Genomic DNA, 121,896 nt, shown 5'->3' with positions numbered 1-121,896 from the left:
AATTAGTTTCTTGGAGGAAAGATGGAACATTTATCTAAATCTTGGTATTCATCCAGAATAAATGCAATCTAAAATACAAAAAAATATAAATCAATTAGACTTTGTATACCTAAATGATTTTGTTTCAGTTTTATGAAAAGATTCTCTTTGGGACAGATATAAGACCCAGATTTGTTGTTTTAAAGGAGAAAATAGCCATAAGAAATGTTTAAGATATATTTTCCACCAATATAATCACAATGATTTCTTCTGGAAAGGTTATAAATTAGCAGGAATGAAATATATTTTGATTATGGGTGGTTTTCTTCTCAATTTCTAATTCATTGTTAAAAGATGTGGCTTTTTTCCAATGCATTTCCTTCATTGAAAAAGTCTTTACTGTTGGTGACTTTATGTATCATTTGTTGCGAAGCTATTCCTCAACAAATGCACATTTTGATAACTTACAATTCTGTCAAAAACTTTCCTCTGAATCCATTTTTTGCAGCCTTCCATCTGTAAAAAAGAAACCAGCTTCAGTAGGGGACCTTCACTTTTTTAATCTTTATCTATATATCATTAAAACTTTCATTGTATTTTTCTGTTTGTATCCTAGTTTATGAATTAAGGTACCTAAAATCTGCTAATTTAATGCATAAAACATCCAGGGCCCACTATTTCTGTGGAATTAAAATTTCCACGATGGTCACATCAGTTTTACTCACAAAATTGTGATTGTTGTAGCATCCCCATGGTCATCTGATTATGATTTCTAATGCTCCCTGCCATCTTCCCACAAGCAAAGTCAATGGGGAAGCTAATAGAAAGTTGGAAGCCCTCCCGCTGTATTGTTTTTTGCACATCCCTGGTCATTCTGTTTTCTATTTAGGTAAGTAAATATTAACTTTTTATTGAAGTTCATTTGCAACAATTATTTTTCTATTATGAAATATATTTAGATGATCATGGAACCATTCAGTATTCTGTAAGAAAAATGTGGTCAGTCTAAATTGCTATTCTGTGGATAAATGAGAAATCTGCTTTGAAAGAAACAGGAAAGGCACTTCTGGTATCAGACTAGCAAATGAGATGTGCCCATGATATTCCCACTGGTATGGTTTGGTTCTCTGGCATTTGCATAGATTATGTTTTCATGTCCTGAAAACAAACTGCCAATTTTTCTGTAGAACTTCTCCCAACTTTATTTAGCTTTACAAATCGAATAAATGTAAACATGTTTTATGTCTGCATATGGGCTTGTTACGTTCTTTCTCACAAGAAGAGTATATCGTATTATTTACAATCTATAAAGGTGTTCTTCCTTGGAAGAATGTTTGACTGCATTTTATTTATTTACATTTCTATGCCGTCCATCTCCCCTACAAGATGATGCGGCATTCCCAGTCCCTCAGGTCGGCGCCTCCTAAAACAAGGTAGTTATATACACCAGACAAGACTCGTTATTGACAAAGGTGAAAGAAATCTTAATGCGTAGCAGTAAGGTTGAGGCAGAGACAGAAAGGCGAAACAGAAACTAGGAAGGTGCTAGCAAGGAAATCGCCGTCCTTAAGTACTTCCCTCCCCCCCCCCTTCGAAACGGGAGACTTTCCCCCCATGGAGCAGACCCATCAAGAAATCGGGCCCGAGGGAACCTTTCGGCGGGCCTAAGACCGAGTGGGAGGAATACGATTTCTGGCCAATCAGCACCGCCTTTGACTTCGCGTGAGGAAGAGCGAGAGAACCAATGGGGAAGCGGTGGCGCGGCGACATCGCTGCTCTTCACTTTGCCGAGAAGTTGGTGCAGGGATGGGGATCGGGCCGTGAGCGGCCTTTCGCAGTCGCCGGCAGCTCCCTCCTCGCGTCATGCTTATCACTCTCTGCTACTTATACCTGTGGGCGCGCTGGGGGCCTTATTCCGCTGGGCTCATACGGCGCACAGTGCGCCGGCTGTACCGAACCAGGTGTTCGTTTACGTTCTGCTCTTCCTCTGGCTGCGGCGGCTCCTCCTCCTCCTCCTCCTCCTCCAGCTTCGGGTGTACTCGCTTCACCTTGCATCAGCAGATCCCCCACCTTCCGCTTTGCAAACAGGAGGCGGCCGGCCTCTCCGACGAGATCATTTGCCTCAGGGTGGGCGACAAGGTTTTCTTCACTGGCGAGACTCAGGTGTGATATGCAGTGGCAGAGAGTCGACCAGGGAGGGCTGGGCCTGTCGTGAGTTGCGTGGGAAGAGAAGTGGGTGTGGATGAGCGAGGGTTAGGGGAGTGTTGCTGGCTCACGCCCGCATTTATTAGAGAGGCTGAAAACTTTCACTCGTTCTTTCACCTGTTCCTTGGACAGGTCCGAGGTAAGCAGGAAATACCAGATGAAGCTGAATGTATGGCACGAGCCACTGATACTTTATGAAGTGTTCAATATATGGCTTTAGCTTGTCTGTTTTCCTGCTTTGAAAATTTCCCAAGGCAGCTTGCACATGGATGTAGAGGTATCATAATTTAGGGACACTTGTTATTAAACAAGTGACAAGATAGCAGAATTTCAAAACTGTTTATCAATTGAAATCTCAAGAAAAGTAGGTTTCAGCAAAAGTAAGTGCCAATATGTATTTTTTTAGAGTAATGGACTGGAATGCCATTCCTTTAAAATCCTTGACTGTTGAAAACATCAAATTATTTTACAGATTGCATAACATTCTCTATTCCCATTGGTATATGTGCCCAATAAATGTATGTAGTCATAAATATGCTTGTGTACATGTGTGTTTTATTTATGTATTAGTGTAGAATGTCTCTTTGTTAAATGTTTAGTGTGTGAACTTACCATGATATTTGTAATAAAGAGAAAAGTTATCCTTCTAACCTGATCAACCAGAAATGTTGATTGCCAATTCCCATAATTAGCAACCCACGTTTTACTGCTAGGGGAATGTGGAAAGAAGTGCAATGCATCTGGGAAGAGTACAGTAGGTATTGAACAGAACACTGAGAATATTCCAAATATATTTTCTTATCATGGGGAAATATTTTGCATCTTGAATATCCATAAATAATGCATAGCAAACAAAAACAACAACAAAGTTACAATTCATGTCCCTACTCTTCCCATAAGATGCAATAATTATGGCTTGGCATATCCTAGGAACTTGTAGGTAATAATTATGCTGATTTCCCAAGATCAACATTACATAAACGTATGTACAGATATACGTTTAAAACACATAAATTGGAATGTTATTAAGCACAATTATAGACATATTAGTCATTCCCGAAGATCCATGCACTGAATTACAATTTGGTTTGTATTTATCACTTTCCCCCAAAATTTAAATCCAGAAATCTCATATATTTGACAGAAACTGCAACTTTTTTAACAATGGTAAATTGCAGATGAGTTATAAGATTTTCAAAGGTTACAGTTCACTTCTATTTTTGCTCAATTATGTGTGTGTGTGTGTGTGTGTCTTTGAGATTACTCTTACATAGCAATATTCAAAACTTGAACAGTGGTGGCAATAATATTGTGAAAAATAGCTCAATAAAGCAATAAAATGTTGTGATTCAATGTATTAATAATAATGTAGCTAAAAGCCAAGAATTAAATTGTAAAGTTACCAAAGTATTAGATTAATTCTGATAAATTATGTAAGTTTGAAGAATTCAGGGATATATTAAGGTTACCATATTTAATATGTGTAGATTGAGAAAATGGTTAAATCAAAATCTAGAGGATCAGAAAGTCCTGTTCCTATGTACATTTTTTTCTGCCCGAATAATTTTTTCATCTTTATTTTTTCCTGCTCACGTAATTTATTTTCTGTCTTAGATTATATCATTAGCTTAATGTTTGTATCACATGGTTGCAAGATCACTGCACTCACTTAATTCTTAAAGCAAAGCTATTGATGCATGATATAACCAAGTTTTGTTGTTTGTCACCACTTTGTCTCTGACCCTAACATTGATTAGGGCTGAAAGAGAGTGACCAACCCAAGGTCCCTCTGGTGACATTCATGTTAATGGAGACCTAGAAATTGGATCTTCCCAGTTAGCAGTCATCTCTTCCCTAAATGACTAAATATTTACATTCCACAAAGGTACTATTTTATTTTAATTATTTCAAAAACACCAAAAGTCTTAATATTTCAAATTTATATATATATTTTAAATTAAGTTAAATGTTTATTCAGATTTTTGCTGTTGACTTTATGTTCTTTAAATTGTTTAAGATAGGTAATTATTTGATTTCTTATAGGATGAAGAATCAGTCACCAGATAGCTTTTTCTGAACTGTTGCTCAGTTCTTTTTTAGCTTTAAATTGTCATTTGATAAAATTAGAAGAGTAAGAAATGGGAGACATGTGTGTTTTTTAAGGACATGTTTGATAAGCATCTCTGAAGCAGTTATGTCATGTTCAGAAGTAAATCACACTGTGGTTGATTCGGTTTACTCCCTAGTAGATACTCTTTTATTTGCAACCACGTCTTTATTTCTAAGTTACAATTCAAACAGGAACTATTTGAAGTTAGAAGTATTTTACAGAAATGGTGGTAGAGGAAATGAAAGGGTCACTACAGACATGGGTAATCTACCCCAAACTATATTTATTGTAGTATTAATGTTGAACTATTTCACACTGTTATTTGGCAGAAGCAAAACTGAAAGCTTCTAGCAGGTATACTTAAATACTGACCATTCAGAATGGGTTTGATTCTAAGATTTTCCTTGCATATGAAATGTATTTTTGGTTAACATTAAAATTGATTCACCTTTCTAACCATTTAAACTGCTATAAAAGATGTCTGACTGAATAAATACTTCTGGAATTATCCAGATTTTGTAAACTATAACACGTTGCATTTTTCTAAAATTATATAGTTGATTTAAGCCACCTTTTTTTCTTTTCAGTCCCTTGATGATTTAAACAAATGGACATTATTTATTGTATCACATTTTAGTTATTTGGAACAAGTAGTTGAAGATGAACATATTACATTTGTAACTGAAGGTATTTTCATTCAAACAAGTAGTTCACAAGCTGTAAGTTGCTCAGCAAAAAAGGTAAGTCTTCTTTAAAATACTTTTACTAAATACTTTTGCTAATAAGTCTTTAAACTAATTTGAAGTACTGACTTTTTTTTTAAAAAGCCAGTTTAACTATTCCCCAGTTCAAAAGTATCTAGGAACTTCGTAAAAGCTTGATAATAGCTTTTTGCATAGCTTTTATGAAAGATGAGTCGAGCCTCCATAAGAAATTTATAAATCTGTTAATTCCTAATCCCGTATTTCCTTCTCTGTTCTCTATTTTCTCATTTACCATGAACAATATTAATTTGAATTTCTTAATTTAAATTTATTATTCTTCCCATTGGTTTTTCATTAACCATGGGTATAATTTGGAACATGACTTGGTAGATGTATTTAATCTCTTAACTTAATTTAGAAATTCCATTAATGGTAGGAATATTAATTTTACAGTGCATTTCAATATTCTAACTGTACATGTATTAATATGAAAATTATTCTCTGTATCTTTCTTCAGATTGTGAAATGGTCAGATTTTTGTTCTCCTTTGGCCTTTAAAACTGGAAAGCCTTACATATTATTTGCTGAAGCCAGCATAGATAATTTTAGTAGCCTTGGGATAGCATTCTTAGAAGACAGACTCCAAATGGATAATGGAATGGTTCCTCAAAAAATTGTCTGTAAGTATACCCATTTTTATCCCCAACAAAAGTATATATTTACATGGCATGTAAACTATTCTCAAATTCAGAGCTTCATCATTCTTTGCAAATTCACCGTGCTTTGATACCTATCAATTAGAAGTCCATCTGATGCTGATGGTATCCTCTTCTCACCCCGCCACCTCCCAGAAATTTGCAATAGGCATGGAAAGGATAGAAAAAAGGCCATTTGTGTAACACTGAATTATAAATCATTATGACTAATATTTATCACATGTATGTGGTTATGTATTTAAGACTGAGTCTTAACCACTATTGCTCAGGAATATGTAATCAGCTTCAGAAGAACTTGCCTATGACTTTATTCCTCATCATCCCAGGGGGGAAAGTACCAATCAAATAACGGGATTAACTTTTGATTTGGAAGTTGAATTTTTTTACATATATCATAATATATAATAGATTGTGAAGTTCTTCTTAGACAAAAAGCACTGCTTAAGAAAAAGTGTCTTTGTCATTTGCTGGCCCAGAAGGTCTCCTGCCAAATTTGTGAAGCACATTTAAATGATGCCTAATTCCAAGGTCAAATATGCTTAATTTCCATGCTTCTGTTGACTTGTACAATGATCGAAGGCAGCATAACATGGGTTGAAATCCTTCTTTACTATCTCTTCTTTGAGCTGCAGTATGCCCACTTTAGTATCGGTGGGTGTTTGCTAATTTCTCCTGAGTTATTATCACCTGTGAACAGACTTGAGTGGGGATAACTGTATCTGATCTTTCAATTTATAAGTTGTTAATGGAGGGGTGTATGTTGACTGAGTGAAGAACCAGTGCCACAGTCTCCTCATTGAGCTAGGAAGGAAACTCTGCCCCCAAATAAGTTATTCCATACCTGATGCAGGGCCATATTTGCTACAGTGCCAGTTGGAGCAGGCATATGAATGAAATCCAGTCTTCTTCCAGATGTTTAAGTCTTAAATAATAAAATCTGGCCTAGAACCTCCTTTTTCTGTCTCCATCCCTCTGATTACTTATTTGCTTCATCTACTCAAGTTTTTTTTAAGGCTGGGATATTTACAATTCTCAAACTTGAAATGGTTTGTTGAGTTCACAAAATATATTGTCAAAAGCGAACAAGCCAGCTAATGTGGTGGTATAGTTCATGTTTTAGATTTGAGTTTGGGAATACCCAGATTCAAATCTGTCCACAGTCATAGTATTTTGGGCTAGCTGCTCTCTCTCAATCAACCTATCTTATAGGGTTGTTATGAAAAAAAATTGGAGGAGGGAGTGCTAAATACATCTTCAGCTCCAAGGGGAAAGACAAGATAGAAATCAGTCAATTAAACATTATTATGAGACAGAAAGCAGTATATAACCCCAGTCTATGTGTAATTAAATAGCACAATTTCATGAAACATTTTATCTATGCCAAAGTGCAGATAAAACAATTTACCAGGAACAATTTATCAGAGAACTCCAGAACATTCCATCTCTATTGGAACCATGCTAAACATCTTTCTGAATCATCTTTTTCTGGGAGCACTTCAGTGGTTTCCAGAAATAAATTATCCATCCCAGATACCCTTGAACAACTTTCATTTCAGAGAAATTTAGGAGCATCTCCCATTAATAGTATGGTTCAGAGTTTTAGTATGTCCCATTCATAAATTGATGAATATAGTACATTTATATCTGTGCATAAATCAAAGGAGAAAACAATTAATTAAACATTTGCAGAAATGTAATGTTAAGTTGCATTACGAACATACAAGAAGTAAAATGCACTCAGATCTACACAAATGCATTTTAAGAGTAGATTATCAGTTAAAGTTTATATTAAAGGCAGAATTATTTAGTGCTGCTATGTTTGTGTTTTGTTTAATAACTTACTTAACATGTATTAGCTGTAAACCTGAAGAAATCGGCCTTGAAAGAATTAAAACTGGCTCCAGGTACCAAAGAGGAAGAAAAGACGGGTCAGATACAGACTAGTGAACTGTCACAAGACTCACTTTTTGAAAATATTGATAAATCTCATGTGGAAACTGCTGATTGTGCAGGAAGTGGTGATCAAGAAATGCACCAAGAGAAATGCAGACTGCAGAAAACAAATGGATATCATGAGGAACTTGAGCAATTATCTGAAAAGGAAGGAGATGCTTCAGAACATCATCACCTACATCTTTCAAGCTGCCATGAATGTTTGGAACTGGAGAACAGTACAATCGAGTCAGTTAAATTTGCCTCAGCAGAAAACATCCCAGATCTTCCGGATGATTATAATGGCAGTGTAGAAGAAGTTAGTGGAAACTGTATAACAGGAAATATGCAAAGAGAAAATTTGACTGGAAAGCCTCCTAATATTTTAATTTATCTTGGTTCTGATTCTAAAAAAGTGAAATTTGAAGAAATAAAATCAGTCATAATGGATTGTGTTGATATTAATGCTTACACCATCTACCAGTTGTTAGAGAAACAAGTTCTGACTGTTCCTTGGATTGACAATGCATTGCTTCTGATCATTGCTGAATCAGAACCCATTTCAGGTGCTGTGTCTAAACAGTTTCTAGCTTTCATGTCAAAAGGTGGGAAGATTTTGGGGCTTTCTTCCACTTTCACATTTGGTGGTGTAAAAATAAAGAGTAAGAATGAAATAATGGACAAGATACAAACATTAGTTTTTTCAAAAGATAAGAACAATGAGATAAAATTAAATGCTCTAGCTAGTGGAAAAAATTTTGAGGTGGACATTTCAGAAAAACTTAATCCCATGAAGACACTTGGTTATTTTGACAATCCGGATAAAGATATGATGATTGTTCATTTATCATATGGAAGTAATGGAGGAGAAGCAATTCTTTCTCAGGTACAGTATAAATAAGTTCTCATTTTGTTTGTTATTTTTCATATATTTCTTAAATAGTGTTGTTTGCAGAATGATGGTAAATGGTAGGCACAATGTTGGGTAACAGCCTATGCAAGCTAGTGTTAAATGTATTAGACATTTGGTGAATGATGGTTTGGATTCAAAATACCTTTTCATAAACTGAAAGCACTTCAATGTTTCAAAATAAGTGAGAAATATATCATTGACTTGTTTGGCTGTGGGTCTTTGTACACCTTGCATATTGTTATTCTGAAGGGTCCTTTAACTCCTGGTGGTAATTTGGTAGTTGAAATAGATTATAATGAGAAAGGAGAGATTGAAAAGCCTTATGTGTATATGTATGTAGGTAGATAGGGTGAGTGAGTGAGTTCTTGGGAAATTGAAAGTAATTGTAAGGTAAGTAGAAATCTGATGTATGCCATTCCTATTTATTCTTCTTTCATGGTAGGATTGTATGCTGAATTTTCAGCTGATAAAAAGATGGTATTTCAGTAGCATGATTTAAGTAGCAAACTTTATATACAGATGGCCTACACTATCCCCATTTTCATGTGACATAATTGATAGAGACCAAACCTCAATATATATGTTAAAAGGTTTCCATGGATCTATAACCTGAGCCTTATTTTTTGTTACTTTATCCTGGCCCAAAACTATGGATAGACTTTTATACTTTTGTAAAGTATTTTGTTTAAGGTTAGATTTAAGTTATACCATGCACCAAAGAAACTAGTGTGAGGCACATGATGAACAACCTGCTCTGAATAAGGCTAACTGCTGCTAGGGATCCATTTAGAGCCCTACAACTGGGAACACCTAGCTAGTTAAATGTATTATTCCAATCATTAACCAGTACAAAGGAAATCATTATGCAATATCTTCATTTGGGAGGACAAAAAGGAACAAATGCACATGACTACTCTGGGAGGAAGAAAGCACCATAGGCTCACCTAATCCCATAATTCTTACAGACTCAATTTTGTTCTTCCTTGTTTTTCACTAAATGGAAACCTCATGAATAATTAGGACCACTGTAATGTTTTAAGTGGATTCTAGTTAAATTGAGGCAACAGTGTTAAAAAAAATTAACAAAAAACAATGATACTATTCCTTCTTATAAAATTATCGCTGTTGCCTTTTATATTGCCTCAACATTTAGATGCAATTTTATTAATAATGTTTTATTAATAGTTTTATTTAGTTACCGCACATACTTGTGCATAAACTGAGAATTTTAGGTGCCAAAATATATCCAAAACATTGAGTTAGATTGATCCACAAGTATATAAGTTAATACTTTTTAAAGTACCTTTATATTCCATATATATTCCTATATAAGCCCATCTATAGATAACACAACTCTGAAATTTTTAATAAAAATACCATGAAAAATAAGGGCTAGCTTATCTGCAAATGGGGTAATGTGTGAGTATATACAATAAGTTTAAATGGTTATTTAATAGCTGAAGTGATACAAATTGAAACAAATTGATTTGAAAATGATTGTAAGTTATTTGACCCAATAGATAATTATTGATCATAGTTTTATGATCAATAATTAATTTTCAATAAAAAATATTTTCAATGAAAAGTATGTTTTTTTCTGCCTTGCCTTTATAGGCACATTTGGAAGTGAATATCAGAAGTTTATGTCGACCTAAAAATGACTTCGATCTGCTCAAAATAAGCAACATCAGAAGATATGATGTACTTGTTGAAATCCTGAAGCTACTGGGGTTGAGCTGTGAATTAAGTACTATTCCTTCTTTAACGCCTCTTTATCTACTCTCATCTGATAAGGTAGGTTTTGGTTTAAATAATAAGAACATAGGCAGTGCCCGGCTGGACTAGTTAGTAATCCTTCCTTGCATCAAAGCTATCCACTGCTTATACTATTCACTACTTTTCAGTTTGCGTCCGTGTGTCTTAACAATTACTCCATCCATTTGCTCATCTTTTATAAACATAATAATTAATAAAAATTTGTCTGAAAGAACTATATTGTAGAAGACATTTATGAGCCATAGAAGCCATTGTTAATAAGCAGAAATTAATTTTGGAAATGATGAATAACTAAGCAATTTTGTGATGCAGATTTCTGAACTATATCATTAAATTGATTTTACATCACTGAAACAGATTTCAATCTGTAAAAACATATACCCTTAATATTTTTTGAAAGATGCAGCATTAGTTGGCTGTCCATTTTTTTAAAAATATTAGATTTACATATTTCATGGTATTATTAGAAATTTATAAAAGATATGATTGGAATTTAAGCAGTTCATATTGTGTTTGTTGAAAACACCACAAGATGGCACTTCTGAGCTGCCTTAGAATATAATTCTATGTTGTATGTGTATGTTTAAAATAACTAATTTCTACAATTAGATTTAGTTTTAATATTATTTTTTAAAAAATAATAATATTTAATCAGACATTGCATTTACACGTTTGAAAGTTTGAAGTAGCTCAAAAATTTTAGAAAATGTTTAAGTCAAACACATGCTATGTTACGTAGTCTTAGGGAATTTTCATACTAAACAAAAAAGGGTTCTGTAATTAAATGACTGAATCTACAGGAAACTGGAGTTTTAAACTTTTGCTCTAAAAAGCCGTCTGGGTGTTCACACCTAGTCCTACATTTTGCTTTAGACTGGTGGTTTACAGTTCTATTGCCATCATCTGTCTTCTAGAGGCACCTCACCTAGTTTCCTTCCATAACCATGGCATTTCAGAGAGAGATTTCATATCCTTTGCTGCCTATTTGTTATTAAAAGATGAATGAAATGGAATATTTAATAATGTCACCACCCTGCCATGTAATAGAGGCATGTTACTAGTACAAGATTAACATTGGGAGATAAACCAATATCACCAGAGATTAGCAAAATCACATTTTATTTATAAAGAACAAAATATAAGATTTAAATATTAACATACAAATTGTGAATATCGGTAAAGAAATTACATAGTTTCCTATATCAGTAATACAGCTGTCTGTTTAAAAAGAAAATTCCAAACATCTTTCATAATTTTTGGAAATTTAATGAGAAACATTTCCAAACTACTAGAGTTCATATGGTACAGTGAAATACAGAAAATTGGATTTAACACAACACAAAAGCAAATTAAAGAAATAACAATCTTTGCTCTGGTCAAGGATGGTGATGGAGATCTGACAAATAGCATTTTTTCCTCATGGGCATGTATATTCCATAACATCTCACAAAGAAATACATTCACAACAAGCTTATTGGCGGGAGGACACAGAGTACCAAATTATCTTCGTAATGCTTTATTTTATCTAAGCTTTATGTCTTCTAAATCATTTTGGATCCCCAGAAGCTGAAATCAGTATCCAATGTTAATGTAGGATGATTTTGCTTGTTTTTTCTTGCAGAGCTTTTAATTTGTTTTGTCCTTTCATAAAAGTTGGAATTGGTTAAAAGACAGGTTACATAAAAATATAGAAGATGATTCTTCAGGGCAAGGAGATAAGGCCTTGACCTCATGAATGCTTCCTTTATTTTAAACATCTAAGTCTTTTGTATACTCAGTCTCTGAGTATTATGTATTAAAAGTCTTCTTATTTTCTCTTAAAAAGCACATTTTCTGTTAGGGCCATAATTCTCATACTAATTCAAAGGCCTACGGTTGTTTAAATTGTTTTAAGCAACTCTTCTTAATTTGGCTGCTTTTTATTTTGGACAAAATCAGTTGATAGGCCTTAGTTTTCTGCTGAATTTTTTTAAATTCCTGCTTGCAATAATCAGCATTTTCAGAGCAAAAATATTTTGTTTTGTTTTTACTCGTGTTAGGCTGGAGACTGGGGTGTTATAGCTGGCTCGTATCAGCTCCCAAGAGCCAATTTTCTGAAATTCTGTGAGCCAATTGAGAGCTGAGGCCTAGTGCACCAATCAGCTGTTTGGCAGCTAGCAGTATAACACAGTAGCAGTAATAGAGCCAAAAGAACCAATTATTACATATTTGTCAGCACACCACTGAGTGGAGAGCTCCATTTCTACAAGACTGTTCTGCATGGTTCAGTGCAATTCATTCTTTCAGTGCAACTCTTTTTAATACAAGTCACGTTATTAAATCCTACTTGCTGTTACTGACTAAATTCCAAGCAGTAGTTATGCAAGGACCCACTCAAAGCTTTGGAAAAAGCTAAGGGACTGCTCCACCTCAACCTCAACCCTCCTTTACCCATCTCTGCCCTATCTTTGCTTTTTTTGCCGTCCGTTTACCCACTGCTGCCAGTTGTTCCTGCTGTCCAGCCTTGCATGCGACTACCTTGCCCTTTGTACTACATGCCATTACCGTACCAGCCAAAGCCACCTTTCACATGCTGGCTGAGTTCGTTTGCAAAAGAAGGCCCTAACTGGCACATAAGAGAAGACCCTGCCCCAGCTGCCCTATTATGAAAGCAGGCAGTTTGGAAGAAAAGCCCCAGCTGGTATAGTAATGGTTTGTGGTAATGACAGTGGCAAGCAGGGCTAGGTAGTAGGGTCAGCAAGCAGCAGCAAGTAGGCAGCCTGCTAAAATAAACTTCAGGTGGGCTTGAATTTTGTTCACATGACTATGGGATCAATGCAAGAGCATTGCAACTTTGATGAGTTGTGTGTTCCTTTCTTCAGCAATGCCATAACTTTAAATATTTGCCAAACAAATGGACATTAAACAAGGACTGCTTCTGAATTGAAATAAATAATTTCAACAAACATAAATTTAAGTGTCTTACCCAGAATATTTTGAAATCAACTAAGGAATCTCTTGTTTTGCTAAGATGACCAGGTGAAACTTTCACATATTGTATTTAAGGTCTCCTAAATGGAAGAACTGTTTCATCAGTTTTACTATATTGTGCAATGCTATTTAGTTTTGCTGTAATTTTGAACTTGTAGAGTGGAATTCTGCAATCTTTGTAACTGAAAGTCAGCTGAAACTGTTAATTGCTAAAATCCAAAATCAAAGTTTCTTTTCAAACATAAGACATAGGCATGGTGCTATTTTATTCTGATTACCTGAGGACAATATAAAATACGGGGGGAGTTAATAGTAGTTCCAGTAAATAGAATGGAACATATTTCAGTAGGTTTTAAGCATTTCTGTGAATATGCAACATGTGAAATACTATCACAATACAGTATTTCTATTTCAGATTGTGTGTTTTCAGCTTAGGACAATGTTTAGCCTTTGACCTAACCACTTTCTTAAAATAAACTATTTGTTGGTGAGAGCAGCTGCTGAAGAGATTGTTTCCAGACTCCTCTCATAGCACCAAGTAACAGAAAGTAAACTAGAGTGTCTGATAGAAAAGCTGAGGATCACCTGTAACATAGTTCCATTATATTTCTATAACATGCACATGCTATGCCTTTCATGTTTGAAAGCATGCCTTTAGTGAGAGCATAAAGTAGAAATAAAACCTAGAAGCAGTCCCAGTTTGTCTGATAAATGTTGGATGATTTTTTTTCTCTTAAAATTTAAATGTTTTAGAAAAGGTTGGGAATCCCTTAGCTATAGATGTTGCTAAAATGTAGACTCAACTTTCCACAATAAATGTCCAAGGAATATTGAGAGTTGTAATAGAAGTAAAACTTAGATGAGCATAAGCTCCTCATCCCTGCTAAGTCGACAGAATTGGGGCAAGTTGAGATATTATTTTTACCATATAGATATTTATGAAAATCATTGACCTCTGTGTTGGCTTCTGTTTGTATTAATTTTTATTTTATTGTGACTTTACTAGTATATCATATCAATAAAATAATATGCAGTGACTTTAATAGGATATCATAAATGGCAGTGTCAATAAAATAATATGCAGTGTTTGTTATATCTAATAAATAATATACCTATAAATGACATTTATAGCTACCATACATAACTTAATCACAAACAATGGTCAAGGCATCCATTCCATCTCCCAAATTTTGCAATATAAAATCTCATAAGCTTTTAACCATCCATTTTTATTTATTTATTTAATAATATAGAATTTATATGGCGGCCCACTTACTTTCAGTAACTGTATGTGCTTATATTTTAATTTATCATATTTTGAACCACCCATCTTTGAGGTACTCAAAGACAGTTATACTACAGACATTTTGAATTTAAATCAACATAACAGTAAGATTTTATTTGGAAGTAACATAGGAATGCCTTTCAAAACATAAATCAGATGAAGGACAATATTCAATAACATTAATTTTATCTCCACAAATTAATCAATGTTAATCCACCTATAAACATGCAAATCACTATTTTCTCAAATATTTAACATATTTTTTTCCATAAATATTTTTGAGAATATATAATTCTAATTCTGGGCTCATTTCTGGCTTCCAGAGAGCCTCCAGAGCCTGGGGAGGGCAAAAACCCCCCCCACCATGGTGCAGGAGGCCAGCTAGGCCACGCCCACCATGGTCACGCCCACCCAGCAACCAGGCAAGAGAACCCTTTACTAAAATTTTTGAAGCCCACCCCTGATTTAAGCCCAAAGGAAGTAGGTGGGACTTATCCCAATTAATCATGTGGGCCAAATGCTTTCTAAAATGCATTCATATAATATTAAGTAGAGAAATCAAATACTTATTAAGAAGTTAAGGTGTGTTCATGTCCTTTTGGGGAACAGAAATGACGTCTCAGTTTTGATATGTGTATTTTATATTGTCTTGTAATTTTATTTTATATCAAACAGGTTCTCCACAATACTTTTTTGGAATGGCTCAGAAGAAATATGATCACAGAAGGATTAATCACATCGAGCAAGGTGTCTCTTAAGTTTGTATCATCTTGCACTGAAAATATGGAAATAACACCTTTGCTCATTCCAGTAGTTACTGATACGGAAGCATTCTCATCTGAAAATTTTAGTTTTGAAAGATATAAGCAAAACCTTGATACTAGAATCTTGGGCAAAATAGTCTTGTTTTCTGAAGTTACATCAACTACAATGAATCTTCTTGATGGGTAAGAGGTTGTAAGAACGTTAATTTCACTATGAGAGAGAGACTTGGCAAAAAATGTGCAGTATTTTCTTTTGGACTTTTCATTCTCTTAGTTTATTGAAAATAAGTAGTAAGAAATTGCAAAAGATTGCTAGAAAGTTTAAAGGTATGAACTGTCAAGTATCATTATCATTTTTAGCAACAACCACTTTGCTATATTATTTTTCTATTTCTGATATACTGGGCTTTAAAATCATTACAATTCATAAAACTATCAAGTGTCAATCCATAAAAATGCACTTTTTCAAATAATAAGAATGGTGGATGTTGTCCAAATGAATATGAGTGATCAGATAATCTTTCAGACAAACTGATTACAAGATAACCTCTTCCTATTTCACCCAACTTGTTTTTATTACAGTCTTGTAATTTTGTAAGAACTTTGTTCCAATTGTGATCATAGTAATTTTGACTGAATCGATCCCATCTTTACTGCTTGTACTGTACTAGGTTTCTTTGATTTTTTTGTTAGTATGATTGGATATATTTCTGATTGGTCAAATACAATGAACGTGCTATAATTATGAATGTGCATTTTACAATTTTCAGGATGAACCCTTTTACAATGCAGTCCAACTGAGCTGATGGGCAAGTGGACATTGTGAATATTGCTGTTTTAATACCAAATTTCAGTTTTCTTATAGAGTATATTTTGTGATTCAACCATATTAAAACCTATATTTAATTTTTTGTTATGCTGAAAGCTGTCCTGAAGTGCATAAGATAAATAGAACACAATTTATTTGATTGCCTGGAAATGAAGGTCAGAGATTTACCAGCTATCCCACCATAGTTTATGCCCCATTATCATCTTCATTTTGTGTATGGATGAGAGTACAGTTGAATGTTAAAGTCATAGCTGAATTCTCTTAACTCCCTCTATATCTATAGAAATAACCCATTTATTATTTTTATGATATTTGATATAATGGAAAAGATTTTTTTCTACAGATTCCCTAAGTGACCAAGTTAGATAACAAATACAACATTTTGTTAAATAAAAAATGCCAGTTGCTCATAAAGGGGTGGCTGAGGTATAATGTATAAGATGAAAATGTGGTCATATCATCTATAATTTCAAATTGACGGTTGGCATCTGAAGTTTTTAAAATGTGGGGAAAAGTCCTGGAAAGAATTAAGGGCTCTATCTCTTAAATACCTGAGGACTAGTTTAGAGGGGAACAAGCATCCATAAGAGAATCAGAAAGTCAGTTGATGATTGCAGCAGCATGATCAAAGACGTGTGTGTATGCGCATACCCACAATATGTTGCATATGATATCACTGCACTTCAGAAGGGACAGCACTTCAGTCTAGGTGCTGAGACCTCCATTTTATTTTATTTAGCCCCCCTCCCCAATGTTGCTGGAAAAAGCCATGGTGGCGCAGTGGTTAGAATGCAGTATAGAATGCAGTATCTTTGAATTCCACTGCCAGGAGTTTGATCCTGACCGGCTCAAGGTTGACTTCTGAGGTCGGTAAAATGAGGACCAAGCTTATTGGGGACAATATGCTGATTCTGTAAACCACTTAGAGAGGGCTGTAAAGCACTGTGAAGTGATATATAAGTCTGGTATGTAAGTCTAAGTATTAATACTAAAAGAATAAACATAGCACCACAAGAATTGAAGGAAATGGCTTGGCAAAATTATTAAGACAATCTGGAACAAAGCACTACAAATGAAAAAGGCAGCAACAAGAAAGAGGAAAGGAAATCTAGCAAAATTTCTTGTAAACCTATTATGCAACCCAAGTTTTTTGTTGATATTGTCTAGCTTGGTAATGAAATGTCTACAAGAAGACAACCAAGCTCAGAAAGCACCAAGGACCCCACAGTTCAACCCTGAATTACAAATATTTTCCGTCACTGATATAAAGATTTTTAGTGTAATGCTAAGATGCAATAGAAGTCTTGATTATTTAAATATCTGCAGCAGAAAAGCTAAGATACATCAAACCATGGCTGGAATTATTTATTATTAATAAGTAGGGGGAACAAGTCTGTTTACTTTAACTTTTATTGCTACATGGATTAATTTTATATATTTACATAATGCCATCATTCCGTAAAATAGCAACTTTATGGATGCAGGAAACAGTGATAATATTGATAAAAATATAGAAATGTGTGAAATAATTTTAAAGAGGGTATGTATGACTACCTTATAACCTATTTCTAAAAACAGTACTGAATTGTTTTTATTCAAAATGTACTCTGTTAAAATATGTAAGGATAATAATGAATTGGTTTGTAGTTTTCACAGTCTCATTTATTGTTTTATATTTATACTATTTTGTTCCTAAGGAATTGATTTTCTAAGATAAACAATATTTTCTGATTTTTAAAATACATATTTACTTTATTATCATGTGGAATTAGAATTAGAAGAAAATAATATACTTTTCCATTTGTTTGAATCAGTTCAAAAGTAAAATATATTTCAGTTATGTCCTAGTAACTGATTAATTTATAATCATTAGTTAAATATATCCTATTCAACTAATTGAATTGCTAGCTACAAGAAATATTCTTGAATGGTATGTTTATTTGAATTATCATGATTGTGATGTGTTCATATATTTGCATTTTATCTGTTTATCGGTTATTAGCTTTATTTTTTGTTGTTGAAGTGATTTAAATATTGCTGTTAAAGTATTTTAATGCTTTGTGCCCTTGAATTTGACTGTTGGATTTTATTCGTTTGTTTTCTTTGAGCATCAGGACACCTGCATCTTTGAAAGCACTATCAATTTTTAAGCATAGTTTATTTATTCTGTCAAGGGGATTACACTTTGCCTTTTCACTTTTAACCCTAAGCTGCTAAGCATTACACCCAAACACTAAACTATAGTTAACTTTAAGTATTATAGAATAAAAATAGGTCAATTTTCAAAACTTGCAAAAAATTGTTTGTTTTAAACTTGCTTAAATTAGCTCTAATCTAAAACAGAGAGAAAAGCTTCTAAATTTATGTTCCTCATACTAAGTCAAAATTAGAAGAGCCAGAAAGTATATGAACCCAAAGCTTGCAGTACTATTAGTATAAAATATAAATATAAACTATCCTTATAATTGATAATCATATGAAATGAGATTTTTGAAACACACTAGCATACTTTTCAGTGAATTACCAGTTCACATATAATATTGATCAAAGATTATGGCCTATATATATTAACAGAGCTGAGTTGCTAAAAATAAACATATTTCTTCAAAAACATTTTCATATCACATAGTTTATTTCAGTGTGGTTTACAAAATTAAGATACACTGCTTTGTAATACTTTAAATGACTTATAAACCTTTAAAAAGACAAAGCTTTTAAATATGCTATTTCCTAATTATGTTGTAAGCAATTATGACAAAAACATATTTTTAAAGTATTCTCTTTAAGTTTATGTCATTTAATAACTAATGAACATATGTTAATTAATAAATTTTAATATATATTACTTGAGATTGAGATAGATATTTAATATTAAATTACCTATATTATAGCTATGCATGATATGCCTCCAAATCCTTTTACAAGTTGAACATAAAACCTTCCATCCCAGTCCTCTAACACTATATATCTTTCAAAATTAAGACTTAGCAAAAGTGGGCTGGAACTAATTTAATGGCTGAGTGATCTCACAGTAGAGAAACAGCCAGAGTGTAATAGGGTTCTTTGTCTATATTTCCACCCTAGCTGGTAACTTGCCAGTCAAAAGTCAAACGAGAGAAACAGGTGGGAGCTATTAGACCTGTCATAAAGCTTGAAAAATTGATTCTGGAGTCTAAATGATTAGATTGAACTTGACAGTGTTGTCCTAAAGATTCTAAGAAAAATTCTATAGTTTAATTTGGAGTCCCTTGATTATTCATTAGTTCTCCAGATGGCCTGTTTTGATGTATCACATATTATTATACAAGCTCTATTATTGTTGGCATATATTTACATGTACAACTAACAAGCAAACCAAGTAGCACCTCTATTAGTTCCTGTAAATTAAGAGGTACAGAATTAATTAAATTATAGAATAGAGATTTATTTAAATATTAAATAACTTAGCTTTATCCATAGTGCTGTATGATTTTTACTTCGGAATACTTTAAATTCATTGAAGTTATTGTGGAATAATGCCTTCAAAGTTGTCATTGTCATGGCTATTGAGGATGTTGAAACCACAATTTCTATAATTTACAAGAAATAAGATTTGTTAGATAGCTTACTCTAACCATAATTTCTATGGTTCTCCTCATGGTCTCTAAGCATATAATTAGAACAGTACAACACTTGGAAATTTAGGAATAATTTAAGGAATAAATCAAGCACTAGGATGAATAGCTTGAAAGAAAATCTATTTAAATCAGTGAAATTAATTGCTATTAAAGTAAAAATGAAAGAAGCACGATTTCAGTTTACTAAACGAAAAGTTGTGATTTCATAGTTGCCCACAATAGGGAATCCTGTAAAATGCACTTGTTTATATCAAAAACAAATCATTATACTGACTGAGTATTTTTTTAAAAACATTTAGTTATATGACTTGCAGTGTGGCATAAATTTGTGAATGGCCAAGAGGTCTGCCTGTACAAGGAACCTTATTCCTGATGGCTCAATTTAAAAAAAAACCTGAGAATATTATAGTACATTTCATATCAAAACTGTTTTTGAAGTATGTAAAAATAGTCAACAATTTATTATCGAGTAGTGGATATTTTGAAGAAGACTGCATTTAAAATTTCATAAACTATCAAGAATTGATTCTTGATTATTTGCATCCTGATATTTGTTTGCCTGAAGAAAAAAGGGAAATTGTTTTTGACCTCTGTATAAACAGAACTTTGAATGGATCCAAAGTTGTGCAATAGGAAACATGTTTATGCAATAGATATTCTTACCCATCCACAACTTTAAAATGCCATTCAAAAAGATCTTTTGCCATGGGCTTTGTAGTGATGTGGCAGTAGAGACACAATATGAACTCATGAGGGACAGATAATCAAACGATTTATTTGTTTTTTTCCTGAAGTCTCTCTTTATTGCAACTCCTTGCATCTCATTCTTGATGTCCAAGGATGTTTTAAAACATTCAGGAAAAGATGGTTGTATTAAAAAAAATAAGTTGTGTTAGCAGGCATTTGCATAGGTTTATGTAGAGGTGTAGTGGTGCAGTGGTTAGAATGTAGTACTGCAGGCTACTTCTGCTGACTGCTGGCTACCAGCAGTTTGACAGTTCTCACCAGCTTAAGGTTGACTCAGCCTTCCATCCTTCCAAGGTCTGTAAAATGAGGATCCAGATGGGGGCAATATGCTGACTCTAAACCACTTAGAAAGGGCTGTAAGGCATTGTGAAGCGGTATATGTCTCAATGCTATTGCTATATGTATTCCCAAGGATAGTAGAAAAATTGTTAGCATAAATGTTTTAGAGAAAATGAATAGTCTTTGAACTTGGTCTTCCCAGAACCTCCTAAAACTTGGCTTGATAAATAAGTTTATAAATTTACAGCATGTTTATTTTTATTTCTAAATAATAGATGTACTAGTGTAGTTCAAGTAGATCAAATCAGATGAGCCATGGCCTTTTCAAATTTTGGCCTGCTTGATTATAATTTTTACTATAGGCCAATCTAATATTCAGCAATCTAATATTCTCTATTCCAAAGATATTTTTTTCAAAAGGAAAAACAAAAGTCCAGTTGCCTTTTGAAAAAGCACCTTTGGGACAACCATGACCTGGAGGACTGAGATTCTCCATAGACATGTAATATTCTCTAGATGTTTTGAATGGTAATTGGTCCAAAATCTACCTTTAAAAACTGTGTTGCTTTAAACATCATTTAAAAACCTACTGTTTAAGAACATAAGAAAGCTTTGTTAGAAGCTGGCAAATAAGGGGAGGGGCCAGGAAAAAGTGCTTGAGCACACATTTTGGACTTGATTCAATAAGCCAAGTTTGGCTTATTGAATCAAGTCCAAAATTGGACTAAGTAGGACTAAATCATTATATGTGAGATGGGCCTCAGCCTGGCATTTTATCCTACAGCTTGTAGTTAATCACCCTTTGCATGGCCACTTTTCTTTGGAAAAGAGACAAGCATTCAACACCTGAATACATTACATTTAGCCATAATATCAATCAGTATGCTTGATGCCCAGCCCCGCAAGGGGCAGCAGCTAACAAACCACAAAAGTTTCTGGCTTAGTCAATTTAATATGTTGCATAAACAGTCTGTTTGACCCAGTTAGGCAATTCAGGAAAAGATTAGTTTCTTTGTTTATATTGTTACTCTTAAAATGCAACAATATTCAGTTAATATAATTAGCTAAATGTTCCATGATCAGAACTGTTTGCTAACTGTATTTATAGTATGGAATAAGATAGAAATTATATGCTTAACCAGATAAACCATATTAAGGGTTAATGTAGCATTTCTCAAATGTTAGGCTATAAACTCTAGCCTTTTGCTCCACCCTGGTTGCTATTATCATAAGTATTGCCTTGGACACAGTATCTTTTTATTCATTTTAATTTAAAAGGTAAAAACAATACAAATTTAAAGAAAAAAGATAGTAAAGAAAAGGAAAACTGATAATAAATAGAAAAGGAATGAAAGAATAAGCAAAAAGATATAAAGAGGTGACTTCCAATCATCTTAACAGCAATTATAAATGCATTTCTATTTCTCTCTCTCTCTCTCTCTCTCTCTCTCTCTCTCTCTCTCTCTCTCTCTCAGGCTACATCATAATTTCCTTCTTTCCGTAATCTGCCTTTTCCAATCATCAAATCCAAACATCACAAATTCAATTTTTTCTACCAATAGAGGAGACTATTTGTAGCTCAAGATTCAAATGAGGGGCTCTTGGTCCTCTCGAAGCTTGGTTGTTTCTTTGCAAATGTTTCTTCATCAAAACAGTGATAAAAAAAAACAACAGTGATATCATCAGGACCTTTCCTTTTTTCAACAAGTTGTCCTTAAGGGGCTTCCATTCACCAATAAATATAGTAGAAATAGAAATGAAAGTGGGATGAAAATCATTTCTGCATGCTTTAGGTGTTCAGAGTTTAAAAGAAAATATTATAAATAAATGAAGAGTTTTTTGTTGCCAGATAAAGATCATATATGTAGTGAAAGATGATCAAATATAATGCTGTATTCGTAGTCCAATGGGGATTTAGGAGGCAGTTGGGAAATACCGGCACCAGGACATTCCTTACTTGCCTGGGAATAGACAACTAGCTCAACAATTAAGAGAGGAGGTATTAGAAATAAACTGAAATATGCCCTCACAAACTGCATAATAACTTGCATTCTAAAATGGAAGTAATTATGTTTGCATTTCTATAGCCTAATCTCTTTCCCTTTTAATAAACCATGTTGGAAAAGATTTGGTGAAAATCTTGGTTTTAAATAAAGTTAGTTGCAGAGGCTGACAGAGAACTTCCCAAGAATTGAAAGAAAGTTTAGGGCTATTTTGTGTCTGGGAAAGTGCATTGTCTACTAGCATTTTGACTATGTTGTAGCCTAGATTTTTCTTACTGTAATACAGGCAATAAATGTGTTTTGAAGTCCATGTGTACAAGAGAAACTTCATGTTATTTGGGAGAGTACATGGATTATACTCTATATTTTGATTTGAAGAAATTTACATCGCAGTCTGCTATTTATTGAGTAATGTTCCAGTGCTGTATTTTATTTTTTTCATATGTAATTTGATTACTTTTTGGTACAGCTTGGGGTTGGCTGGTTGCAGAGGTGGTATTCAGCAGGTTCTTACCACTTCTGGAGAACTGGTAGCGGAAATTTTGAGTAGTTTGGAGAAACAGCAAATATCACCTCTGACTGGAGATTTTACAGTATCCTTCCCCTGCCATGCCAACCAAGCCACATCCAGAGAACTGGTAGTAAAAAAATTTGAATCCCACCACTGGTTGGTTGGTTAAAATTTGGGAAAGGTAACTCTGTTTCATTGTAATGTATATATCAAATTTGATTAGATTTTAAAATATTTTAAGTACAGTCTTTCTACCTTTAATATCAGTTGTTGAATACTTTTTTTGTTGAATACTATTTATTCAAATTCTGTTTTTGGTTCAGCAGGGGTAGAAACATATTCTTACTAATTTGAATTAAACCCTCTTTTTACAATTTAGGGATAAGCTAAAAATATACATTACATTGTTTCATTTATAATTTTAATTTTTAATATTTATCATTTATCACTTGTTTTAATCATGTAAATTATTTTATTGTTATCTTTGTAAGAGCTGTTAAATTAACCCTCTAGAGTCTAGAACATCAAATATAATAGATTTCAGAATTACTGGTATATCCATTCAATAAATTTATGCTTGATGATAATGTTTGAAAAAAGGCAGTTTAGTGGGAAGCTAGAAACTGGGAAACATTGAGTTCTAGTCTCACCATGGTTAAAAAGCCAGCTGGGTGGCTTTATTGGTTTATTGATTTATTCAGTTTGTAAAGCCTTGAATCAGTTGCTCTCTCATAGCCCTAGGGAGAAAGCAATGGTAAACCAGTTGAAAAAATGTTGCCAAACAAACAGTATGGGGTTCAAGACTGATTTGAAGATATACACACTGTAATCCAATGAAACAATTAGCTTGATGATAAAACAATTAGCTTGATGATCTACTTTAAAGTTTGGTTGTGCCAGTCTCCCATGTTCTTTTACATCATGCAAAACCCTTGGTAAAGTATTAATTGTACTGCACTTATTTCTCCCAACCAGAACAACTTTAAATATCTTAAAATAACTGTCATTATGTTTTTCCAATAACACCAGGAGAGAGTACACGGAATCCCCAGTTTACGAGCGTTCCCTTAGCAAAAGTTTGAAGTTACGCGATAAGCACCCCCTAGTGTTTACAAAAAAATCCTGAAACTACGAACCTTGCAGCACCATGGCAGTTGTTCGCCCTTATGAACAACTGTAGAGGCTCTGCAACATTCATCCTACATGTTGCCGGCCGAAATGGAGTTTCTATGAGGTGGATCTGCCCCTCAGAAGCTCCAATCAGGCGTCCAGAGGCCAGGCCCAGCATGTTGCTGGTTGAAATGGAACTTCTGAGGGGCAGCCCCTCAGAAGCTCCATTTCAGCCTGCAATGTGCCAGGCAAGGTCTCTGGATGCCCAAACGGAATGTCAGAGGGGCATACGTGGCTGAGAGGCTGGAGAGGAGAGTGCTTGCTAGATCTTCACAAGGTAAGTGATCCGGCGCAGCAGGTTGGATGGGAAGAAGCAATAGTGTGGAGGATGGTATTTCAATGGGTTGGGGAGGCCTTGGGTGGTCCTAGGTAGGTGGCCTGTTCCACCACTAGACCTCCCCTGACCTTCCCCACCCTGAAATACCTCATGCGCACATAATGACATCGTAGGAATGTGAGTTCTAGTCTTATTTTAGGGATAAAAGCCAGCTGGGTGACTTTGAATCAATCACTCAAACTCAGTCCAACCCACCTCAAAGGGTTGTGGGGAAAAATAGGAAGAAATATTAGTTATGTTTGCCATTTTGAGTTATTTATTTAAAAATGAATGATATAAAAAAACAAAGAATACAGTAGAACCTCTGGTCATGAACACTTCTGACCACGACCAAATCGGGTTCTGATCAAAAATTTTGCAAAATTTTTGAATCTGGTCACGAACACATACTCAGGTGACGAACAAACACGACCCCTGACCCAGAAATTCCTGAAGATGAAACATTAGCAGACAAAGAAATCGCCAAAGTTATGGAACTAATTATGGTCGTGACCAGAGGTTCTACTGTATATAATTATTTTTAAGTCTATTCGATTAGTTCTTTAGTATGGTCAATGATCAGAATTCACTTAGAGAATGTAGAGAATAAAACCTTTAAAATAAAAGAAAATAAAAATAAATAGCAAATGATCTATTTCATTCCTTTATTAAATTATGTTAGGTAAATTTCCAGATTTGTGTGTGTGTGTGTGTGTGTGTGTGTGTGTGTGTGTGTGTACAATACAATATACTATATGTTAAAATACTGAAGTAAAACCATGATAAAATTGCCATAATATGGCGCCATAGAATCACAATAGGCTAGATGTAATTTGATACCTAAGGAAGCTCATTAACTACTTCTGGGGCGGCTGTGATTAAATCATCCCAGGTGCCTTGAAATTTCCTGAGAAATTTTTTTTGAACTCTATGTTTTGTTTGTTGCAATGCACTGCAGTTGCATTGCAGGCTTTTGGCCCTTCCCCACTTAAAGAACTTTGCCTTAGTTCTGGCATGGCCTGTCTTTATTCTATTAAGGCTCCATGTTTTTCAGGGCAACAACATTCCTGGAAGTAGTTTTGTTGGATCTGTGTGATCTGTTTGGTTATGGTTATTAAAGGATGCCCATTTTAATTGGCATTCCTCATCTAGATCAGGGATGACACATCGTCACATGATGCATTGCAACTTTCCCCCCCTCCACTAAACTGGGGGTGGGCATAGCCAACGCATTATGCATCCAGCCCACAGGCCACAAGTTTGACTGCCTTGCTCTAGATCATAAGACCGGTGTGTTATTCCAAATTGGTTTCTTGGACTTAAGCGTGATGCGAGTCTAATGTTTTATGTATCAGTAGATCTCTAGAAGTTGATGGCCTGTTTATTTTATTCTACTCTCAATCTGTCGTCACCTCAGATCAGGAGGGGCAATGTTAGAATGGCCTAGTACTAAACCATACTACTGTGTATGTTCCATTATTGATTCTAGTACTTCTGTTGAATAATTATAATTATCATGTCATCAGAATATAATTTTAATTTATGTTTTTGATTTCACAGTTTGATCCTAAAATTTTGAATTTTATCTTGACAAGTTTCTAAATGGGGCAACCTATCATATCCCTTTCATCATAAAACATTTGGTAATACGAATCCTTCTACAATTATTAGAAGATAGTACAATACAATGTGTGATATCAATCCATTTACCATTATCTTGGATTCTTGTCCATTGTAGATAATCTGTATCTGTGTAATAAACTTTATTACATTATCTTCTTTATTACATTAATTATCTTCTTCACAAATGTGAATGACCATTCAAAATTATCACAGGTTTTTTTGATAATCATAGTCATTTTTGTATAAACAGCATTCAAAATATATCCGCTGTTATCTCTGATATATTTCCTAGGGACAAATCCATTCTGATTCAGGATATATCAAATTAGCTGAAAGGCGATTCAGCCTCTGTGAGCATTTAACCACGACAAGCGTATGATTTACATTCAATAAAAAAATATAAATTAGAATTCTAGAATTAGAATTAGAATTCTTTTTATTGGCCAAGTGTAATTGGACACACAAGGAATTTGTCTTCGTGCAAATGCTCTCAGTGTACATAAAAGAAAAGATACATTCGTCAAGAGTCAAGAATAATTAGGTACAACACTTAATAATAGTCATAGAGTACAGTAAGCAATCAAATCATACTAGGAAACGGTCAATATAAATCGTAAGGATACAAGCGACAAAGTTAATCATACAGTCACAAGTGGGAGGAGATGGGTGATAAGAAGCGATGAGAAGATTAATAGTAATAGTAGTGCAGACTTTGTAAATAGTTGGACAGTGTTGAGGGGATTATTTGTTTAGTAGAGTGATGGCGTTCGGAAAAAACTGTTCTTGTGTCCAGTTGTTCTAGTGTGCAGTGCTCTATAGTGTCGTTTTGAGGGAAGGCGTTGAAACAGTTTATGTCCGGGATGTGAGGGGTCTATAAATATTTTCACAGCCCTCTTTTTGACTCATACAGGTCCTCAATTGAACATGGTTGTACAATTCTGAAGAATTTGGGTCAATGCATATGTTGTGGTCATGTGAGCCCTCATTTAATCACCCACATGGATCTCACTTAAGAGAGCAATGGGGACTGCCAAGATTGCAGTGTAATCATGTGATGTCATGCTTTACAACTCCATTGCTTAGGAAATGTTGGTCCCAATTGTTCTTGTAACCTGAAGACTCTTAATTCTGGAATATCAGGAATTTTGAGAGCTAGTGAATAAAACAAAAATATATTGGGAGGAAAAAATTCATACAGAGGAAATAACTTGTAATCAAAACTTTTACAATAATGTAATTTATAAAATAAAGATTGATAGCTTCTGAGTTTAACAAATACAGTTTTTTATTGAAAATGTAGAAACAAAAAAGAATCTTTAAATTTGGAACAGATTACTATCAGTTCTCTTTATAACAAACAATATAAATTTGCCTTTAAAATACAAAAAAGGATGCCTGGAAAATAGACTGACTTTAAAGATATCTTTGCTAATAAGTTACAAACAAGATAGATGATACACTAAGTTTTCAAAGTGACATTGGAGAAAGCTGAGTAAAGACAACTCCTAATTGATGGGAATTCATTCTGAGACATCTGATGTTTGCTTTCAGATTTAACTAGTCAAGCCTTACATTTCTCATTTAGAAGTCAATGAATGTAGTTTCAAGGTTACAGTATGCTAGAAGTAAGGATCTTGTAAGATGATTGCCAGTATCTGTTTCATGTATTAAGTAGGCCTTCATATTTCAGCAAATCATTTTATACCGCTTCTGAGTTATACAGAAGTGCATTGCTTTGGTTTAGAAGGTGTATTTATGAACATATGGGAGTGCAAATATACATGTCCATAATTAATTAAAAAATACACGTCTGTTTCTAGGATTCCATGGTTGCTGCACAAAATTTACAGTTAGAAAGCAATATTTTAAATCATGTCAAGAACATAGGGGTATGCAAAATCATATATAGAATGCAATCTGTCAAATTTCCTTCACTGTTTGGACTGGAAACAGTTAATGCAATAAATAAAAATTCAATAATTCTGTTTAATAGCATTTGTTAAAAGGAAACTAATGATATCAAAAATCATGTCAGTTCTCTTTGAGAATTTCAGAGAGTATTCTGCTTTCAAGTGAGAAAGCTATATATGAGTAATTAGGGCAGCAAAAGTCTTGTTCCTTTTTTCTCACTTGCAGGAATAAAAAAAAGAGATAACACAAATTAGGGTAAATCCATCAGATACTTGGCTAAATTATAGGTTGGTGATACTGACAGGTGAAGTACAATAAACCTTTTTTTAAAAGAAAGCTGTTTTTTTCTGAAAGGAAGCCATGATTCACTTTTTCCCCCTTATATATTTTGCCATCTAAGAATTTCTGCCATTTTAAAAGAAGATGATACACCTCTTCTAAATCTCTTACCAATAGGCATAATTCCAGATATGTCCTAGCTTTCAAGTTGCAATTATTTTCAATTTCCTCTTGAGCTGGAGTAGCTAACATACTGTCCTCTGAATAAGTATATCCTAATGGTACCATGCAGGTGATTGGAAAAAAGAACACTTTTATTTATATACATTCATTTATTGGTTTTCATCAGGAGGAGGAGGACTGTGGAAGAAAAAACATTTCATGGATTCTAAAAAATCAGAATTAAAAGAAAAATCTCAGCAATTGAACAATTTATTTTTATCATTCATCTGCAATTTATATTGGTTAAATTTGTTTTGGAGTGCTGTAGATTATGAGTCTAATATTCTAGTTGTAGAAGAGCATACTTGAAGATTCTTTGGAATATTTCTGATCTATTTATATGGAAATTAAGCTTTGATATATGAAAATCAACTTATGACACTTTTACCACATCTTAGTGCACTTGGCAGTGTGCTGTAGGTATGAAGGAAATGAAGGAAGGAAAATGGGTTACTTGCTAAAGTACAGGGCATGTAATCATTGTTTGTTGTTATATAAAATCACAATCAAAATTGACAAAGCTGCTATTAAATACTATTTCCTGTGTTAAAAAGAGTCAGCATAAGCTGAAAAGAAACCTGCAGCAGTAGATTTGCACATAGACCTTAATTGGCACAATTGACCTTCTGTGCTGTATTTACATTTGCTTTCAAATTGTAAGCAGATGTTTGAAAAACTTTCGTTAATAGGTTTCAAACATCTGTTTCACCCATAATATTGCCCACCAAAGCAGCTGTAATTATACAGACATTTCATTATTTAATTGGCCTTGGATATTTTCAGAATTTTCAAAAAGAATCTTGCTAGCTTTTTTACATAATATGTATCATTTCTCTTAGTACACTTAGTGAACTTTCAGTTGTTTTCCACCAGATTCATTTTTGTATGTAACAGAACAAAATAAGGTAATCATAATTTATTTGGTCAGCAGTAATCTCATGTTGCCAATGTACATATTTTATAACATGCTATTTTAAAAGAAAATTAAACAATTTTACACTATCCATTGCAGAATTTTTGTGCTATCCTGTACATTTGTGTGTATGAGGAGTCCTTGGTGCTCTTTGAGTTTTCTCATTTTCTTACATAGTATTTAGTGTGATTTGCTGTCAATTTATATTCTAGTGGCTTGCCCTGTCAATGTTGATGGGGGGAGAGTTGACTAATTAGATTTAATTTCCACAATTAATCAATTTCTGTAGTAATTCATATGAAATTATATGTATATATGCAGGCTGAAACTTCATGATGCTTGAACCTGTATAATAGATGATTTTTATATTTATATATTGGGTAATATATTTATACAATCAATAATGGATCATTGAAATCAACACAGAGTTCTCACTCACACGAATGATCAGGCTTAAATTATTCTATTTCTGTCATATTATGTGAAATAACTTTGGAAATCTCTGGAAACAACTTTAAAGCTAGGAAGGGTGGAAAGAAAGAAGACAGTGACCAGTGCTTGGACTCAGTTATCGTTGTGATGAGAACATCACTGGAAGACTTGAAAGTACCAGTTAGGGATAAATTGTCATGGAGAAGATCTATCTATGTAGTTACAAAGAGTCAAGAATGACTTGATGGAACATAATTTTAAAAATAGGATTTATTTCCAATGGATTTCATTCTGCAGAAAAGGATTTGATTCTTACACAGTATATTCTATCCGTGTAACCCAGGGTGTCAAACTCGTGTCGTCATGACATCATCATGTGATGTATCGGCACTTTTTCCCCCTTTGCTAAACCGAACTGGGGCAGAGCCAGCACATGACGCATCTGGGCCGCGGGCCATGAGTTTGATACCCCTGATGTAACCCATCTAAAAAGGATTGCATATTATGAGAAATATCCATTTCTATCTTTCCACCATCTCCCAGATTTCTAAATCAAATTTAGACAAGTTTTGATATTGCTCAAAAGAAGAACAGTGGCCAAAAATGCCTTTCTTCCCATCCTCAAAATTAAAGATCCTACTTCCATCAGCAGAAGAAAAATTGATTGGATATAATTCAGTTTCCACTAATGAGGCTACATGCCCAGGGAACTAGGGTGAATCAGTGAGATACTGTTTTCCATTATGACTCAGGTATGGTTTTGGACTTAAGACTGTCCAACTAACACTTTATCAACTTTGATCTTGAAAACTAAGCAGGGATAGACTGGTTGGTACTTGAATATCCATACTGTTGCCAAGAAAGTGCATATATGGCTCATCTCAGAAGAGAATTGTCCTCTATGCTTAAGTTTATACTGTATAAATGGCTTGGAAGGATATGCCAAAACAATTTTCTGAACAAGGTGATGTATTTGTGATAGAGCATAAGTTGTTCTCTCGACATTTCTCCCAAGACTCAATATTTAATCATTGCTCATTCACTTATCTATATTCCGCCTCAGTGAACTACTTCTCTTTCTCCGTCCCTTCTGTTCTTTATATGCATACATACCACTTTCTCCCCATCTGCACTCTAGGAGCTGCTCTTGAAGAATATCCAGAAGCTTTACCTGGTCCAGAATGTGACAGCATGAACAGTTGAGGGTACACCTTGGCAAATCCATGTTACTCATCTGCTTGATGAGCTGTGCTGGCTCCCAGCATGTTTTCAGACGCTAATTGTCAGTTGAGAGGTCTCTATGGCACAAGGCCAGGTAATTTGTAGGACTGTCTTTTTCCAACTGCTCAACAGAAGAAGTAAGCCCCATGTCCCATCTATTAGGGAATATCATATGGAAGACCTGCTGCTTATCCACCAAGATCTGGTTGACCCCAGTTTTATAAAAACGTTTGGCTGTTTTTCTGGGAATGGAGGTCTGAATATTGTTTATGTAGTGTGATGAGTACTCAGCTGCTATATACTTTGTTAGTGTTTGGTTCATTTTCATTTTTAGCTGTTCAGAGTTACTGTGGTCAGATAGTTATATAAATTGGCTGAAAGAAATCTTGATGTGTTGCAGTAATTTTAACTACTTTGCTCTCTGCAGTGCTTCCCATCTTAGTTTTATCTCATTTCTTTTCCATTTCTAGTCTTTTGTTGTCCATCTTTGGTTATCCCAGGTGGGGGAATCTTTGGCCAAATTGGTATCCATGTCATCATCTTGCTTATTACTGACTGAAAAGGTTACCAGATGTATCCCTGGTAACCCGGTAATATGTTATCCTTGTCATGCATAAATGGTAGCTCTACTGTAATGCCACAAACTGTGCCATGAGACAGTGTATGCTGAGGCTTTACATGTTATTTGATGAAAGATATGATGCATGCCCAAAGAGTCATATCCACGTTTCCCAAGAAAATCCCAAATGTGATTAGATCAAATCTTTCAAAAGCTTTGCATTACTTTGTGGGATTGGGGTATAGCTATTTGTTTTAAAACATATATATGTTTAAATAATTATTGCTATGTTACTATTCATAGAATTCCATTAGGCTGTGTAAAAGCAGTAGCAATCATTATAGCTTGACAAAATATGTGTGATTGTAGATGACTTGCACACTTGCCTGAAATTATACTTTAGTTAGGAAAGCACTTCCATTAATGTAAATAAAAAAATTTCATTCATTTCTGTCATTTTGATCTTTATTGGTCTTTTTAATATTTAGTTACTCACACATGTTACAGTTTTGCTGGGAGGTAGAAAGGTCTTTAAAAACATAGGTTTTAAATTCATATACATGTATTCATATATATTCATATATTCATGTATATGTGCTGCATTTGGGAAAGATGGGTGGTTATATAATTTTGATTAATAAATGAATAGTAATATTTTTGTTTATTTTAAATAGCTTGGTAACAGAGATACTTAACTTGCATAAATAAAATTATACTGACAAAATTATATCTTTTTTTACAGAGTTTACATTGTACTACTTAAAGCTACTGCAGTTTTTGTTTGAAAGAATGGCTTAAATATTTACTTTTGAACAAAATTTGAATGTTGAGCTAGTTTAAAGATACACTAATAGTAGGAATTCTGATTTGCTTTTATGCAAGCTGAGATGCAGTCCTAGAGCAAGTAACATCTCTTGAATAAGATGATCTGTTTACATCTTTGGCTTTTTAATGCAGTTCAACTATTGGTCTCTTTTACCTAAATTGAAACAACAAATTGCTTGTTACAGCCAATGCTAAGGAAAGCTCTAAAATAGTAAGGGAGCAAGTTCTTTGGGGATTAGGAATAGGCTAGATTCTCAACTTGGGAATTGCCTGCTTAATTTAGGAATTTATTATATGTCATGTATAAATTATAATAAATTATTATTTATTAAATGTGTCTACCTCTGAACAATCATAACCCAAAAACTTTTCATAAAAGCTGCCTTTACCAGCTTCTGAGCAGCTGTCTGTCACCAAGGAAACTGAAACAGTTTGTGAAACCTGGACCCACATAATATGCTGTCTGTCATGATCAAGAATCAAGGATGTGACAGAATAATTTCCAATATTTATCAAATCTACTAACAATTATCGTTTCTTCATATGGGAACAAAAAATGTTGCAAAGAACACATTTAACCATATTACACTTTAAATTTAAATTCTAGGAACAAAGCACCACATTCTACTCTCATTTTTCCAGTCCATTGAAATGGACAAAAAAGGGAAAGAAAAATAATGCAAGTTAATGACTACCAATATTGAAGGGAAAAAGTTTGCTTCTGGAATCATAGTGTGAGTTATTTTAATGACTGCTGGCATGAGATGGGTTGCATTTCACAGGTATTGGGAAATGGTGATGTTGGTCCATTGTGTTTAAAGAGGACCTTGACATCTAGCAAGTTGTGGGCTGTCCACGATGTGTCTGCAGGTGGCTGATTAAGCCTATACGGGCATGAAATATTCTGCCACATGTCAGGCAGATATGTGGGCACCATTGTTGCAGCATTTGCAGCTCTGGCTTTGCAGAGCATTGGGAAATATGTGTTTTGTCAAAGCACTGTGTTTGATTAGAAGAGTTTTAATCTGAATCCAGTGAAACCTCAAATGAAGACATTTGCATTATAGAAAAAAGTGGGAATATTGCAGAAACAGCTTCCACTCAGGGAAAAATGCAAAAAATAGTGGCTCATAACATTTCAGAGAGACATGATGGAATGAATTTCAGATTGAAAAACTCATTATGATTTGAATTGAATTGAATTATATTCTGCCTTTAGTGCTGGAGCACTTTTTAATTAAAATGTAACATTTTTGGATTGTGCCAGATCTACCTTTTTGAGAGTATGTAGAGATTAATGGTTATTAAACTATTTAACTAGATCCTGGATTCACAAACAATTACAAATTGATTCATTGCACCCAGATATGCCCAGGTGGTCCTCTTGGGGTAATACCCCCAGTTTAAGAACCACTGTAGTAGAAGGACTAAAAACAGAGTGCTGTTCAATAATTTTTCACAAAATGACTATGATATTGAATGTAGCTTATCTCAAAACATCAGTTTACTGCAAGGCAAAATAGCCCTCCAGGATGCTGTTTAAATGTGTAATGAGATTTCCACCTTAATTACTTGATAACCTAACTCATGACAACTAACAAGCCTAATATTCCTTCTGTCTCCTGTTTTCCTCACAACAGCAACCCCGTATATATAGCATCACTTTTAAAGCATGGGTAATACTCAGTAGTTAAAAGTGTGTATATTTATGTGCGTGTATACATACATGCTTTTGTGCACTTTAGAGCTGAGAAGTAATAGCAATAGCATGTAGACTTCTATACTGCTTCACAGTGCTTTTACAGTTCCCTCTAAGCAGTTTACAGAGTCAGAAGAGCCTAAGAAACTATTTTAAGGGATGCATACCAGGCATAGGTATAAGTATATGGGCAATAATTTTATAATAGATCTTACAAAATCAGAAAGCTACAGCTAATTTTGAAAAAAAATTAGATGACATTTTCTTCTAAATAAAGTTCCCCAAATTCTAAAAATGGCCTTCAATAAGTATTGAGAGGAATATGACACTATTTGTATCTTAATTCACACAAACTAGTCTCTCTTATTTAGTTTTAAGTTTAGCATAAGCTATGTCATGGTTGTCCAACTTTTTTGCTTGCACGAGCCTAAGTGAAGAGGCCACATATAAAGTTAGAATAGAATATAATTCTTTTTATTGGCCAAGTGTGATTGGACACACAAGGAATTTGTCTTGGTGCAAATACTCTTAGTATACATAAAAGAAAAGATACATTCGTCAAGAGTCAAGAATCATAAGGTACAACACTTAATGATAGTCATAGGGTACAATAAGCAATCAAATCATACTAGGAAACAGTCAGTATAAATCGTAAGGATACAAGCGGCAAAGTTACAGTCAGTCACAAGTGGGAGAGGATGGGTGATAAGGAGTGATGTGAAGATAAACTAATAGTGCAGACTTTGTAATAGTTGAACAGTGTTGAGGGAATTATTTGTTTAGCAGAGTGATGGCTTTCGGGGGAAAACTGTTCTTGTGACTAGTTGTTCTGGTGTGCAGTGCTCTATAGCGTTGTTTTGAGGGAAGGAGTTGATATAGTTTATGTCCAGGATGTGAGGGGTCTGTAAATATTTTCACAGCCCTCTTTTTGACTCGTGCAGTATTCAGGTCCCTGATTGAAGGCAGGTTGGTAGAAATTGTTTTTTCTGCAGTCCTAATTATCCTCTGAAATCTGTGTCTGTCCTGTTGGGTTGCAGAACCAAACCAGACAGTTATAGAGGTGCATATGATAGACTCTAATAAAATATATAATATAGTGAATGTATATAAATCACATAATATTAAAAGTTTGCAAACTTGGTGGCCCATGTTACTAGCTGTTCAGGTTTGGACATACCTGATCTACATATTAACAATATTTCAGATTATTGGGTTGTATAAGATTTTGTGCTCACATGGTTAGAATTATTATATATAGAATAATTTATGCTTTCATACTGTTATTGTGCAAAATTTGTGTAAAATTGCAGTTGCTAAATTTGTAAATTATTTTCTAATTATAAAAGAGGTCTCAGACAATATGCTTTTCAAATATAAATAAAGGTGCAATTTATAGAAACTGCACAAGTATAGACAAATTTTGTAAGCTTTCAGCAATGAGCTTTGTAAATAGATACTCCTTCAAAGAAAAGTTGGTTCTTTCTTAAGCTTATTTAATAGCTTAAATGAATGTAAGATTATTTTTGTAAATTATGCTTATTCTGACTGCTGCAAACAAGATTTACTCTTACCAGGTTTACAGATTAATTCTTTATTGATCACTTCTGTTTTATATGAAGGTCAATAGTAATGTACTTTAAAACTTTACTTTTTAATCCTTTTAAAAATATAGCATTGATTGGTTTAATCCTTACTAATATGGGTTTTAAATTTTTGTGTGTGTGTTTGTGTGTGTGAATTAATTTATTATCTAACTAAATGCATTTATAGAAATACTGTGTATACTAATTGAATCTGCACTAAGAATAGTAGCAAAAAATAATATAAGAGTTTTTCATTTATAAATGAATGCAGGAGATATATATATATATATAATATTTCTCTTGACCTTTCCTTTTCAACATGAGAAAATAAAGGGACTAAATTCAGCAGAAATTCATTCTAGTTTCAACATATCATTTCAAACCATAGCTTGCACTAATAACAATTACACATTTTAATTTGTTTTTATTAATCAAGAAGTAATACAAATAAATATAAGAAAAGTAAGACTGGATAACAAGCATATGCTTTATTTCAAGACAATAAAATTTACTTTTAAGTGAAATTTGGCAGTTTGCATTTCATTTTTGGGGAAAAATGGACCTCTACTTTGATTGTAGAATTTCTCTGGTTTCCTAAATTTAGTTCAGTTATTCTTCCATGGCTTGTGTCCAAAATCATTGTAAAGCTATATTTCTGTTCACGGAATTCAGGATTAAAGGTTGACTTGTTCATCCATCTCCATTATACACTATTCCCTAGTATTCTTTACATTTAGACAGCCAGGAGTAGCTTTTTGTTTGGAGAGGGGCAGGGAGGGCAGTGAGTAAAGCAAATAAAAATAAAAATGAGTCTGCCCACCTGATTCTACAAACACTATTCAGCTTACTTCATCAAAATCAAATCAAGTGATATCAATTAGGAAGAGTGATGTTTTGCAGGGAAATTGGGGAAAAAATGTAAAGTTGGAAAATGTGCACTAAAACAATTCACTTTATACAAATCTGCTTAGAATGCAGTTTTGCATTAATACTCAAACTGGAAAGTTTCATAAAAAGCTTTATCAGCATATAGTTTTTCATTTCTTGTCTGTTCATGAAAGGCAGTTCAAGAACATTTAAGTTGTAGGTTATGATGACCCTTTTCTTAGCCACTCTGAATGTAGCATCATTCTCTAATTGGCTTACTTCCGCAGTGAATTATTGATATTCTCTTATTGAAAATTAAGTGCAAACTCTGCTCCATTCAAGAAATTATACAAATGTAATATAACTGTACAGCATTTCTACTTCCAAAAAAAGGTGCTTCAGAGCAGGTATTGGGCATGCACATAGCATCTGTCAGCCATATAAGGTAGGCCAGTTCAAGAAACTAATATGTCAAAAACTACATTTATTGACACAGCTATAGTGAGAGAGTCTTTTAAGTCTGAATGTTTTTTTCCCTTTCTCTTACTTTATCTTCATTTGAATCAAGGAGGGGCTTATCTGGAACTTTTTCTTCGATTAGTTTCTTGGAAAGGACTCAGCCTTACTTGATTGTTGCATTCATGGAGGCTTTTTCATCTGTCTTTCCAGGGCCTCTCATTATGCTGTCAAATCATCTGTGAGCAACTTCTTAAACAAAATATATCTTTTCTGGGATTACACTAAAGTTGTGATGAATTTTTTTCTTAAGTATATTTGTGTTCTAAGATACTTAATTATTGAACAGGTAATCCTTGATTTACAACAGCAATAGAGCCCGGAATGTGGGTCGTAGGTTGTTATGGTCATAAGTTGACACTACATGACTGGACTTGATTTACAATAATTTTATGATAGTCATACAATGAATCATAAGTCTGTCTATGATACATCTATTCACTCATCTGAAATATTCGGAGTGGAAGTTTTGGTGGAAAGTTCTCCCAAGCCTTTGGCATGTACTTTAGATACAGCTACTCCAAAGCAAAAGAAGAAAAGAGAAAAGAAGGATAGCTAAATAAGACTTTAAAATTTGGACAATTGGGAGATACATAATTGGGAAACTATAAGGCTGTAAATTATTAAGAATTTTAAAGACCATAAAGTGAGTGGTTTTGAAGGTATAATTATGGAATTGATGAAATGTTATTAAGCAGGAGTTTTTAAATACTGAGATGTTGGAACTATAGAAAAATACTTTTTATATTTTTTAAGCTACTGTCCACAAAATATGTATGTTTATATTGAAAAATAAAAAAAATTGATAAAAAAAAGATAGCTACTCCGTTCTATGCTTCTCTTTTAATCATTTTAGCAATACTGAAGAGCCTTTTAATTGATTTTAGTAGCTTTTTTCATGTTACTTTCATTTTTATTCCATATGATCTTTTTTTTTCTATAACAATCAATTTATGAAAATATGAAGTTAGTTTTAACCAGCTAATTAAAATCTCAGGCAAATCACACTTTGTTTTAATTGGTATGTAGATTGACTTGTTGCAATTGTTTTGACCATAATATTCTCTAAATTTGCTGGCATAGCTTAGAATCTTTACAGATTCTTACTCTATTTATTATATTATTATAATTTTATGCTGTCTATATTATTTTTTAATAAGTAAGTCAAGATGGCTGTTACTAATATTTTTGTAGCTACTAATAGTAATAACACTATATATACAACTCCATAGTGTTTTACACCACTCATTCTCTAAGGGGTTTTCAGAGTCAGCATAATTGCAAAAATCTGGGTCATCATTTAACTAATTTTAGTTCCCATTATAATTTTCCCATTTTTAAATCACATGTAGTATAATGTTAATATATAATAATAATAACAACAACAATAATAATGACAATATAAATAATACCTTATTTTATGCAAATGTGTAGGTTCGAAATGCGGTAGCTGTGCAATGTTCATAATGTACACATTTTATTAAAGTTCAGTTTCTTAATTTTGAAGATAATTTTTTGAATGTACACACACACAGAGAGAGAGAGTCTAATTTCTGTTTGTTTGTTTATTCATTGATCAGACTTAAATTGCGGCTTCAATTACAAACTGACTCAAAGTTTCAAATATATCAGTCCAGTAAACTAGGAACCAATTTCAACTAAATCATATTACTGTACTCTAAGAAATAATCATACCAAATAACTTTTACTTAATGCAGTGAATTATTCAATTCATTAGTATATATACTTTTATTTCTTCTTCCTGTCTGTGTTCTTTTTGTTAGGGTTTCCACATCAATATTTTTCTATCAAACATAAATAAAACAATACCCTAAAGTCTTACAATTCAGAATCCAATAGTGTGCCTTTTGTAATGTTCAGAATTTTAATGCATTTTAGTACTAATTCAGCATGGCCTATGTACTCCTCAGGGAAAGTCTTTAAAAATAGGATTAACTTTTAGAGAATGCATTTTAGAGAACTTTTAGAGAATGCATTAGCAATGCCATAGAAATAGGCAAAGCTCCAACTTGCCTAATAGAATGTGCCATGATTCAAATCCTTCTAACACCCCCTCCCTTTTTTATTGACAGCTTCTCATTGAACGTCCAGAAGCATTCGTGTGTTTAAGAGTTAGATGGTTTGCATAAACCTAGGCTAGACTTTCTGAAATTAATTCAACACTGCTTTACGTGTTAATGCACAAAGGATTGATTTTAGGAAGGTCAGAGCAGTCTCAGAAAATGAAAGAAAAACTCCACTTAAAACAACTCATTTCAGTTCCCAGAACAACATATAGCTTCTTTTTCATCATGACACTTAGCCAGCTGTAGAAGACTTGTTCCTCCTGCAGAATATATCAAACAGCATTGTTTGATGTGAGTCACAAAAAGTTGAACTAATTAAATTTAGCTTCATTAATCAATTGCAGTTTTAAAATTGCTATATTTGGAAAGCCTGCAAGATAATAGACTGTCTCTTTTGGACCAGAAGTCTTAATAACCAAATGATTCTTCAGTGGCAATATAAGCAGAGGTTCACAATTTACTATTATTTAGATGCGTAATTGCTAGTACAGAAGATAATTGCTTGCAAGAAATACACAATATGCTCCAAGTAGATATTGATTCATTAAATATTCTTTTCAGGTATAGCACTGTTAATGATGGGGAGGAGGTCTCTGATAACAGTATTGCTACAAATGCGTAGCATTTTTACAAAATAAAACAACAAAACTAATCCATTGTATTTGTAAGTATGCTTAAAAATAAATGTTTATTCAGGGAAACTGACCAAATAAGAGGAAGAAAATAGGTTGGATATATTTGCCATCTTGAGTTACTCATAAAAATAATAAAAGTGGGATACAAATAAATAAATACTAATACCACTCTATAAAGCCTTAGTAAGACCACACCTAGAGTACTGCATCCAGTTTTGTTCACCACATTATAAAAAAGCTGTTGAGACTCTAGGAAAAGTACAGAGAAGAGCAACCAGGATGATTAGGGGACTGGAGGCTAAAACATACAACAAACAGTTGCAGGAACTGGGCTTGGCTAGTCTAGTAAAGAGAAGGACCAGGGGAGACATGATAGCGGTCTTCCAATATTTGAGGGGCTGCCACAGGGAGGAAGGGGTCAAGCTATTTTCTAAAGTGCCTGTAGGCCAGACGAGGAATAATGGATGGAAACTGAACAAGGAGAGATTTAACCTGGAAATAAGGAGAAACTTTCTGACAGTGAGAACAATCAACCAATAGAACAGCTTGCCCTCGGAAGTTGTGGGGGCGCCATCACTTGAGACTTTCAAGAAGAGATTGGACTGCCATTTGTCAGAAATGGTGTAGAGTCTCCCGCTTGGGCAGGGGGTTGGACTAGATGACCTATAGAGGTCCCTTCCAACTCTGATTATCTGTTAAATCTGTTAAATGTTTTTAAATGCTTAATTTACAAATTAATCATACCCAAGGAGCTTAAAGTGTTAGTTATTTGTGTACTTCGCTAGTGAATGTACATTCTTTCTTGTGTATATACATTCATAGTTATGTTTACAAAACAATAATCTAGCATATGCTTGAGCATGGATTTTCACACAAGTCGCATACCAATTTCCAACAACCATATAATGGAAATGTTTATTGTATATAAAATATCTGGAGGTATTTACCTGATAGTCACTGTTGAAAACAAAATGCTGAATTAGATTACAGTTCTTTTCCTTTGATCACATATGTCTATTTTAATGTTTTATAAAGTATATTGATTATGAATAGCACTTTTTAATTATTTATTGCAAATAAGTATTAATTGAATATAATATTGGTGCTTATAAAAAAGTTTGGAATGATTGGCATGAAATTTAGAAGATATCAGATAAAGGCTATCATTCTTTAAAAGTGGAAGACTTCTTAAGTAATACTTGAATCTATAAAAAACTAGTATCTTGACTTTGTAAAACTGAAGAAAATACCGTTCTTATCTATTTGTATCAGAAGGAGCAGAATTGTTAGTTGCACTGTATGAGGGCATATTCCTGAGGTTGACCTATAGTTTCTGGATTTGCTTTTTTCCCCATTTTTAAATAGATAATCCATTTCCCAGTAATTCCCAAGGAGTTCCTTCAGCATTCTTGAATATAATATATCTGGATCTATGTCCTGAGAATTCAGTGCTTTAAATGCATCCATATATTGTTTCCTATATGTTTTCAAGATTCTCTTATAAAGAGAAGACTATAGTCAAATAGGAATCAAGTAGTTTTGTCTTGTCTCCATCACCCATTAAATAAATCAGTAAATCAACATATTTCTGAAGCTACAGACTAAAGGCTTACTTCTTTTTTTTCTTCTTCCTTCAAACAGTAAAAACAATGTTTCTTGTGTTTAGCATCCTTTACATGCAGGACTACTGTAGTTGGAGACAAGTCAAGAAGTCCAAATATCTTTCTCCATTTCCTTTTTTGAAAGGTTTTAATTGTGATAAACCCTAATCCTAAATCCTTATTCAGAACTTTCAATGAATTGCAAAGGTTATTTGTACATTTCTGTCCTCCTATGGTATGACTTTGGAGAACATTTTATAAAATGGGTGAAGTTGATTTATATTTCACATAAGGTACACACTATTATTATTGGAAATCTAACAAAATATGAGATTTTAAAAGAAACACGACAGGGCTGCCCACTCTCTTCCATTCTTTTATTCTTGAAATTCTGAATAGAGACAGACAGGATGAGAGGATTGTGGCAGTAAAAATTAAATTTACAAGTTAAGAAATTTTGCAGAAGATTTCAATGATAGTTTTGGAAGATCCTGTAAAGCAGGGATCCCCAACCTTTTCGACGCCGCGGCCCGGTTCCGGCATCAGCTGGGCGCCGCGGCCCGGTACCGGCGTCAACTGGGCGCCGCCATCTTTTTTTGACGAAAAAGTGCTTCCGGTGACGTCACCGGAAGCACTTTTTCGTCAAAAAGATGGCGCCAGCGCTTCGGTGAGCTTTTTCGGGTAGAAATGGCTTTCTACCCGGAAAAGCTCACGAAGCTGGAGCGCCGCCATCTTTTGATGAAAAGTGCTTCCGGTGAGCTTTCTACCGGAAAAGCTCACGGAAGCACTTTTTACCAAAAAGATGGCGGCGCCCAGCAACCAGCGGCCCGGTAAGGCTTGTTCCGCGGCCCGGTACCGGTCCGCGGACCGGCGGTTGGGGACCCCTGCTTTAAAGGGAGTTCAGATATTAAAAGGTACAGTCAAAGAATTTGGGGCCAAGATTATCAGAAGACAACAAAAAAAATCAAGATACAAGATTTAAAAAAAACTGCTCAAAAAGTTAAAGTACTTGGTCACTGCTATGGTTAAGTAAGAATTGTATGTTATTTCAAAATAAATATGTTAAGGCATCGAATGAAGTTCAGACATCTGTGTTAAGATGGGAGAATATACAACTGTCATTGTTGGGGAGAATTTCTGTGATTAAGATGAATATTTGCCCAGAATGTTATTTTTGTTTTAGGCAATACCTGTTTTGACAACTGATGCACCAATTAAACAACAGCAGAAAGATATACTTTAATTTGTGTGGAAGGGGAAATAACACCATTAAATATAAGATGTTACAAGAAATAAAACAGAGGATAATTAGGTTTACCTGATTTGAAATTATACTTTGCAGCTTGTTTATTTGGACAAAAAGTGGGTGCTGCAGAGCAAAAGAAGAGTTTTGGCGATCGAAGGACATGACTTAAGATTTGGGTAGCATGAATATTTATGGTATGACAAAACTAAGGTTAATGTAGATTTTAAAAATCATTTTATTAGACTTGCCATACGGAAAATATGAACTAGATATCAGGTTGTATCCAAAAATATTTTTGTGGCTCTCAGAAGAGAAATGATAAGTAAACACAAATGGTTAACTTAGTGTGACATATTAGAATTTTATTAAAGGAGAATGTAAAATAAAATAACCCCCTCCCAATCTACCCCGAATTAAGAGTTTACATGGTCATAAAAAGAGAGTAATGTAAAATGAAATCAAGAGATATGATGGCAGAGGAATACACGTAATAATTCATTTACATACAGTTTTTAGAAAGATTCAGGGAAAGGACCTTTGGTTTTGAGCCGTGTAAGACTGAGTTTGAAGTAGAACTTTGAATATATGATGAAATTACTGCTAAAATATTGAAATTTCTATTGAAATTTGACTCAGAAGAACAAGTGAAAGAATGTATGGTAAAGTGGGCTAAAATTGGTAGCAGTATAAAAATGGAACAGTGGGAGAATATGTGAATGAATGACTGAAATTTACATTATAATTCTAAAGAGAATTTCTATAGAACGATGCATTGTTTGTAGATGTCACCAGATGAACTATCTAAAATGTATAAAGTTACAAGTTTATATTGGAAATGTTGTACAAGAGCGGAAATTTATTGTGCTTGGTAGAGATGCAGAAAAGCCAGAAAATATTGGACTCAATTATATATACTAAATTTAAAGATTAATATTTAATTGAAACCATAGTTTTCTTTTAGCACTGATTGATAAACATTGGAAAAAAGTCATTGAACTTTGTTTTTATACATGACAATGTAGCAATTACTAATGCAAATTCAGTCTTAATAGTATGCAGCTTTCAGTTCCTCTGCTTACACAATGTCATCTTTCCAAAATCAAAGGTGATCTTGATTTCTATATATTTTTGCTTTCTCAATGGTCAGAGGGCTAAGAACTGACTCCCATGACATAGGAAACTTAGCTTCTCCTAGGTCTACAGATAGTGGAGTGAAAGGCAGCATATTTGTGGTCTCAACAATTGTCCAAGACCAAGGGTTATTGGAAACTATATATATCCTATCCCTCTGGAAGATATCCTGACAAAAGGAAGAGCAGTTGACTTTTTACATTATCAGAGAAAGACCAGTTTCAAAGAAAATATTTCACTCTCCTTGCTTCCAATGACAATTGCCCTCAGAGTGCCAGGTTTTTCTGTCCAAATGCATTCATCAAAGAAGAGCCACCAATCCCACTTTAGCCCAGCACATCACTAGGAAAATCACTTTAACCCCTAAAAATATAATTGACATCCTCAAGACTATATTCAAGACCAATCATGAAGAAGTCTTTTCTCTACATCCTTTCCTTGAGTAATTTGTCTTCATATTTTTCGAGTTCCTTTTCTATTTATTGATGGGAGTCACTGTAAATGTAATGAGACTATTATGTAGCACATATATAAAAAATGGCAAACTTTTAAAAAGAAGTGAAAGCAGGTTTAAACTTCACATAAAAAAGATCAAATGGAACATATTCATTATTGCCTTTTTATGTTTATGAAGTACTGTTGGAGGGAACTAACATGGCAAACATCAAAAGTATGATTTATCACCTGCTCCTGTTAGTGTATCTCACTATACAACCATTTCATTCTACTGCTTGTATTGCTCATGTCACTGCTTTAAAACTACTGTATTTATATGATATTCACAATTGATTCTTCATGAAAACATTGTAATAAAATGTTTCAGTAAAAACTAGAATTTTATTTAATTTTATAAGTTTGAAATTCATTTATAGAGGATATTATTAGCAAAAAAAATGATATGGAATAACTCAGTCTACCCCTTTTGTTTTGGTTCTATCTCTATAGTCCCCAGCTGCATTATCTAATCCCAATGAAGAAAATTAAGTCAATGTAAAACTATACTCTGTTTTTTTACAGAGAGGTCACGAATAGTCTGTCTTCCCTTGGTAGCCACCAGTATGCCTATTACACTTCATTTATATAGTTGAAGGACTCAGGAGAACCAGCTGGGCTCCCTGTCTGCGCTCATCAAGTGTTAATTTCTGGAAGAGGTATTGCTGTCATGAACAAGTGCTGAAGGTACTCTGGTGGTCCTGCCAAACAACAAGAGCTCTTAATTAGTGCCAATGTTCAATCAGGCTGCTTAACCTGCCACAGAGCTGAGAAGGTCATGTTCTTTCCTTCAACACTACCAACAGAAAATACCCTAGAACAGTCCCCAAGTGTTTCTTTTACTTTGAGAATAAGTTGCTAAAGTAACACGGCATTTTTTTTGAGGATGATGCGCAAAGAATAGCACTTCTGTTTTGGAAAACAAATTTCCACTGCAAATTTTTCAGAAGAATAGTTTTTATATATTTTTTCTAATTCTCAGCTATTTGTGGTTTTAATTTTGAGTATTTAAGTAAACAAATGTATGTTAGTTGCTGAGCATTATTTTGCTCCTGTTTGTAGACATAAAATTATAGAATTAAAACAGTATTTTTTCTGAGTAATTCTTTGTATGTTTCACAAATTAATATATTTTATTATCATATCATGGATTGGAGGGGCAGAAGTTATAGAAGTTGATAACCTCATAGGAATAAGCTTTTCCCATAACGAATTTAGAACTGTGGCAGACTAGTACTGTTTACTTTGAGGGCAGAAATTCTCTTTCCATTTTCCTAAAATTACTGTTTATCTCTAGATATTTATACAGGAAAACTAAATTTTACTGTAAAAACTTCATTTCAACAGAGATTTAATAAATTTAATTTTAAGGAGTTTCAGGTTTAACTAGCAACTAAGGGGGAAATGTTAATGTATGTAGTAGTGGTGGTTTTTTCTGGTAAAATAAAAAAAGGACAGGACCAAGATCATTTACGCTCTTTTTAAATCCATAGAGTAGCAATATTTTTGATACATACTGTTTGTGGTTTATTTTCCTTTGAATATATAAAAATAGGAAAAACAAGATTGTTATTTTGCACATTAATTAAACTAGATTGAATACACCCAATGTATCTTTGTGTTTTGGAAAACTTGATGTTTATATTGGAACTTTTGCATTTGCATTGCAGTTTTACCATATATTGGCCAAGGGTTGCCACCCAAAAATGAATGTATGTCTGAAGTCCCATTGAGGTGCTTAATTAATTAAATTAATAAATAATTTGGAGAGCAGACTTTTAAACTAACAGTTTACTACGTAATTGTTGCACTCTAAGTGTCAACATTAAATGAAGGGTTGATTTGATTTTTAACCATTTTTGTCCGAATCTATATATATAAAAGCGAAATACCACTCACGCATTATAACAAAATCTCCAGAAACATAAAGCCTATAAATTTGAAATTTGGCATGTATGTGCCTCTTGACTTCTAGGTGCTCACTAAGAAAGGATTTTTTGAAATGACCATCAGAGCATTAGTATTTCATATATTATTATTAACACACTCTGATGCTAAGGAGTTCTACTTCCCTTCCCCACCTAAAAAGATTCTGTTCCAAATGCAAAGCACAAGCAGAGCAGAGGAGTTTCAATTTTTGTTTCATAGCAGCAACCAGCTTTACTACAGAACAGTTGAACTAAGCCACATCTAGGCTCCTTGCTATCTCCTTGCTCACACAGCAAATGCTGCTTCAGTTTCCAAACATCCCTCAATTCTCTCACACACTGACAGGACGCTAGTCAGATGAATACTGATGGATGCTGGTAGGCAGAGGCACAATTTTTTCCCTTATTTTCCTCCCTAAAAACTAAGCCCGATCACATAGTTTCATAGCGAAGCACGGGTATAGAGCTAGTACCCTATAAATGGCTAGACCCTATATATATTGCATTGTAAAAGCACTATAGTAGCAGCTATAAGTATGAGAGTTTGTAAAACCTGTTTACAAAACTATATGCATTGTGAAGGGGTGCAACGTCTTTTCTTGAATGATAATATATTGGCATGCTTTCTTGTGCAGGTGGATAGATGGCATATTAATCCTTTTGTATATGCTTGGTTATCATGGCAACCAAATTATCCTAATAGTTTTACACAAGGCTAGAATAATTTAATGTATCTGTTAAAGCTTGTTTGCCAACATTCTTACAGAACTGAACACATATAATTTGTAGTTTTCCTCTTATTCTTTTCATTACTTCCAGTTATGATTTTACATAATAGATTATTTTTATTATAAGGAAAAGGGGATTTCGATTAGCAGTGCTTATATAGTTCACTAACAATTTATTGAACTGCCTGGAAATATGCTACTTCTGATATGTTGTTTCTTTTCATCTTTGATTCCTGATGTTACTTCTCTTACATACCTTTACTACAGTGGAAAATGGATGCAGTAATAAAATATATATGAGGAAGTCTATTTTCAAGTAATCCCCCTAAAACCTCTCTGTTGAAAACTGCATCCACTTGTATCTATTTTTTTAAAATAGCGTCAGTAATGGTGTTATAGTATAGCAGACATACCATCTAATATACTAGAAATACAAGCATACTGTTCTTGTACTCCTTTTTTTATATTGGTGTTCTAACTTTTGTGCTTCCAATTTGCTGACATACTTTATATGTTTACTAAGAAATGTTGTATTATAAGTTCATCGCTAGTGATGCTTATTTTCTAATAAATGTGTTTAAGAATTAAATACCAATGCATGAGTGTGTGCAGCTTTTACAGATCACAGGTTGAATCATTGGAATGGTGATGATTTCATACCCAGTTTTTATTTTCCAGCCTTGAGGCTGGAATAGGGTAATTAACAGTAGGATCAGAAACAGGAAGCCTCTGGAAGACAAATAACGCCTATTTCTGTTACTAAATATCCACAAATGCTCCCAAATGGCTCCAAATTCACTGCTGTGAGATGAACAACTACATAATTCACAAAAATGCATGGAACAAAACAAAGCATCAGTACGTTTGGCATAAATCCTCTTCTGAGGTGCATTGTAATGTACAACAATTTGAAGAAAATAATTTTGAAATCTTTAAAATGTAATGGTAAAAGTTATTTCTATCACCCAGTTTTGTTTCTTTAAAACGATCTAAAATGTAATCTTATCCTTACATTGTTGTAGAATCGTAACAAAGCAGGATACATCTTTAGGAGTTTCGGGGTTATATTCTTTATTGTCCAAGTATGATTGGACACACAAGGAATTAAAACAACAACATCAATTTCATACAGAAAAGTCAGATCGTTGACATATCAGACTTTCTGTGGTTCTAATTCTAATTTGAAGTAGGAAGAAAAAGTCATCTATAGAAGTCTAAAAATTAGTGAACTTGGTGGAATTTCATTTAATTAATTTGTTTTGGTCTAATGGTGAAGGTACTGTACTAGAAACCAGAAAACTATGCCAGTCACTGTCTTTCAACCATACTCACCTCATAGGGTTGCTGTTGTGGGGAAAATAGGAGGAGGAAGGACTACAGATGTTTTGCCATCTTGAGTTATTTATAAAAATAATAAAGGCAAGATAAAAAATAATTAAAAATTAAATCTATTGTTAAGCCTGGATTCCCCAACGGGTGTTAAAGAAAACAAACTATAACAGAACGTGCAGCAAAGTCAGATAGGAAAGACAGGTAAATGTGTGAGATAAGCCTTCTCGTTAACACGCAGTAAAAATACAGATACGCTTGTGCTATCAAAATTATAATTTATTCCATTTAAGAATTATAGCATAGTCATGTAAACAGTCCAGTAGTCATATATCAATTTCAGTCAAGTCTTGTCGAGGATACTCTAATTGCAAAGTCCGTGTGGAATAGCCAGTGTCAGTACACATATAATAAATCTGTCCAAAACTTATCTTCTCTCCGTTGAGAAATATCTTCAAAGTAATCCAACACTTCTTCTCCTCCCCGATCCAGCAAGAATGCAGTCTTCAATAAGCCAGCCAGTAAGAGCCAGAGAGTGCCTTGCTGCTTATATAGTACTTTTACAGCTGCACCCTTAATTACATTCCTTTAGCTTAAAGTCACATACACTTTATCTGACAAACCATGATTCATCATTTTATTATCTTTACCCAAAACAGTTAGGGTAAAACAATGTTATCCCTAACATCTATGATACAAGTATTTTTATGGAAAGTACTAAAGGGATTTGAAGTAGTACAAGTTATTAAAGGTTTTGCCTAGTTTTATCTCTTTTTTTTGACTAGTAGAAAATCATAATTCTTAACAGTATTTTAAGATAAAATTGCAATTGGAAATTGTTGAAGTACTAAATATTCAAAAAAATATCCAACTGTGACAATTTCTATAATTCCAGTTACTAGAAATTTCCAATGGAGTACATACAATTAAATATTTCATTTATTTATTTTTTATGTATTGTTTAAATACATGAATAAATAAATATTTTCTTTAAAAAGTAAACAGGTAAAATAAAATAAATTGTTTGAGGCTTTACTTAACTTGTAATACATAAACTTATAAACTTCCTCATTTTTCTATTGTTATAGAGTCCAGAAATAGTGTAATATAACTGTTATGTAATATACATATACATAATTTAACTCAGAATATCATAACTAGGAAATGAAAATCAGACTTTTAATTAATAAATACATTCAGTCAAAGTTTATATACTAGTTTATATAGTTTTATATACTATATGTATATGATTCCTGTAAGGAACACAAACTTCCATTCTATTTGACCTAAGTTATTTTAGACAAAATTATTGTTTTGATACCTTTACAGAGACAATACCATTTTAAGCCTAGAACAGTTGATTGTTTACAGTTGCTCATTTCATTTTTAAAAACCTGTAATTTTGAAAAATGCAAAATGCACAAGGAATTTGGAGCCATGTGGCAATGCCCCTAGAATTATCTCAGGTAGCATAAATAAATCTCTCTCTAATGCTTCAGTCTATGTATTAGCAGCTTCTCTAAAATATATCCCTTCTTATAGAATTTCTTCTTGGGCTTTAGTAGGACAGGGCTCCAGCCACATTATGCATGCTGTTTCTTTAATCTTTCTTTAATTATCTAATTCTAAAGTGCTCTGATGTTATTATAACTATTTTTCTTTTTCTCAGTTTTCTTCCTTAGACTTGTGGCATGTAATTAGCTTTTTAATACAGAACCAGAGAGTAGAGAGTTGCTTCTGCTAAACTTATGTCTATCGCAATATGTCCGTATTTAAATTAGATTTCCTTTATTGTAACACAAAGGTGGCATTGAAATATGTTCAATTTAAATATATACAGCATTTATGAGACAATGTCAAATGTAAATAAATATAAAATTATATAAGAATCTTTCTTTCAATTCCTAATGCAACCAACTATATCCCCAAAAATAATAGTTGATGGTAGATGGTCTCAATAAGCAGTTCAGGGTAGCCAAGAGAACGAGTGATCAAACTCTGTTTAACATTAGAACATTTGGCAAATGATTAAAAAAATATTCCAATTAATATTGCACCGACGTAAGAAAACATTGTAATACTACTTTTATAGCTGAGTTATTTGTAGTAACTAATTGCTTTCAGAATAATTCAATCCTTTTATAATCATGTGAAAAACAGAGCCATGCTGAAGATACATTCAACATAACTTTGATGGTGTGCTATATGCTTTATATGTCTTTTATCTAGCCTGGTATCATAAAACATCACTCCTTAGACTTGTTATCTATACAACATCAATCTTTTTCTAAATTTTCTAAAACTCAGAAATTATTTTGTGTACCATTCTAGTTTATTGTTAAGAGCCAGTTAATATAGTAAAAACATCGGGCTAAAACCAGGAGAGAGTAAGTTCTAGTCCTGCTGTAAGGACCTGCCTCAGCTATCATCCCAGAAAAGCATAATTCTTGAAACAATTGGCATTTCAAAACTGAGAGAAAATGATTGCAGAGAAGTCAGGCGAAGTCTGAAATTCGTGCACGAAGCGTTAGGCAATTTTTTCCCTTCAACCCCCACCCCAAAACCCCATGTCCATCAGTGGCAAAGGAGTTTTGAGAACTCTGAGACAGAATAGTGATAATAGGTCTTCACCTTGATAACAGGCTGGAACCTGCTGAGAGAGAGAGTCTCTCTAGATGGCCCATTCCCCCTCCTAATTCCACAGCAGCAAAAGCATACAAAGCATTCAACCCACAAAGCCTCCCCACCCCCCTTCAGAATGGCAGTGTTCTGACAGGAACCTGACACCTGCCTTAGGAACAAAGTCAGCTGAGTGACCTTAGGTCAGTTACTTTCTTTCAGCTTAGGAAGGAGGTAGTGGCAAATGATTATTATATTATAAGACACAATTGAACAGAAGAAAAAAATAGTTTATACTGTGCATCTCTTGCATTAAATTATATGTATTTTTGTGTGAAAATGGGGTTTTCAACTTTTCATAATTTAAGTCTCCCTGGTATGTCCAGCAACAGTTTTTTTTATTAAATAAATTTTTTTTTCTCTCCAATTTAAAGATTAAAGTGTATTATGAAGGCTTAGTATTATCCAGATACTATCAATATTACTTTTTTTCTCTTTATCATTTTATTTTTAAATTTTTATTGGTTTTTAAGACAAACATAGACAAACAAAACATAAAAACATCAAGCCACCTTCCATATATATACATACAGTGTGTCGGTTGGTTTACAAATTGTTTTGTGCTTCCATTTCGTAGAAAAGAGACTACTCCCTTAAAAAAAAAAGGAAGGAAATCATTAATACTAAAGCTTTTCCTTTAAAATAAAATGCAAACGTAAAAATTAGACTTCAAAAACAAAAAGAAAGACAAAAACAAGTTCCAAAAGGCCAAAGATCCACATAGCTATTTAAAAATGTAAGCTAGTAAGGAGGGGGTTTGTTAAAGTAAGAAATAGCCCAGCTTAAAAAAAGTAAAAAGAGCACACTGCACCTTGTTTGGTTATCCAAGGCTTTTGTTAAAATTTATAATTCTCTTCTCCAGAGTCTTATCACCTCTTTTTTCTATAAACTTCAACACCAGACTTCACCTATTGATAGAAACCCAGAAGAGCACCTGCAATAATACTTTCCCATGCTCTTCCCTCTATCTTATCAAACAGGCAATGTCCTTGAAAAGAAATCTCAGTTCTTTCTCAGCTTAGTCTGGTGAAGAAAAAAAAGAGATAGAATATTTCCAAACTTCTAGTTGGCAGTGTTACAAAGTTTCTTCTGCTTTCACTTTCCCCCTCCTTTTCCAAACAAGATATAATAAAAATTAATTAAAAAGGGAAAAAGATATTAAAAAAGATGACTAGAAGGGAGTCTCTAGCCTAAAATATCATAAAGTCAAAAAGTAGAGAAAGAATAGGTGGAAGAAGAAAAAAAAAAACCAGTCCAGTTTCAAAATATAAAATCATGTGTAAAAAATCCAGCAATGAGAAAAAAATAAAAAAAATATTACTTTGACTTCCTGTTTAAAATCGCCACTTAATCACTTCTTTCAAAACTTTTACAGATTCTTTATTTTCCTTAGGGTGTCCATTCAAATCTTAAAGTAAAGAAAAAATTCTCACCAAACCGGCACACTCGCTCTTTCCGTTCTCTTTCGTTTCAGAGCTGTCCCAACTTCAGCAGCTTTAATGGCTGCCTCTTTGCCGCTGGCAAAAAGAGCTTCTCCTGGATCTACCAGGGACTTTGCAGTGTCCCTGGGATCGACAGGATGCGCTCTTTACATTCACCGTCTCTTTGGGACGGTTTAGATCCGTTTGGACCATCCAGGAGCAAAGATATCGGCAGCGATCTCAGACCTCCAAGATCGCATGCCGTATCATCACGATGCCAGCTCCGCCCTCCTCTTTATCATTTTTATTTTATTATATAAAATACAAAGAAGAAAAGAAAATAGGAAATTAAGGAAGGAAAAGGGAGCGGGAAAAGGGGATGTGAAATGCAAAGGGAAAGACAAAAAGAAAGAAAAGGAGGCATTGACTTCCAACTCTTCTTAGCACAGTACAAAATAAACACACACTAACCTCAACTTGCTTTTATACATTAATATATAACTAGCCATTCCTATAACACCAAATCTTTCTAATCTACAAAACCAAGGTCAATGTTTCATTTTTTTCTTCAGAAGCACAAATTCCAGAAGTGATATCCAAATAACTTTTTTTTTCTTTAAATAAAATATTAAATTTAATCATTCTTGCTTTATCTTCCTTGCTGTGGAAATATGTGTATTTCTATTTGCACCTAATAATCTTTATAATCTTTCACTATTTTTATTTACAAAATTTATTGTATTCTTTCAAATTCTTCGACCTTACTGAAAAAAAGGAGAAAAAAATCAAAATACTAAACTTTTTTTAAAATACCTTTTTTTAATTAATACTTTCTAATTCATCTTTTTTTTTTGACTTGTTAACGTACAAGCCTTTAAAGTTCAGTATTGCATTTAGATCCCTCCCTTCAAACTACCCTTATAGATTTTTTTTCATAAACTTCCTTTTTAACATACAGAGTTTTTCTTTAAACTGGTACATCATTTTCTTTAACTTTTTTTTGTACAGGTACTCTCAAATACATTTTCAATAGCTTTCCCCTATTTTAAGAGTTACTTAAGCATTATATATATATGTGTGTAAAAAAAAATACATTTTCAAATTTTGGGTTAAACCTTTCTTTCAGTTGCACATATCAAGCCAAGAAAAATGCATCCTGACTCCTTCCAACTAATCTTCATGGAGTAAAATATTTTTCTTCTCAGGAAGTTTTATCGAAGTCTTATAGGCCTTTCTTTTTATCATGAGATCCTCAACCTTGTTGATGTCTTTAAAGAAAAAGTCCCAAATTTGTCTTTTTTCTCGACACTCTTCTTTCAGTTGTGTTGAGAGGTTTACATTTGAACCATGGTGGTGAAAGTAATATCTGGTTCATCCAAAACTGCGATAAACTCCTGCATTTTCAGCTCTTGTGAAGTTGCCTCAGCAGTTTGGTAACATTCTCCACATGTTTGCATCTCAGAAGTAATTTGAGAGGATTTTTTTATCATTAGAAAACAGCTAGTCAAGAAATTGGCATATTTTATTTAGAGACCTTTCAAATATATCTCTAATACTTTGCTCCACTATATTTCCCCTTTTAATCAAAATCAGAAGATTTTAGCCATCCACAGCTAAGAAGATCAAGTACCAGTTACTACAATCGTAACCTAAAATCACAGTTTTCAATCTTTATCTTTCTCCATCACCTTTTTTTTCAGCATACTTCCTTATTTAGCTTGCCTTAGCAGCCTTCTGCCTTGTTCTTTGAGACAAAAAGAGATCCCTAAAATGGTGCGTGTCTTCAAAAAGGTATAGCAGGCTGTTGCTAGAAAGAGCATACTTTTAAGTTGACTTAAGAAAGAGTAATAATTGTTGAAGGTGATTAAGAAGAGAAAGGCATAGCTTAATGTCCATTTCAAAGGAGAATTTCAAAATGATGACTTCTTCAACCCCAAACAGATTACAGCCACTCCCCTCCCAACTTTTGGCATGCAGATTGCTTTAGAGTTCAACTCCAGAGGCCATTTGCCAGCTTACGGCTGTATTGAAGGGTTCTGAGGGGAAGTTTTAATTTATTTATTTATTTTGTCAAACGCTTACAAAATAATAGAAATCAGATTAACATAAGTATAAATACATGAAATAGGAACTAATAATTGGGGACAATAGGACAGGGACGGTAGGCACGATTGTGTGCTTATACACGCCCCTTACAGACCTCTTAGGAATTGGGTGAGGTCAATAGAAGTTAGTTTGAGGGTAAAGGAGTGGTGGTTTGAGCATATGACAACAGAATCAGGTAGTGAGTTCCAGACATTGACCACTCTGTTGCTGAAATCATACCTCCTGCAATCAAGTTTGGAGTGGTTTACATTAAGTTTATATCTGTTGTGTGCTCTTGTGTTGTTGCGATTAAAGCTGAATATATAATAAATATAATAAATATTCATTAACTGGTAAGACATTGTAACATATAATTTTATGCACTTAAGTCCAATCTTAGCCGGTGTAGTTCAAGGTTGTCTAAGCCTAGAATCTCAAGCCTGGTGGTGTAGGGTATTCTGTTGCGAACAGAGAAGTGTAGTACTCTTCTTGTAAAATACTTCTGGATTCGCTCAATTGTATTAATGTCTGATACACATTGCGGATTCCAGACAGAGGAGCTACGGTATATTCAAGTATTGGTCTAGCAAAGGTTTTGTATGCCCTAGTTTGCAAATCAGTATTACCAGAGGAGAAGCTTCGCAAGATTAGATTTACAACTCTTAAAAGCCTTTTTGACAATGCTGTTGCAGTGAGCTCTAGCGATTAGGTCATTCGATATAAGAACTCCAAGGTCCTTGACAGAGTGAAGGTCATCAATGAGGTCATATCCGCCTAGCTTGTATTTGGTGTATTGATTTTTTTTCACCAATATGTAGGACAGAGCATTTGTTGGTCAAGATTTGGAGTTTCCAACTGTTTGGCCATTCAGACAAGTTCTTCTAAAAGCTGATGAGATGCCAGTCCCTTCAGTTAGGAGGCAGAAGAGCAACACCCCAGGAAAAAATCCTTCGGAGATCTCTCCCCAGGAATGTGTTCAGTTAGCCATGTTCCCAGGAACTGACTATCAATATTACTTAAAAGAATATTTTCATAAGCACATTTACTTAAATTAGTATTGATTCATTTTGTGGTCTGAATTCACATTAGAATTCATTGATTCATTTTGTGGCCTGAATTCACATTAGCTTATACCTATATGTCAAAGGGAAGCTGGAGAGCTATTTCTAAATACAGAGAAGTCCAAAATAAGGCAGTATTCTCTAGCATTCTGAGAAGGTGTAGATTTGTTTACTGCAATTAAACCACAATTAGTTCTCAAGGGACAGTGTCTCTTTTCACTTCTTTTATGCCAGCCTCTTGGTTTTCTGAATAATCAGAAATTGCTGCTGTTCAAGAGTATAGCAATGAGATTTGTTTAAGTAGAAACAAATGTTTGAAATTGCCAGTTGTCACTTATAGAAAGCAGTGATGCATATTAGTGAAAATGAATGGTTCAAAATTAAATGGAGGAAGTATGGTATATGTATTAAATGTACTGTATCTTAATGATATTTTGTCACATATTCATTTGAATGTTTTATGTGATATTTTTGATCTAAAGTTCAAGCGCTATAAAAGTCTCTTTCAAAAAAAAACATGCAGCATTCCAACAATTCACTTTTTAACATTGTAATTTGCAGATTGATGTACAAATTGCCACAGGAAATGGGTCTTATAGCAATTGCAGTTCAACAAATTCAGGGAAAGGGTAAGTTGATACAATTACAGTGTAAGGGAAGAAAAGTATTATGCAATACTATTCATAAAGGTATTATGTAATATTAACATACTCATATTAATAATGCCCATACAGATTGGGTAACCTATTCTAACTATATGGAAATCTATCCTTATTTTTTGTAATAATAACAAAGCAATCATTATCACTATAATACTGAGTAATTAAGCTATGCCCACAGTGCCAGTAAGAATTGAATTTCTATTCACAGGATATTATCTTTAAAATAATCAGATCTGTTGAATAAAGCCATCATGAATAGAGAAATAAAGAAAATCTTTAGGCTTGTAGTTACAGTTTCAAACAACCTTTAATTAAGTTGTATTTTATCATAATCAGCCTTGTATGCAAAACTACCATGATAAAAAAGCACTAACTACATATAGAAGTGGTAATATATCAAACATTTGACTTTTATCTAGCTAACCCCTAAAATACCAGAACAACAGTTGCTAATATTTATTTTCATTAAATAGATGTTTTCAAGCCATGACTTGGAATCCTATATTGTAAATGGAATTCTTAGGATGATATATACAATCCTCTGTTTTCAATTAATATGTTCATGATATCAACAAACTTTTTCTGGGACATACAGAGATTTCAATACTCTCTCCTAATGCCAACCACGATATCATTTAAACATACCTAGTAATTTCATTATTCAATTCCTCTCCAGTTTTTATTTTTTAAATAAAAAATTCTCATTTGGCAAGCAGTGTGGTTCCAGGTTTCACATCTCAATACAAACATGACCATACCGCTACCTATTCATTTCATTTATTCAATTTCATATCACATCCTTATTCATATTAAGTATTAAACTTATCCAATTCCAGTTCATGTTAAAGTTTGTTTCATTTTTCTTAGGATATTCTCATATCTTATTTTACAATGTTATCTAAAATTCTTATCTCATTTCTATGTTCATTTCCCATATTATCCTTTCCTGTCACATTTGCAATTTTATCAATCCTTATTCTATTAATTCAAAATTGTCCCCTTTGGTTAATAATTCGAGTTAGCCACCTTCATTCTACCTTAATACCAATCTCCCTATTTACTATATATCACACATGCATACATTATTGCCAGATTCCACATTACATTTTCTCAATCACTTTATGTCATCTATACATTACAAGGATATTAATCTAATCAATTAATTGAAGCAACTGATATTAATCTTTCCATAATGATTCTCATTTCATCATCGTCCTCTTTTTTATACATCGCTAATCATCAATATATGATATTCTTATTATAAATTCCCATTTCTATATTTATTTCATTAAGTTCCATATCTAATGTAGCGATAATCCTTTAATAAATAACAAAAAGAAAAAGAAAAAAGAGGGCTAAAGAAAAAACCATATCAGTTACATTCTTATCTATTTTCAGTACATATTCTTATATATCACAACATATTACCTTGTGGAATCTCCTTCCCTATCCTTTTTTTTACCCATTATCTCTCACTCTCCTAGCAATGTAATTCCTTTTCATCCTTGTTTGCTTCCTGTTTCTCTTTATTTTCTGGGTCCTTTCTCTTAATTCTCTTTTTCCCATTCTTATTCCCCTCCATTTCTCATTCCAATTATTAAATTTATCTCCCTCCCCCTTCCAATTTTTCTTTTGTACTTCTCTTTTCTACTTTTTCCCTCTCTTTTTTTTCATTTTCCGAACCATTCTCCCTTTTGTTATCATATCAGACCACAGATTTTTAATTTTAATTCCTTTTCACCCCGCTTAAATGATTGTCGTTCCCTTTGTTCTTCAAAGATGGCTTCTTCTTTGTTTAATTCCCTCCCCCCTCTGGTTTTCTTTGTTCTTGTATAAGCTGAGTCACCATTTCTAATTTCTGTAATGCACTGTTGCACATTTCAAGTTTAACTTTCATCATTTCCTTTATATCTTGCAAATCCAGTCTTATTTCAACAAATAATTCCTCCATTATGTGTGCTCCTTTTTTTCCTCTTCCTTAATAAATTTATTCAGTCCCAAAGCCCAGTATATTATTTTATCCAGTATCTTTTAAATTTATTTTCAACAATCAATATCCTTAGGTCTTTGTTTCCAAATCTTCTAGTTGGTCCTTTCCCAGCTGTTTCCCACAGTTACTGGGTGGTTCTATAACAATATTTTCAAGTATCTTCCCCTTTGTAATATTCTAATGTCACTTTCCAGGGTTTTTATTTTATTATCGTGGAGTGTCTTTTACTTTCTTTTAAATTACAAAGTCCAATTTCTTAGAAAGAACAAGCACTTTTCAAAGAGTCACTTAAATTTTTCCTGCACAAAGGAACAGGTGGTGCTCTTGGTTCTTTTCCACAGTCCACTCTTTCCTTTCCTTTTATTTTCTTTGTTTATTAAGTTCCCTAATTTCAATTATTAGCTATTATTTCTTTTCTTTTCAACACATTCAATTCCAGCATTTAATTATGCCTTTGAGGTGCCCGAAGGTCCGATAGTTATCCAATTTAATTTCCAAGCCTTTTTTGTGTTCAAGTATTTTCCTTTAAATTATCTCCTCCAAATGAATGCATTACAATAATTCAAGGCAATTTTATAAGATCCAATTTCCTTCTCACTTTCTCTGGTCGCCGCTTCCACACACTTTCCTCCAAAATAGTCCTTTTATTTTTTAATACCTGGGTACCTTAAAGCCCATGCATTTTGCCTGGTTCACACTCCGCTTGCTGCTTCTCCGCTCCAGCATAGTCTTAGTTTCCCAGACTGCTCTTTGTCTTTGTGTGGCCATTTTAGGCCACCGCTACAGCTTGCCTTTGGAAGGGTTTTTTTTCTGTCAGGGAGAGGAGTTCTGGCTCACCTCAACCCTCCAAGCAATTCCCCCTTTCTTCACCACCCCTCCAGGGTGGTTCTGGTCCTAATATGGATCCTCCAGAGTCCAGCAAGTGAGCTCGAAGCGAACCCGCGCACGATCACAGATTCCGTCCCGACACCAACGGCGAACAAACCGGAAGCCACGATCCAGAAATATAATTGAACACTAAAATAAAACAGGAAAATAAACAGATTCTTACTATTTGGTTTCCATATCATCAGAATGGTCCAGCAACCATTTCTAGAGAGTTAGCTAAAAATTGTGGTCATCCTATGTTAATTGTCCACTCACCTTCAAAGTGACCTCAGGATGCATTTTATTGCTCCACTTCTGAAGCACATTTTTCCTTTCTTGTCATGGAGAAAATGTGCCTCGTGTAATTGCTAAGATCCAATTCTGACTTGATGACAAATAATTAAAATGTTCAAAGCTAGATGAACATCAGTGTTCCATTAACTATTTTGCAGAGAAAGGATTGCTTCTTCAACTGAGCCAATACTTATCACACACTCTGTTTCTCTATCTCCCTTTGCCAGCACTGCTGATACAGCACCGTGGTTAAGAACTTTGATTGAATATAGAGAGAAAATTATCATTTTGAAAACCAGTAGAAATGTTTGTTTCTTTGATTATTATTATTAACAATTTTTATTTTATGATTAGTTAGTTTTACCACAAGGTTTTTTATCCTCTTTAAATAAGTCTAAAAGCTTTTTTTTTAGTCCCATGAGGTAGAATAGTTTCATCTTTCTACCCACATAGCCCAGGTAGTTGTTTGGAAAATGGGGGAGGGAGGGTGAAGCCCTTTCAATTCACAAATATATACCTTTAGATACATTTTCATCAATCAGTACAATCAATACAAGCATAACAGTTTTGACACGTTTGTTTAATTGGGTTATCTTTATCTAGTTTTAGAGCTTGTGTAGGAAACAGATAAGTTTTAGATTTTACATGTGCAGAAATTTTGAAAATGTTATGGGGTTAACAAACTTTTAAGCACTATTATGTTCGTTTCATAATTTCATCCTTCCTAGTATCCTATTTTGACTGTCAACAAATATTCATTCCTATCTACAGACCACATATTATTAATCTTTCTACCAGTATTTGTGCATCTTAAATTTCCTCCACCCGTTTTTTTTACTATGCTGAAAATATTCCACCAATGTAAACAAATTCATCAGTATAAACCTTCCACAGATCAAAATAGTAAACCTTTTGGATTTTTTTTATAAATTTTAGACAGATTTCTTTGTAATCTTTGCAGTTATTTTTTAAACTTGGTTTTGATATTTGCTTCCTGACGTCACCATATTTTCTTAATCTTTTGATGAAATATTTTCCATTTTGTGTATGTTACTTGTGTATAAACAGCATTTAATGTATGTTTCCTTTTTTTAAGGACGAGGTGGAAATACCTGGTTGAGTCCTGTGGGAACTGCTCTATCAACTTTGCTTGTTATCATTCCTTTGTCTTCAAAATTGGGCCAAAGGATTCCATTTATTCAACATTTGGTGTCTCTAGCAATTGTGGAAGCTGTTAGATCCATACCTGGATATCAGGTATTGTATTTTTATGTTTCTTTTTCATTATAGTTCTTTGAAATGAAGTATATAATATTTCCTAAGCTTCCAATTTATAGCAAGAATTATGGATGGGACTGAGGAATCATCTTGTCTGGAAAGAGTTTTACCTGGTTAGCTCTAAGAAAATAGACAGGATACGTGGACTGTGATTTCTGCCATCTGTGTTTTTCATCTATGTCCCTGCTATTGGTCAAATCCAATCAGGATCTGATATGTAATTGGGTCCAAGCAGTGGTGCAGTGGTTTATTTGCAGGAGTGTATGGTTCCATCTGCTTTGGAAGTGACAGTGACCTATGACTTCTCCAAGAACTCAGTTTCCAACTTTCTCTTCTTAGGAAAGGTTGTTGTAGAGGGACAGCTTAAGGGGGCCTGGATAATTTTCACTTATATTTGTACTATCAAATATATCAGTTATATTTATACTATCACATATTTGCACTCTTTCCCTATTGCTAATAAATATCTACATGAAACTGCTGAGTGAGGTAATCTCTTAGCACAGGGCAAAATATCATCAATATATTGATGATACTCAGTTGTATACTTCCACACTTGGCTAAACAATTGATGCTGTTGAGGTTATTATCCAGTGCCTAGTAGGTGTGATGGTCTGGGTATGGACAAACAAGCTGCAGCTCAGCTTTGATAAGGCTGAATAGCTTTTTGGTTCCCTGGATCCAGTGCTTTTTCCCTTTTAAATTCTGTTCATTAACTTAACATACCTCCAAAGTTGTTGCATAATCTAAGACTTCGCCTGGATTCAGAATTCTTGTTTGAAGAACAGGTGGCAGCCAAAGCCAACTCGGATTTTGCACAGATTCCTCTTGTGTGCCAGTTGCACCCGCTCATGGGCCAGAAGGCCTTGTTCTCTGTCATTCTGTCTTAAGTCCAGAATGGATTACAGTTGGATTACTCTTCACGGGCTTCCCTTAAAGAACACTTGGAACTTTCAATTTGTACAGAATGCAGTGACGTATTCAATGGGTGCTTCAGTGTTCACTCATGTAACACATCTGCTAATGCCAATGGCTTCCAGTAAGCTTCTGGATGCAATTTAACTTTATTAGATATGCATTGTAACAAATTCACTACATATTACTATAATCAAGATGGATATGTGGTTTGATTGAACCTTTGAGCACACTTTATTTTGGTCGTAAAACTGATGAAGTAACTGACAAGAAGAAAAAACTAAATGGGAGAATTGCTTGAGAAGTTTTTGAAGAAACTTCAGTGCCTACTTTGTTCCATTTTAAAATGCTTTTTTTGGCATGACTTATTTAATATTGACAATGTTTATGCTGAGTTCTAAAGAAAGAGGCTAACCATATTTCTCCAGGAGGAAATCAGATATAATTAGTGCTTTTTATACTCCAATCTTCTGCAATACTCATCTATTTCCTTTGAACGTAAGCAATTCCCATTATTGGCAAACTGTGTTTTATTGGATTAGTTGATGAAACTTACGTTATCTCTGTTATATGTATATAGTCCAGTTACCGTAGGTTAAGCAGAACGAGCATGCTGCAGATCCTTTCAGCCAAAGAATGTTAGCTGGTGGGGAGCAGAAGACCAACTTTTTCTGCAGTAGCCCCATTCTATGGAACATCCTCCCTTTGGAGATCAGATTTAGTTTCAAGTAAAATATAGTGCTCTGTGATTTAGAACGTTAATGTAAAGGGCTATTGAAGAGAGAGAAAGAATTAATACCTTTCAGCAGTTTCCTGAACCTATTGAGCGGGTGGATAACTTGGAATTTTAAGAACATGCTGCTGTTTCTCAAGCAAAATAATTATCATCATGACTAAGGTTGCAGAATGGATTAGGGTCACAAAATGAGTATCAGGGTTCCGACCTAATAAAAGCAGGAGCTTCACGTTTCAAGAAAATCCAGTTGTTTATTAGTTGTTCATATCGGCCCAGACCAAGTCTGTGAAGACAGCTCTGGCCCCACTCAGTTCGCACCTTACCTCTGACTGTTTCCCCCTCCCCCCAAGATGTGTCATTGGTTACATCCCCAACGAAGCAATTTCGCGGGTCGTAGAAATCACTGCCTCCTGCTGTTACTCATATCTGTGGCTTTGACTTTGGCCGGCTAGGGTGTGCATTGTTTTGACCGAGGTGCAAATTCCTCGATGCAGCTGTGAGGCTTGGTTCCCAATTCTACCTACCTACGGCAACTCGGGAGCAGGTTAGGGAAGTTTCGCAAGTTGACATTGAGTTGCTGGGAGGTTGCAATGTGGACTGCAACTGACTAAGAGAGGAGCTTCCTAGAATGCTATCTGTTCCCCTTTCTGAGCAAGGTTCCCTACCATTTTTTACTTTTCTCCTTTTTTTCTGGGCAGGGTACATTTGAACAAAGTACGAACTTCAAATGTCCTTCATTTATTCCTTTCTATTTTCTGAGGAAATTGGAGAGATCCATTTAGAATCCAGAGACATTCTTCGAATTAAAAATGTTTCACAGCAAGCTATCTTTACCTGCCTGCCTTTTGCTTTTCTATCTTTCTGTAAACAGTGTATAAAGGTCAATTGGGGGAGAAAATAATCTTTGAAAGTATATTGAGTGCTATTTGAAAACATTTCTTTACAGGAGTATCTCAAATGTCTGTCTTGCTATGCTGTAGTACATATTTCTAAATTTGCAATAGCTGTAGTTAAATGTGATACACAGAGAAATATATTTATGTAATCTCTTATTTTTAGATTATTATATACCCCTCCTTGTTTTGCAATCACAATCCCTTCTAGCAACTTTGTCATTGAATGAACATGTGACAGACTGTGAAGATTGCTAATTGCTGTTGGTCATTCCTTTACAATATCCTGTATCTGACCAATTTTTGTTCTTTTTTTTACCCCTTGAAGGGTAGAGAGATTGCTTAAACAAATTATCTTTTCCTGTGCTATTTTTCTCTACAACCTAATGTTTCTCTAAATCACAAGTTAGCATTGTGACCTTGATTAGAATCCTCCACCTGGCTGCGATGCTGCCTGAAACAGACTATACCTTGATCAGTTTCACACTTTTTGTTGCCAGGCACTTGAAAATTTATTCATAAATAGTACATTGGTGAGAAAATGATTGTTTTTATTACCATAGTATTTGTGAATAGTCATTAAATAAAGACTGGGTATGTTTTACCTATAGAACTTTGACCCCATAAAATAGCAAAATAAAAAAATGTATGAATAGTGGATATGCCATCTTGTTAACTTCAAAGATATTTACCAATATGCAAATTTCTTTTTGTAGGAAATAGATCTTCGATTGAAATGGCCAAATGATATATACTACAGTGACCTTATAAAACTTGGTGGTGTTTTAGTAAATTCCACATTAACAGGAGATACGTTCCATATACTTATTGGTAAGAATATCAGAAATTTCCATTATGGTGGTTTATAATATTGCCTATTTTTGACATAGCAAATTGAACAACATGATTATGATCCCCTAGAACCGTAATGAATATGCATCTGGAATATTTCCACACCAACACATGATTTGCAAGAGAATTTATTTATCTGATTATTTTATGACAAAATCCTGTGGGATAAAGACAATAAAATGTTTCTCAACCTCAGAAAAGCTCTGACTAAACACCATATATTATTATTAGGAAGGCATATTTTTGCTACTCTAGATCACCAGTTTTCTTCAGCAAATCTTGCATTACAATCAAATAATTTTCCTTGTTTTATGGTGGGAATATACTGATAACAATTTAGCACCTTATTCTTATTTTTGTGAATAATCAATTAATTCAAATAATTTATTTTAATTGGTTATGTTGTTTTATCTTTAAAAAAAGAAATGGGTTTCAAATTATACAAGCTTATGTCATCTTTCATCATTGGAAAGAGTAAATATCTTAAGAAATCTATAAAAGGATTTTTATATCTGTCTAAATGAATTAGAATGAAATGTATTACCATAATAAAAGAAATAATTTTACAGATATACATGACATTTTATATATCTTTTTTCTAATGACTTATTCTTCCTCAGGATTTGGATTTAATGTTAATAATAGCAACCCAACTGTATGCATCAATGATCTCATTATGGAGCACAATAAGACAATGAATACAACATTGGAGCCCTTAAATGCCGACTGCCTGATTGCAAGAAGTGTGACCATACTGGAGAATCTGATCAACATCTTTCAGGAGAAGGGACCAAATGGAATTCTTCCCATGTACTATAAATACTGGGTGCATAGGTGATTAAGTTTATTATTCTCAATTAACAATAAGTTTTCTTAAAGCAATAGTGGCTGATCGGGTTTTAATTTTTATTATTTATCATAGTTTGCTTAGTAGGTATTTGACTATGTATAGACATATTTAATTAAAAATTGTGTTGAACACATATAATTTAAAAAATATCAGAATGTCAGAATTTGATTCATAAGGGCCTAATTTTTGGCTACTACATCAAAAACCTAAAAAAACCAGACTAGGAATTAATAAATTAGTATTCAAAAACTCTAGAAAACCATATCTATTCGATATGCTACAATACGATACTATATTTAAACAAGAAGAGTTATGTAAAATAAAAGATGAGTACAGGAAATTCTCATGCTATTATTCACTTTGATTATTTTTTTCTTCTGTTCAATCTTGTTTTATTCTTGGAGATAGCCCGGTGAAGTTCCTGCAGTTTTCTTGGCAAACTTTTTCAGAAGTTGGTCTCCTTAGGGGCTGAGAAAAAGTGTCTGCCCCAAGGTGACTTTGTGCCTAAGGCAGGACTAGAGCTCACCCGCCCCCAATTTCTAGCCTGACCACTACTCCAAATTGCTCTCGATTATCATAAGTAATTAATGAATTCCATATGAATCTTAAGTAGAATCCATATGCATTTGTTAATAATTATTTTCCCATATTTAATATATGATACCGGTAAGTTCCTTGGAACAGTAACACTATCATCCTTATATGGATATTTGTTGATCAGTGAATGAAATACATTGTTATATGTAGATGTTTACACAAAGTAAAGGTAGATAATCAGACACTAAAGATACTTTGCAGAGAGGGATTCATTATTAATAGAATAGTCAGACTGAAATTTAATATATGTTATATTAATCAAATAATGTTGTTTTCCGTTTCAGTGGTAAGCAAGTCCGACTCAGAAATGATGAAGGACCATTGGTATGGATTGTTGGGATAGATGATTCTGGATTCCTTCAGGTTTATGAGGAAGGCAAAGATGTTATCACCGTGCATCCAGATGGCAATTCTTTCGATATGCTAAGAAATCTTATAATTCCTAAACAATAGTTTTTCAGTATGATAAAACAATCACTCACTTAGACTATTTTGTATTCAGTGCTTATTATGAGTGCTTAGCTAGAGGCAGTATCAACATTTTTCTTCTTTTTAAAGCAGGAAAATAATAGTACTGTATGTATCAAGAAAAGAAACAATTTTGCATAACTATTTTTTGTTAGGTTCTCTTCTTCGTTACCTCTTCGTTACAACCTTTCAGGATTGTGTACAAATGTGAAAAAAGCATTGCAAAAAGTATTAAAATCAATATCTAATGTTTGAAATGGATCATTTGGATCATTTCCCAAAAGAAACTGTTATGATGTATTTTGTCCAAACTTCTTCTTATAGTAACTTTTAACACTAATAATCATGCTTTTTTGTGTTATTTCTGTTTTTTACAAGGAAAAGTTTTTCAACAAATATTTAAATAATACGATACATCATCTGGTTTTAATTAAGGAGTAGATGGCTATATTATTTTATTACATATTATTATATATTATAACATTTAAGTAAATGATAAAAAGTGAATGTAGCTTTCTGAAAGGGATTTGCTTAGGCTGTATTGGAGCCTAAGCTTTCCGTGGTTTTTTGTACATTCGGGTTTTATAGCTAAATATTAGAGGTAGAATTACCACCAATTTAATAGAATTCTACAGGTTATTTTTGTTTCCCAATATTTTCTGACTTCTTTTCTTTAGGTCTTTAGAGTAGAAATTAGTCTGGCCAAATAGGATTAATTTATTATTTTTTTAAGTTTAATTTATTAATAATTTTAAGGCTCTCTCGAATCACAGTGTTTAACAGAACCAATATTGCAACAGAATCTGCTGTAGCTTACTTTGAATCATTTCTCATTCATTCTTTACTCAGTAAGATTTTGCTGATCTTTGATGCTATATTCAAATTCAAATAAAGATGGTTCTGTGATATTTTCATCCTCAAAGATACTTTTCAAAAATCTCAATGCATAATGTGTTTTAAATATTGATTTTGGTTTGTAATTTACACAAACATCCAATCTAAAATTTTAAAACAGTTTCAACATACTAGGAAATTGAGTTAGCCCGCCCTCTTTTTTTAATGCTGTAGGCCAGTGGTTCCCAAACTTTTTCAGTCCACTGCCCCATTGGTGCTACATACTCATCCTCGGTGCCCCCCACCCAGGGGTGGGATTCAAATTTCTGTGCACGTGGCCTAATTTGAGAGCATGGCTTGCTGGTCACGTGACTGGGTGGGCATGGCTTGCTGATCATGTGACTGGGTGAGCGTGGCTTGCTGGTCATGTGACTGGGTGGCATGGCTTGTTGGCTGGGCATGGCTTGCTGGTCACATGACCGGGTAGGTGTGGTTTAGTGGTCATGTGACTGGGTGGGTGTGGCCAGATGACTGGCAAACCAAATACAAGTGGTCTTCACTTAATGGCCAGTTGTTTAGCAAGTGTTCTAATTTATGATTGGCCTCCCCAGAGCTACTTGACCGTTTTTGGAGTTTTGACAGCCATACACACACATACACACACACTCCCTGCTAACCCTGCTGGAGCAGGTCATTGGGCTAGAATCGGCAAAGCATCTCAGATTAGATTCTAGTAGTGAATAAAATCTAATCAGAGATGCTTTGCCGATTCTTGTTGATTTGTTTTATTTGTATTTATTTTATGTTGCTGAATTGCATTGACATGTTTGTCCCTTCTTGTGCACAACCCAGAAGCTTTTGTGATTCTTTGCAGCAAAAATTACCGACCTCTGGCTTTGCTCGACTTTTCAAACGTGCCGCCACTGCCGTGTTTTAGGTGCCAGCCCCACAGATCCACCCCATTGAGCCCACTGCACCGGAGGCACCTGCCCATGCAAGTCGAGTGAAGCAGTGCACCAAGTCAATGGGGTGAGCCTGAGAGAGGGAAAGAGAGAGAGAGAGAGAGAAAAGAAAGAGAGAGAAAGAGAGAAGGAAGAAAAGAAAGAGAAAAGGGAAAGAAAGAGAAAAGGGATAGAGAAAGAAAGGGGGGATGGAAGGAAGGGACAGAAAGAAAAAGAAATAAAGAAGGAGGGAGGGAGGGAGAAGAAAGATAATGAGATATCTATTCTAGTCCAATCACCTGCTCCAGCAGGGCTAGAAGGGAGTGTATGTGTGTTCTCCTTGTAATTTACCAGTACATTTTGGTTTTGCCTTCTTCAGAATTGGCACTGTAATACATTGGGGAAAAGTAATTTTTAGGGTGGAGGTCTGGTCCAATGGATCCTGTTTAAAGCCTCAGCAAAATGTGAGAGCTTCCTGATAGTCTTGATCATGTTTTGTCCACAAAACCTTTAATAGAAGCCAAATATGTTTCAATGTGGAAAAAGGCCTCAGTCTAAACTAGGCCTCATTTCAATCTGATGCATCAGGTCCCTCTCCCTCCCTCTCTCTCTCTCCCTCCCTCCCAGACTGGCTTTGCTCTACTTTCCTGATCTGCCTGCGGGGCCAATGCTTCAAACATGGATGGATGGATAGAGAGACAGGTAGATAGGTAGGTAGATACATTGGTACGTAGGTAGGTAGGCAGGCAGGCAGGAAGACAGACAGACCTTTTGGATGGATGGATGGATGGATAGGTAGGTAGATAGGTAGGCAGACAGACCTTTTGGATGGATGGACAGACAGACAGAATGCGACAGCGGCAGCACTTTGGGAAAGTAAAGCAAAGCTGCCGCCACCGCATTCGAGGGGCCGGCTCCGGAGCGGTGCAACAGTCAATGGGGTGAGTCTGCAGTGCCAGCGCCTTGAACGACCCCCTGCCACCTTTTAGTGCCCCTCTGCTGGCCCCCTTGGGGGTGCTAAAAGGCAGCAGGGGGGCATTCGAAGCGCCGGCACCGCAGGCTCACCCCATTGACTGTTGCACCAGATCGCTGCAAGTGGCTCAATGGGGTGAGCCTGCGGAGCCGGCACGTTGAATGCAGCGGCAGCACATTGCCCTGGGCTTCCTCAACCCTGCCCTGCTCCAGGAAGGAAGGAACAGCACATAAGTGCCCTGGGGGTGCAGCTTGGGAGGCTGATCCCTGGCAGGAGGGGCACCCTGTGAACTTGCTGTCAGGCACGGCAACTACAAAGAGGGCCGGGCTTGGCTGAGCAGGATCCTGGATATTGGGCATGTGATCAAAGCCCCCCTTCCTCTGCCTCCCCCTAGGTCAGGGGTCTGCAACCTTAAACACTCAAAGAGCCATTTGGACTCCCACTGAGTCACATGACCCCCAGGTTTTGTGGTTTTGTTTTCTATGGGGAACAGGTTGCTCTCTCTCTCTCTCTCTCCTCCCTCCCTCTCCCATCTCTATCTTTCTCCCTCTATCTCCCTCCTTTCCTCCTTCTCATCTTTCTTTCTCTCTCTCTCTCCTTCTCTCTCTCTCCTCTAACTAACTCTCTCTTTCTCTCTTTCTCTCTCTCTATGCCTCTTCCTCCCTCCTTCTCCCCCACTCCCCACCCCCTTCCCAACTCCCACACCCAGGGAATAACTGTAAGGAAATTTGACCACCGTCTTTCTGTCTCTGGAAAGATACAAAAATAAACCTTGCATTCCAAAAGGAGTGACCGTCAGGCTGTTACCTCACAGTGCTACGAGGTTGCTGCCTTAGATCGCTGCTGAATCCTTGCAAAACTGGCCAAAGACAGAGAGAGGGGAGCAGACAAAGCTGAATTGAGCCGAATCTCCCTCTCTCCCTTTGTGTGTGTGTCTCTTTTCAGTCTCTCGGAAAGCCCTGCGTGCACTCCTTGGGGCTCTTCGCTGTCCCCTTTTCTTTCTTCCTTTTGGAAATCTGGCTGGCTGAAGAACGGGGGGAGGGGGAGGGGGAGGAGCGGAGTCTCCACCGCGGCTTCCGCTCGTTCCTCAGCTAGCCCGGATTTCCAAAAGGCAGGAAGAAAAAAGGATAGCGGATCCCCAAGTAGAACACGCAGGGCTTTCCAAGAGTGTGAAAAGATTCTTTTCTTTCTTCTTGGCGAGCTTTTGGAAATGCAAGTTGGCTGAGGAATGAGCTCAAGCCCTGGCGGAGATTTCCTGCCTCCCTCTACCCCTCCTCCTCTCTCGTGCGCACCCTCCAGGCCCCATCACAGCCCGCTCCATGGCTGTTCGCTGCTCTTGCAGCACCTGTGCAGCACGCTCAGATTTAGTACACTTCACTTCATCCCCATCTCCTTCTCCTGGAGCCCATTACATTGCGGAACATCGGCTCCAAGCCGACCCGGCCAGTGTCTCGGGCTGGAGAAAAGTCACAAATCTCTCCCAGCAGCCGAGGTGAATACAGCACCAACAAGGGCCAGAAAAAGAAGCAAGTAGAGGGGCGCTTTGCTCCTACCCTGGAATACGGAATAAGACTCCATCTGCCGCCATTGTCCTTCTCAGGACAGGCAAAGATTGAGGGGGAGGGGCAGGGCCAGCCAGTGGTGGGATCATCTGACAGGGAGCCGCAGGAGAAGGTCCAAAGGACCTCCAGAGCCGCATGACCCCCACCCTAGGTGATCCGCGGATGCCATTGATCGTTGCACCTGAGCAGTGCATCTGAACTGCCGCATTCGAGGCGCTGGCTCCGGAGCGGTGCAACAGTCAATTAGGTGACCCTGCGGGGCCGGCGCCTCGAACATCGCCCTGCCGCCTCTTAGCGCCCCCCTAAGGCATCCCACCGCCCACTTTGGGAACCACTGCTGTAGGCTTTAAAATACTCTGGCTTTGTTCAGAAAGAAAGTTCTCCCCCCAAACATGCACATTGCAGAATTGTCTAAGATTCAGTTTACAAAGAATCTGAAAATACATTTATTGGCTCCTTTATGAATCCAAAAAGGCCTAAAGCAACCGAGCATGCAAATCTGTAATGAAGGATAAATGGTTAACTTGCATTTTTGAGACTGGATAATTGGTCTATGTATTATTAGATATTAAACTGCCCTTTCATTGAAGATGAAGATTTTGACTTTTGGTACTTAATGCTTTCCATACTGATATTGATAATTGTTTAAACTTCATTTTGCTAAATGCATTTCTATCTAACATATTATAAAAGAATAAAATAATTGCATTCATTTATGTGGCTTTTTTAAATCCCTGATTTAAATTATGTAAAGTAATTATTTGCATACCTATCTGGTACTCACTTTTTTAAAAAAAAGAAATCCATTTACCTACTCTATGGAAATGAATCCCAAAGAGGTCTCCAAATATCCTCGTCCTCTGTGGTCAACTTGCTCCAGAAGTTGGGTCAGTGTTTTTTTAATGTTGGGAAGGAATACCTACCCTGTCTTCTCCTCCAGAGATTGCATCCCTGAAAACTCCATCAGCATCTGTGCAACCAGGTATGCCTTATATGAGAGTTTGCTCTTACACAATGTCTATAGAGATTCTCAATCGTCCAGGTTATGGTTGTCCCGCTTTTCAAAAGGCAACTGGACTTCCTTGTTTTTTTTCCTTGAAAATGTTTCACTTATCATCTAAGAAGCTTCTTCAGTTCTGACTGAACTGAAATTGGATGAGAAGCAAAACATTTTCAAGGAAAAGCAAGAAAGGCAGCATAACAAACCACTATGGCCTAGGACTTGCTTGAAAAGCAACATCCTACAAATGTCCCTCCCTTTTCCCAGACTAATCCCACCGCCCCAGAATTAATGATTGGTTGATGAAATTGGTGATGGCAGTTAATGACAGTCTGTCCAGAAAGGATCTATCATGGCAAGAGGACTAATAGCCATATCTTCCATTTTCAAATCACTAGCCATCTGTTCTGAAGAGAAAAATAGATCCATGTATTTTCCTATTTGAGTCAGACACCAATAGAAATAAGATCATCATTGCCAGGTGGACTATAAATTTCCAAATCATAAAGATTAAAATTTCCCAGCACCATTAATCTGAGAGAATCCAAATGGCCTATGATGAAATACAGTGACTCAGGAGGGGGAATGCAAGGCAATTGCAGCCAGTCTCCTCATGGTAAGATTGGGCAGCAAACAAATGTAATGTTAAATTTAAAAACTAATAATAAATTGAGGCACTCATGTGAGCACTTCACTCAACAAGTACAGTCCTGGCAGTTGTGGTCATTAAGTGATCATAGAAGAGGCCTGCCTGGGAATTCTCGACTTACAACCATTCATTTAGCAACTGCTTGAAGTTAACAACAGCACTGAAAAAAAACGACACGACCAGTCCTTGCACTTACAATTGTTGTAGCATTTCCTACAGTCATATGATCAAAATTTGGGTGCTTGGCAACTGGCATGTATATATAATGATTGCAGCATCCTGAGGTCATGTATCATCATTTGTGACCTTCCCAGCCATTTCCAACAAGCAAAGTGAATGGCGAGAAAGTCAGATTTGCTTAACAACTATGTAATTCAATTAAAAGCTGCAGTGATTCACTTAACAACCATGCAAAAAGGTCATAAAATTGGGCATGTTTCACTTAACAAGGAGGAACCTTAATTTAGTTGCAAAGTTGACCCTTTAGGTTAAAATTCTCTATAGTATTCTTTTTAGAGGAGGTTTAGCCCAAGCTGAATGTTTGCCATACTGCTTCCTTTAGATGCATGACACATTTTCATTTCCTTTAACCATATTGCTGAAGGAACAGTATATCAGTGGCCCAATTTCTAAATAATGCATCATCCAGAGTTTTTTCCACCTTCATGTAGGGCAGTTATTTCCAGGAAAATGTCAATACTTTCTGAACTTTATATGAATTAAATATGCCTGTAGTGTGCATTATCATAGTATGGTTTCATTCTAATTCCCCTTTTCCATAGTTGTGTTTAATTAGTTTGGGACATGTCCCACTACTGATAATTAGTTCACATCAATAGAATAGATAGCGGAATCACAGAATTGGGGAAGTATCTCCCTTTTTTATTTGCACTAAAAACAAATAACCATCTTTAAGAGTTGACTGTCCTGCCTCTTCTTTAAAACCTGGGGAGGGGGAGAGATGGAGAAAGCACAACCTCTATAGGTCAACTGTTTCACTGCTAGACATTTTTAAATTTTTAGTGGCAAAAAGAAAAGTAAAATGGTTTGATATTTATTAATAAGCATGCCTAAAACCAACAAAAATAATTAGCTTATTCTGTTGATATTTTATTTAATTTGTTAATCTTATAAATAAATAAGCATAAGAAATTTACAGTTTAATGGAGTTGATATTCTTCAACAATTATCAACTGTTTTATGTATTTTTTTCTTACATTCTGAATGCCAAGTTACTGGGGTTTTTTGTCACACATAAAAGCAACTCTCTAATTCCAGAACAGAGTTGTGTTGCTTGTAATTTTGAACAAGTAGAAGAATTCACCCTAATATACAGTAAAATATTCACCCTAATATACAGATCCAGATAGAGTGTGGAAGTGTGGAAGTAGTTTATTATTGCCTCCTTCAATTTTAGTACTTTCCAATCTAGCCTTCAATCCTGGGATTTACATTCCATATCCTGAAGCATATTTGTTTTTTACTTGATTAAAATACACTATTAATTAGGACTGCGAAAGGATTGTTGAACCCATTTGATTACAAGATTTACACATCTTGACAATGCTTAAGATCAATTAATGGCATGGTCAGGAGAATAGTCAGTCCAGTATACTTAGATTCCAGAGCATTAAGTAGAAAAAATATATCCCCATCCTTATTATCTAACATGAGGAAAATAAATGGATGTTAAAAAAACTAAAAATCAGAGTAATATGAAATGTACATGCATGTTATAAGTGGATAAGCATGGCAAGTTTCATAGCTCTTGATGCACAGGCTTTAAAACCATAGACCTAAACCTACTTTTTAATTTTTACAACAGAATTTATATGAAAGTTAGAATTTAAATTTACCAAATATTCCTGCAAAGGTTTTCAAACTTTGCTTCTTTATCAGTTGACATTATAAATATTTGTAACATTTTTGTTTTGAAATCAAATACAATAAAAGCAATAAAAACGGAATATTGAGGAATAACTGCAGGTAGATTCATGGAATCTTGTGCAACAAGAAAAAATGCTAGAAAGGAATAGCAAAGCCCCTTCTTGTACTCATCAGAATTCAATAGAACTATTTAGAACAGGAAATATCAGAATCCAGTCATCTCTCCCTCTTTCAATGATCCATCCATTCACCACCCATCCATCTTGTGTAAGCCACTGAGATAGTTGTTACTGCTTCTTTCTTCTGTGGATGACAGGTGAGGCACAGAAAGGTTAAAGATCCTTTCCGAAATTATATCACACACAAGACTTTGTGATTGGACTAGAGAAAGTAGTTTGATCACAAAATTCACCATTTTAAGGTAGAGTTGTCAGAACCCCTCCTTTCCTACCAAGATGTTTTACAAGAGCAAGAATCAAAGAATTGTTGTTTGAAACAGCTTCTTTACACATGGCAAGTTTCTGGCATGACATATTGGAGACGTAAAGTAATTGAAAATTCATTAATTGGGGATCAAACAAATGAGCTAAAAATGAGCCTGAAATACCAGACATGTTTGGGGGGTGACATTGTTAGGAGAGGAAGTGTTAACTGTAACATGTCATGGCACCATCTTCATAATGTACATGTGTGATACAATTTCTGTGATAATATCACCATGGATCAAATCAACATAATCTGCAAGGAGATTCAGAATTTATCCTAAATTAGTGCACAGCACTAGAATCTATAAAGCTTACTAAACAGAGTTTTATGAAACATGAAAGTGTAGCTTTTGTATCAATATGATCCAGACATGCTTAGGTTTTCCTATTCCATTTTCCCAAACTTTTTTTTACCCAAATTATACCATATAGCTCATAAATATCTGAGTAAAAGTCAATTTAAGGACTCTCACTTTATCTATACAGTATAAAGCTTTTCATTCTTGTACAGATTTCATATTTTTTATTATTGAAAGTTTATAAGCTGACAATAGTCTAATTCTGAAGGCAGAATTCTCTTTAAATTCCAAGTATGAACATACCATATTATAATAGAATATACAACTGAGCATTTTTCCTGAATATAATTTTTAATTGAATTAGATTAATATGCTATAGAATATGCAGAAGCACAACAGAAGATCTCTCTGTGTATTCACTTTAAAAAGATCTCATAGAGCAACAGGATTACTTAAACCACAGTGGACCATGTATTACAATTACAATATGATAGTCCCAATACTTTCTTTTAATGCAAGACTGTGTGCATAAAGGCATTTTAGAAAATAGGTAAAATATTATTATACAGTTATCTATTAGGTTTATTTTTATGAGGCAGTTAACAACCAGAGTTGCAATAGGAAACACATTTTAATATAACAAAATAAAAACACATGTTTTAGCATAAATATACTTTTCCAGAACATTACCTAAATGAATATAGAAATAGGCACTGGTTTAAAACATAGTAAACTAATTCTATTTGATCTTGTAATGTTTTTACTATAGGATTTATTTACTAGTGCTGTTTTCAGCAATACTTATTTCAGGAAAAGCATAATAATTTGCAGCTTGTTATTTTAACTGGTTAATAGGAAAAAAATAATTTCACTCAACATTATTGCAATATATAAATTTAACGGATAAGTTTAAATTGCCTGAGTAACCTGAATAAATTAATTAACATTTCTATCTTAGTAGTTTGGAAAATGGTGCAGTTGTGATTTTGGTGCAGTAGCAAACAATTATTCTGGTATTGCTAACACAGACAACATCTCAAATCTCTAGACATGATTTCTTTAAAAGTTTCATGAAAATCAGGCTTCTGCTTCAAAATAAAATGAAAACCTAGGCTTGGGACAGACCATGACAAGCCTATTCCTTTCATTAATTTTTTCTCACTGATTTTGCAAGTGGTCAATCTAATACTGTACTAATGACACTGTTGATTTTGAATACTAAAAGTAGCGATAAGATAACCATCTAATTTCCTATGCACACGTTCTCTACTTTAAATGACAGTTTGTCAGAAACCAACTAAATTTAGGATGGTTTCATGTATTTGGGGATGATTTGTGCATATGTCTATGTTTTCCTCTTTTAATAATAAAAGAGATATATTTATCCTGGTTGCTGAGGTTTTCCAGTCACACTCCAAAAATATGCTAATCATTAACTTTCAACAAAAATTTCCAGCATGATGATAAGATCCAAACTGCATGCACAAATGCACATAATAATTTAAAACTATGAAGTTTGGCCTCTTTAACATTGAAAACCATGCCTTTTTCCAAATACAATTAATGTCATCTAATTCTTTCTAAAAGTAATCACTTTTTTAAATTTGAAAGATCAAAATTGCAAAGAGGAAAGGAATAAGGCCCATAAAGGAATACTTGCACACAAAAGGGAAATCCAATGTTCCATATTTAAAAATTGAAATGAAAGAATAATTTGACCATTAATATTGAAGGATGGGCAGTAAAAAGGTTCTTTGAATTCCTAGAACAGTCTTCTCACTATTTTGGAATCACAGCACAAGCTCAGGGCACAATTTATCCCTACTTTGGCAGTGTGAAAATAAAAGTGCATTCTCAGTGATTTGATAGGATAATACTGAGAACAAAAATTCCTTTAACAATCTTCCTTATCCACAGTGGCAAATGTTTCTGAAATCAGAAAGCAAAGTGTATTTCAGGAAAAATACTTTAGGAAAATGTCTATTATGTTTATTTGATGTGTAACAAGGTGCAAGGTGAGATTGTTTTGTTTATTGCACAAGATATCAAGACTTTTCACAGAAATAACCTTATACTGGTTCTGGCTATACTTAAGAGGATTAACAACACTGCCTTTTGTTTGGAAACACTGCCTTTTTTCAGCGAGGCAGAAAATAGTCAATTAAAATTAAATTGTACAGGTAGTCCTCAACTTACAACAGTTACTGTTCAAAGTTAAAACGGCATTGCAGAAAGGGACTTATGACCATTTTTACACAACCATTGCAGTATCCCCATGTCATGTGATTAAAATTCAGACACTTGACAATTGCCTCATATTTATGATGATTTCAGCATCCCAGGGTCATGTGATCATCTTTTGTGAGATTCTGACAAGCAAAGTCAATGGAAAACCAAGATTCACTTAACCATGTAACTAACTTAACAATTGCAGTCATTTACTTAACTGTGGCAAGAAAGGTCGCAAAATGGGACAAATTCACCTAAAATGTCTCACTTAACAAGTGAAATGTTGGGCTTAATTGTGGTCATAAGGCAAGGACTACCTGTATTGTTATATGTCAGCAGGGGTGGGATTCAAATTTTTTAGCAACCGGTTCTGTGGGCATGGCTTAGTTGCTGGGCATGGCTTGGTCATGTGACTGGGTGGACACGGCTTGGTGGTCATGTTACTGGCTGAGCATGGCCAACTCAACATCACTCACATCAAGGCATGCATCTCCTCGCATGGCTTCTCGTGACTGTGGGGATGCTGCAACAGTCGTGTGAAAAATGGTCATGTCACTTTTTTCAATGCCATTGTAACTTTGGTCACTCCACACAAGCAAAGTACCAGCAAAGAAGGGGAAAAAACTCCAGAGAGGTTCCTGAGAAAGAAAGTCTAGTCCTGCCAAGAATGTAATAAGGGTTAACGGAGAGGCAGTTTCTGTAAGGAACACCAGAATGTTTCCTTCCTGCCTTCCTTACAGGATTAGGCCAGTAATTTCTTCTAACAACCGGTTCTCCGAACTGCTTAGAATGTTAACAACCAGTTCTAGCGAATAGGTGCAAACTGGTAGAATCCTACCCCTATATGTCAGCATATATTATACAATAATGTATAATGTACATTATACCCACATACAGGTGTGTACCTATTAGATGTTTTTTATTATGTTATTAAAAATAGGAAAGTGTATTTCAATAGTTACATCCAGCTAATAGTAGCATATTCCAGTAATCGCATGCAAAAGATTTCTTATCCACACAATAATTTCTATTATCTGCTATCAGCATTAGGAAAAGAAACACATGAGTATTGTTTCCTTTGTGTGTATGCTGAAGTGCTCCCAAACAGGGATCTGAAGAGTACTTACTGTGAATACTTACAACATAAAATATGTGTACGTGTTTAGACTGTGTTATTCTCCAGATTCAATATTATAGGTAAAAAAATCAATGTAATAAGTATTCTACTAAAAATCCAAAGTAAATTCTACAGGCCTGAGGAGTGTCAGATTATCATTAGTTCCTTCTGTGAATGCATTTTATCATAGCTTAACATGCCAAGTGCCACAATGTGCTGGGTTAAAACACACACACACGCACACAAACACACACGCACCCTCTGGAAAAGGATTACTCCTGAAATGAAAAGAATTGAAATCTCATCAAAATGAACAGAATGCAGCTTCTCTACTTTCTTGGATCAGAATTAAAGGAAAAGTTGCATCTATTTTTTTATCTAGAAGTTGTACTTGAAATAGAAAAAGCTCTTTTCATTTTTCAGAGATTCTTTAAAAAGGTTCATATCATAACTTTACTACAATGTGAAAGTCATCAACTCTTTGGTAGATATTTCAAATAGTTAGCATGGAGTTTTCCATTATTCAAAGATGCATAGTTGTCATGCAGGATGGCAATTTTTGAGTGCCTTGATAAAATATATTAAAGTCAGATGCATTAAAATGAATGATTTGTAAACATCAATGTTCCTGGGATATTGAATAAAGATTACTTGAAAAAAAAACTGCCATAAATAATTATATCCATTTGGCAGGTATGGTAACATAATTGTAGAATTGAAGATGGTAAGAAAACCATCTTTGTACTGATACTTGTAAAATCTAAGATGTAAACTCTAATAATAAAAAATATCATATGTTACATGGCTTTTTGATGGCAGAGTCAACCTGCAGAGATTAATTAGTAATAAAACAACACTGAAGTTTTCTGTTTCCTAACCATAACTGTACATGGCTAACCTACAAGTTAATCCCCACTGACCTTGAACGTTCCTTACTGGCTACAGCCATGCATATTCATGCTCTCTGGAAACTATTCCAATTTGTTTATTTTAATTTAATAACAGGCTCAGTTATTGTTACCTTCCACTGGCTATTATTACAGAAGTTCCAATATAATGAGGAAGTGTGGATTCTTTGTGAGTTTCAGGGGAAGAAGCTGATGAGGGGCTTTGGTTTTTGTAAAACATATTTACATCCTCAGAATTGGGTCCATAATTTTCTGTTATGTGGCCTGTCGCCATGCATGAAGAAGTTTGAAATGTGCCGTGCTTGGCTAAAACTCGGTGATAGTTCAGAAAGACAAGTGGAACTTGTCCTGCATGTCTTACATCCACTGTATGGTCATTTTCAGGGTCACTATTAAGCTTTGCAACCATTCTGTCCTCAGATTCCAGTTCACTTAAATTTGTAGCATGATGAGCAATATTTTCATACTTTGGTTCTTTCATATAAATTCTTCTTGTTTGTTCATATACTGTTGGAACTGGGACAAAGTGACTTAACTGTCCAATTGATTTACTTTGGAAAGATTCTGATTTTGATAAAAAGGAATTGGAGAAGGAGTTTGAAAAGGCCTTTTCACTAATACTGTTTTTTTCTTGCAAGTCTCTGTTGAAAACTACTTTATTTTCTTCTTTAATGAGATGGTGTGCTGGACATATTCTGTTTTCTGTTTTGCTGTGTTTTATAATGCCAGAATCATAAATTTGTTCTTTGTATTTGCTATTGGGTGTTAAGTTGGCACAACTTGTAAAACTTTCAGAGGTACTTTCATGGTTGTATTGTCTTTGTGGTAGTGGCACTTAGGGGGGGAAAAGAAATGCATTAGATGACAGGATTCAGAAGATGAAGACAAAATAAAAAACTGCAACGTGTACATCTAAATATAAATCATTAAATACAAGTGGGCACATTTGTCATTAGTTTTAGAATAAAAAGCTGCTGGTATTGACATTAAAAAGAATGAATAAGCACCTACTCTACATTCAGCTACTGTATACTCAAGAGGGAAAGGAACACTATTCCACATCAAATTTCAAGATGAAGTTAAAGCAGCTTCTCAGAATCTCTAAAGAGTGAAATTATTAAAATCAAGTGAACCTGAATTGTGGTCATAATTGTAATTCATATCAAATATGTCAGATTTAAAAGATGAAAACATCTCGTTTATACTTATCTGCTGTGTTTTTTCTATTTTGTAGGAAACTGCAAAATAAATTTCCAGTTTCATTTGAACTTAATTATATTAATTTTAAAAATTCTTTCTGTCAGTTAATATTATGAAGATATGGTAATTATCAAGAAGCCTGAACCAAGGCTATACTTCTTCATAGACTGAGATATTCAGATCTATGGGTGCATCATATAAAAAATAAATGCAATCTATGGGGATTTGGGTTAAACTTTTATGTTAGGCTTATATTGGCAAAACTGTAATAGATATAGATAAAAATACCATTATTATAAATGTGGATGCCAATATCAGTGGTGGGATTAAAATAATTTAACATCCGGTTCTCTGCCCTAATGACCGGCTGGGTGGACATGGCCATCGTAGGTGTGGCTAGGGGGTGTGACAAGCAGCACTCGGCCTCCTGCACCCCCCAGGAGCAAAAATGGGCCACAGGGGGTATGCATCACCTACCCGCACCCTGTTTTGGGCCTAGTAGGCCTCGCTGCAGCCTCCTGGGAGCAAAAACAGTCCGGGGGGGGGCTGCACTGCATCTCCTGCACCCCATTTTGGGCCTAGCAAACCTCCCTGCAGCATCCTGAGAGCAAATACAGGATGCGGGGGGCGCTGCACTCCCCCCCCACGTCCTGTTTTGGGCCTAGTAAGCCTCCCTGTATTTATCTGAGAGCAAAAACGGGGCATGTGGGGACCCTAGAAGAGGAGGGGAGGGGCCAGCCAGAGGTGGTATTTGCCGGTTCTCCGAACCAGTCAAAATTTCCAGTACCGGTACGCCAGAACTGGTCTGAATCGGCTGAATACTACCTCTGGCCAATATCCAGGTGCAAAATATAGGAATTGATGCAACAAAATTTGCCAATGATTTAAAGTATTCTTAAATCTAGGGTAGTTGTCTTTCAGACTCTAGATTTAATATAACCACCTCTGACTTCCAGGAGTTCGATTACAACAACTAGAACAAAGAGAATAACTATAAATCCTATAAAGATACAAATAAAGATCTGATAATTTAATCTAAAGTTGGTTATGTTATCAAACATGTTATCCAACTGTTTTCTATGACACGTTATTAGAATTTTAAAATGATTTAAAATCTAAACATTATTCTTAAATTGCTTGTATAATACCCACCTTCATAATTTTGTAAGAGATTATGGCGTACATTACATGCTGACTGATCAGGACTTTTACATGGTGATTGACTCCCTGGTACAAGAGAATTGGTGTAGTGCCACTGGCACTCTCCACTTGTTTGCAATGTACTTAAGAAGAACCGTGCTACTTCGCAAGGTGTTCCTTGAGGCTGGCCAAATTTAGAAGGCAGCATTTGTTTTTTGCTACTGAATACATGAGAGTCTACAGGGAAGTGCCCATAATGATATGAGAAAGGTAAGCTGTACGAAGGAGTGTATAAAAATTCACTGTTTTCTGAATGAAAGGCTTGTTCTTGGATGGTGGTAGAGTTTGCTATGGAGCTGGATCTCCAGCTTCCAACTTGGCCACATTCCAGCTTCTCTGTCTGGAAGGAACCATATTGCTGAAAATGAAAAAAGAAGAAAGTGTTTAATAGTGGATTCTGAAATCTGTCAGTATTTCAGGGTAACAGAATGCATGCAGCCAAGTAATCACCTTGAAACATTCAAACACTAAATGAGACAAGTTTAACAAGATTTAATTTCTAAAGAGAGGAACCTTTATTAAGCTTTTCTGGGCCTCCTTTCATTGCCTCTGAAAACCCTGCTCTTTAATCCTAGATGTTCAAAACAATCTATAGTTCTTAGTGCAGGTAGGTAGTCCTCAACTTATGGCCACAATTGCAGAAGATTTTAAAAAATCAGTGAAGATGCTATCTAAACTGTTTTGTCAAATAGCATTTGAACCATTCAGATTTTAAACTTTTTATCTTAGGATAAAAAAAAATGAGGGCTAAAAAAAACCTGATATGTTTTGAAACAGACCAGAGAATAATAAACACCAGCTGGGTCAGGCTAGGAAACTTTCTTTCTGCTTTTAATGCACAGAGGTGCAATCTTAATAACAGTATTAACAAAGATATTATGAGAAATTATGCTGGTGGCGCCAAAAACGACAATCTCTACAAATGAGGTGTGCAGTAAATGGGAGCAATGAGAAAATCTTTAATCCTGGCTAGTGCCAGTATCCAAAAAGAAAAATACTTTACAATTATAATTATCACAAGAGAACATATTATTGATATAACATGCCATTGTGATATTTAAAAAAATTATAGATAACAATAATAACAAAAATCAACAGAGTAGTGACAGCACAGCAGTTTTTACTCTTGTCCCTGAATATTTATGGACCAGTATGTCAACTTGTAAGTTAAAAAAGGTGCAAATATTGATAATTTGAATAGCAGAGAAATTTTAATGACTATTCATAAAGCACTAACTGCAAAGCTAGTATACCTCCTTTAATAATCATGTGCTGTTCCAGAAATCAGGTGGTGGAATGAAATGGTCATTATGTGAACTTGTGACAAAAAAAGACACTGAAAAGATTACTTTTTCCAGTTTCACACAGCTACGTCTGTGTTACTCTCATTCTGATATGTGTTTTGCCTGACACACGAACTTTGGTTGTAGATGGATTCATCGGTCAGAAAATGAACTTTTCATTACTGATTTAACCATTATATTTGTAAATGGTCACTAACTGATGTAGTCACTAAACAAGGAGTGGCTCTATTGCATCAAGACTGTCATGCTATTATTATATGAACAGTTTTGTCCAAAGGAGAGGGGGAAAAATTACCTGCTGTGGATAAGGAGTTGTTCTGAATTTCATCTTCATTTTATTACTCCTAGGTTTTGTTGCTTTTCTTGTTTCTTGTGAGGTAGACATCAAATTTCTGCATGGAAATTGTGATTTAGAAATGGCAATTTGATCCAGTGACAATGGAAGTTCCTTATATTCTATATCTCTGCAAGACAACATAATAGCAACAGGTTGATTACAATCTATTTCTCATCTAGTTTTGCCAAGAACCCATCCATATAAACACAGTATTAAACGTTTTATCCAAAAACATGTATTAAAATGAAATTCAATCCAAAAGGAATATAGGAGGTTGCCTTGAAATTGCTGGTAACTATAATTCATAAACTTTGAAATTTAAATCAAAATCCTCAATTTGAACTACAAACATCTTTCCAGAGACGAAGAATTTAGGAATATGCAATTATAGGAGACTTGGTCTCCTGGTTGAGGTTGCACAGAAGTAAATGGACAACTGACAAAGTTAATTTATAATGTTTCTGTATAAACAGCAATTATATATGCATTCAACTTGCATATAAACTCAAGATATAATCTGAGAACAGCCTGGATTGACTATAAAAAAAATCTACCGTCAGGCTAAGGCCAAGAACAATGAAGAACAATTCAGCCAGAGTTCAGTTCTTATTTGCTCAAACACTATAGCATCTCACCAGATTAAACTCTTACTATTCTCACCCTAACCAATATGTCCTAGGACATTCTAGGGAGTGACCATCCTTACTTACTTCCCCTGTCCCCTATCTATATCCTCCTGGCAATACTGCCTCTTGTCTTGTCCCCCACCCCTCCACCCCGCTTTTTTTTCTGGAATATTCTTTCCCCTTTCTAGGAAACTGCCACTTCTCCGTGGTCCATTACACCTTAGTATGCATGATATTTCCTTCAGGTTATTATAGGAAATGACCAGGTGGAGCCCGAAGGTGGGGTCAAATGCATCATTCGTATGAAATCCTTACACAGCCATTGGAGACCTAAGTCCAAGCCCCTGTGAATTCTAGTTGCCTCTTATCTAGCATCAATTTCCCTTGGCTATCAGTAGATCAGATTCTTTGTTGTGTATAAATAGCATGCAATAAACTTTTAGTGCTTTGAATTCAGTTCCTGTTTCTACTTATTTGCACCCCAAATATATCACCAATAGTCAGAATACAACTTGTTTTAAAAATGTCTGAACCAACATTTCTAATTCCTGCCACAAAATATTGCTGTTATCAAGCAAGCCAGCAGAGAAAAGTCTTTGGCTTATCTAGTCTATAGGTGAATAACTCTTGCAAACATATGCTGACTCAATTGTATGCAGAAGCTTATTTAGTTGCTTTGCTGTGCTACCAAAAAATAAACCATGACAGATACTTGGAGTGTTGTGTATTAATAAGACGCTGGGGATGCACAAAAGCCTTCCACCTATTAAAAAAAGTGGAGAGATATCTAAAGGAAAAGGGGGGTGGGTGGGAGATAGGGAGGGAAGGAAGGAAGGGAAACCCTACAGTGAATGAAATGACACGTGTTAGTTCATAAAGTGACTGAAACAATCAGGCTGCAAGATTATGACTCCAGGATAATTGAAAGTAAGAGGTTATTCAGAACGTAGCCAAATATTGACATTTTTTCTGCCACATGTGGAAGAGAATCTACATTCCCTCTGAAGAATATCAACAAGCAGTTGGTAGTTGCTTGTCTGATACTACAACCAAAAATGGTGTATTGTCATTCCCATATACTGTCCCATGAGAATATAATGCATTTTTTAATTATCAACCCTTTAGCAAATGAAAACAAGGTAAAAAGAAGCTACAGATATACATTTATCAGCAAGAAATTAAGACTTACGTTAGGACATAATTGACACTCACTATGCAGTGAGGTCTTGATGAGCGGCTATTATGTACAATAGTGGCATAGCTCTGGACCCAAACCCAGCCACCATTTTTTGACAGCAACCGATAATACTTGGTTGTGACTTGTCCTTTCACCAACACTATAAAACATTAAAGAGGTTTAATTACATTTATGTTCTGCCTGGTCCAAAGCTTCTTGGCTTTTGTAAAATTACAGAACTTGTAATTTTTTAAGCAAGACTTTTTGGGTTTTTTTTAAAGAAGAAAATCGATAGAATATCCATAGGAGAACTTTTTCAAGTAAGAAAAGAAACAAAATTCTCTATTTTAGTTTTTACATGTAAATCTTTAACACAAAATCCACTGTGTAATTAATATAACAATCCTACATATGTTTACTCTTTTGTGTGTGTGTGTAAATTTTATTTGAGTTTTCACAAAGAGAAAAAAATACAAATAAAACATCGTTTTTGAAAGTAGCGTAATCCCAGGTTACATTTCTTCGTACAGACACAAATTCAGGTTCATGCTCATTTTTATATTCTATTCCATATCTTATTACTATTTTACATTTTCTGCATAGCTTCTCCCCTCTTTTAATTTTCTCAATTTTATTTTAATTATCTCATCTCAATTCAAATCATTGTATTTACATTTTTTGTCTGTCCTGTTTCAATTATCTTTTCTCATTAAACAAAATTTCTCCTGTAGTTACTGATTGGAGTATGACGCCTTTATATCTTTTAAGTTTATCCATTTAACTCTTATTTAGGCTTCAATATATACCCTAAAGTTATAACATTCAATATAATACATAACTTCCATTCGGATTCTGCTTGGTACATTCTTAAAATGCACACTATAGTCTTAAAAAAAGAAAAAAATATAAATGTATGTAATTAAAGCAACACATTCCATTCCAATTCAATTCTATCATTAATATTAATATTCATTAAAGTCTTAACTTCTTTAACATTACTTTTCAATTAAATATCATACTTCTATGGGAACAATTATAAGCTTTCCATAATTAATTCCCCCCCTTTCACTTATATTTTATAAAACATTAACTAATTAAAATGTTCCCGTTCCTTCCTAATTCAATTTTCTCATTTATTTTATTTCACTTATTTTATTAACAAACATTTCACTAAATTACACTAACTATTTTATCCCTCATTTTAATCATACATTGTTTCCAATTTTCTACAGTTATTTCTATTACTAATATAACAATACAATCTTATGTACCTTTACAGAATCCCTTTTTCAGTTAGATTTTCACTCATTATCTCTAAATAGGTCCTGTTTCTCTATATCTTGCTCCGGTCCTTTGTAACTTCTTTTCCTTTCCTTCTTCCCTCTCTTCTTCTCTCTCCCCTTTTTACCTCCTTGTCTCTCTACCTCTATTTCTCTCTTCTGTATTCCCCTTTTCTGTTGCTTTCCAGTATTATAATTATTTTTCTTTTCTTTGGTTGTTTTTTTAAATCTTAAATTCTCCATTCTCTTTCCTCCCTTTCTTTTTTCTTCCCCACATAAAATTACTTATTCATTAAAGATGGCTTCTTCTTTGTCCCAGTCTTCTTGTTTCTCATAGTTCCAAATCTCCATTTCTAAGAATTGAAAAATGAAGCCAAAAGAACCCTTCCCTTCTTGTGCATCTTCTTTGTACTTTTTAAGTTCCATTTTCAATTCATCCAGAAGTGGTGCCATTGTATAAATTTTTAAACAACCACCCAATTAATTTTAGTCATTCAAATGTAATAACCAAGAATCCAAAGATCACCAAATAATCCAAATACACGCAAGCTGTTTCTTTTTGCTCTCTTTTTTTTCACTTTCTCTTCTTGGAGTTACTGTTTAGTTACAAAGTTTCAGTTAAAATGTATCTTTTAGAAGTCTTGTTGAAGTTTTACTGTAGATTCTTTTTAATTCCAGGCAGTCTCCTCCCTCTTCCAGATCCTGCCCTTATTCTTTTTCTCTCCCTTCCTGCTTATGAAAAAAAAAATTTTAGTGTCCAGAAATCTTTATTATCCTTTTGGCATTTTGTTTTATTTTCAGCTTAATTGCTGAATTCAGCTTATTGATGTCAAAGCGGATTTTTCCGATTTCTTATTTAAGTCTCTTAGTTGTCAGTATAGGGAAGGAGAGAGAAGGGAAAAAAAGCCAAACCTTTCCCTTTTCACTTTCCTTCGCTGCTTCCGACTCTTCTTTGAGAGCGTTATTTTTTTGTAAGTTTAAATTCCAGGGTACCTTAGTTGTTGCTTTTACAATTTAACCCAGTCAGCCAAAACTTTCACTTCTTATCTTCCTCCTGCACATTCTTTTCCAGTCGAGTTCTTCTTTGTGGTGGCCATTTCTGACCACCGCTGCAACCGCCTTCGGGAAAGGGAGTAATAGCCAGCTGAGGAGGAGAGATGCGGCTCTCCTCAACCTTGCTGGCGGTCTCCCCCCTCTTCACCACCTCTACGGGGTGGCTTAGCCCCGAAACCAGCTGGCTCAGGGCACTCCAGCGGCGAGCTCAGACCGAAACCACGCACAATCGCGGATTTCTATCTGTCGCCGAAGAGACTTCAAACCGGAAGCCCATATGTTTACTCTTAAGTCCCATGCCATATCATCAGTTTAGGACAGGTTGCCTTGGTAACTTCTTTTATATTTTATTTTCTATATGTATAAAACAGTTTCAAAGCAGCCAACATTTTGTTCATCACACCACTTACTATTAACATTCCACGTACACTGATCTATATATTGATCTAAAATATGAGGTCATAGCAAAGAAAAAACTGGATTACATATACTCACAATGCCTGCACTGCAACCTATACTGTTTTCCAAAGCATGTTCATGTAACAAAAACCAAAATGTTGTGTTTGGAATTTTTTGACATTGAGGGGAGAAAAAACTGAAATAATTAGTTTGTGGCTGCAGAAAATTTAAGTTTAACACATTTTATTTTCTTCTCACCCTCATTCTCATTTGTCAGTTACAACATAATTTCATTCAGTCTTTCAGGAATCCACATCCTTCTCAAAAAAAAGAGTGATTTTGACATGATCTAAGTTTTTCATTAAAATAAGTTGATCAGATATATTTTTCCTTTGTATGCTGACCAAGATTTTTGAAATCTTCTTTAAATTAACTGGTCAGACTTCATTAATCTTCGACATAGATACACGTAAGTCTTTTCTAAATATCTCTTTATCCCTTTGTTCTGAGAAGAAAACGAACAGGGGTTTGATGGTTCTCCCTTCCATTATAAAGGTAGAGCAGTGAAGAAGCTATCAGCATCATATCTTATAAGAAGTCTAACTCTGTGGTCCAAAATATGATGAAAGAATTCTCTTGGAGAAAATTCCAACAGGTTGGACATTTCTTCACTGCCATTGTCTCTATTCAAAAGGCTACTGAACTTATGAATTTGTTCCATCAATCTATCTTTGTTAATTATCTTCGGTTCCTGATATACCATGAGACTATTAAATGGACTGTTCTTGTGCAACATCTATATTTTCTTTATATCTTAGTTCAATAGGCATATGACCCACTCTTGAGAATTCTTAGTAATTTATACTAATCTCTCTCACCAAAAGCAGACTGTTTAAAGCTAATAAAGGATCATTTCTTCACATCATTGGTTGTTAAAGATTATAACATTTCATGTACAAATTCAAAATATAAGAGGGTAGAAGGCAGGGGCAGAATTGATAGCAATGATGTATTTCACATGTAATTTTTTTTGAATGGCATGTATGAAAATATCCATAACACATACATCCAGCTGAAAACTCATCTATATCAATACTATACATTATTATTTGTTTCCTATTACTTACAAAGGTGGTGAGCATATCGTAAATGAAATACATCACATCCATGCACATGATGGTAAAGAGTTTTCTCTATCAAATCTTGTGGCTCATACCCAGTTAATTCAGTGACTCTAAAAGAGAAAATATATCGAAGAAACATTATAGGTACTACTCAACTTATGACCATAATTGAACCTAAACTTTTTGTTTTGTTTGCTCCGCTTTATAACTTTTCTTGCCAGAGTTAAGTGAATCACTGCAGTTGATAAATTAATAACCCAGGTTTTAAGTGAATCTGGCTTCCCCATTGACTTTGCTTGTCAGAAGGTCACAAAAAGTGATCGCATGACCCTAGGACACTGAAGCCATCATAAATATGAGTTAGTTGCCAAGCATCTGCCTTTTGATCATGTGAACATGGGAATGCTGCAATGGTTGTGTGAAAAATGGTCGTAAGTCATTTTTTTCAGTGACGTCACTTTGAACGGTCACTAAATTAACTGTTGTAAATTGAGGACTACCAGTGCTTTTGTAAACAAGTTATCATTCATTCCAGATATCTAGAAATTGAAGTACAGGTAGTCCTCACTGACCATAATTAGGACAGGCAACTCCATCGATTAGCTTTCTATCAAGTTGCTCAACTATCAGGTCATAGATACAGAAACAGTGCTAAACCTATGTGCAAAATTAACCTGGCTGATAAGTTACATGCATAAAATAGGGGCATGGAATAAAGTGAGAGGGAATGATCAACCAGGAACAAGCTCTGTCTAATAAAACCCAAATAGAAACAATAAAGGGATATAGCAACACCAGTTCTTTGTTGATCAAAGCAAGCCTGTAATGCATTCAATGATGATAGAATCAGCAACATATATTGTAGCTGCAGAGCATACATCTTTTTCCTAGCTTAATCTTCTACCCAGATCTAGTAACTTTTCAAAAGTACAAAATTAGTACCTAAAAGGAGCTGTCATGGATTCCTCCTGATTCTGAAACCGAAGAAGAGAATCTAGACTACTTCCAGCCTACAATTCAAGAGGCAATAGGCTGTCAGTCACATAGAAGTAATGGGTGTGATTCAGTGCAGCTGGCCACCGATTCCAGCAGTAACAAGTCAGACCCAGACACTGGAAGACCATCAAGGCCTAAATCACATACCAGCTCAAGGGGGCCAAGCAGCAAAGGTCAGCATGGCTCCTTGAGAAGAATGACATTAACTTTTCTAATTGATCACAGCCAGGAATTCTATTTAAGAGCATACTCCAAACCCCCTCCCCTTGTTGGAACAACTTCCCTGTCTCCAGATTTGTATCATGTTGCCCTGCTGCAGATACCTTATATTCTTTGTTCTATGATGGGAATCTCAGCTTGATATTTGGATTGGCTTTTATGGATCTCTCTGAAGTTTGATCCTCTCTTGAACAATTGTCTCATCGGTCCTCTGCCCACACGCTCCTGGTTCAACCTGTCTTGCATGGACAGGAGTTCATGTAAGAAAGGACATGCGCTTTGGATAGCACTGACTGGGCAATTTGTGGGTAGTTAGGAGTCAGTATTGTCTCATAACAAACATCAAAATCGTCATAGAGAGTAATGCCTACCCAAGGGACTGGAGTGGAGGGGTGTTTTCACAGCAGCCTAAAAACAGCCAATAAAGGCTGGACAGATCATAATCCTGACTACATCATCAACTGCATTATAAATGAAATATGCTAAATTATGTTCATGATGAAATTGTTTTGGGAGAAGACAAAACGCTACTTTAAAACTAGAGCAGCTAAAGATGATTTAAAGCTCCTGAGTTGTGGGCTGAAGATGAAGACATCATAAAGACATGAAATACAAAAAATAGCTGCATGAGCAATTCATGCATTAAGTAGTGGGATGGGAGACAGAACTCTCTATCTGATATGATTTTTTTTCAAGTGCCTAAGTCAGCTAACAGGACTCTCACTCAAGACAGCAATAGAATGACAGCTCTGTAATGAGCTGCTGATTTTTTAAATTCATTTTAGTTTTTATATTTTTATTTTCATTTAGTTTTATATTATTTATATTTACAGGTATATAATACTATATTTAGATTTAGTATTAATCAAGTAGTTTTAGTATTTTTCTTCATTTTACTTAATTCCTTATCTCCCTGTAGTTTATTTTTTTAATAATTTTAATACCCTAATTTTTGTTAGTAATTAGAAATAAGACTGGACCCACAGAGTGTTGTACACAATTTCAAATACTGAGGATGCAAAATAATACAACAATATGATGACAGTGCATATTTGATAGTTTGCAGACAATTTTGGCAGATATTCATGGCAAATTCATTTTAGTTTTTCAAATGTTTTAACATTTAGCAATTGGTTCTCTCAAAATCTAAAGCTCCCTTTCGTGATGAGTGAAGTGTCCCTCATTATTTCTAAATTATGTTAATTTGGGAGCAATTCAGAACAATGTGAAGTGAACTCAAATGTATAGTGAATTCAAGTAGACTCTGAGGGCAGATATATTGTTAACTGTGCTTTTACACCTATAAAAGCAAAGACATTCAGTTTCGCTCATGTAACTGCTAAAAAAGTAGTCATGCATATTAAATAGGTAACTCATTTTCCTATCAATAAACATTAAATGTTTCCTATCAATAACCTATTGTTAAATTATTAAAACAATTTGATTTAGCATGTAAGTGTTGAATCAATCCAAGGAAAATATTACTTCTTCAATTTTGTGTACATTGTATTGTTTCTTTATATTGTTTTAGCTTTTATGTTTTAAACTGTTTTCTGCAAGTTAAGATGATGAGTAGTCATGTTTCAAAAACTTTCTACTTACCTGGAATCCAGAAAGATAAGCTTTAAGTCCAGGCTCGCTCTGAACATAAACATATTACTATGAAGTTTGATCTCAGTAATTGCGCTTGGAGGTAGTGATTGACCTACAGCAACCAATCCCACAATTTGGTAACAGGTGTCATACAAAGATATATCCAGCATATACTGTCGAATCTTCAAATAGCCACTGCAATGGATCACCTAGTATGGACAAAAGTAACATTTATAAAGAGGGAGAAAAGAGATAGCATCTTGATAACATTGACTCAAAACCTAGTATTTTCCTCTTTTATTACATTGATTTTTGCTGTCCAGTTTGTTAAAATATCTGCTGTAAAAAAAACTTAATTTTTAGATAATGGTGAATAAATATATTGCATGATATTAATTTAACATTAACTAATTTAACATTAGTTAAATTAATTTATAATTAAGTTGATATAAATTGGCATATAAATTGGTATTAACAATGAACTGAGAAAACCCTGACTCAATATAGTTGCATTTAATTGCTTCATGTTGGCTTTTCAAATTCCAATTGGGTTATTTTAACCATTCATTTGTGTCTGACTCTTGGCGACTTTATAGGTATGTGCTCTCCATGTCAAGCAGCATCTTTCATTTATTGGATATTCATCTTTGTATCATATTTGATGTTATCAAGCCAGCATGTTCTTTGCTTGCCCCTTCTTGTTCCACTAACCATTCTTAGCATTATTGCCTTCTCCAATGAATTTGGATGCATGATATGGCCAAAGTAAATCAGATGTAGACTTACGATTTTAGCTTCTAGTGATGCGTCTGTTTTTGTGTGTGTGTGTGTGTGTGTGTGATTTAGCACCTCTTTGTTAATCACTCTGGCTGTCCATGGTATGCACAATAACTTACACCAGCATCACAGTTCAAACCATCAATTCTTCTTCGATCAGCCATTCTTAGGGTCCAATTCTCATACCCATACATCATTATAGGGAAGACTATTCCTCTAACTAGTGAGCTTTTTGTATTTATATCAATATCTCTGCTTTTCCAGATCTTATTCATGTTAACTATTGCAGTGCAGCTTAAGGTTATCCTGTGTTTTATTTCAGGATTTCATCATGAACAATTTTTGATCCGAGGAAGATAAATTCTCAAACTAATTCAGTTTTCTCCATGTTGATTTTAAACATCTTGTGTCCATCTGCAGCTGTTGTCCTTATCTTTGTTTTCCTGATGTTAAGACTCAATGCTACATGTTCATTTTCATCACTGATTTTTCAGATAATTTTTTCCAGGTCTTCCTTCTTTTCAGCCAATAGCGTTGTATCATCTGCATACCTCAAATTATTTATGGTTCTTCCCCAAATCTTCACTCCAACATCAGGCAGTTCCAGATCTAAAATCCGCATGATCACTTCTGCATACAGATTGAACAAAAATGGTGATAAAATACATCCCTGTCGAACTCCTTTGCTGATCCTGAACCAATCTGTGCACCATAAAGTGCTCTCATTGTTACCTACAGGGACCAGACAAGCCTGAACAGGTGCTTTGGAACACCAAAATCATGCAAAGCCGCCCATAGCTTATTGTGTCTACGCAGTCAAAAACTATTTGGAAATGATAAAACATATATATATATATATAGATCCTTTTGATATTCAAATTCCAATTTATTTTTTTGCTAATAAAGACAAATGTATGTTCACGGTTTCTGGATTGTATTACTTACTACATGTTTTAATACAAAATGGAGAGGCACATGCAAACTTAATAAAGTTTTTTTTAATAAAAAGTAACACATTGTCAAGATGTTTCATAATGTATATTGTGAAACATACATTAAGAATGGTAAAGATTTGTGCAATATTGAAGGATATGGAAATGTTACTATGATAATTTTATTACATCATAATAACTCAAATAAATTTCATGGCCATTATTTATAATTCAGAATACAGGAAATAAGAAAAAATGTGCTTTAAGTACAGGAAGACACATATTATTCAATAGGTATAACAGAAATATGGTGAGATTATTTTCATGATTGAATTGGAAAACTATTTTCCTTAATAGTACTTGAAATAGAATTGTGCCATATGTCAAAAATATTAACACTTGCTTAGGAATCCAAGTAAATGAACTTCAGAGAACAACTAAATTAAATAAATGGAGGTGTCAGCTTTGGAAGAATAATAGCAATGTTGTTAATGTCCACCATTACCTGACCAATCAAGGAGAAATCGCAAATAATGCTTTCCAAAAACAAATGGCATTCTTTCAAAGAGCAAAGAGGTATGAAATGATAGTGATGATGGGTTTCATCCTGGTGTTCCAGAAGTATCGTACTGAAAACTTTCACCTACAGGGAGGGTGGGAGGGTTGGGATTCTACCGGTTCGGACCGGTTCTATAGAATCGGTTGTTATCATTTTGTGCAGTTTGGAGAACGAGCAAATCGTGCCCCTGGCTGGCCCCATCCCTCTTCGCCTGCCCCTCCCCTCTCCTCCCAGTCAGTCCTTATCACACATGAGCGACATTGCGTGCATGTCTGACATTGCTGACTGCGTTCTCCCCCACCCAGTCACTCCTTAAGGTATTTCTTTTTTTCCCCTCCTGATGATCAGCTGCTCTGATGATCAGCTGTGCCGGGATCCCCCTCGCTGTCTTACTGCTTTGCCCAGGAGGCTTCCCTGAGGACCAGGAGGCAAAAAGAGGTGTGCAGTGTGTGTGTGTGTGTGTGCTGCGCCCCCCCATGCTCTGTTTTTTGCCTTTCTGGGTCCCAGGGAAGCTTCCTGGGATATGTCCCCCATGAGACTTGCCTGAGGCTCAGGAGCCCCAAAAATGGAGCACGGGGGGTGCTGTGTGCCCCCCTCCATGCTCCAATTTTTGCCTTCCTGGGCCCCAGGGAAGCCTTCTGGGAGCAAAAACGCCACTCAGGAGGCCTCCCTGAGGCCCAGGAGCCAAAAAAATGGGGGGGTGCAAAAAAAGGAATAAGCCACGCCCACCCAGTCACATGGCCACTCCCACCTAGCCACGCCCATAGAACCGGTTGTTAAAAAAATTGAATCCCACCCCTGGAGGTAGGCACAAAAGAATCAACTAACCTGGACTTGATAATAATCAGTTAGAAAAAAATTAGTGCTTATTCTGTCGGGTTGCCCTGTGAAAAATAAGAACTAGCAACCATTTCTGGAGAGCAAGGACACACCTCATTGCCTTATACCTCCCCATCACCTTTCCTTAATTAGGCAGATGTTCCTCTTTCCACTTTCTAAGTCGTGTTGGTTCAGGCAATGCTGTCTGGTTTGGCTGCTGTGAGAACTTTCTTCCAGGCCAATCCTTGCAATTTGACTACTTTGCAAAGGCAGGAACAATCACATTTTCTCCAGCTTTTCCTGAATGACAGTCTGCTGCTACAGCAGGTTTTTCCCATTAGCATGATATGCATAATACTTCCTTGATATGAAAAATGCTTTGAATTGTCGCAGGAATGGTTTATTTTTGGGGGGGGTGTTATTACAATTTTTCTTTCTCTAGGGGTTATTTATATTTCTGTTCTGTTTACAGTCAAAGGAAGTAAAGAAAGCCTAGCAAGAAAGTAGGTAGTTTAGGAAAATAAAACAAATCTAAATGTTTCTGCCATATTTTGAACCTGAAATATTTTGCATGCCAGAAAACAACTGTGCTTATGAAAAGGGCTTCCTAAAAGAGCAGCTGCAGCAAAAGCTAGGAAAGATCTAGGAAAAATGTTTATTTTAACGTTTGTTGCTATGTCTTCATATGTTACCATTTTGATGCTTTAACTTTATATCTAAACTTTTGTATATGAATGTGTGTAGGGTAGTAAGAAAGACTACCCCATTTATAGCTAAAGCCATTCAATTAAGAGGTTCCAATCTATCAGATTTAGGTCAACTGCTAAGGGGATAATATTACCTGATTACTTCATCAAATACTTTTATATTTTTATTAATTAGTCTAAACAATAAACTGAAGTATTTGAATTTGTATCTACACACACACAAGGATTTTTTAAAAACCAATTTAGAACCAAGCCAGCATGAGCATAGGACAGGAGCATCTTAAGAGTGGATATTCCCTTATAGAGGAAACAGCTAGAATACTGGAGAAAAATAGCCATGTCATGCTGGAATTCTTGGTCCAAATGGAAATTAGAACTTAAATTGAATGCCTTTCTCAGCCTATGTGTTCAAGGCAATGATAGGTAGGATTCTATGGCAGAAGTCAGAAAAAAGGAGCAATTGGAGATCTTGTGAAGATGTAGATAACAAATAATTACCAACAAAGGAGTAGGTACCAAAAACAAACAATTCCAGATAGATATAGATCGAACAAAGAAAAAAGCCAATGTGAGGATCTGAAAACAAAAGTGGAAAGAAAGAAAAATTGAAAGCGAGGAGGCTAAAACCTATATGTCACCAAGAAAGAGAACAGGGAGAATTTCTGATTGCAGAAATAACCTCATTTCTTAATCCCCCAATTATAATCAGAATGGAGGAGAATTTCACAGTAGATTTTGTTTCAGTATATCATTTCCCCAAATTGTTTTAGCTCAGCCTCCCCTTTCTTTATTGCTGTAGATAAATGTATGAAGTTAAATATTCTGAAGACAGCATGAAACTGTGTTTTACCTTATAACCACTACTTGTTAATCCTGCATTTCGCTTGGCCAAGACACACTTCATTCGCAGGAAAAAAGATCTCTCTATTTCATATTCTAGAGAAAAAATATAAATAATTAAAATACAAACATTTAAGTTTCTTAAGTTTCTCCCTTGGCCACTTTCCGTGTGTGTGTCGGGGTGTGTGTGTTAGTTTTATATATATATATATTTAATAAGGAAAATCATAATAAAATAACTGTTTTATTTTAAAGATACTTTAACATTTTAAATTCCAATATTTCAACAAAATTAAATGCTATTAAATTTAATTATTGGCCTGATGTTAAAAATCACTTATAATTATAATTTTAATAAAGCGTGAATATGCAAGAGAAAGAGATTGTAAATATTTCAGGAAATACACATCCAATTTAAATATTCTTGTTAGTGTAGAAAGTATCACATTCCATAAGGAATAATAACTAGATATTCTTAGTTGTCTGGATAATTCAAAGCATAATCCTATGAAAATTTGCTTTAAAATAGTTCCAATGCTATGAACTGATGCTTATAACTACATATAAAATTTCAATTATACCTTATCTTTATCTTGGGATATAATGCCGATATAATTATCAAATAAATCATGGAGAGATACATTTTGGAAGCTTAACTTGAAATAAAATCAAGTATATCCTACTCTGTACATTTAAAAGCTCTGCCGCTGTATAATGGAAGATTATCCCAAACCCCTCCCTTCCCTACTTTAGGTATTGTGTACAAATAGGCTATTTCACAGCATTTCTCCTCAAAATAAGACCCCATGTACACAATTTGAGCACTAAGACAGAGAAATTCGTTCAAACTACCGTATTTGCCGGCGTATAAGACGACCCGGCGTATAAGACGACCCCCCACCACCACCGGAAACGCCCTCCAGAAATCCCCGGGGCTGCAGCGGCAGGGCAGAGTGCCAGGGGCCGTGGGAAGAGCGGGAAGGCTGCAGCCTCGGGCGGAGCGAGGCGAGCGGGATGAAGCGGAAGCGACGCAGGGGATCCAGGAAGCCAGAGGCGCCTTCGCTGCGTCCAACAAGCCTCCGAAAGCCGGCAGTGGATATACCGGCGTATAAGACAACCCCCCCACTTGGAGGCATGTTTTTCGGGGCAAAAAAGTCGTCTTATACGCCGGCAAATACGGTATTTGCATTCTGTACATTAAAGTGTCGTGCAAGTCTTCCAGGACCACTCAAAGTTTTACTGAATATGTGAATGGAGAAAAGTTTGAAAATATATCTACACGGGGTAGCTACACATAAAAAAAATAGGCAAAGTGTATTGTATCTATCACCTTGACTTTTTTAACTGTAGCCTGGGGAGAACCTCATGTACTCATGTAAAAAATAGTCCTCTCATTTGGTTCCCATGTTCCCTACTCAGAATGAGCAAGCAGCAATATACAATTATATGATTAAAAATAGAAATGATAAATTATCCCAAAATAAAATGATTTCATAAACACACACAAAAATACCAATGGCATCAGAAAAAAGATCATGGCAAAATAATGCTATAATCTCCCATATTATCCATCTAACTTCAGAAAGGGACTAATTTCTCATGGAGGACCATTTAAGCTACGTATGAGAGAAGTGCCTACATCTGTTAAAAGTCCCCCTCTTGAAACAGATAATCTCTCTTGGCAATATCTCTCTGTGTATTTGTGTGCTTGTGTATGTTAGGTGCTGGGGTTTTTAATTGTAATTTGTTTTGTATTTCAATAGTTATTTTAATCAAACATAGTACACTGTTAAGGAACATGATAAAAAAAATTAAATAAAAATTATTATCTAAAGATTAGATAGTTCTAAAATAACAATCTCTCCCCAGATATATACCATGCTGTTGATTCAACAGGATAGCTTCTGCAAGGTGTAGCCCTAGGTAATACATTTGCCTCTCCTTCCCTTTTGATACACTTATACAGTACATTGGCTATAAACCCAAGTTATAAGGTAGCAGTGTTCCAATCTTATTTAAACTTCATGCTATACTCAGGTATAAAGCTAGAATAACAACAGGTATATTTCTATCCGTGCCTCTTTTTGTCAGCTTGATTCAAATCTACAGATCAAATTGAAGGTTTGTGTTTTATCTGAAGACTATATAATCCAGGAAAGAAATTTAAATATCCACCCAAAGTCAGATATTTATTTACAAATCCAGTCTGAAACAAAATCCCAAGTAACAAAAAAGGCATAGCAATATAGAGTGACAAAACACATCTGTCACTGACATAATTTTTAAAATGAATTATTTTTATCAAGTGTATCTCTTCAATTATCTCTTTCTGGTTTTTAGAGATTCAAAGACAACATATCTGACTTCAAAAACAATTCTAAAATGAAATGTCTACATATATGTAAAGGGTCTATTATGTTATATTTCATGGTATATAAAAAAGAGGCATTGGCTATTTTTAATATTGAATTGTGTTTATTCACTCAAGTTTCACATGACTATTAAAAAAGATTCTCCACACACTTCTGTGAAATTACATTTTAAGGACCACAAACTCATCCCTGAGATGATTGAATGAAATCAATCTTTCTTGCTCTCTTCCGTCTTTTATGTGTTTTCATACATTTTTCTCTGTGGCCCTTTTAGTAATTTCATATCCTGTAAATAATCGTTCTATAGAACAGAATCTTTATTATTGGATACCTGTAGTTTATAATCCTAAAATTGCACTTAAGTATTCAAGTAAATTTGGAAAGCCATAAATGCAACAAACGGTATCAGTTTTAGGCAAATATTGACAAATTTTGGCAGAAGAAGAAAGATGCTATTACAGTATAGACCTTGGCTATATACCAAGATTTTAGCATAAAAGCACAAAGCTCAACTTGTTATTTTACCGTCTTTTTATTTAAACATTTAAGTAATTCATGAAATACCTTGTAAAAGATGGGGATGAAGTGGTTGGTGAGCTGTTAAAATAGCTGTCATTTCATCATGATCTGAGGGATGTATATATTCATAAATGCTATTGCCAGTTAGTTCTACCTGCCACAAAAACAGTTAACAAAATCAGAATTACTGAAAATTCTCTTATCTTTTAATATGATACTTCAGAAATCCTTATAAGTGATATATGTATGATTTACATAATTTACTACATCTTTTCTAATGTGAGTTGCTGTTACCTAAAACAAAAGCATCTGTTAACTAAAAACTATATTGTCTGCTTAATTCTAACTATGGCAGTTCTAACTAATTGCACAAAAGATGTCCTGAAGATTATGGTATGTATCTACATTGGTAATATTCTTTTTTAATGTTAAGAATCTTTACAAACATTCTTCATACAGCTATTATTTTTATTTTCCCATTCTTCACAAGGAAAGTTAGTTTAAAAAGCATATCAGCTTTTTAATACTTCTTTATAGCTAATTAGCAGGAACTGAGCATTTCAAATTAGTTATACTCATACAGTTCTGGATATAAGACATGGCTTGAAAATTGGGTATACTCTGCAGTTTTACTAAAACTGGTATTTTACTAGAAAACTTGTTATATATAAAAATGCAATGGTTCACCAAGTATTCACCTGCAACTCTCCCCATTCATTCTGTTCTAGAAAAATAGTGTCCATCCAATTGTTGTTAATGAATTATATCTGCCAGTTGTTACAACTAACTATGTTAGTTGGCATCATTGAGAACCACACCTGATAGATCTTACGTTGTTCACCTCTGAATCCAGCCAACCATCATTATCTTACATTTAGTTTTGATTTGTTAGTGCTAAAGAACATAAAAGTTGTTTGCAAGTCTCCCAGCAATAGATGTAAATTACAAAACTATGAAGTAGTTTCTCTATACCAGTGACTATGCCAACTTCACAAGATATATTGAACCACGTCAACAACATTCTGCAATCCCAAATCCAGGTATATTCAGATGAGAATGATACTTGTTACCTTGTTAGTTTAACCTGGACTTTGTATGAGGTTCAAACATGGAAGGTAGTTGCATTGATGCTATCTCTTTATTTCCAGAACAGAAATACAGATACAGCTTAACAGAGTTGGAAGGGACCTTGTAGGTCATCTAGTCCAACCCCCCACCAAGCAAGACACCCTACACCAGGGGTCCCCAACCACCGGTCCGGGGACCGGTACCGGTCCGCGGAACAAGTCCTACCGGGCTGCTGGTTGCTGGCGCCGCCATCTTTTTGATGAAAAAGTGCTTCCGGTGAGCTTTTCCGAGTAGAAAGCTCACCGAAAGCACTTTTCATCAAAAAAGATGGCGGTGCAGCGCTCGGTGAGCTTTTCGGGTAGAAAGCCATTTCTACCTGGAAAAGCTCACCGAAGCGCTGGCGCCCGCCATCTTTTTGATGAAAAAGTGCTTCCGGTGAGGTCACCGGAAGCACTTTTCATCAAAAAGATGGCGGCGCCCAGCTGATGCCGGTGCCGGCACGCGGCGCCCAGCTGATGCCGGTACCGGGCCGCGGCGTAAAAAAGGTTGGGGATCACTGCCCTACACCATTTCTGACAGATGGTAATCCAGTCTCTTCTTGAAAGCTTCCAGTGATGAAGCTGCCACAACTTCTGAAGGCAATTTAAATACAATGCCAGAGAGATCTGCAAAAATGAGATAGCTCCAGCTACCCTCTTTATATCATTTATCTCACTAAAGGATACTCTGATTCCAGTTAGACAGGATTTTGGTTGGATTGCATGTCTAATTGTAAGCTATAAAAGTGGCTGACATTTTAGGACAGCAGCCATATTGGCCTACAATGGCAGAAAGACAGAAGGAGTCTGGTAGTACTTTTGCTGACTAACACATTTTATTAAAAGGCAGCTCATTTCATCAGATGCATGCTTCCCAACCTTGGCAATTTGTTGGCTGAGGAGCACGTGTCTTAAAATGGCCAAGTTTGATAAACACTGGTCTAGACTGCTGCAGGATTTAAATTGGAATGGGGATGTGAGAACGATGAGAAAGTTTGGTTATATAGATGCAGCTTACATGAGAGACAAGCACCTTATCAATTAACAATTAATGGATACTCCATTTTAACCAGGACTGTTAAGTTCTTTTTTCCGGCTGGTGGCTGGTAACTGAGTTGTTTAATTACTTGTCAATAGCACAAGATTGGCAATGCCCTCCTACAATTTTGCTTGTTTAGAAAAAAAACACCTAAAATCAAGCAAGACAGGACACTATATTTCTGGCAAGATAATATTAGATGCTTTCCAACATCAGCATTCAACAGAGGGACAGAAACTTATTCCTACCTGGGATAAACCTAGATGAACAGAAGCTGTTTCTGAGATATACATTATTTTGCCATCAGACGCTACCACAAAAACAAACCCATCCAGAGTCTGTAAAAGAAAAAGAAATAGAGCAAACGCTTACCACTTACAATTTACAGTCAAGTTCCTTGTGAGAAGTTTTTAATTTCCCCCTACAGAAGAACATATATTAAAAAACATTACCCATATTGGCCCGATAAAGTCTATTATACACTCATTATAAAAATCACATCTAAATCATTTTCTTTTTAGGTATGATAATTTTGCATAGGCAGGAATTAAATTAACTGTATCAAGATGACAAAGTTTAAAATATTTCTCCACACAAGTTCTGTTATGGTATTCTCAAGAGATAAAAATCCTAATTAATTGGCTGGAAGAATTTTTCATATTTTACAAATTTTATTTTAGCTTGAGGGAATTTTTATGTTCTTCTGACTTTGTCTTTTAAATGAAAGTATTTATAAATGGGAGATTCTTTAAAAAATGGACTCTTGGAAAATTGTACATAAAGTTAAAATACCTAGGAAATTTTATTAAAGTATGAAATTATAATTTCCAAAAATATAATATGGAAAACTATAAACATGGCTGTAAAATACTATTTTGATCTATTTCAGAATGCTTGTTTGAGGCCTCACAAATAGGATTTTAAAAATAATCAGTAAAAATAAAGTAACTTTCTAGTTTAAAATGCCAAGTCTAATAAATTCAAATAAAATCAACTTAAAAAATTAAAATTGCCTTAAAGCACTAAAGTGATTTTTCATAATATTCCATTACAATCCCAAAAGTGGGTATTTGGGAGCCATTTTAGAGGAGTGTAATTCAATGGCAGAACGTTTGTTTTGAATGCTGAAAGTTTTAGCTTCAATTCTTGAAAGTACAAATTAATTTTTTATCTTATCAAAACATTACTCTATTCTGACTGACAGTGTTGCTCCACATTCTCTCAAATATTTTGCCTTTGTTGAGATGTGTATTTCAGGTGTGTAGGCTAAAAAAGGTTGCTTGAAACATAATGGAATTATCACAGTTCAGTGGCACAAAACTTGCCATGTTCCTTTTTCCATTGCAATGTATCAGATGCTAAACATGGCAAAAACCTCATTTAAGACTTTAGAGGCCATTGTTTACCAGAGAAGACATCCCAAAGATTTTACCTGAAGTAAATGTGAACCCAGCTCCTTTGCAATGTTATCCAAGGGGCCTAACCTGTTTGGCTGGCCCCAGGCATCTCCCAAACCTGGAAAAAAAAATCAAGAAGCTTCAATCAAGATATAGATGACAATCTCTCAAGCTATGGCTAAAAACCAATTTGCCTCAACAGAGAATGTGTGTAAAAGAGAGAATGATGGGATTTGCTAGGTGAGAGTCCTCTGTATTGTGCCTAAAACAGGCTAGGTGGCCTTTTCTTCTAGAACATCAAATCTGTGATTCTTGTTGTTCAGTTGCTAAATTGTGTCCGAATGGACTATAGCACCCCAATCCCACCATGACCTCCACTGTCTCCTGAAGTTTGGCCAAATTAATTTCCATTGCATGGATGACATTATCTAACCATTTCGTCTTCTGTCACCCCTTTTCCTTTTGCCTTCACATATTCCTTGGAATTCCGTTATTATTTAAGGGATAATTTCACATCACACACATAAGTCTCCTTCAAATTGGCCAACAGAACCTGACTAAATTGCACCTTCAAAAGAGGTGGTGTTTTTTTTAACCTTCTCAGAATTTCCAGGTATCCACAAGCCCACGAAAAGGAAAACCAGCACAGGACTCAGTTAGCTCTGGGGTATAGGAAAAGCAACAGCAGTCAAGAAGGTTTACTCTCTTTGCTCAAACTGTGACTGCTTCAGGGGATTCATTGTTTGCCTTTTTGTCCTTATAAAGTCCAACTTCAGACAAAAACAGGATGATCACAAAGTTTGATGCCTCAGTGTAAAGTCATTTGTTTTTCATCTTTTTTGCCCTTTTCCCTTCACATATTTCTCTGCTACCATATGCCACCCCTCCCCTAATCCTGCTCCCCTCCCCTCACAGTTTTCCATAAAAGTACAAATGCTGTTAGTTCACTTGTTTCTGGGAAACAACCCTACAGAACATTCTTAATAAACAATCTGCCAAAACTTCTAACACTCAATAATGCATGTGGTTTTTTTAAAAAAGGCTAGTTCTGGCCATTGGAAATACCACAACTAGCCATCATCTGGATAGCGTAAATCCCACTCTCTTCCCCAAGCAAAGCACTTGTCACATATATTGTCTGAAGAATCAAGACCATTATTAATCCATCCTGGTTTCTTAAGAATACCTAAATTGTGACCTATATTCTGAAGTTATGTCCTTATATATAAGAAACAAAATGGGTGGACTGGTTCAAAACACTGCAGTTCCATAGGATTCTACAGACATTCCAGAAAGAATTTCCCTTTCACTTTGTTATTTTCATCTGGAAGACATATCCAGATTCTATCTCCACCCTTGGAAAACATTCAGAAGTAAGCTTTCTTTTGTGATCTGAAAGACACCAGAAATCAGCCTCCCACCTTCTTTTGTTGAAGCATGTGGGAACTCAGCCTGTTTACTATATAAGTCCTCCAGCCCTAAAACAGAAATTCACCCACGCCAAATCTTGAAGGCAAAGGGGACCAAGCTGACACATTGTACATGTTTGGGGATCGAAAAGAGCCTTTCATAATTTATTTATTGACCAAACTTGACAGTGACAGTCTGTTCCCAGTGGGGATCTTTTGTTCAGTTTTGATTTGGATATAATACTAGCATGACATAAGGCAAAACATTTGCAATCATTGATCCCTTTCTGCTGCCATCTAGCATTTATCTGAATTATTGCAATCAGATTTTATAAGCATGGCTAAACACATTTTATACATAAGCTGATTTTTCTATTTGTCCCCTTTCCCACTTAACTCTTTACTAAAAGCGCTGCTGTCATTTGGAACAGTTGCACAGTTGCTTGATTTCAGCAGTAACCCAAATTATTAAACCTTTTGTTAATTTCAATTCTTTGTATTCTGCCTATGATATTCCTTTCCTCGGATGTCCTGCTTCTGCAGCAGAATTGCTATTCAGTGCCACTCTATTAAGCTGTGAACAAAGCAATCTTTTTCCCATTGTCCAGCAATCTAATTTGATTCTCATACTTCAGCTTGTGTTGTTTCATTCTTATTGTCATATTTGAAACATGAAATGCTGCACATCTCCAAACTGTTAGCATGCTGAAAAAAATTCTTCTGGAGTCAGATTTAGCATCTGGTTTAATGAAGCAGAACCAGTAAGGCAGCTCACCCAGCTGGAAGTGTGATTGTGGCCCACAATCACTGTGTCATTACAATAGTGCAATTCTACCCACAAACATGGGAAAAATATTTATAATCTCACTTCCTAGGTTCACAACCTCAACACACATATTCACCTTTAACTGATATTAGCAATTCCATAATGGAGTAACAGCATTCTTTTTGCTCACACCTTTACCCTGGTTCTACACCAGGTTTAATCATCTCCACCTAAACAGCCTAGGCCAGGCCTTTTATACCTACCTCCCACTTTTGTATCTCTGTTAGTAGTAAAGTTTTCTCTAACTGCCCACGGGTTCCACAGTAATGGTGATTTATAAAGTAGGGGACAAAACCCCTACCGCCCACCATGAAAGCTGAAACGCCCACTAGTGGGCGGTAGGAACCAGGTTGACTACTACTGGCCTAGACTTTTGAACTTTTTGTTTCTGCTAGGTAATTATTTCAGAGCAATGACTAGATAATTTGTGGGTCCCATTCTTATGTATTTATTTTTAATTCTCTTTTAATCTTATCTATTTTAACCAGAATTCTTGAAACCAGATTTTTTTTAGTTTAATTGCAAACTTTCCACAGCCTGGTCATTAGGCCGGAATATAAAGCTGCTCGGAAACCAGCCAAGGGAATACGACCTGACCCATTCCCCGTCAGAAGTGGAGGCGGCTGTGGTGTATGTCACAAATGTTGCCACGGGACCGCGATTCCAAACAGCCAAAGGGGACTCCCGTAGCAGTGAGAAGGAAGCGCGCTCGAGGGGCTCGAGGAGCGCTGCAGTCCTGCGCCGGCTCCCTCGCATCTCCCAGCATGCAAAGCGCCCCGTCGCTCTCCTGCCATTCCCGGCCAGAAGCCGTCTTCAGTCCGCCCTGCACGTTCCCTTTAGTCACGGAAAGCCCAATGGCGAGGCGTTTCCCCCGAGGGTTTGGGGGGACCCTCCTGTGGCGGTCGGGCTCTTGGTTTTCCCCAAAGGGAGTCAAAACCCATGCGCTTCAGCAAAGTCCAGGCTGGCTGGCTGTGCCCAACTCCGCCGTTAAGATGCTTTTGAAGCCATAACCCAACGAGGATTCCACACCCGCTTCTGCGGAGGTGCAAGTCTCTGTGAAACCATTAGAAGAAATAAATGGGCTTCAAACGGCTGCTTTGAGAGGAACGGGCGTCTAAACGTTCAGCTGTTGCAGCCGTTAATCTTCCACATGACTTTAACAAGTTTGCGGGTTGCGGGTTTGCTAATTTTGTTTGGAAGATGCTAATCCAGACTGAGAAGATGAAGCGGCTTGCCTAAACCACCCCGTCTTTACAACAGAGGAACTAAGCCTTTGTTCCCTGGATTTGCAGGGCTGCGTGGCAGGCACCCGCGGTCTAGAGATGGGGCTGCGCGGCGCCTCCTAATGAAACAGGCTCATGCAGAACCATGAACTCTGTGCGTCTCTCTCTCTCTCTCTCTCTTTCTCTCTCCCTTTTAGTAACAGGGGAGCCGTCTACAAAGAAACGTGGGGGTGGAGGAGGGGAAAGAACTACACGATCTGGCTTTTTAAAAACATACCGAACTCCGTTTTCCTGCAAAACTATATAGATAAGGTACCTTTTAAATTCTCAAAACGACCGGCATCAGAACAAGTGTTGATAAAACGAAACAAGTCTTTCTCCATCCAGTCGATTTCGGACCAAACGTCCAAATAGCGGAAAGAGGAGAAAAATCCGGCATGGATAGGGAGGGTTCCAGGGCACTTCGATTAATTAACGAACAAGATTTTTCAACAAGGGGGACTTGCCTTCACTATCTGTTTTAAGGAATTTCCCCCCTGTGAAGGAACTTCAGTTAATAATTCATTAGCATGTCCAAAATCTACAAATTTCTTTGGTTTGAATAATTGTAACCCTGAGCTTTGCACATGCCAGTTCGGAAATCTTTTACTGTTTTCTACGAGTTTTAAGAAAAAAAACATGCTCGAATTGTATGAGATGCAAATCCATATTTGTGGTTTCTTAAGAAAAATTTGGACGCCGTTTGATTTGTGACTCCTTTTCTTGGTTCAAGGTTTTATCCAGATGAATCTGAAGTGTATTCCTTCTCTTTTGATGTCTTTCTCTATTGAAAAGACTGTCTCATTCCGGAAAGGGAAATATTTCAAAACATTAGAAAACCATGATTTACATCTTGCTTCGCTATTGCATTCAATCAAAAGTCAGCTGTTCAAATGTAAGGCCGAACCTTCCTCGTCAAGAACAATTCAGAGAATGAAATGGATTGTTTAAAAATAAGCAATTGCCGCAATAAAATGATGTCTGCTGACCAATTTGTTCTTTGAGCTAAGCGGCAGAGTGTATTAGATTGGCTCTCTTTGATATTATTTCGCAGTAATTGTAGCGGGATTTTTAAGAGTTTCAAGACTCATTAAGTTTGGATGAAATCTAAAGCCGAAATCCTTTAGCCGCATTCACTGTTGTAATCCCACCAGTGAAGCCAAGTGCCTGCAGCTCAAGAGAGCCTGGCCCCCAAAACAATAGATTTAAATTGATGGCATTGGCGGCTTAAAAGCAACTTTATCCAGCGGTCTCTGCAGAAGTGAGCCAGTGGAGCTTTCTAAGCCATTCGGTTTAGAATTTTTGTTATTGGGCGCATGTGTGTGATTTCTTCACATTGCAAAATTGGGCTAAGGACACATTACTCGGAGATAAGAACGATTATGATTGAATGAGAACGTTTCCAAGTTCGCTTAAGTTCAGCACCGAGACGTCCGTCTCCAGAATCTCTTCTTTGTATTAGAATTTATCTAACATAGGATAAGTGGTTGTAATTTGAATTGTTTTTCTAACTGTATTTCTGTATTTGTTCGAATCCCCCCAATTACATGAGTTTCTACTAGGGAGATTTTTGTCCCAGATACACACTGCAGAGAGAAAATTGTGCGAGTGCCTTTCGTTTTCACAGCGAGCGGAAAACAACTTTAAAAACAATCCCCTCACACAGCTATCCCTAAACCGCAGAATCAAAACAGTTTGCAGATTGAACGCTCCAAGCATTTTCAGTGGCGCAGCTAACATTTAGTCCTATACCTCGCCGAAGAGGTAGGCGATGAAGGTGCTTCGCTAAGCCTCGATCTCCAATCTGGGCAGAATCGCTTCATTTCTGGCGAGGATCCCGTGAATGGGGAAAGAACCCTTAAAACCCTGCAATTCGAAAAGTGTTCTACCAAGCCGAAAGCAAAGCGATTTGACTTGGCATTTTAGCTTTCTATAGTCACGTCTCACATAAAAAGAGGATCTCGTTATAAAATCCCCCTTTTATAATGAAAGAATAAAAGCCTAGACAAATTTATCCCCGGCCTGGCCTTACTTATCGTCGCTGTCGAAACAGACGCAACTGCTTCAACACAGTAATTTCTTCCCATTACAAAGTGAGCTGATTTCTTCTTTCCTCCTTTCTTTTCCTCCTTTGCTTTTACTGCAAGCTTTGTTATCTCGTTGTCTCCCCTCCTGGCGTATTAGGAGCTACTAAGACGCGCCTAATAGTACTGAATGCCTATTATAAAAGAATGAGTCGGGTTTTCTGTCAGCGGGAATTCAAGTGACTCCATGAATGTCACTACTTGCAGCTGGCCAAAATTTTGTAAAGAAAACGACGGAATAAAAAAGTGCAAAGAGGAAAGCGGGGACGATCTTCTGGTCTGGAAACCCAACGCCGCCACATTCTTACCACTTAAAATGGTTTCGGATTCACCAACCTGAAGCCGGTTTTAATTCAATTTCCACCACCACCACCACCTCAATCCCTCTCTTAATGCTAATGCGTCGCCGGTCTCCTTTCGAAGAGGCAGTCCGTTTTGGAGCAATGACCTGCGAGAGCCTCCTCAGAAAGGCTATTCCTGGGAGCGCCTCAGTTCCGCCTGGCGCATAAAAACCAGCGGCAGCTCCAGAAGGCAGCTTGGCCGACCCTTGTTGAATTCCAACCTCTCCATTGAGGGGGTGGCGGCAGGAAGGTGGCAGAAGGCAGGCCGCCGGGAATTGTGGCTCACAAGGACAAGGCCCTCCTTCGGTGCCAGACGAACGGCGCGCAGTCCCGGCGGTTCCGTTTGCTGAGGCTGCTGGAGCCTTGCCAACTATGCAACCGCCATTTCTCACCCCGTGTCCTTGGGAAGCTCTGAGGAGAGTTGGGTTCAACTCCATTTATAACGTCCCAGGCCGAGCTTAGGCAGCCTAGGACTTGGGACTCTTGGAGGATCAGCCTATCCCAAAACAGCCTGTCTCAGAAAGACTAAGAAATAGGAAGGTTCCTCCTCTGAAACCTTAAACAGTGGCATAAAACCAGAGGTGGTGGTCTCTGCCTCTGCTGCCTAGCACAGGGAGGAGCCATTTAGGGAGCTACCTAAAGAGAAAGAAGGTGTCATGACAAAGGGGCCCAGAACATCAAGCCTGGGAATAAGGTAGCGCTTAGGATGGGGCTTTTCAAGGACTGAATTGTTCAGGAAGAAATTTAAGAGTTTTCCCCTCCCCCCCCCCACTTTTTCCTAGAATGCTCAAATGCTAAGCATCTTTTCTACATTTATTAAAATGATATATATATATATATATATATATATATATATATATATATATATATATATATATATATATATATATATATATATGTGTGTGTGTGTGTGTATGTGTGTGTGTGTGTGTATATATATGTATATGTGTGTATATGTGTGTATATGTGTGTATATGTGTGTATATATGTGTGTATATATATATAATTTGGCTATAAATCAGAAATACAAAGACCAAATGCAAAGAACATTCGCATTAAGTCCATACACCTTTAAGTTGCTGAGGGATGTAGGAATGTTTGCATTGAATTAAAACCCACTTTCTCAATAGGATTTAGATCAGTCCTAACTGAGCCATAGGCCTCCTTCTTGTTCCAGCATTGCAATCTTGAGATCTCTGGAAATAATTTGCATTATTTCATATTTAGGAAGGTTTACACATTTTGATCCCTACTTCAATAACGCCAATAAAACAAAATTTATATTCCAGCTTTTCTCAAAGGAAAGAAATCATATTTTTTTTCTCACACTTTATCCTCCCAACAGTACTGTGAAGTACTTTGAGGGAAGCCAGAGGCAGAATCAACTTCATAGCTTCCTTCCTGCTGCCTGTCACCTTCTTGCCACGGCTCCCATTAGAGGACCTGCCTTTCTTTGACTTCCCTCTTGTTCCTTTCAATATTGTAAATGACGATTCCTTACAATATTGAAATAAGGGTTTGTTTGTTTGCTTTTGTGATTTTTGGCATTAGTTGCCAGCCTTTCTCTTTCTCGACCTTAGCTTTCCCCGGCTCCCTCTTTGCAGTTTCAGACTAACTACTATTCTGTTTTAGTTCCGTGTATCTATCTACTTTTTATATTCAATCTTTTTATCCCTTAACTGAAGGAATATAAATTCTCCATGTGTGCATCTGTCTTTGTGGGTATGTATGTAGCATCTGTATATATGTGTGTGAGAGAGGAAAGGGGAACAGAGAGGGAGAGGCAAAGCCCACTGAAACTAATTGGCTTACTCAAATGCACCAGATTTTTTTTTTTTTGTTAAACACATTAAACTTATTCTTTGTTTATCATTGACACCATTAAGCTGCTACTTTGGAAGCCAAGAGAGATTCTAAGGAAGGTTTTCTATTTCTCCAGATTCTTTCATCCATTAGGCAGCAGAAGTATTGGGCATGCAAGTGTGTTCCGTGTCATTCATTAAGCAGTTTGCCTCTTTTGGTTTAATAATTAGGAAGGGGGTTATTTTAAAAGTTCATTTTCAGTGCTTCACTGAGTCACAATTTAACTCCAATGTCAACAACTTTCAGGGATGAAGAAGTTGAGTTCTAGAATGTTTTCTTTCTCTTTTTTCCCCTGGTTGTTCAGTGGTGGAAAAATAAGATTATCAGCCAAGGAGAACAAGAGAAAGCAAGGAGGGAGGGAAAGGGCAGGGGAGAGGGGAAGAGTCCCAATAATAAAGAATATATATGAAAACCACTGCAACAGATGTTAGAGTCTAGATCTGTGCTGGTCACTGCTTCCTTCCTGCACTAATTCATAACTTTCAAAAGTCACCACGAAGTGTAGAAGCTCAAGAATCCAGGAGAGAAAGAAGGTCAAGCTAACAGACTTAGCCTTGATATTATATCCCCAAAGATTAGTTCTTTTAAATAGAAGAGAGCCTTATTTGATTTTCATCAGAGGTGGCCAACAATTCTGCCTGAGGACTTGGAAGTGCTTTAGGGCCACTAGAATCCTTCAGCTATATTGCCTGCTAAATTTTGGGGTCAGGTTATTGTCAATACAGGAAACTGTTTCTCCTGTAGATCCTCAAATTGCTATAACTGAAAAGTTAGATACCATTTGTACTCTAGAGCAGGGGTGTCCAACCTTGGCAACTTTGCTGGCTGAGGAATTCTGGGAGTTGAAGTCCACAAGTCTTAAAGTTGCCAAGGTTGGACACCCCTGCTCTAGAGCAAAGCTCAGAAAACCTTTTGCTGATAAAGGTTGCTTTTGAAGAAAGGCCCATGAAGTTCAACTGGGACGCTTCTCTTTGTGGTTTTGTTTAGGGCTACAGCCGTAGCAACCACCTGTTTCAGGATAGATCAAGTTCCTGCAAGGAAAGGCTGAGTTTGACTGACCAGGGGAAACCCAGGCAGTTTTCTAAGCAGCAAAACAGAACAGGAATTGTGGGAGATGTGGCAGATACACAAAGGGAAAACTCTAGTATCCTGAAAACACAGAGAGAGGGGGAAAGTCCACAACCCCCCCCCCCATTAAGAAGCCCTGATGTAATCTGTCCCACTTCTTCTGCCTTTTAAATTTTAAACAATGTATTTCTTCCTTACAAGTGGCACAACCAACTTTATTAAGTTAGCAGCTGCTCATTTCAGAATTTACCATAGAAAATTGGTTTGCATCTCTTAGTGGGAGAATTAAGAGGAAGTCGCTCCTGGACTACCAAATGAACAAATAGACTCTTATATTTCTGGATTGTGAATTTTCTGTGTAGATAAAGATACTTGGAGGAATTTCTGAAAAATGCACTTATTTGTATATATTTTATTTGTTTAATGTATAATCTGTAACTCTAATTGGAAACTTAAAGCAAAGAGACTGCAGGAAGCAGTCATGTTAAAATGTTAAAATGCTTGCAAATCACCCCAATTATTAATGAGAGTCAACAAAGAGAGTCACCCCAATTATTATTTAGAGTCAACAAAAGATTTTTCTTCTTCTTATGTTGAAAAGGAAATGCACAAGAGAGTTTACACACACAGCCACACACCATGATTTATGTTTTCAGGATTTTAATATTTCCTGCTCTTTAAAAAAATAAAAAAGAGATGTTCACCTGCAAAGACAAGTTTTAAAAATGGCCCCAAACTGTGCATTTCAAAATTCAGCTAAGAGTTTGTTGGGAATTGATTCCTATGCTAAACCCTTTCCTTCTTTCACATTAAGCTGGTAAAATCAGAGGGTTAGCAACAGACCTAGTGGAATCAGCTGATTTTAAATTGGAGCTGAAATATATGCGGCATTTCTAATGTATTTTAAACATGCAAGTGGAGAGTGCCAGTTTGATGTATTGGTTAAGGCATCGGGTTAGAAACTGGGAGACTGTGACTTCTAGTCCCAGCTTAGGTACAAAGCCTGCTGAGCGACCTTGGGCCAATGTTATAGTTGCAACTATAGCAGTCCTTTCGTCTAAAACATGTTTTTTTAAATATCTCTCTCTCTCTCCCTCTCTCTCTCTCTCTCTCTCTCTCTCTCTCTTTTCCACAACGGGGCGGCAGGGTGATATCTCGCAGGGGGAAGAAAGGAGAGCGGAGAGGGACTGTGATCCGCTGGCAGGTGTTAGAAAGCTAAGGCTGCTTAGGAAGAGAGGAATTTCTCGCCTGTTTCCAAGTGGGAAGGTACGGCCCAAACTCTCTTCTCAGAAGAGAAACGGCCCAATTCTCTTCTCAGAAGAGAAACGAAGTAAAGTAATGAACAGGGGTCCCGGGTTTGGGGAGGTTGCTTTAAGGAGAGACCCGGAGCCCTGAGGCGGGTGGGGGGATGCCATTCACCTCTGCCCATTCAAAGCCGCCAAGTGCCCCGCCAAGTGCCTGGCTTTGGTTTGCCGATCCAGCGGAAAGGGTGGCTGAAAGCAGCTGCTTTAAAAAACGACCCTCGCTTCCCTGGAAAAAAAAAACGTGCCGGACTTTGGAGGTCGTGCGAATAGACCTGTCCTACTTTTATGTCCAATAATATCCTGCTCGTGATTTACAGCGTCGCCGGCCATTTCTATGGCAATATATCAGCAATGAAGCCTTGGCTTTTGATGGGGATCTTGTGGCCCGAGTTTTACCAAATCCAGTTCCTTTGCCGACCGTGCACGGGAGTGCGCCTCTAATTGTTGTTCACTTAAAAGTCAGCTCTTATTTAAAGCCTCACATTTGTACATTTCTTGAGAATAAGGAAACGAACATTGCTTTTTCCACTAGATTTTCACATTGGCCCTCGGATTATCTACATACAAATTCATACTTATACTGATATTAGAAGCACATTTCAGTAAATAGAATTCAGACCAATCTTGCTCATCCCTGCCCATCATTAAATTCGACGTTTCTTATTCCGAATTGTAAACTACCTTTGGATCTAAACTGCGGGGTCGATTTGGTTTAAGGAAAAGTAATCAATCATTTCTGTGGGCATTTAGATCCTCCGTATTTTTACTTAGAAGCAATGTGCCATCCTTTAAGATTTGCCTGTTCTAATGCTCAATACGGTTAAATACACCATTCGGAGGGAATGAGGCTCCAATCTTATTCCCAGTGCAATCCAGAATAAATCTGATTCAATCTTGCTTATGCCCAACTAAAACTGTAAAGAATCGGGCTGTTCCTTTGTCTGCTTCCTTGCCCTGTTCGGCTCTATACGTCCCAGAAATGGGAAGCTGAATAGAATGGATTTGCATTTCGAGGATCTCATGCAATGTTATACAGACAGGATATATATATATACTAGCAAAATATTAGGCAAGCAAATCATATTTTAAAATTTAGGTAGCTGTCAGGAAGTTTTATGAATATGGGTCTCGGTCGTTTTGGAAGTTTTCCTCCCCCCCTTTTTCCCCTCCCTCTTGAGTCTGGCAGAATAGTTACTTGGTGGGGGGAAAATGAAGCTGAGCCCACAGATCTATTGCAAGGATTAGCCTTTCTTTCCTCAGACACTTTACACACCTCCAGGGCTTTCTTCTCGACTGGGCCAAGTCTAATGTTAATCCTTTACCACCTCTTTTCCCTATTCACCTCATGGGAATCCAGAGGAAATATATTGCATATTCCAAGGGAGATTCTTTTTTTTTTTTTTTTGGCATCTGGTTATTCTTTGTGCTTCAAAAGACACTACTGATTCTAACTTTTCACCATACCTACACAACAGGCCTAAGAGTGATTTCAGCAAAGGGACGCTCATAAGCTGTTTCTTCCCCCCCCCCCCCAAAAAAAAATTGTGTGGTTCCTAATACCCCATCTAACTAATGTGGAAACGTTAATACATTTTGTGGTCTTGAAGCTTAAGGAAATTACTCCACAAGATTTCTCTGGTTTTTGAAACTGGCAATGTTAAATGCAACCGTAAACCAGTGTATCCATAGGTAGTCCGCTGATGGCTACCTTCTCCCTATAGAAGAGGTGGTCCTTACCTTTCTCCATCAGCTGTCAGAAACGTTCACCTTAAAAGCCTTTACCTAAACCCGCCTTTACCTGCCCCTGAAACACTTTTTTTTCCCCAAAAAAATCACTGGGGAAACATTTGGATTCTGCCATCCTACTAAAGGTCAAAGAAACGGCGGGGGGGGGGGGGAAGTAATGGCAAAGCAGAACTTTTTGTCTCAACTGAAGACTTTTGAGACCGCAGACAAACTTAGGCGCGCGCGCGCACACACACACACACACACAGAGAGCCGAAGTGAAGCCTCACTTCGATGCTCTGGGTTCCCTCTAAGGGGTTTTAACCCGGTTGGCAGGATCGGTCGACCTTCTGAATTGTTAGAGCAGAGATCTCCAAAACTGGGCAACTTTAAGACTTGTGGACTTCAACTCCCAGAATTCTCCAGCCAGCAGAGCGGACTAGAAGGAGTCCCGAGTCTGAGGCCGACAGGGCCATTTTGCCCAGGTGGCAAAGGGACCATCCGGGTGAGGGTGGGAGCGTCTGAATAGCCTGCCCATCTCAAGGCGTGAGGGCGTGAAGGCGTGAGGGAGCGCGCCATTTCTCTTGCCCGCGTTTCCCGCCACTCACCTTCCGGGAAGACCGCTCTCATTTTCAGGTAGCTGGTGGTGAGGCGGATGACGGAGGCCTTGTCCAGCTGGGAGGTGATGGCCGAAGGCAGAGGCAGCAGCTTGGCCAGCTCGTAGAATTCGCCGTTCTCTTTTTCCCGCCGCGTCTTGGCGGCGTTCTTCGACTTCTCCTTCATGGTGGCTCCGGCGGGGCGTCACTGGCATAATCGAGCCCCTCCGGGCGGAGGCGACAGCGGCGATACCGGAGGGCTGACAGGCATGTGTGGACTTTGGCTCGGGGTCCACGGAGAGCCGGCCAGCCAGCCAGCCAACGAGCGAGCGAGCGAGCAACCGAGGGAGGGATGGAGGGGCAGGTCCGGCTCCGGACAAGCGACGGTGGGGCTGGCTTAGCTTGGGGGGCCTCCTAACCACGAAGCAACAGCTCTGAATTCGACTGTCCGTTGCAGTGGGTCGGCGGGATCCTCGCCTTCGCCTCTCTCTCCCTGCCTACTCTTGCCTAACACTTTTGGCTGTCGCCGGGGAAAGGGACAAGGGGAGTCGCCCTGGAGTCTCGCCTCTCCTCTCCTCTCCTCCCCTCCTCCTCCCTCCCTCCCTCTCCTCTCTTCCTCCTCTCTCTCTCTCTCCCCCTTCCCTCCTCCTCTCTCCTCTCCCCTCCTCTCTCCTCTCTCTCCCCCTTCCCTCCTCCTCTCTCCTCTCCCTCCTCTCCCCCTCCCCTCCCCTCTTCCCCTCCCCTCTCCTCCCTTTCCCTCCTCCTCTCCTCTCCTCCCCTGCTCCCCTTCCCTCCCCCTCCCCTCTCTTCCCCTCCCCTCTCCTCCCCTCCTCCTCTCTCCTCTCCTCTCCTCTCCTCCCCTCCTCCTCCCCTCCCTTACTTCTCTCCTCCCCTCCTCCTCTCCTCGCCCCCAATTCAGCTCTGGATCCGGACCCAGATCAGAAAGCAACCTGCAAAACCGAAGCTTAAATCCCGCGCAATGGTCCCAGACACTACGCCTCCCCCCCACACACACACTCAGAGCTCCTCTGATTCCGACAATTGGCCAGCTGGCTGTGCTCCGTCTCCCCTCCCTGCACAAGTGGCGGCTTGCCGGGTTTCTTTTGGACCTTTTCGGGGCCAAACTGATTGACGCCCCACCCGCCGCCGCGCGGGCAAATCCGAAACTCCCGAGGGAGGAGCCGGTTTTCCGAAGGCCGCTCCCACGGGGTGGGTGGGGGTTGGATGCTGAGCGTTTCCTTCCACGGCAGGATCCGAGGCAACTCCAGCATCCACTGAGGAGCGCTTCTACTCAGCTTCCCAACTCAAGGGAGGAGGGGTGCGGCAGCCAAATCCGCTCCCCCCCCCCTCTGGCTTGGTCTCCGATCCCCGGCCTGGCGGTCAAAAGGCCCGGTTCCAGCGATTCCCCTCCAGAACAACTCCTCCTCCTCCTCCGCTGGCTGGCTCTAGCTGATAAAGAAGCTCCCAAGCGGCTGACTCTTCAGCTCATTCCCCGCGGCAGGTTGGAAGGGAGGGGAAGGGAAGGGAGGACGCCTCTCGTGACGTGAGTCTCCGCCAAAGGCAGCAGCCGTAGCAGGAGCCCCGCCGCTGCCACTGCCTTCGCCCGTTCACCAGCCGGAGAAGGGGAAGGGGTGGGAGTAGAGGGAAAGAGAAGGGAGGGGCTCCTGGGTCCTTCTCGTGTGTGTGTGTGTGTGTGTGTGTGTGTGTGTGTTTTCTGCCACAATTTCCCGGACAGCCAAACTGGCAGTTTCTGAGACAGCCCTGGGACGCGACGTCGTCCCTTCCCCAACTTTCTGACCGCCCTTCTTTCCTTTCAAGGACCTTTCCCCCTTGGCTTCACGCGCTCTTCTGGCGAGGCCTGAACTGGGTTGGAGAGGGATTTGCCGGGAGGAGGCCGGAGCTTTTGAAGTCAAGCCCTTGCCTTGGCTTGGGATTTGGTCCCAAGAGGAGCTCATGCCATGGAGGCGGCAGGGGCCTGAGCGCCTTGCCTCCCGACGTTTTGTAGGGCAGACGCACTACGGTGCAAGGAAAGGCGGATGGCCTGAGAAGCCCTTTCAGGCCCAGGCCGGCCGCCGCTTTTCGGGGTGCCAACGAGAGCGGGTTCCAGCCGAAAGCAGGCTCAAGTTTCCTTTCTTATACAATTCTACCACAACAAAAATAAATAAGTGTTCTCTTCAATCGGAATAGGGGTCCGGTCCAATATGTAAGCAGCAATTTAGTGGGATTTCTCTCGTGTAAATTATTTGAGGAAGTCCCTTCCGCACCCATACTTTCAAGCCGTTTGCCTTGGGACTAAGGCCACTCTGGGATGCATTTCTCCAGCAGCTTGGAGACTTTCCTCGCTCAGAAAGTGAACTGAATTGGGCTACCCTGCCACCCCACTTCACCCCTTCTGAATTTATCAACTCAGAGCAATCTTTAAGAAAATCCCCTTCTAAGTTTGATGGTTTGGGTTTCTTAGGACTCCGAATTTGTTTAGGATGAGGCTGCCAAATCCCCTGTTCACGGCTCTGAGCGCGTAGGAAGGGAGGGTTGAAATCATCCCTGCCGCTTTTATTGGATTCATCTCTCCACTGCGTTTCACTTTGTTGGGGGTGGCGGCGGTGGAGAGGTGGTTTATAGCAGGGGTCTCCAACCTTGGCAACTTTAAGCCTTTCGGACTTCAACTCCCAGAATTCTGGCAAAGCTGGCTGGGGAATTCTGGGAGTTGAAGTCCGCCAGGCTTAAAGTTGCCATGGTTGGAGACCCCTGGTTTATAGTGTTTCTACTTGAGGTCTTGGCCATATCAGCAGTTAAGGTGTGCCACCCGACCTACCTCTGCGGAAAGAGAAGCAGAGCCCAAGAGGCAGCAGGTGGGTTCAGCCGTGGTGAGGGTGGAGAATGGTGAGCCCATTTCAGTTGGAAACGACCGCCTCCCCCTAAGTCAGAGGTCTCCAAACTTGGCAACTTTAAGACTTGTGGGGTTCAACTCCCGGAATTCCGGGAGTTAAACCCCACAAGTCTTAAAGCTGCCAAGTTTGGGGACCCCTGCCCTAAGTGCTTAACCAACGTTTGAGATTGTTTCTCCCCCGCCCCCAGGAGTCCTGAGGTCTAAAGCAGGCAATGCCAAAGGGACGGAAAGGAGAAGGGAGGCCCTTACCTCCATCCAGCCTTTGCCAGGAGTGCGGGGGGCAAGGGCGCAGCTGCAAAGAGGTCGAGGGTGGCAAAGCCTCACTCGGCAGGCAGCGCCAAAAGTACCTGCGGCTGAGGCCTGTTGCACGCACTCCCTCCCCGCCTCCCCTCCTGTCTCTCCCTATCCCCGCAACTCCGGAGAAGAGGTAGGCCGACGGAAGGCTGGGAAAGCCGCCTTCCCCGGGAGATGGGCTGGGAACGGGGTAACCACGGAGCAACTGCGGCGCTGCGGTCTGGAGGTCGGCATGAAAGAGAAGGGAGAGGAAATGGAAACCGCTCGGGCGGCGGATCAGTCGGTACCTGGGGAGGGAAAGACCAGGCGGGCTGGGGTAGGGAAGGGCATTGGCCTCCTCGTCCTTAACCAAACAGATTCCCTCCCGCCAGATCCTTCGCGGTTCCTCCAGCTCAGCATGGAAGCGTTTCGCCCGTTTCCCAGCTCAGAGCAACGCCACTCTCGGAAAATCAGTCCCACAGAAGCCGCGAAAGGACCGGCCGGCCGGATCCCAGCAAGTTATTTGCGCATTCAACCGTTTCATTCCTCGCGGTGAATTCCGACGGAAGCTGCTCTGATCCGAAGGTCTTTCCTGCACCTGAGCGGTAGATCCAGCAAGAGAGTAGAACCATTTCCTTGGCTGTGAGTTGGCGGGGGAGAGATCGGAGGAGAGTTTTCCTGCCTGAAATGTGCCTGTAATTTGGGGCAGGGAAGCCCCACATTCCGGTTTCCCTCGCTCTCAAGCCTCGATCTAAACAGAGTCGCCCATCGCAGAGCGACCACAAACCTCCGACCTTGCCATAACCTTGCACCGCCCGATGTTCCTTGGACCTCAGCTCCACAGATTTGCCTAGGTTGGCTGCGGAATGGCGACGCAAACCCCTGAAGGACATTCCGCTTCGATACATTTGAGGCGGTTTATTCTGGGTTGGTCTGAAAGCCTGGCGGTATCTGGAGAAGGATGTAAACTGCAGAGTTGATATTCGGGATTAAGTAGGGTTTTGTGTGCGGGTTTTTGTTTTTTGTTTTGCTCCGGATTCCATCCCTTCAACCCGCCACTCTTGCAGCATTTTCGGGGCCCGGGACAACCTCCGCCTTCATGGAGGAAGAGTTGGCAGGCCATTTCGGTTGAAAACTAGAGAACAAAACGGATCAAGTACTTGCTCTGTCTCGCCTTAAAGAGATTTTCCTGGAAGTTGAATCCCCCCACACCCCAAGAGCGGCTGACTTCCAAGAAACGTGGCTTGATGACCCTGGAAATGCCTCTCTTGGGTGTTGCTGATCTCGCGCTGAAACTCCCGAGGAACCAAAAGCGTTTAGTTCTTCTCGGTTGTCTCCCCAACCGCCGTTGGTTGCTGTAGACCAGAGGTCTCCAAACTTGGCAACTTTAAGACTTGTGGACTTCAACTCTCAGAATTCTCCAGTTGAAGACTTGTGGGTTTCAACTCTGGAGAATTCTGAGAGTTGAAGTCTACAAGTCATAAAGTTGCCAAGTTTGGGTACTCCTGTTGTAGACCTTCAGTCTGCAGTGAGGGGAGCAAGGACTAAACTCCTCGAGGCTATAATACAAAGGGAAATTCCTTTTCTAAACCCTCCACCTAAACCGGTATCTCTTTCGTACTCCCGCCACAATATACTACAGTGGTACATCATGCAGTGTGAAAGGGGAAGTTTGCATTACGGTCTTAGCAATGCGTTATTGCAAGAGGAGTTGCCGGCATCGAGAGTTGCAGGTTTCATTCTGTGGGTGTCTCTCAGCACAGTTCCTTGGTTTGAGTCGCGTTGTAATTTGATCGATTATTAGGCTGGCTGATCTCCACTCATTTTGACGGTTAGCGGTAGCTTTTATCCCTTTCCTCGTAACTGCAGGATCTCACCCCTCGGGACCATTTGGAGCGGGAACCAGAGGGCTATTTGAGGGACCATTCCGTTCCTAAGGAAGGCCAACCTACCTAAAAGTAGATTCTCCGTTCCGGTCCAACCCAGCAGCCTTTGGAGAAAAAAAACTCCAGCTACAGAAGTTTTATGAGTGATTCTGCTCATTGGATTCCTCCGGCTGAGTGAGAGAACGGAGTGATTGGTCAATGTCATAGAAATCCAAAGGAGTCCCTTTCTGGGCCAGAACCCCCGGTCAAAATAAAGCTCGACCATTCTGGAGCAAAACAAGATGGGAAGAAGCTTTGGCTGTTTGTATTTTTTTGGGGGTAGGGGAGGAATCTCGATCGAAACCGGTGGGATTCCTCGAAATGCCTTCCCACTTTCTCTCTTCCTGGCAAGACTTGAACTTTCTAACAAACAAGGCAGGGCGACTAAGGTTCTCTTGTTTAATTCTCTGCAAACACAGCTGGATCCAGAAAATATTACTTCAAAGTTGTGCGGAAGTAAAGCAGGCAAGAAGATTCACACTTGGTTATGAAATTGGGTGTTCGTGTTTGATTAGCTTTTTCTCCAGTTTTTTTTACAAATAATTAATGAGTCTGAAATTAATCTGACCTTGGTCAAAAGTCCTCAAACAACGTCATAAATAAAGCTGACTTCTCTCTTACCCTTTTTGTTTCTGTGTAAGTATTTTCATACATAAGTACTGTACTTAAAACCCTTTCAGAAACGCATTTTGGTTAAAAAAGCAAAAGCAGCTCTTCTACTTGCAAATTTAGAACGTTTTCCTTAAGAATTTCACTGGAATCTAAGGAACAAGATAATCCCGAGTAATTTCAGGTCCCAAATAACAGGTCTAAGGATGAATCCAATTTAGGGGCTATAAAGTAGTGTAAAAGGATTTACAGTTCTGTAAGTCTGAATTACTCTGAAACAAGCCTTAATCGAACAATGGTGTATAAAGGGAAAGAGAAATATCTGGATCTAGGTTTTGCTATGCCCTTCCCTCTCCCCAAACTCTTCTCTTTCCTGGAGATCAGTACCCTATTCCAAACAGAATTCTCAGTAAATCTCAAGTTAGCTCAGAAATAACTCACTTCTACGCAGAAACAAAGAGACGTCTTTTAAAATCCAGACTGGAGCAGGAGAAAAGTAAGTTGGTTTCTTGTCAAAGAGCGTGCTAGGTTCCTGTTGGCTGCCTTAATCAAGCCAGAGTCCTATGAATCAAACTGTCTTCATGCCGACTTACTAACTGGATGGAGATCAGATTATGGGCAGATTCTGGCTGAGATGGCTGGGCCAGTTATTCTACAAAAGGAAGAAAAAGTGCATTTGATATTCACCGGGATCTATGACACACTTTTAGGACCTTTTCCTTACCTTGGTACATTTTCCCATTTGCTGTGGTCAGCAGCTTCTATAAAAGCCAAAGAGCACTTTGATTCACACCCAGGACGCCTCGGCTTCTGGCTTCCCGAGATAAACTACTGGATTCACAACAACACGTGCCTCCTTGGGGAGAAACAACCTAAAGTGAAATAGGTGAAACTGAGGGATGTCCCAGTTCATTAAAAAAAAAACACACCTGTGGCTTATTTAACAAATTAGAGACGTTCA

The 121,896-nt window shown here is 36.6% G+C and overlaps 2 protein-coding genes across 3 annotated transcripts; one reads left to right on the top strand and one right to left on the bottom strand.

Moving 5' to 3' along the window:
* The first annotated feature begins 1,701 nt into the window (after window positions 1-1,701).
* Window positions 1,702-67,207, top strand: HLCS (holocarboxylase synthetase). 2 transcript variants are annotated; one of them, XM_026664224.2, is made up of 11 exons: window positions 1,702-2,142; window positions 4,882-5,034; window positions 5,516-5,678; window positions 7,571-8,532; window positions 10,174-10,353; window positions 15,266-15,537; window positions 56,461-56,528; window positions 60,809-60,969; window positions 64,251-64,365; window positions 65,007-65,220; window positions 66,118-67,207. In XM_026664224.2, exons 1-11 carry the CDS (start codon window positions 1,843-1,845, stop codon window positions 66,284-66,286), a joined length of 2,757 nt encoding a protein of 918 aa, XP_026520009.1. In that variant the 5' UTR covers window positions 1,702-1,842; the 3' UTR covers window positions 66,287-67,207. The 2 variants fall into 2 exon arrangements, with proteins under 2 accessions (XP_026520009.1, XP_087822886.1); XM_087966760.1 differs by lacking the exon at window positions 1,702-2,142 and adding an exon at window positions 3,945-4,069.
* Window positions 67,208-75,261: 8,054 nt separating this feature from the next.
* Window positions 75,262-115,714, bottom strand: SIM2 (SIM bHLH transcription factor 2). Its single transcript, XM_026663909.2, has 11 exons — window positions 115,251-115,714; window positions 102,796-102,878; window positions 101,612-101,701; window positions 99,264-99,372; window positions 96,338-96,423; window positions 91,703-91,902; window positions 88,889-88,995; window positions 85,042-85,189; window positions 83,185-83,353; window positions 81,538-81,943; window positions 75,262-80,019 (listed from the first exon to the last, which is right to left on the bottom strand). The coding sequence occupies exons 1-11, from the start codon at window positions 115,423-115,425 to the stop codon at window positions 79,295-79,297; spliced, it is 2,298 nt and encodes a 765-aa protein (XP_026519694.1). The 5' UTR covers window positions 115,426-115,714; the 3' UTR covers window positions 75,262-79,294.
* Between the last annotated feature and the right edge of the window lie 6,182 nt (window positions 115,715-121,896).

This window comes from Notechis scutatus, chromosome 5, assembly GCF_049901735.1.
Source record: "Notechis scutatus isolate UNSWTSFEM ecotype Mainland chromosome 5, rNotScu1.2, whole genome shotgun sequence".
Taxonomy (NCBI): domain Eukaryota; kingdom Metazoa; phylum Chordata; class Lepidosauria; order Squamata; family Elapidae; genus Notechis; species Notechis scutatus.
This window is presented reverse-complemented; position numbering and strand designations above follow the sequence as displayed.

Bases quoted from the DNA above. Each gene is read 5' to 3' on its own strand.
- HLCS (XM_026664224.2), top strand. From the start codon at position 1,843: ATGCTTATCACTCTCTGCTACTTATACCTGTGGGCGCGCTGGGGGCCT. The intron at 56,529-60,808 runs GTAAGTTGATAC...CCTTTTTTTAAG, and splicing joins TCAACAAATTCAGGGAAAGG to GACGAGGTGGAAATACCTGG. The intron at 60,970-64,250 runs GTATTGTATTTT...TTCTTTTTGTAG, and splicing joins GATCCATACCTGGATATCAG to GAAATAGATCTTCGATTGAA.
- SIM2 (XM_026663909.2), bottom strand. From the start codon at position 115,425: ATGAAGGAGAAGTCGAAGAACGCCGCCAAGACGCGGCGGGAAAAAGAG. The intron at 99,373-101,611 runs GTAGGAATAAGT...TTTTTGTGGCAG, and splicing joins TTCATCTAGGTTTATCCCAG to GTAGAACTAACTGGCAATAG. The intron at 85,190-88,888 runs GTAAGTAATAGG...AATGTTTTATAG, and splicing joins ACGATATGCTCACCACCTTT to TGTTGGTGAAAGGACAAGTC.